Below are 144,179 nucleotides of genomic sequence, written 5' to 3'. Positions count from 1 at the left end.
AAAGTGTGTCGTCTGATATAAAATTAATTGATGTACATTGAAGCAGAATTTGCTTATCCTGTAAACTAATCCAGTCATTATTTTGTTAAGCAGTATTAACTACTTTGTGCATTTTGTCCTACATCACGATATTTGGGTTTCAAATTTTTCATGTCAGTTAAAAGCAGAAAAACATGTCAAATAGCTTTGTTTTGAGATGTAATTTTTAAAGATGTAAATGTGTGTTTTATTATCTAGTTTTTCGGAAAAGTTGTTGCTAATATATATATAAAACAGCATAAAAGTTTCAATGATCTATTGAGCTAGTTTATTTGCTTTAGGGATATTAATATTCTGAAAGAGGTTTGATGATTTACAAATGTTTATATTTTATAATTTATAGATGTCATCTGTTTATAATTTGAAATTACCTTTGAATGATTATTTGTCCTTTTAAATGTATATTTCGCAGGTTTATCTTTAAAATAAGACAAATCTGATGACTGACATTTAAACTCGAGAAAGAATCTGACATGTTTTTGTTTTGTAAATGATTTTTTTCACCATCATTGGGTGTTAATTTGATATCTAATTAAAAAATAACCTACTGGAGAAAAAAAAACATTTCATCTAAATTATAAGTATGTTTAATCTTTATAGTTTCAAAATGGCTGGATCGATGAAATTTGAAAATTGAAAATCTGAACCCATTATGCATCTTGTCAATATGAACTATCGTCATTTCATATACTAGTACCAGAAATTACTAACGACTCGATTTCCCCCCCTAAGCCTTATAAGGTCGTTGTCTGATAATGCATGGAAGGAAGAGATGCCTATCCAGTCAACGCATACAGTCTTAGTCCTTTTTGGAATTCAAATAATTTGCTCAGTTTTTATTTTGTACCAGTATATTGTTCTTCCTAATCCATTATCTAGATTAGTAATTACCACATTTGTGTCAGTTCAATTCTGTAATAGAATGAAACTGGTATAAAACTAAACTTTTCCTAAAGACTTACACTTACTTAAAACCCGAGATTCTTGTTACCTATAGACAGTTTTTTTTAATCCAAAAGAGGATATTATCTTCCTAGACAAGATGTTGATTGACGAGGTTTGAACATCGGTACGCTTCTGAATAATGGCACACAATACGTATACATAGAATTTAATACATGGTCTTTTCCTTTGGCCCGGGTATCATACCGAGACCCCCATATCAGCCCAAGACGTAGTTGAGGTGCTGTTATGGGTCGAAGGATGAAACCCGGGCCGTTGTGGAAAAGGCCATGTATTAATCGCTCTATCATATACTTCCGAAAATTGTTTTGTTATTAAAAAATAGAATAAATTAAACAGTCAAAAACTTTTATATGAAAGTTAAATTATGAATCCAACAAATACACTTTAATTCAATAACATAAGTACCTCCATATTTATTTATGTTACTATTTTATGGCCTATTGAGGCATGTTAAAACATTGAAAATTTGGAAGAGTTTTATGAACATTATTACTCTTTGTTTGTTGTTCTAAAAAATCATTCATAATTGTCAATGGCATTTGTTAACAAGTACTAAACTATCCTAACAAAGGTTCCCGTAAATCTTCATAAAACTTATCTGACGTCACAATGCAAAGGTAAACAACCGATTTCGGAAATTCCGGATGGAACTTGCACGAAAGGCACTATTATGGGTTTTGTGCACGATATGCCCCTGAAAATACATATACAGAAACCAAGCATATCATCTTGATATCTGTAGCATTGTCAAACTTCTGTTTACAATTGAAAGGAACCATGACTTTTGTCAGGCTTATTGAATTTTGAAATAAAAAAGAATATAAATAAACCAACGAAATTATTTCGTTATTTTTAATAAATTATTCTGTTAGTCATTACTATTTAGTCTGTCAATTTTGTCCTACAGCTGGACATTTGGGCTCCACACTCAAATGTGTTTTTAATTAACTTTTTCAGTGAAGCCGTTACTCATATATATATAACACAGAACACACATGCACGTTCTAATGACCTATTGAGTTTGTTTCTTGGCATAAGGGAATCTATGCATGGTAATATACTGAAAGGTGTTTGATATTTTACAAATGTTAATATTTCATCATTTTATGTCATCTGTTAATTAGTTTAAATGACCTTTAGATGATTATTTGCCCTTTGCATGTATATTTTGCAGGTTTATCCTTAAACATAGGTAGACGTTTGGTTGACATTCAAACTTATTTGGGCTTTACACTAGTACTGATATATGTGTTTAAATATCTTTTTCAGTGGAGCTTTGGCATATATATATAACAGTATGACTGTTCAATTGACCTAATAGATATAGGAAGATGTGGTGTGAGTGCCAATGAGACAACTCTCCATCCAAATAACAATTTAAAAATTAAACCATTATAGGTTAAAGTACGGCCTTCAACACGGAGCCTTGGCTCACACCGAACAACAAGCTATAAAGGGCCCCAAAATTACTAGTGTAAAACCATTCAAACGGGAAAACCAACGGTCTAATCTATATAAACAAAACGAGAAACGAGAAACACGTATATATTACATAAACAAACGACAACTACTGTACATCAGATTCCTGACTTAGGACAGGTGCAAATATTTGCAGCGGGATTAAACGTTTTAATGGGCCCAAACCTTCTCCCTAAACTTCTTTCTTGGCATGAAGGAATATAAACATATCAATATTCTAAAAGGTGTTTGATGTTTTACAAATGTTAAAAATTCATTATTTTATGTAATCTGTGAATTATTTGAAATGACCTTTAAAAGACAATTTGCAAATTTGCATGTAGATTTTGCAGGTTTATCATTAAAACATAATTAGTCGTTTGGTTGACATTTAAACTAATAAAATCTTTGTGTTTTCAAAATAAAATTTTTCGCCAGTATCTAGTGATAATTGTATATATAATCAAACAACGATCTACTGAAATAAAAACTAACAATTCATAGAAATAAAACTCATGTTTAGCCTTAATTGATTGAAATTTGCCAGTTCAATGAAGTCTGAAAATTGAAATTCTGAACCAATAATAATACACTTGTAGTAACATATACTATTGCTAAAACTCACTAACGAACGTTTTTGTCTTATGTCTTTAGATACAATAAAGGTCGTCGTCTTATATTAAACTAGAACACACCCGTTATATCGCGGGTCCGTGTCTGAATTAAAATATATAACTATGCGTATGCCTTATTTAAGTATTGGTATTGTCATCTGATAAAAACTGTTGTGTAGTTTTATTAATGCTAGACCTGTCGGCAGCGTTCGATGTCCTCGACCATTCCATTTTACGACAGCGACTTGAATACTCATTCGGAATATCTGGAGCCGCGCTAAATTGGTTGTTATCATATCTTACTGATAGAACTCAACGTATCGCAATCGGCTCTGTTCAGTCGGACGATATTCATCTCAAGTATGGTGTTCCTCAAGGATCCGTTCTCGGACCGAAACTTTACTGCATCTTTTCGAAACCCATAGGTGAAATATGTAAACGTCATAATATGTGTTACCACTGCTATGCGGATGATACTCAGGTTTATCTCGTTATTAAACCCCTTGACAATTGGAACAATATATCTGCTCGACTTGAAACCTGTATGGCGGACATAAGCTCTTGGATGTGTTCAAATAAGCTAAAATTGAATGAAGATAAAACTGAGCTGATAATTTTCTCACCGAAACACCGATTAAAAGAGTTTTCAGACTGCCACCTCACTTTTGGTAAAAACATCGTTAGCAATTCAGCATGCGTCAAGAACCTTGGTGTTTACTTTGACAAAACATTGGCAATGGACAAACAGATTAGTGCAACCTCAAAATCTTGTTTCTATCAGATCAGAAATATCGGTCGGATTCGTCCATTCATTACAGAGAATGCAGCAAAGACACTTGTTTGCTCTTTAGTAACGTCTCGATTGGACTATGGAAATGCATTATTATATGGACTTCCCGCAAATGCAATCCAACGATTACAGCGTGTCCAAAACACTGCCGCAAAATTAATAACAAGAAAGAAGAAAAACGAACACGTAAGTCCAATTTTAAAATCTCTTCATTGGCTGCCGGTAGCATATCGATGCAAATACAAAGTGTTGCTTTATGTGTTTAAAGCTCTGAAACAAGAAGCACCCGTGTACCTTCAAGATCTAGTTATCATTTACAAGCCAACAAGAACTCTTCGGTCAGAAAACAACATGCTTTTAGTCAAACCAATAGTAAGAACAAAAACATACGGAGAGAGACGGTTTGATAGAGCGGCCGCCGTTTTATGGAATGACTTGCCGAAAGAATTGCGAAACACTGAATCTGTGAATGCTTTCAAGAAAAACATAAAAACTTATTTATTCAGACAGGCTTTTCCACATAATTAATACTCGGACAGTTGTAGACTTTTATTTGATCTCAGATTATATTTTTATGTATCATATTAACTTTTTATTGCATTTTTATTACCTTTACATTTTTTAATTTATTTATTTTTTAAGACATTTCTCATACCTACGTATTTTTCCTTTTTATTTCCTTTACTCTTTTTATTTTTAGACATCAAGCTTTTAGTCTTTTTTTTTAAACTGAAGCACTCCTGTTGATTTGCTTTTAATACTTTTTTTTTTTCAAAATTAGCTTTCATTTTTTTAAATCGTTTTTGATGAATAAGTTTTAATTTTCATATATTCAGTCGTATATTTTTATTTTTTATGGTTTCTATTTGTATCTGATTTTTAAATTTGTTTATATGTACTTGTTTCATTGTTTTTATGCATTGTAAAGCGCTTAGGGTAAATATTTATTTAGATAAGCGCTATATAAGCACTGTAAATAATAATAATAATGCCGATTATAAGATGCACAGTTTTCTCTACTTTCAATTTTTTTCTGTTTGAACCCGTCGACCTGAAACCTATCAATTATTGATAACATTAATAATTTGGAAAACAAAAGGGCCTTGAATGGAGTATCTTTTACTCAACAGTATACAGCAAAACTATAAATACACCGTTAGATGGTGCGCCTGTCAGGTGCGGAACGTACAGATAAGGTAATAGGTAACAGGTGAATATACTATTGGTATCGGTGTCGGATTCGATCCGGAACTTCTTAATTATTGGCAATATTAATTACGTGGAAAACAAAGGGGCCTAGAGTGGTGTAATTTTTAATCAACACTATTGTACTATATTAGTTATATGTAAAATTGAATTCTTTGATTCATCGTTTTTACGTGATGACGGCTGACAAATTGGACCTCGTAAGTTTAGTATTATAGATGTATCGGAGTGCATGTAATCAGGAGATGCTAGCACATCAACGTACCCATTATTGTTCATTCAATTAGCTCAATATTTGTTTCTTCATTATTTATTAACTTAATTACCAATCAATACAATACTCGCAGCCTAATTTCGTAATGGAAATAAACTGGTTGAAAGCTTCATTTTGCCCCAAGACTTACACTAAGGAAACCGGTATTCCCAAAATTAATCGGATTTGTTTGTACATTTTCAATAGCCATTTGGATATGTGCACTTAAGACCTATCTATGTCAGTTTTGTTTTTATATCTATAATGACTTTTTTCTACCGAAATTATTCACCCTTTATTAGGGTTGAACATTGGTATTCGTTATGAATTAGTATACCGCTGTTCAAAATTCATAAATCGATAGAAAAAAAACAAATCCGGGTTACAAACTTAAACTGAGGGAAACGTATCAAATGTAAGAGAACTATGACACAACAGAGACACAGCGACGAAATGTAACACACAGAGAAACGAATTATAATGTATCAATGGCCATTTTCCTGACTTGGTACAGGGCATTTTTTTTTTTAAAATTGTGTGTTGAATCTGGTTTTGTGGCATGCCAAACCTCCCGCTTTAATGGCAGTGTTGATTATAAAATTCAAATCACATTTTAAAATTGACAGCCAAAACATGTGTATATCTGATTATGCATATACCAGCAGGAAACCTAACATAGCATCTCCATATATGTCGCATTTTCAAACTTCAAGTCTTTAAATAAAAGAATACGAAACATAACCTTTTTAGGCTCCTTGAGAATAAAAAATAAAAAATAAATATCCATAAATTAAATAAATTTATTCTGTAAATCATAACACATCATTATGTTAGTCATTACTATTTAGTCTGTCAGTTTTGTCCTACACATTGACATTTGGGCTTCAAACTTAAATATGTTTTTTTTTCAGTAAAGCTGTGGCTAACATATATATAACAGTATTAAAGTTCCAATGACCTGATAAGCTTCTTTCTTGGCATGTGGCAATATATACATATCAATATTCTGAAAGGTGTTTGATATTTTACAAACGTTAATATTTCATTATTTTATGTCATATGTTAATAATTTGAAATGACCTTTAAATGAATATTTGTCACTTTGCATGTATATTCTGCAGGTTCATTTCTTACTAACAGTATGGTTGACGTTTAAAGTCATACCAAAATCTGACTTCTTGTATTTTTCAAATAAAATTCTCACCAATATTTGGTGATAATTAGATATATACTCAAACAACGATCCATTTGAATGAAAACTAACAGTTCTTTTTTGTTATAAATATGCCTGTCAATGCATCCAGTCGAACTCTTTTTGAAATTCCTACCATTTATCCTGTTTTTATTTTTTACCTTTGTTTGTTTCTACTTTAATATCTAGATTACCTTTCAATACACCTTTTTTAGCTTAATTTCATAATAGAATGAACCTTGCATGATGGTAAACCTTTTTCCAAGACTTTTACTTACTTAAACCCAGTATTCTCTAAACTTTATTTTGTTTATTTGGAACAGCCGGGTTTTTTTTGCTGTCAGTTTTTAAAAAAAATACCGATGTTCCAACCTTAAAATTTGTTAAAGATTCTCGATAGCTAAAATATTTTATTGATATAAAAACATAACTGACAGGTTTTTAAGTGCACATAGTCAAATGGCTAATCAAAATAAAAAAAAGTTTGATTCTGTAACAAGCTTAAATATTGCTTTGATTTGATGTGGTAATTTCCCCAAAATAGACAATGTCTCAAAGCAGTGAAAGCATGTCCTTGAAAGAAAATTTCCACCTGAAAAAGAAAGAAAACAGTGTTTTAATTGAAAAAAAAATTACAATCATATAATGAATTCTTAGTTCCTTTGAATACAGTTATTCTGTGTCAGAAACCTATTATGTGTCTTATATTTGATTACAATCCAAATTCAGACCTGTATCAAGCGCCAATATTGTGTCTATATTTGCCCCCAATATGCATGGTTGGACCTCGATCTGCGGTCGTATCCAGCTGCGCTCAGCGATGTAATTTATCTTATTTTAATTTATTGCTTTTAAGTAATAATTTTAAAGCTATTGACCCATTGTTTTAAAACAAACAAGATTGAATTATTTAAAAAAGCAAATCTAAATAGATTTTAGTGTACTTTATTTAGTTTTCATTAGAATTTTGTTAAATCTAATTGTATATGAGACTATCATATAAGTGATTGGTTTAGTTAGCTTTGAAAGTAGGTTGATTCACCGTTTTCTTTAAAAGAAAATACATGTACCAATTAAGCCAGGAATATGACAGTTGTTATCTATCCGTTTGATGTGTTTGAGCTTTTGATTTTGCATTTGATAAGGGACTTTCCTTTTAGAATTTTCCTCGTTGTTCAGTGTTGTTGTGATTTTACTTGTTATCTTAGTTGAGTATTTTTTTTCGAAAAATTCGGACACATTTAGTTTTATTATTTTTATTTTTCATTTGTGTAGCAAACTTAGTTACACATTCAGTTTGTTTTGCATGAGTGAGACCCATTCAGTTTTAACAGTCAAACGTTACAACGCAGTAAGCTTACACGCGTTTAGAGATTTATGGTAGTAAAACTGTTCAATTTGGCAAAATAAAAGAAATTGAAGCATTGCACTAGTCATAGGCACTGCATCATGCAAACACCTTCTGACTGGTGTTTACTAAGATTCATAATAATTTATGTATGGTAGCACTGCGTGACGGGAAAACGTCAGGTCCAAATGATTTTAACAGAAGCGATTAACTTTTTATGGTGATTTCTTTCTGTTTATTATTGAAATTTTATGATTCATGAACGTACAACATTGATTCATAAGCACAAGATGTTTCAAGTTTACTTCAAACAGTACCTGTGTAAAGATGATTACACAACGTTTTGTAGTAGCTCTTTTTTTCTTGAATTTTTCTGTGGCGAATATAGTTAGGACTACGAATTTGGATAATGATCGTGCCACTAATTCACAACAAACAACTAAAGGATTGGTTACCTCGGAGCCTGACGATCCCGATGATGGTATGTATAAATTACTCTTGTTACATGTTAACCAACTTATTTGCCCGGATACTTTGATAAGTGTATAGCAATTGTCAGTCGACTTCTCCGGGATGTTCTAATTTTCGTTGTCTATTCCATTACCGTAAGTCATAAATTCTGAATATTCGCAACTACTTTTATTCGTATTATTTTCCTAACCGCGAAAGTCGCAAAATTAAATGGGTCTCGAAATGTACAGTTGGTTTACAATACGCCTATTCATAACCAATCTAATTTTAAACAATATTGATCTCTGATAACGTTATACTACATATATATGAGTATAACGTAATCAGAGATCAATATTTTAATTAGATTGAGTCAAAACAAAAATTTGGTTAGTCTTTTTTTATTTTCTATTTTATGAACATCTTCCCATTCGTTTTGTATTTTTATTTCAATAACAAGACCATATAAAATATTTTTAAATGTATATATTATGAAAGCGTAAATGCATTATTTTCAATTTATAATCTATAAGAATATAATTTTGGAAACACGTCATGCAGTGATCATATATGTTAGTAAGTATGTAAATTGCATGTAGAGTAGACACGAATGTACACTATATATATCATCTCAATAACATTAAAAAAAGGTTAGGCAAAGGAAACAAAGAAATATCATCAAGTACTTATATTATGCTTGATCTAAATATCGGAATAAGTACATATCTATTCTGTTAGAATCGATAGCTTACTATGGATGCCGGTGGAAAAATAACTAACGAAGTTTATCATGTTTATTAATCCGTTGGATGTGTACTGATTTATATTTCAATCTGGGAAAATATGGTTTATGTATTATAGTTGGGACTGGGTTAAAACTAGATTTCAATAGATACATTAATATATATAAATCCACTTAAATCCTTGTGTTTCTGCCTTTTTGTGACGGTTTTTCCTGTTTTCAATCGAACTTATTGTCGAGCTTTTCCAATTGTTTTTTTAACAATTGTGCCAGTCTAATAGAGATAAATGCAAGTGTTCTTCTAACAAACTACATTCTACATGTGCCTGTCTCAAGTGAAAATTGTGTCATATATTCATGTCGGGACCTTAAATAGCCGACTATACGGGTATGGATTTTTCTCATTGTTGAAGGCCGTACGGTTGTATATAATTACTTACATCCACTTCGTTTGAACTTTGGTTGACTCGATGATAGTTGTCTGATTGGCAATTATTCCACATCTCATTATTTTTTTATAATTAAAGAAGGATATTTGATATTTGAAAATTAAGCATGCTTTTCTCACAGACAGTGTGTTTAAACGATTAATTTAAAGGGGCACTAGCTGACAAATTCATGGTCACCGATTTGACTCAAATTCTAATGTTTGATTTATAACAATGTAAAACATTTGTCCAAACTATCAAAAGTCTAAAAGAAACAGTTTATAGAGCATTGGGTAGATAATATGTAGGTTCGTTTCGTGTAAATGTTAGTCCAGACGCCATCCAATTAACTATCGACTTGACCTCAGATGACCATATAAGCGATGTAAACATAAATATATATATGAATAGATTAAACCAACACGTGCAATTGGATTTTGATAGGTCTGTTTGATTTTATCTTATAGATTCAACATATATGTTCTCATTGTTTTTAACCATATAAGAATGATTTTATATGGATCGAATAAGTAATCAAATGGTTTACCGTAGTTTCACTTTCATTGTTGACATTCTTTTTCTTTAAAGATAACCAGGACACGTACAATACATGCGTTGTCAATCTCTAGCTATCCTGGTTAAACTGAAGTTCACATGAATACGGATTTAATGAGGTCGACTGATTCACTTGCAAGTGAATTAGATCATATCAATGTTTCTTCGCTTAATTTGACAAAATTGAACTATTTTGACTGCTAAAAGCGAATTATTATTTCACTATTTCACTTTCATTATTGATTTAACAAAAAAAATCTTACTTTAGTTTTTTTTATATATCTCGTAGCTAGTACCCCTTTAAGGTTTATGTACCCTTCTGTAGCCATTTTTGTACAAAATTTTCAATCCTCAATTGTATCAAAACTACAGATATAATTCATAATAGAGATATGCCATTTAGTACATATTCCAAGGGGAAACTTGATGCAAAGCATGATTTTTTACTGTTTCATTGCATTTGATAGAAAAAGAGGACTTTGTGGCAAATAAATCAAGATTTTTATAGAAAATCCACAGCCTTTAATACAGAGATTTTTGTTATAAAATTTGAAACATAAGTTACTCACGTGATTTCCTATGATGTGGTAGTGTTTATTTTTTACAAAAAGTTCTAAGCAACCTGTAAATTCTAAAACACCTCGTGCTGAGTCACTAAAGTCGAGCGCACCCTAAAAGGTGTAATTGATTTTGGCCATATTTATATTTGTTTTAACCAATAACTACATTTATAAAGTTGTTTTAAGGAAATCAATGCTAGCACTGCATGCAATAATCCTATTTCTACTAGTCATCATATTGCCAAATATGAGAGTACAAGGATAAAGGCTGTGGATTTTCTATAAAAATCTTGATTTATTTGCCACTGAGTCCTCTTTTTCTATTGAATGCAAAGAAACACTAAAAAATAATGCTTTGCACCAAGTTTCCCCTTGGAATATGTACAAAATGGCCTATCTCTATTATTTATTATATCTGTAGTTTTGATACAATTGAAATTTGAAAAAATTGTACAAAAATAGCTTCAGAAGGGTACATAAACCGTAACCAACAAAAATAATCTGAATGTATAATGTTTTGCAAAAATATATGACACGCATGTTTGTTTTATTACAAGTCTGATTTTTTTCTTTATTGACGGGAATGTATGAATTTTACCTTAAAAAAAAACCACAAAATAAGCAAACAAAAAACCCGGTGTCCCTAAGATCATATAACATAGAGGCACAATGATGTTATTTTCGCTTTAAATGTAGGGCACTATGTTCTAACTTAATATTGTTATTATGGGTAAACTGATTATATTGTGCTATTTCCAGTGTGCAATTTGTCTTTGGATGCAGGCCCATGTGATGTTAACTCTGTAATGTTCTATTATAATTTTGATACTAAAACCTGTTTAACTATGGTGGTTGTCTTGGAAACGCCAATAGGTTCTATGATTATCGGGAATGCGAGGCAGCTTGTCACGTGGAAGATCAATCACCAGAAGGTATGCTTTATTAAGACGTTATATGGGTGTAATAACTTAGTACCTTAAAAACTGCAGAACTTCAATTTTATCATTCCCTGACAAGAAAGTACGTTTGGTGACATTTTTAGCTCACCTGGTCCAAAGGGCCAAGTGAGCTTTTCCCATCACTTGGCGTCCGGCGTCCGGCGTCGGCATCGTCGTCGTCCGTCATCGTCGTCCGTCGTCGTTAACTTTTACAAAAATCTTCTCCTCTGAAACTGATGGGCCAAATTTAACCAAACTTGGCCACAATCATTATTGGGGTATCTAGTTTTAAAAATGTGTCCGTTGACCCGGCCAACCAACCAAGATGGCCGCCATGGCTAAAAATAGAACATAGGGGTAAAATGATTATTTGGTTGCTTATTACTCACAAACCAAAGCATTTAGAGCAAATATGACGATGTAAAATTGTTTATCTGGTCAAGATCTATCTGCCCAGAAATTTTCAGATGAATCGGACAACCCGTTGGTGGGTTGCTGCCCCTGAATTGGTAATTTTCAGGAAATTTTACTGTTTTTGGTTATTATCTTAAACATTATTATACATAGAGATAAACTGTGAACAGCAATAATGTTCAGCAAAGTAAGATTCACAAATAAGTCAACATGACCACAATGGTCAGTTTACTCCTATAGGAGTTTTTGCCCTTTATAGTGATTTTTTTACCATTTTTCGTAAATCTTAGTAATCTTTTACAAAAATATTCTCCTCTAAAACTACTAGGCCAAATTAATCCAAACTTGGCCATAATTATCCTTGGGGTATCTTGTTTAAAAAATGTGTCCGGTGACCTGGCCATCCTACAAAGATGGCTGCCAAGGCTAAAAATATAACATAGGGGTAAAATCTAGTTTTTGGCTTATAACTCAAAAACCAAAGCATTAAGAGCAAATCTGACGAGTCGTAAAATTGTTTATCAGGTCAAGATCTATATCTGCCCTGAAATTTTCAGATGAATCGGACAACCCGTTGTTGGGTGACTGCCCCTGAATTGGTTCTTTTAAGGAAATGTTGCTGTTTTTTGTTATTATCTTGAATATTATAATTATAGATAGAGATAAACTGTAAACAGCAATAATGTTCAGCAAAGTAAGATTTACAAATAAGTCAACATGACCAAAATGGTCAATTGACCCCTTTAGGAGTTATTGCTCTTTATAGTAAATTTTTAACCATTTTTCGTAAATCTTAGTTATCTTTTAAAAATTTACAAAAATCTTCTACTCTGAAACTACTCGGCCAAATTAATCAAAACTTGGCCACAATCATATTTAGGATATCTTGTTTAAAAAATGTGTCCGATGACCCGGCCATCCAACCAGTATGACTGCCACGGCTAAAAATAAAACATAGGGGTAATATGCAGTTTTTGGGTCTTATAACTCAAAAACCGAAGCATTTAGATGAAATCTGACATGAAGTAAAATTGTTTAAAAAATGTGTCCGGTGACCTGGCCATCCTACAAAGATGGCTGCCAAGGCTAAAAATATAACATAGGGGTAAAATCTAGTTTTTGGCTTATAACTCAAAAACCAAAGCATTAAGAGCAAATCTGACGAGTCGTAAAATTGTTTATCAGGTCAAGATCTATATCTGCCCTGAAATTTTCAGATGAATCGGACAACCCGTTGTTGGGTGACTGCCCCTGAATTGGTTCTTTTAAGGAAATGTTGCTGTTTTTTGTTATTATCTTGAATATTATAATTATAGATAGAGATAAACTGTAAACAGCAATAATGTTCAGCAAAGTAAGATTTACAAATAAGTCAACATGACCAAAATGGTCAATTGACCCCTTTAGGAGTTATTGCTCTTTATAGTAAATTTTTAACCATTTTTCGTAAATCTTAGTTATCTTTTAAAAATTTACAAAAATCTTCTACTCTGAAACTACTCGGCCAAATTAATCAAAACTTGGCCACAATCATATTTAGGATATCTTGTTTAAAAAATGTGTCCGATGACCCGGCCATCCAACCAGTATGACTGCCACGGCTAAAAATAAAACATAGGGGTAATATGCAGTTTTTGGGTCTTATAACTCAAAAACCGAAGCATTTAGATGAAATCTGACATGAAGTAAAATTGTTTATCAGGTCAAGATCTATCTGCCTTGAAACTTTCAGATAAATAGGACAACCCAATGTTGGGTTGCTGCACCTGAATTGGTAATTTTAAGGAAACGTTGCTGTTTTTGGTTATTATCTTGAATATTATAATTAAATATAGAGATAAACTGTAAACAGCAATAATGTTCAGCAAAGTATGATTTACATGAGTATGAGTCAACATGACCAAAATGGTCAATTGACCTCCTAAGGAGTTTTTGTCCTTCACAGTCAATTTTAACAATTTTCCACTGAAACTACTGGGCCAAGTTCATTATAGATAGAGATAATTGTAAGCAACAAGAATGTTCAGTAAAGTAAGATGAACAAACACATCACCATAATCAAAACACAACTTTGTGATGAATCCATCTGCGTCCTTTGTTTAATATTCACATAGACCAAGGTGAGCGACAAATGCTCTTTAGAGCCTCTAGTTTACTTAAATTAATCAATAACTTAAGGCTTTATTAAGACATTGTATGTAATTACTTAGGACATTAAAGCATAACATTAAAATCAGTACCTAAAAACTACAGAACTTTAATCTTAACATTCCCTGACAAAAAAAGTACAATACAATAAACAGAAAATAGTATGTAACACAGCAACAACCGACAACTATGGCAAGATATCTTACATATTAAACAAAATACTAGTATGTTATATATTATATGAGATATCTTGAAATTCAAATAAGTAGTAAAACGGCTTGTTATAGACATTCGTTAAATTACAGACTCCTGACTTGGGAAAGGCACATATATACAGAATGTGGTGTCACAGTGGTTAAACATGTTAACGACTACATAACCTAATAATATGGTGTTGGTTACTGCCGGTAGAAAGAGGCGCTTTGGAAAATGGTCCTTTTTTATATATATTTTTTTTGTGTCACATATATTCTAAATTATCATCAAAATACCTTAATTTAGTTTCATTGATATAACATGATCTTGCTCAAAACATAGACAGCAGGTCATGCAGGTGTTTCCCATCTGTAAAACATTTGTATAAATGAGATGCACGTTATTTATCAAGTTGAAAAATTATAAATACAAAGCTTGAAGGCACATACTTGTGGAATTTTTATTGAAGCACGAGAAAGACAAAGAGAGACAAAAAACACACAACATACTTTCACTGTCCATTTCCAGACCTTTCAATTATCTGGCTTCTATAATTTAGATTGACACATTATGCATCTGAATAATAAGTCAAATAACATTGTTTTTACCAAATGTACATTTCTGGTCAAATACCATATTTTTTTTCTTTTTGCTAGTATGTGATCAACCAAGGTCAATCGGAGACTGTCCATTTAAATTCGACCAGTACTTCTACAACCAAACAACAAATGAATGTGAATCGTTTGTGTACACTGGTTGCTATGGAAACAATAATCGGTTCCATGACCGTGATAGCTGTGAGGATCTTTCTAAAATACCAGAAGATGGTAAGACAATTAAATACCCTATCATAAATTTGTTCGTCTCTGGCTTCACGAAGTTTATAAGAATCTAACAGACACACACACAAACATTGTTTTTTGGATGGAGAGTTGTCTCATTGGCACTCACACAACATCTAAGTCAGGAATATCTATCACGGAAAAGCGATATAAACACCAAACATTTGAAAGGCAAACATATAAACTATTTAGGGATAACAATTGAGGAGAACACTCAGGTTCTTAAATCCGCTAAATGTCCACTATTCTCTAAGTAACAAAGAATTGGATACAATCACATTATGTATGAACTGCTTGCAAATTAACAAACAAAATGTAAACAGTTTTGATAGATATGTCAGTATAAAAATACTTACTTACGTAGTTGATATCCTTATAGGGACATGAGTACACCACTAGTGGAGATCCATTGGCAGTAGTAAATCATTATGATACCGGTTTTCGAAATTAAAATTGACTTGAAAATCTAGAAATCCAGATAAATAAAACAATTGAGAGCGCACCAACCGAAATGGCGATTACATAATCATTTGGGAATAGGAAATAAACTCATCATAGATACCAGGATTAAATTTTGTGTTTACGCCAGACGCGCGTTTTTTTCTACAAAAGACTCATCAATGACGCTCGAATCTAAAAAAAGTTTAAAAGGTTAAATAAACTACGAAGTTGAAGAGCATGGAGGACTGAAATTTCTTAAATTTTTGCAAAATACAGCTAAGGTAAAACTGTGATGTAGTTTCCAGTTTTAAATACATAAATGAATCGTTCTCTGACGATCACGTATATAGTAGTTCTACCAATATTCAAGAGTACTTTAAAATTTACATAATATGTATTTGTATTTACTGAGTGTAAGCTCCCAGCAGATCCAGGAGTTGGTCCTTACAGTGCCTCATTCTACCACTATAACGCACAGACAGGCTCATGTGAAACGTTCCTCTACAATGGGGCCTTGGGGAATAAAAACAGATTCTACGAGAAAGAGGAATGCGAAGAGTATTGCAAGCAGTTGGCTTAAGTCAATGGTGAGCATGTTTAATACAAATAATTATCCAATGGAGACAATCCTTGTAGTTCTGTTGGACATAGTTTTTGCAAATGTATTTGACGTTTTCACCTATTATGGCATAGTTCGAATTTGAAGATTTAGTGTGCCTGTATGTGACACACTAGCATACAAAACCAAAAGCAACAACACACCACGTTATCTCGAACACTGTACATACTATGAAAGACAATAAAATATAGTGCTAAATACTATACAAATAGAACAATAACAAGGCAGGATTAAAAGAGAAAACAATAAGACAACCAATGTTAGTTTGTAACAAGGATTTGTTTTCTCTGATTCGTTTTATGAATTTTGAACAGCTGTATTCTATTGTTGCTTTTAACTACTATCGTTGTAAAGTCTGATATTTTGGTGGTCTGATTCAAAATTATATTCTTAATTCATTTAATCAAATACAATGCATGCATTTGCCAATTACAAAGCTAAATATTTAATTTAAAAAGTTTAATTTTGAATTTTCATTTTTGACTTTTAGGAATTTTTGAAGATTTGACAATTTGACAATCAGTGAAAATAATTGACGATACGATTGGTGGATGCCGTATTGAAAGGATTGACTCACTTTGAAGATATTCTTTATTAAAGATGTGTGAATTCTTATTTTTTCCAGATCATAATTTCAATTATATGTTACATTTATAAAAGAATTATACACGTGACATGAAAACGAGACAGCAGATCGACGCTGCAAATGAAAATCCTTTCAAAAAAACTAAAAAAAAAATAAAGAAATATGCAATGTCAGTAAAATCGGTCGATACAAGATACCGCATATATACAAAATAATAATAATATAAGAATTGTATTCAAAAACCGTATAGACAAAAATACCGATATGCAAGTTAAATGCAAAAGGGAAGAAGTCCACAAAACCTGAAAAATCAAACGGCGAACTATATCGGCCAAAAAGTAAAATCACAAAAAAAACTGAACTCCGATGAAAATTGAAAAAGGAAAGTCCCTAATCAAATGGCAAAATCAGAATCTCAAACATATCAAACGAATGGATAACAACCGTCATATTCCTGACTTGGTACAGACATTTTCTTATGCAGCCCAATATTTGAATAGCGTACATTACGAGTTATTTAACAATTTGAATTTTATAAGAAAACTAGACTAAATGGGCTAAATATTGCCAAACTTTATCAAAATGTCCCTTATAGTATCAAGCTTAAACCTTGTATATGGAGACTTAATCCGTCTGCAAATACTGCCGCTGGGTTTTATAATATACCTAAATAAATCTCAAATCGAAATCAGGAAGATCAGATCTGACATCAGGTAAACATATCCCCAGGTCAAGTTCTATCATTACAAATTTTCAGAAAATCAAACCACACATTTTCGAGTTGTTGGCCCTGAATGTTAATATTTTTTAATACAAGTGTTTGGTTAAAATTTTAAAACAAGAAACAATTTTTTAAACAGTAAGATTACTCAGATTTAATCATTATGCACATATGTCCAGTACCTCTTTATAGGCCTAATTGATCTAAACAGACGACTTTTACTGGTGTTATTACAGACACTACTATAATCAACAAAGAGATATTGTGAAAAAAAAACAAAAAATCAGAAGTGTTACGCAAAATACTATCTACAAATAAATAAACATTGCAGACTCCGTAATTAAACCATCACAGCAAGTTTTAAACACAAAAGACGCATTTCATTCGTTTTTTTAGGGTTTGTTTTGCTGTTGAATGGGAGAAATTAGGAAAATTGAATTAATTAGCAAAATCAGCATGGTCGAACTTGTTTTACAATACTTAAATATATAAAGCCATTAAATGACTTTTATACACCCGCTTAAAAAAGTTGGGGTATATTGTTTTACATCTGTGTATCCGTCCATCCGCTCATCCATCCATCCATCCGTCATTCCATCCATCCGTCATACTGTCCGTTCGTCGCATCTTTCTCAGGAACTATATAACAAGAATTTCTTATATTTGGTTTCAGGATTTATATAAGTCAGCTATAACGTTTGGTCCGTTTGTAGATTCATCATCAAAGACATTCCTGTTTACTGTACACTTACATCCTTTTACATGTGACATCCAAGTTGAAAGTTTTCGTCACATTTTTCTCAGGAATTACCTTACATATCATTTAGGAATTTTGGTCCGCAATGCTCTTCAATTTCGTACTTTTTTGGCATTTTAACTTTTTTGGATTCTAGCGTCACTGATGAGTCTTTTGTCGACGAAACGCGCGTCTGGCGTATATACTAAATTTAGTTCTGGTATCCATGATGAGTTTATTTACAAGGATTTCTGAAATTTGGTTTTAGGGTTCATATTGATAAAGGCAACATTAGTATATCGCTGTTCGAAAGTCAAATAAAGGCAATAGTAGTATACCGCTGTTCAAAACTCATAAATCCATGGACAAAAAACATAATCGGGGTAACAAACTAAAACTGAGGGAAACGCATTTAATATAAGAGAAGAAAAACGACACAACATTAAAATGTAACACACACAGAAACGGAATAAGCATAAGACAAAATCTTATGAGATTATCAAATATAACATCAAAATAAGTCAAAATAAGTCAGTTATATCGTGTGATGCGTTTTCAGATTCATCACTCTAAAACTTTCAATTTACCGAGCACTTGCATCATTTTACACATGACATCAGAGTTGAACATTTTCGTCACATTTTCTCAGGAACTACATTACAAGAATTTCTGAAATCTTCTCATCTCTAAGTATAACGTTAACTACTTGAAATAAAGGAAACAAAAAATATCAAAATGGCATATTTTTCAACCATGTGTGCAATTCAGGCTCTTGGGAGCCTATTATTTTGTACCTCTTTTGCTGTACACTACGTTAATTATTGTCACCCGCTAAATGCTTTTCAATCTTCATACTATTTTTGGTCATTTTATCATATATATTTTATTCGAGCGTCACTGATCAGTCGTGTGTAGACGAAACTATCGTCTGGTCCAAATACAAAATTACATCCTGGTAACTATGATGAATTTATTTAACGCCCGTTAACAATATACTGGGCATTCTTCCTTCTTGTTAGCGCACTTACGTGTTTGATCTTTTACTAAACTTTTTGAACAACTTTATCCTAGGTTTATATCAGCTATGCCGTGAACAATCACGAACATCCAACGCCTATCAATTATTTTTAATAGTGTTATTCTTTTTGGAAAACATTCATTATTTGGAAAATTGCATCTTAAATGCTCTGGTTTGTACAGTTCCGGCCAGCTTTTAAAAACTTATATAAAAGGTTTATATTCGCAATGTCTTGGAACAGTTCGAAATTGAGTGAAGATCAATTAATATAATACAGTTACAAAAACATAAATTGTATGCAAACTGCATTGTTAGCGCTCTCATGTTTACAATTCCTGTCAGATTTAAATGAAACTTATTTTAAAGTTTATATAAGAAATATATCAGACGAGTTTATGTGCTGATCTATGCTTTTTTTTTTTAAATAGTTATGTTATTGGTTACATTACATTCCAGACATTTAAAGTTGTATCATTAGCGATGTCATGTGTTCAAATAATTGCTAGTGTTTTACGGGTCATTTTTCAAAAAATGTCGAATTTTCAGTTCACCCATGCCAAATTTTGTATTTCGAATGGAAATTTCAGTTGTAATGGTTTCATAACATTAATAATAAACACACTTACCATCTATTTTGATAAGATTAAACTGCATTTAAGTACGATTTTGGGGGTATTTGTGTGCGTACAGTGTCAGAAAACACATTTCAATTTTTTTTTCTGATTTTCTGATCGCCTGTGTATCTGCAAAAAGGGACTTTTTAAGAACGTTCATTATAACTCTAACGAAAACTCGTAGCTTCTTTATTATTGTATGTAGCATATGATCTACAACTAAATTCAATCAGCGTATGGGAGGTTCATGTCCATTCTGTTACCGCTACTTAAATCAACCGTTGAATTATTCTCCCTCTGAATATTGAATCAGTCAGTGTTGATTTCAAAAGTGCAAAGTAATCTTTACATTTAAAACGCCTCGTTTTTTCAACAACAGTGTAGAGAAAAGAAATTTCAAGACATTTAGTGAAAAAATAGAGTACTTTTTCATGTCTATGCTGTTACCAACAATTTTGATTAATTACACCAACAGTATGCTTGTAAAAAGTGCATTAACGTCAAATTCACAATAGAAAACTATAATCACTTAACCAAAGGGAGTAGTTATTTCACAACAGCAATCAAAATCGAAGAAATTTGTCTGTCCTGTTACTAAGTATGCTATGGTTAAAGTAACAGGATAGACACTTGTAAACAAAAACGTCGTTTTTTTTTTTATCTTTACATAAAGGTGCAAAACGAATGAAATATTTCGTTGTTTGAACTCATCTTAAGGTTATAACGTCTTAATCTTCCCAATTAAGCATTTGCAGGTGCAAAACTGATATCGGTAATTACAGGATAGACAAAAAGGTAACAGGATAGACTTTTATATAGTGACATATCAGAAACGTACGTTCCTGTTACCAATGAAATAAAGAGAAAAGTAAACTAACTTATGAGGGATTTACTTGATGTTGGATTTGTTTGAAAGGGTGAAAAAATGCCGAACAATATAAATTGCTATCTTAGACTTGCATTACTGGTGGTAATTTTGACAACCTTGTAAAACAATTTTTAGGGGCATTTTTCAGTACAACCTGGAAAATAAATTGGCAATTAATATATCATTTTACAGAATGAATATATTGCCATGGCGGTCGAGTAACATAAAACTTTCTGGTCAGGCCGGGTATATTGAAATCACAGAGAATTCAAGAACAAAATAATTCAATAATCTGTAGTCTTGTTGTCAAAGAAATATACAAGTAAATTCACTAATCTATTTAATAAAATTCCATTCCGGACACTATTTACGTAACATACAGTTTACAAAATGCATAGTTCATATATTCATTGGCACTTTACTTTCACACATCACAAATGGATTTCATTACAATTCCGCATCAAAATCAGCAACAGTGTCCAATACTGTGCACACCAAAGAAAAACGCCACAGGCATAGTGTTCTAAACTACGCAACAGTATGAGCGGACAAAATATCAAAAATACATACAGTTAAATAGTAATGACACAACTTTCTATGAATCTATAAGTTCTCCAAAATAAATCGACTAAAAACTGCCCAGAATAATAAAATCCTTTTAACGTTTCATAACGTATAGATCCTTTCTCACCTTCAATTCCATCCTCCTAAAACTGAGACGGAGGGCCCTTATATACAAATAGCCACCAAAAATGCACCAACTATGCACCAATAATTTGACCTAAATTCTACTTGTTTACCTGACCTAAATTGTCACCAAATATGCACCAAAAATGCACCAACATATTCATACATAATAAAATACTACTTAAACTAACACATGCTAAAAGGCTATGACCTCTATGGAATCAGATAAATTACAAACTACTGATAACTATACTAGCTATGATACAAAAATAAAATGTAAAAGAATGAAATAAATGACTTTAGCAGATGATAATCAAAAAGTAAATATGACAATTACAGTGGACAAAATAACACTTGTACATTATATAGAAGTTTATTCTCTTGAAAACCATCTAATTGGCTTCATAAAACAAGCTTAACATTTTATCTAAACGTTTTCTTTATAACCCAAAATTTCTTTTGAAAATGGTAACAGGATAGACACAATATTGAACCATGGTTTATATCAGCAATGTCTTAAAATAGTTCAAAATTTAATGTCGATCAATTGTTATAATAAGAGTATGGCCCTATAAACCATATGAATAATTGCATAGAAAGCGCTTTTAAAAGTACAACTCTTATCAGAATTTAATGAAACTTAAATCAAAGATATATAGCTTAGCAAGGTCTTGGACGAATTTGAAAATTAGTGCTGATTATTAATTTTTTTTTAAATTATGCCACATGAAAATTTAAATCATAAAGTAAATCTTGCTCTGAAGCCTTCAGTCTTCCTCAGATATTTATTAAAACGTTTTAAAGATAAGAATGTGTTTTATTACTTATTGTCCTTGTATCGTAGTAAAATAAAAGACCCCTTTAAAATTTTAAAAAGAGTACGTGTGTACTCATTCTATAAAATTCATACATTTAACAAGATAGAACAAAAGATATATATTTCTGAGAACGATTTTATTTGTGAGATGCGCTATCTATTAATAAACGTTGAATTATCCCTTGATACATAAATACATATCCACACGACAGCTTTGAAAAATAAATCCAACCTTAAGTCGATACGAAAAAATAGTTACCGAACCTTTGACATGTTTGACAAAAAATTAAAAAATGTCACATAACTAAGTATACTCCGAACCTTTTTCAATAAACTAATTATATACAGGGACGATTGCAATCCATACACGTTGTCAATTATTCTTATCACAATCATATACCATTTTGTGTAGGAGTCATCAGCCAGTGAAAAGGCAGATTGTAAGTAGAACTTATAAGAACACTTAGTAAACGTCCCAAACTAACTAAACGGATGTATCTCTAGTCTGACTGAGTCCAACTTTTGATTTGACATTGACAATTTATAATGGGGTGTATTTGCATTTACTTATTTGTGTTTGTTTTTTATCTTGTCGATGCTAAAAAATCGACATTCAAAGCGGCAGTTTATGAACATGCGGTTATCAAACCTACCAATAAGGAACATCCGGCTAACAGATCCACTGCATTAAAAGATATGATGAAAAATATTGACATTTACAAGGAACAAGCTACACTAGCAGGCAAACAGGTATGTCATACATATTAATATAATATTTTGTCATAAATAACTGGACAATACAGGAGAGTCAAATACGTCTATAGATATAAGAAGATGTGGTATGCATGCTAAACGAGACAACTCTGTATCCAATGAACAATTTGTAAAAGTAAACCATTGTGCTTAGTCCTTAGTTTTCGAGCTATTTGTGTGGTGTTTACTATCATTTCTCTGTTTTTTTGTTTTTTTAAGTCACGGCTTTGTCAGTTTATTTTCGATCTATGATTTTAAATGACCCTCTCACCTATTTAAATGGGTATTTAAAAAGTCAGAATGTGAATATATATGTTCAAACTCTTTTATGTAATTTTTTAGTAGCAATAAACAAAAAAACTATGTCAATTGGACATGCTTTGATACGATATATGCCCTTGAATTTTTACTAGACAACATTTTTGTTCGCTTTGGAGATTCCGTATATCGTCAGGTTATCAGAATTCCAATGGGAACTAACTGTGCACTACTTATTGCGGACCTGTTTTTGTATTGCTATGAGTTACAATTTATGACAAAAAATCAGCAAAGACCCATCGAAACAACATCTCATGAACAAATTTAATAATACTTTTAGATATTTGGATGATATTTTGGCTCTAAATAATGACGACTACAGTATGTATACTAAATAAATTTATCCTGTTGAACTTACGTTAAATAAAGCTAATGCTAACAATGACCACTGCCCTTTCCTCGATCTTGATATCTATATCACTAACGGAAAGCTTAATACTAAGATTTATGATAAAAGAGATGATTCTTCATTTCCTATCGTTAATTATCCAATTTTGATGGTGACGTTCCCATGTCAGCGTCTTACGGTGTTTATATATCTCAACTTGTACGATTCGCTCGTGTATGTAACAATGTTTTAGATTTCAACGAGAGAAATTTATGTATTACTGAAAAACTATTACACCAGGGTTTTTGATATCACAAACTTGTCAAAACATTTACTTAATTTTATCATCGGTATATTAAGGACATCATTCGTAAATATAGCTCAACATGCAGACTTCTTATACGTTCCGGTATTTCACATCCAATGGAAATATTCTTTATAAAGCACAAAAATGTCAGTATTCACCTCAGAAACTAACAACCTTTAAATAACCTTATTAAGAAGGGATATAGTTACGATACTGTTGTCAGGTCATTAAAGATTGCTTATTTTGGCGTTTATAGTGATTCACTTATAGGAACTAAACACATTTATTAAAAAACACAGTTTGTTGGCATGACACGGGTAATGTTCTTCTCATATATGTTATGATGGTATGATGCTAAACCCCTAATGGAAAGGATTGTGCCTGATATTCATATGATGAAATCATAATCTTTCAATCAGTTTAATTGAAGTTTGGAGCTGGCATGTCAGTTAACTGCTAGTAGTTGTTATTTATGTTTTATTGTCATTTTGTTTATTTTCTTTGGTTACATCTTCTGACATCAGACTCGGACCTCTCTTGAATTGAATTTTAAATGTGCGTATTGTTATGCATTTACTTTTCTACATTGGCTAGAGGTTTAGGGGGAGGGTTGAGATCTCATAAACATGTTAAACCCCACCGCATTTTTGCGCCTGTCCCAGGTCAGGAGCCTCTGGCCTTTGTTAGTCTTGTATTTTTTTAATTTTAGTTTCTTGTGTACAATTTGGAAATTAGTATGGCGTTCATTATCACTGAACTAGTATATATTTGTTTAGGGGCCAGATGAAGGACGTCTCCGGGTGCGGGAATTTCTCGCTACATTTAAGACCTGTTGGTGACCTTCTGTTGTTATTTTTTTCTATGGTCGGATTGTTGTCTCTTTGACACATTCCCCATTTCCATTCTCAATTTTACTCTCGTATCTTTCGCCCTTCTTTTCAAAGTACGGCCTTAAACAAGGAGCCTTGGTTCACACCAAAAAGTAAGCCATACAATTAATGAACTGCATTTACGTGACGCTAATATTACAGCCATAAATGGTCAATAATAATCATCCATGTAATTGCTCTATGAGATGTTTGCAAACTTTCAACGGAGGAAATTTCATGATTACATTACGTATTTTTTGTATCTATGATTTCAGAACGTGGATATCATGGTTTTTCCTGAATATGGTATTTCTGGTACTTTGAAAATATCACGAGAAGGTATAGCATCATATCTTGAACATATTCCTGATCCGGAAGAAAACTGGAATGCATGTCAGGATCCGGACAAGTACGAAGACACAGATGTACAGAGACATTTAAGTTGTCTGGCTAAAGACACGTCAATGTTTCTTGTGGTGAACTTTGGTGATCGTCAGCCATGTGATATAGGAAAAGATCCGAACTGTCCAAAAGACGGACATTATCAATTCAATACCAACGTTGTTTATAACCCTAGGGGTGATCTGATTGCAAAATACCATAAAATACAATTATATGGGGAGAAACATTTTGACGTACCACCAGTAACAAAACTGGTGACATTTGAAACACCATTTGGTAAATTTGCTGTCTTTATTTGTTTTGATATTCTTTTCAAAACACCTGCAATCGATGTATTGAAGTTAGATGGTGTTGGGAATGTTGTTTTTCCTACAGCGTGGATAGATGCTCTCCCTTTACTTGCTGGCATTCAGTTTCATTCTGCGTTTGCAGCCAGCGCGAAGGTTAATCTTCTAGCAGCAAACATAAACTGGCCAGAGAAGAGATTTCATGGAAGTGGAATATATTCCCCAACAGGTTACAAAGCTTTCCAATACAACGAATCCCTCGGAGGAAAGCTTTTAATTGCTGATTTACCTATCGTAAAGACAAATGCATTCGTGTCCAACTTACAAATACCAGTTATTAAGAATGAAAAGTCATCAGTTAGTTCTGGTCAGTTCCGATCTGACGTTCGACGTGATCCATTTATGTTTGTTCTTATACAGAACAATAAGGGCAATGTAAGTGTGTGTGATGGAAGATTGTGCTGCTTTCTGTCTTATGAACGATTAGGTAGTGACTCAGAATATTTTGCGTTTGGTGCATTTGATGGTCTTCACAAGTCGACAGTAAAACCTTATTACATGAAAGTGTGCACGCTTCTAAAATGTAAAACAGAAAATAGAACTAGCTGTGGAAATCCATTTGTAAAAGAATCACTAACTAATTTCACGAGCATAAAATTAAAGGGATCGTTTGAAACTCGGTACGTATTTCCTGAAGTTCTTTTGGCAGATAATGGTCAACTAAAACTTTCTTCTGGCGATTTTTGGACATATAAGGATGGAATTTTAGAATCGAAACAGGGTTTTGAACACCCTGTCTTATCCGTTTCATTGTTTTCAAGAGACTATGAAAGAGATGAAAGAGACAAAATAAATGGTGGAAACTGTATTTATTCTAATCTCTTCCTAATATCTGTTGTCGTTATCGCCACATTTTGCATTGAGTAAATTTTATCTTATGGCTAAGAAAATGCAGAGAATATTGCACATTCCGTTTGCTTTTTTTTGAAGGGATTGGGAGTGTAGAGGTTTTGTTTATCCATCAAGGGTTTTAACTTCTATAATACATACAACTATTATTACTTTGTATGATTTTTGATTTGAGTTTCTTTTATATATTTCGGAGTAAAGTACGACGTCCATTGTCACTGAACACATTTTGTTTAGGAGCATGCTTAGGCCCGGTGTGGTGCGATATGGAGACACATTGGCGGCCTACAGCTGTTTTCAGCTTTTTTGGCGGGGTTGTTTTCTCTTTGGCACATTCCCTATTTCCATTCTCAATTTTATTATACTGGATTTGGGAAGACATTCATTTGCTGTCAAAACTATATGTCTATAATTATGCTGGTAATATTACACTTTAGATATATTTTTGATATGTTTTTATTCAGAGAAATACATAATTATTTTATATTATCTAAATTACTTTTATTACAATTTGTTTTTAATTTGAATATTCATATTTTGTTTTAATAATGTTTTATTTTATGTTATTAACTTATACAACATGTCTAAATCATACTACAACAGGAATATTGATATCTTAATTTTAATAGTCTTTTGTATATGACGTTTTGTATTTTGGTAATTACAAAATTGATAAAAAGTTTTATCATATATTAAGCAGTAAATACAGAAGTTTTAAATATTTGACAGAGCCAAAAGGCCCTCGTCCTGATATTGATATCTCCAGATGATACGGCATATGATACGAATTTTGCCATGTGCTTTTATCTAAATTTTGTAACGAAAAGCTGACAAAGAAGAAAGTAAATCAATCAATCAAGTAATCAATATTTTTACTTATGTGCTATCTATATGCAACATTGCTTTTTTTATAACATATTTGTTTGTTTTTGAAGTGATTAAGATTAAAAAACAGTATTGACTGGTGTTGAATTTGTTTGTTTTGTTAACTCAATGTTGTCAATATAATGGCATTTTATGCGGCTATCATACAAGTTAGAGGTTTGGCTACCTATGAAACCAGGGTTGAGTTCAATATCGTAGCAGCTACGTAACTATCAATATATATGTAACAACTAGTCTATAGTTACTCGTTCAATAGTCAAAATCTACGAAACACTACGTAGTCGCTACGATATTGAACGCAACCCTGGAAAAATCCTTTTTTAAATTTTCCTTAGAGCTCCGTATTTTTGTTATTGTGCTTTATGTATAAAGTGACTTAAGCTTTTTTTAATACTTATTTTTTAGTCACACCGTGTTCATAAATAGATGTTGGTTTTGTATCATTTAAATATATGGGCACATCCTATGTGTAATATTTTTGGATAATTTTTTAAAACCTTAACTAATATTGTTCGGTTAATGTGTCTATACGACGTTAAATCTTAAACCACAAATAACAATCAATGTTCCACATTGGTCACTGCCCAAACCTAGGTGATAAATTTTGAGATAAAAACGAGACGATAGGAGAGTAAGAAGGGTGTGAAATTAAAGATGTAACTCATGTTTAACTATATGTCCTTCAAAAGGTAATATAACAAAATACAAAAAAAAACCAAAATAATGAACTCCAAAGATAATCCAAATAAGAAAAAGATGGTAAATAAGCAAAATCCAAAGGGGAAACATATCTTATAATCGGAAAATAGTTGTCATATTCCTATCTTGGTACAGGCATTTCCTTATTTAGAAGATGGTATACTAAACCTGGTTCCAAGCTAGCTTAACATCTCATTTGTATGATATTCATTAAATGACCATCGAAATCATTGAAATATATTATGTAGTGAAGCAGTAAGGCCTAGTTTTGGCCCAAGAAAATAAAATGTTTGATAACTATTTCAAATTGGCACATAATGTTTAGAAATGTATAGGGTAAAAAAATATAAATAAAAAACATAAAGATTTTTATCTTATGACGTCACAATTACGTCATAATGTGTACTATTTTGAATAAAAGGATGAAAAATACAGAACTAATGCAGTTTTCAATCTGTATTTCCGTTGTGGAAACATCCTGCGCAGCCGAGAAACAACAAAATATTTAACAGAAGCTTTATTATAACTATTGGCATAATCTCACCAAATGTAAAGTTGTTTCTTAGGTGCGCACATACTTTTTTAATCTAAAATGTACTTAAAATTTGATGAAAAACAAGGAAAATCATGAGATTTTACAAAATATGCAAATTTAGTCATGATTTGTTACCATGGTAACGTGTTCGATGTCAAATTTGTTTTGTTTTTCTGAGTATATTTTACCTAAGTCAACTTTTCAGTTATTTAAGAATATATATGATATCTTTTGAATTTGTAGTAATTTTGGGGCCAAAAAAGGGCCTTATTGCCCCTACTCCTTTTTCAACTTTTATAAGTTTTGATTTTATTCAGAATATTTGCTAAAACTTGCTTAATATTCTATGTAAAAAACATTTCTTTTTCATAATTATATATATATATCTAGCGCGTACCGCATAGTGAAATGCGATTTGGTGCCACGATATGTCAGAAGCATAAGTTCGAATCCCGGGGAGGGAAGAGTAAATCGTTTGCCTACTTTTTCTTTTGTGTCGTTTGTTTCCTCTTATATTTGAGTGTCTATTCATATTATTATAAGATGTGGCACGGTACTTTTCTATCCCGAATTAATGCATTTAGTTTTGATGTAATATTTGTTATTCTCATCGGATTTTGTCTAATGCTTAGTTCGTTTCTGTGTGTGTTACATTTTAATGTTGTGTCGTCTCTCTCCTATATTTAATGCGTTTCCCTCGGTTTTGGTTTGTGACCCGGATTTGGGTTTTTTTTCTATCGATTTATTAGTTTTGAACATCGGTATACTACTGTTGCCTTTATTTAGACGAATTCTATATGTCAGCCTTGTAACACCATCACTGCTGGTAATCCGAAGGATGAAATCTGTTGTAGAGTCGTCACTGGTTCAGAGGTACTTTATAATATGGCTTCAATGAACAGCACATCGAACAACAAATCGGAGGACTTAACTTGTTTGTATTTGATTCTAAAACTTCACAAAATTCCGTACAAACAATGATTGATTATCCGGCTCATCTGCATGTTTGATTTAAGAATTGTTCATTAGATTGACCAAAAAAATCTGTTCTCAGTGAAACAGGGTCTTCAGATATATTGTGAAACTGTTTACTTACGTAGTGGTATAAACCACATGTTGATTCTAAACAACTCTAAAGAACTTCGGGTGATTTTTAAATCTCGATCTTTTTCTGAAATTACTTTGTTCATAATAGTTATCCCAGAAGAACGCGGTGTGTCAGTGTAAGATCACCCCGATGGCTGGAGGCCAGAGGGTGATCTAACACTGACACACCAAGTCCGAATGGGATAACTTTTTTACATCCCAGCTGTTTTAGATTAGACGAAAAACCATTTACAATTCATTTAGAACGCCACACAACCATTATAATATACTTTATATATTACTATATGATGTAGACCCTTTATGACCCCCGAACACGATGAGCAGATATCAAACAATGTCAACTCGCCCCACTTGCCAATCGGCCCACACAATATCGCCACTTTATAGAAAATCACCCCACTCTTGTGTACCGATTCACCACACTTTTGAAAAAGTATATAATCAAATTGAACAATCAGTCTGATAACTCACCTATTAACGAAAAAGGTTTAAACCCCACTGAATAAAGGTCTGCCAACTCGCCCCACTTATTAAAAAGTTCTTGCTTCCTTTATGTATGTTACATTACATGTAGTTCTTATCCAGTCATCCTGGTGTAGTGGTATGTATTGTGGCTTGATATGGTAAAGGTCTTGAGTTCGAATCCCAGCACAGACACTGGATTTTTTCTGCGTGAATTTTGATAGATAGTCTTTTCCGTAAAATTAATAATAAGTTTTATAGTGGATTTGACATTCCCGCCAAAATGTTACAGAACAAAGGAAAGCATGCATAACAAGAGTCTAACAAAGAAACTCAAACTGGGTTGATCTGGTAGGGGTGATCCGGCCCAGATCATCCCTGTTAGAACAAAAGAGCTGGGATGTAACAACATTTGATTGTTCAACCCTGTATACATGCACCACCATTACCCATGTGAAATTAAAAAATCTTCTATTGGAAGTAATCCACAATTCCTTTCAATATAAAAATATTAGAAAATGCTGTAAATTTATTATTTTGAGATACTCAATGCGTGCTTTATTAATAGTGTACACAAAGGTAAAACATACGACAAAGAGGAACTACTGATCAGTATGATGAGTTTCTTATAAACCACATATTCGTTGAATTTAAAGGTAGTCTTTTTCAAATCAATTGTCGGCATTCCTTTAGGAACGAACTGTGTGCCTCTTATTTTAATATTTTAATTTTGATATGAATCGCAGTTCATGCAGACACTAACGTGTTGTAAAAAATAAGAAGATCAAAGAAGCCAGATTAATTTCACCTTCAGATATACTGATGATGTTCTTTCCGTAAACAATCCAAATTTGCTAATTGAGTTCCATTAATATATCTTCCAGAAAATGAAATTAACGAAGCATTAGACAAGCTTCCTCAGCCTTCTTTTTAGACTTATGCCCCAAATTTTACATAAAAAGTCATTTCAGTACACGAATCAATGACAAACGAGATTTGAATTTGGAATTATAAATCCCCCACTCAAGCTGTAATATACGAACTTGACCTACATATTGGATATACATTTCCCAACTTTTTCAGTATTCACGTGCTTGCAACTGTCACTCAGACTTAATAAAACGTCACCAGTATCTGAGCAGAAAGTTTACCAAGGTTATTGTCAAAGAACTGTTCGTCTTTTTTAAAGAAAAGGTTCATCGGAATATTATATACCAAGACTTTGGTGATAAATATTCCGTATCAACGTTACAGATAATACATGATGGTCTTGGAGCAGAGATTCTAGGTACTTACGTTGTACGTAATATTGATAATGTATGTAAGTGTTCTTTTATTTGTTTTTGTAAATTATCAATAAAAAGTAAAATCACAAAAATACTGAACTGCGAGGAAAATTCAAAACAGATAGGCCACAATCAAATGGCAAAATTAAAAGCTCAAACACTGGGTAAAAGCCACTGCTGGTGGAGATTTTATATCACCAGCCGTGTAGTCATCACTATATTCTTTTTATTCAAGTGTCACTGAAAAGCCTTTGTAGACGAAACGTGGGTCTGCCGCAAATACAAAATTTCAATCCTAGTATCTATGATGAGTTTATTTACAACCACTGGTTCGATGCCACTGCTGGTGGAGTTTTTTTCCCCATGGATATCATCTGCCAAGTAGTCTGCACTACTGTGCTGACATGAATTTTCATTGATAGGGTCATATTTATAAATTAACTGTTCACAAAACTTCGAATTTTTTAAATACTGAGACTTTCTACCTCAGGAGCAGATTACCTTTGCCAAAAAAAAAGAAAAACTTTGAGAAATGTTTGGTCCTCAATGCTCTTCAATCTCGTCCTTTATTTGGCCTTTTTGACTTTTTTTTATTCGAGCGTCACTGACTAGTCTTTTGTAGACGAAATGCACGTCTGTCGCAAATACAAAATTTCAAACCTGGTATCTCTGCTGAGTTTATACACATCAAACTAACTGTCATATTCCTGACTTGAACTTTCAATTGTATGACAGTTGCAACAAACTCCTTTATATTAACAACGATGTGTTAACAAAATAAACACACATAATAGATAAAAATGTGTCAAGAATAGGGGTAAATCGGTCAACATTATTATCTTTATCGCTATAAAAAAACACATATCTAACAAAGAAGCACAAATGGACTATAGATCAAGCATATAAGGAAAAATTAAAGAGAACAATACACAAATGTTCTATAGTGCATTTACACGATAACGGTATGCATAAGTACAGAGCCACGTCATATATGTATCCAAAACAACATAAAACGGCATATAAACGAAGTACATTAGTAAAATTGTGAGACAAGCATACTAAAATGTTGGACGATAGCTTTAGAATACGAGTATTACAAAAGGACACACAATGACGGGATGTACATTTACCGAGCCACGTCACATGAATATCAATAAAATAGACTTAACAATAAAAGTAATATTACTTTACTGTTCAGTTGTTGCTCGGTACTTATACATTCCGTTATCGGGTTATTGTGCTTTGTTCATTTTTGTGTTCTTGTTCTTCATTTTTGCTTATAGGCTTTGTCTACATGACACTTTGTTATATTTTGTTGACATATTTAAAATTGAGAAAGGAAATGGGGAATGTGTCAAAGCGACAACAACCCGACCATAGAGCAGACAACAGACGACGGCCACCAATGGGTCTTCAATGTAGCGAGAAACTCCCGCACCCGAAGGCGTCCTTCAACTCGCCCCTTAAAAAAATGTTTGTTTGTTTTATTATTAAGATTAGATTATGAATCAATGTTGACTGCCATCCGTCCAATTTTGACAATTTTACTTTTTATCTTAATTTGAGAATTGAACCTTTTATGTTTGTAAATAAACTCATCATAGATATCAGGACTACATTTTATATATACGTCAGACGCGCGTTACGTCTACAAAGGACTCATCAGTTACGCTCGAATCTAAAAAATTTAAAAAAAAAAAAAAAAAAAAGCCAAATAAAGTACGAAGTTGAAGAGCATTGAGATCCAAAATTCCTAAAAGTGTTGCCAAATACAGGCTAAGGTAATCTATGCCTGAGGTTTTCTTTATACATTATTGACAATTTAATGGAATTTAATGCGACTGTATTATAAATCAGAGGTTGAACTACTTATAATACCGGGTCTTGAATATGACAGGTGTTTACATTCTTTTGATGTGTTTGAGTATTTGATAATGCCATTTGATAAGGGAATTTTGATAATGATGCGATGTCTAGTAATAAGTATTAAATATGTTTAATTTGCCAGTTTCACGTTATACATATCCAGGTGAAAGCTTACAGAAATAAGTGCACCAAGATCAAAAGTTAAATCCAAAATGAATACGACAACTAATGAAGGAAACTTTTAAGGAAAATAAAATCTGTCACATAATGAAACATACTTCAACTCTTTTTTCAATAAAAAAAATCACACAAACAAGATGAAACAATTTTTAATACACAGTAATGATACCAATACTTAAACCATGTCCATTATCCAGTTCATATCTATTTAACAATCATTATAAGTCGTAGATCTAATTTGCCGCGAATACAGACACGAGAATTATGTGTTCGCAGAAAACTATTAGATACCGTTATATATAGAAGTCATAGATCGACCAATGAAAAAGGCCTAATGAGAGTGAAACTTCCCAGAGCATATAGTCAAAGTTCATCACTAAAAAAACTGATGTACCATTAGTTTGACTGAGTGTCGAAATTTTGATTTTTACTTAACACATATTGATGGGGTGTATTTGCAAATATCTATTCGTGTTTGTTTTTTATCTTGTCGAAGCTCAAAAATCGACCTTTAAAGCGGCAGTTTATGAACATGCGGTTATTATTCCTAAAGATTGGGGATCCCAGGATAACAGATCCACTGCATTACAAAACATGATGAGAAATGTTGACATTTATAAGGCACAGGCCACGATAGCAAGCAAACAGGTATGTCATACATTTATCAGAATATTTCTTCATCATAAATATCAAGGTATGACTCAATATTTTTTTTAAGAATGTAACAGAAACAAACTTGCAGTGTTGAATCGAATGGAGTGCCGCCTTTAATGTTTTTTCTAATAAAAAATCAACAAAAGAAAATTTTTACAAAAATAGAATTGTCGATCTCATTTATTTTGTTTATTTACTGGAAGTGGGGGGACTGTGCAGAAGTGGGTTTTCCTATTCGAACAGTGGGAGGGGATATACAATTAGTTTTAAAAAATGACGTTAACAGAGCAGCCACATCATTGTATGGTCAACTATTCTGAGGTAGATTGAATCCTAATTTTAGTTAATACTTTAATTTATTTTGTATATATGCGAGGAAAGACAGATAGCTGCATATGTCGAATGCGCTAAATGTACACAGGTCGGGTACAATGATCTGCTTATGTATGGGGACTTTTAAAGGGAAATCTCTTTCACTGATAAAACACCCAAATGTTTTGGACGATTTGAGTACTATTGTAAAAGCATTCTTTTGCAAACGTGTACCTTGTGACACAATAGATTACAATTTATGTGTTTTTATAGACGTCTTAATCCATATTGTAACACATTTTATTGGTTGGTGGATAATTTGATTTTCATCTGCTACGCACTTTTAATCTTTTTATTATAGCTATATATTTTTTTAATCTCCATTGCTTTCTCAACAATAATAGAAATTGATATTGCTGATGTTAAAATCACCAATCAATATACAAATAAAAGATGTGGCATGATCCACAAGATACCAAATGAAATAGAAACTAACAACTACAGGTCACCGTACGGCCTACGCCAATTAGAAAAACCCATACCGCATAGTCAGAGATGTTATTAACATGAAATAAATAATGGAAATTTTGTTTAGTTTAAACATATTTATTTATTAGGAATTAAATGAAAAGTTTTTGCAGCTTATATTAATCCCTTTCCACTTTGCGGGTGCGAGTGCTGCCTTGAAGCAGCCTTGGTATGCTCCTTTTTAAAATATACAAAGTAGTCTGTTACGTGCAAGAGATATGTCTCTCTCTTACCACGGGTCAGCCGTTTATCGTCCCAATCCGACGGACTATCATCGTTTCACAAGACCATACTCGCAAATGGTGTCAATAGAGAGCCGAAAATTCAGTCCCTGAAATTTTCTTCCCAGAAGGGTAACCACACCAGGTACCTTTGTGTAAGAAGTCTTATGCGCTAACAGTTACACCACGGCTATCTCACGGAAATAAGATCCTAGTAAACTTTTTTTGGTCGTTATAATTAACGTTTTCTAAAAGGCTAGAAATTTAACACTGATATCAGATATCAGATCATTGAATTTTTGTTTTTATTGGTATTAATATTGTTTTTGTTATCAATTTTGTTCCCTGGCTATCAATGAAGTCTTTACGCGAAATTTACTAGATGTTGGATGTGTACTGATTGATATTTTAGTCTTAGATGTATTATTTTTTTATTAGATATAAGAAAATGTGGTGTGAGTACCAATGAGTCAACTCTCCATCCAAATAACAATTTATAAAAGTGAACCATTATAGGTAAGCGTACGGCCTTTAACACGGAGCCTTGGCTCACACCGAACAATACCTTACATCACAACATAGAAAAACACACGATAAAATATCAATTAATTTACTATTTTTGATTGAGTTAAGCCTGCCTATTGAACCAGAGTTCAAATGCAAAGTTGACAACATCCCTTTGATAGTTAAATGGACGTCACTACGAGTTGAATGACAGTTATAAAATGTCTGTTTCGCCAGATGACGACTGATTAGATCTTTGAATGTCCTTAACCGAACAAGGCTTGGCATTGCGGTAGGAAATATATGAGCCAAAAGACGGTTGTCACTTGTGGAAGATGATCTGCTTACCCTTTGGGAGCCCCTGAGTTTATGCCAAATAATGTTTGGGGGTTTGTGTTACTCAATCTGTAGTTTTAATATGTTGTGTTTTGTTTACTGTTGCGTGTCTTCTTTTTTTTGCCCGGCTTTTTCATTTCGTTTTCAATTATAAGTTTGGTGTCCCTTTGATATATTTCGTCACTCATCAAGAAGTAAAGTTTTAAAAATTGTAGATCATTGTAGTAAATGATAACGATTTGGTTTATACATATATCACCGTGAGCAAATTAATTAACTTGTTTTTGCGGATATAGCAATGTGCTACTTTAACAAAGATTAACACAATGATCGCTATTTGCAGATGGCAGATTTTCGGGCAACTGCAAACACTTTAATAGAAGGCTGTTCTGTAAATAATTGCATCTTAAAATTACATACGTATATTCCTTGACCTAAAACATATACATTTATCTTTTTTTTTTAGGATTTGTGATGAATTTCAATTTTCGGGAAATATTGCTCATGTAACTTCTTATGTTTTGTTTGATTTGGAAATAATGTATTATTTTATATAAAGTTCATATGAACTTTAAGAAAATGGCTTTTTGTTTAGTAATCGCAAAAATTGGAATGTGTTTTTTTCATGACTTTTGGCATTGATTTAACAGAAAATGCACCGTACGATTTGTTTACAACCGGGAAAACCAGAAAGTACAGATTATTAGCTCTCGAACGATATATAATACAGCCGTGTGTTAGGTGGGTGCATTAAAGTAGTTAACTAAGCGTCTTTTTGAAATATGTCACTGTCCTATATTCCTGACTTGGTACAGGGAGAAGAATTTAAGAAAGATTTGCGCAAAATTTCAGTTTCTTTTATATCCCTCCGATTGCCATTTCTTCACATTTCTGATAGATTTTTCTTTTTGCTTCACTAAAATTTCCTCACTAAATAACGTATTTTCTTTCTGATTTAAAAGAAGGACGAAATATACCAAAGGGACAGTCAAATGTGTAACTGTGTTATCCAAAGAAGATACATGTATTTACATTAATTTGTACTGCAGAAACTGTTTGGGGGAGAATTCTCCCAGCATATAAAGCATAACATGTTCAATTGTTTAGTGTATGTACAAAGAAACCACTATTAAACATGCACATTGTATTTGCACTGTCGACAAAAAAGATTTTTTGTCGTTTAAATGTGTTTGTCTCATTAGACGCTTACATGAGGGTCTGGATGGGGTTTACATATTAGAGAATAATGGGCATATAGTGCAGAATATACAAAGTTTAACATTACAGATTTATAAAAGGCCTAATATAAGAGAAAAGTGGGATGTTAAAATATAAAGAATTGAGAATAATGATCAAAATAAATAACGAGTAGATAAAAAAAAAATTGTGCTAGGGCTAATTTAGTGGTAAAACTTCTCTAAAAAAATAATTTTGAGCTCTATTGAAGAATGTTTGTACTGCGATATATCGGGGGTGGGGGATAACTCATCTTGTTTTTGATCTAAACGGGGTTTATGATTTTAAATATGCTTGTATTTTATAAAACTCAAATACAATTAAACAATATAAGTGCTCAAAGGTGTCAGTATTCACCTCAGAAACTTACAAAACCTTTGAATAGACTAATTAAGAAGGGATATAATTACGATACTGTTGTCAAGTCATTAAAGATTGCATATTTTGGCGTTAATATTGAGTCACAGATAAGGTCTTTGCGTCGGAACTAAACACATTTATTCTGAAAACAGTTGTTGGCATGACACGGGTTATGTTCTTCTCATATATGGTATGACGGTATGATACTAAACCCCTAACGGGAAGGATTGTGCCTGATGTTCATATGATGAAATCATAATCTTTCAGTCAGTTTAATTGAAGTATGGAGCTGGCATGTCAGTTAACAGCTTGTAGTCTGTTGTTATTTATGTATTATTGTCATTTTGTTTATTTTCTTTGGTTACATCTTCTGACATCAGACTCGGACTTCTCTTGAACTGAATTTTAATGTGCGTATTGTTATGCGTTTACTTTTCTACATTGGTTAGAGGTATATGGGGAGGGTTGAGATCTCACAAACATGTTTAACCCCGCCAGATTTTTGCGCCTGGACCAAGTCAGGAGCCTCTGGCCTTTGTTAGTCTTGTATTATTTTAATTTTAGTTTCTTGTGTACAATTTGGAAATTAGTATGGCGTTCATTATCACTGAACTAGTAAATATTTGTTTAGGGGCCAGCTGAAGGACGCCTCCGGGTGCGAGAATTTCTCGCTACATTGAAGACATGTAAGTGACCTTCTGCTGTTGTTTTTTTATTTGGTCGGGTTGTTGTCTCTTTGACACATTCTCTATTTCCATTCTCAATTTTATCACATATAAATATTTTAAAATAAGTGTGGGAAGAATTATTTAAACCAATGAAAGCAAGTATATAACCATTATTATATGTACTAGTATATATTGATATTATGAATAATAACATAACATAACGTTATAAGTCTTTATCTGTAATTTCAGGACGTGGATATCATGGCATTTTCTGAATACGGAATTTATGTTGGTATGAATATTTTCCGAGAAGATATAAAATCATATCTTGAGTATATTCCTGATCCGGAAGAAAACTGGAATGCATGTCAACATCCAGACAAGTACGAAGACACAGATGTACAGAGACATTTAAGTTGTCTGGCAAAAGACACGTCAATGTATCTGGTGGTTAACTTTGGTGATCGTCAGCCATGTGATATTGGAAAAGACACGAACTGTCCTAAAGACGGACACTATCAATTCAATACAAACGTTGTTTATAACCCTAAGGGTGATCTGATTGCAAAATACCATAAAATACAATTATATGGGGAGAAACATTTTGACGTACCACCAGTAACAAAACTGGTGACATTTGAAACACCATTTGGTAAATTTGCTGTCTTTACCTGTTTTGATATTCTTTTTAAAACACCTGCGATCGATGTATTGATGACAGATGGTGTTGGGAATGTTGTGTTCCCTACAGCTTGGATGGATTTTTCCCGTTACTTGCTGGCATTCAGTTTCATTCTGCGTTCGCGGCCGGCGCCAAGGTTTATCTTCTAGCAGCAAATATAAACCTGCCCACGGGCAGATTTCACGGAAATTGGAATATATTCACCAACAGGTTACAAAGCTTTCCAATACAGCGAATCCCTCGGAGGAAAGCTTTTAATTGCTGATTTACCTATCGTAAATACAAACCTATTCGTGTCCAACTTTCAAAGACCAGATTTTAAAATTGAAACGCCCTCAGTTAGTTCTGGCCAGTTCCGATCTAACGTTGGATATGATCCATTCGTGTTTGTTCCTATACAGAACAAAAAGGGAAATGTGAGTGTGTGTGATGGGAACGTGTGCTGCTTTCTGTCTTATGAACGAATAGGTAGTGACTCAGACTATTTTGCGTTTGGTGCATTCGATGGTCTTCACAAGTCGAAAGTTAAACCATATTACCTGAAAGTGTGCACACTTTTAAAATGTAAAACAGCAAATAGAACTAGCTGTGGAGATCGAAATGTAAAAGAGTCAGTGACGAATTTCACGAGCATAAAATTAACGGGGACGTTCGAAACTTGGTATATATTTCCTGAAGTTCTTTTAGCAGATAATGGTCAAAGGAAACTTTCTTCTGGAGACTTTTGGACATACGCAGATGAAACTTTAGAATCGAAACATGGTTTTGAACTTCCTGTCTTATCTGTTTCACTGCTTGCAAGAGACTATGAAAGAGATGATGGAGGTGAAATAGACGAAAGAGATGAAAGAAAAGGTTGAAACTGTATTTATTCAAACTTCTTTTTTATAACACTTCTTACTATATCTACTTTTTGTGTTGAGTGAAATATAGTCGTATAGAAAGCCAGCTAAGACATTCATAGAAGCGTGTCATCGCAAACGCACATCCCTCTTGTCTTTGTGTTTTTGTTGTGTTTCTTTTTCTTCTGTTTTGTTAGGGGTTTTTTTTTGGGGGGGGATTCGTTTTTTTTTTTACTCCTATATTATAACTACAACCAGTAATAGATGAAAAGAGAATTTGTGAAAATACTTGTTTGCTCTCTTCTAAACTTTAATTTCTTTAATGACTCGAGACAAGCAAATGTCTATTTTATTGGCAACGAAAAGGATGTCCGAAATTAATATAGCCAAAACATTGCATTTATTTCAGTATTTATACACTAATATAGCATTGTAACTCTTCAAAACATTCAACTGCTAGTTAACATGTGTTTTACTTTGACATGTTTATTTTCATTTAATGATGGTACAAAGAGCTTAGTACAACAGACATTATTCTAGACTAAGACAAAGACTTGAGACTCTGTACCATTTTAGAATACACTATGTTTTTATTATCTATATATTGTAGCCCCCTTTCTGTGACGGCCCCAAACACATTCTACAATCCTGGCGAGACAGCAACCGTCAGCCTTGTCTGTATTGTGACTGCTGGAAACCCTACTAAGATCAGATGGTACAAAAACAGTCAGCTTTTAACAATAAATGGTAAATTCTCCGGTGGAACCGTCTCCGGTCCGGCATTGACTATTACAGGTGTTGTAATGAGTGATGATGGTACCTATATATGCGAAGCTACAGATGGTAGCGCTACTGTTAGAACAAACAACATCCAGTTGTCTCCAATGGGTATGTTACAAACTAGTGCTTATTAGTTTTGAGCTTTGCAAATTAGGTGTTAATTCTGCAATTATAAGTTAGCTAGTGATGTATATGTGGTGATTGATTTATGTCTGTTTTTCTTGCATCTGATGTCATTTTTTATGTTTGTACTTTTAAGAACGTTGGTTTTAAAAGCTCCAAAAGAGCTTATATTTTACTGTATTATATGCCTTTACTGATTTCAAATAAATATGATTTGATTTAATTGGATTTGCAACCATTGGAAATGCCTTAATTTCATATAAATGAACTCGTGATATTGGGAAACTGTAAGCTCAGAAATGATGTTAGTTTGAAAACATGAAAATAGCAATTTGTCTTGTCAATGTTTTTTTAATTTTTAGAGAGATCTGTATCAGAATTCGATATAATTACGTCCATCCTTAATGGTTACAACAAACTTGTCCGACCCATCGATCCTGTTAACAACGTAACACACTCTCTCATTCCAAAAGAAACCATCGAATTTGTAAGTATAAAGTAAAATAATAACAATACCGATGAAAATTCAAAATGGAAAGTCCGTTATTGAAGGGCAAATTCAAAAGCTTACACCCATCAAACGAATAGATAATAACTGTCATGTTCCTGACCTGATACATACACGTCTTCAAGTAGATGGTTCTATAGCTAGCCAAACCTTTTACTTGTATGAAGTGTGTAGTACACTACACACGTTTTTATGATATTTAACAAAGCAAATTAAAAACAAGATAATAAAGCAAAATGAAAGAATTCCGCATGCAAAGTTGAATATGCTTTTGAGTTGTTTTTTCTCGTCACTATCGATTATTGTATACCAATTGCAGTCCATACGACTTTGTTTTTCGATATTGTCTTATCTAGCAAGACTATAAAGGGATTAAGATTTTTGTAATGTTATCAACCTGTGTTTTTTTACCCTTAGCACTACGGGTTTTAATTTTTTTTAAAGTGACACTTAGTACACACACACTTTTAATTTAGTCCCTAACAAGCAAACGATTTGCATTATATTTTTGTTTTAAAAAAAACCTACCTCAGTTTTGAAAATTTCAGATCTAAATTAATTAATACAATGCTGATAATTATGAAAAGTGTTATCTTTGTATATTATTACACGATTAATTTACTTTCAAAACCAGGAGCCCAAGACATTATGTTTTGGAGCCATGCAGTGCATGTCCTGGAACGACCCACGACTTTCATGGCCCCAGGGACAACCAAGAGTTAGCTTACCTTCATCTGTGATCTGGTTACCAGATATTGTTATGTTAGGACAGTAAGTATAGTTGTTTAAGTACCAGATACTGTATTGTTGGGAAGGTAATCACCGTTTATCTTAAATGTTCAAGTAGAACAGTAGTCCAAAATATTTGACGCATTGAAAGGATATTTTTTTTCTTTCTGTGAAGCCTCAAGACGTCATAACTATTTGGAGTAATAGTCAGAACCTTCTTAGTTCCATGCAATTCGTAGTTTTGTAATATGTGTTTTGAAGATTTCTGTTTCTGTTTTGTTTGTTTTTTCTGATATTTTGCATGGCGTTGTTTGTTCTTCGACTAATGAGAGTAACATATGAAAAGATAAAACAAATTTTAAGTTTTACATAAGTTCAGGAAAATATTTGGCCGATCCGTGTGGATACACATTCAAGCTTTTTTTTTAATTTTTCGTAGCCTTCGAAATGATTTTGCACACTTAAATGTATGTGTTTAGATAGATGTTTGGTTTAAATTCTGATAAACATTTTTTCATTGCAGGAAATTAAGGCACGATTTTGGAGCAAAAGCGATAGTTATGAAAAACGGAGACGTGACGTATTGTCCACAGGGAGTAATCAGGTCCACAAACTGTAAAGAAAAGTTCGGCTCAGTTTGGGAATGCAACTTCAAGTTCCTATCATGGTCTTACAATAAAGTCATGTTGGACATTCACTTCCCATCTGTCCTAACTAGACCATCCATCGATATGTCAATCTACTATGAATATGATGACTATGAAATCGTAAGTCAGTGTCCAGTACGACGTGAGATGAGCTATCCCTGCCGAGTTGGTACCCAGAACTGACCTACACATTTGTTATCAGACTTCGTCGATTCTTCAACAGAAACCGCAAAGCAAGCCCAACCTGTAATTAGAATACTTTTAAATAATACTGTAAAAAGAAATAGCACCTCATGTTGTGATTTATCATCTTTGTCGCAAGTTTATTGTTTTCTACTTGGCATTAAGTTAATATAGAGATCCATTTTGTTACACCTTGTGATCAATTTGTTTGGCAATCGCCAATGGCAGTCAGCAGGGTTTAAGAACATTAGTTGTTCGACCTGCTAGTCAAATGCGTTTTGTTAAAATATTTTTTTTCACTCTTTTGGTCTTTTTGGAAAATGTTGTTTGTGCTGTATTTAGACCCTTCTACAACGGAATTTGTTACATGCACAAGTATAACAATTGCTGGTTTTATTTAACGCAATCATAGGTTTGAACGTTGTTTTCAATTTAGACTTGTATATAATTACATATGCATATAGTATACACTGCTGAAAATTAATACTCAATATTAAACTTGAATAATGATTTTTGTTTGTATATGTGCCCATAACTATACCATCTTATTCCAAAACACACGACCCGTGTTTTCTGCGATTAGTGGTATGGGTCAGATTTGCTCATTGCAGAAGGCCGAGCGTTGACCTGTTATTGTTAATTTCTATGTAATTTCATCTCTGGAGAGTTGTATCATACAACACCATGTCTTTATATCTACATTGTGTACAACATACCAAGTTTATCAGTGCCTGCGTGTATATTGAAAGAGGTTTATTGGTTTCAAGATTGAAGAATTAAACACATAAAATAACACTGTTACTGCATCTGTTACTGCATCTGTGGAAGTTGACTCCTGGATATATACAAGCGTGGGTATTTGCGAGCCATCGACATATTCTACATTTGTTTATTTCTATTCATTGCACATTTTGTAGACATAGCTTATGTGGTATGCCGGTATGTGTGCGTGTATCTTATTATCCGCACTTTGTTGTCTAATTGTTTGTTTTGTCTCTGTTTGTTACAATGATTTTGTCTGGCTATTTATCACGGTAGCGAACAGAAGTGTTAAATTGTCTCTCTTTAAGATTGCCCTTTTGTCTACCCGACATCAACTTAGCAACACTGTGATTGGGTTTATGTGTATATTTTTTTTATTCATTTATGAATGACTGCAATTTATATATTTATAACAGAAATGCTGAAATATATTTAAATATTTTCTTGAATTGTTCTAATAGGATAAAACTGTTTCAGATCTTTAATATGAATTTTAATACACATTTAAATAATTTCTAAAATGATTAGAATAGGTTTTTACTTTTCATAAATTTGGTGTTAATTGACGGTTTGCATTAATACCACAAACAGGATCCTTTGGAAGATGGCCATGCTACTATCGAGAACAGAATAAGAAAGTGCTAATATCAAACAAAATTATTTCGTCTAGGTTTTTATAATAAAAGGTGGTTTTAGTATTGTCGTCTTAGTATAGTAGCAGGCTATAGAAGCTATTTGAAATCAACTATCAGGAGGGCGTCTAGAACTCAAAAGTAAAATCACTAATCACTGTCGATATACTAAATTGTTTTATATCATCAGCAAGAAACTTTATAATATTTTGTTTAAGTTCATAATAAAGTGGTTTTTTTATCTACAAACAAGTGTTTAGTGTTCCCAGTATGTTTAAATATCTGGACTCTCCTACGATCATCTTACAATGGACACAAACTAATTAACCACTTGGGAAGAAGTTGAAACATCCGATGTTTGAATAATACCGGTACATATGGGAAGCAATTAGAAAACTCATGAATAACTTTAAAGTTTGTTTTCGTTTTAGTAATTTAAAGTATTCCTAGAACTATATTACAAGTGTTCCTGAAGTACATTTCAATGTAAAACGTCTTAGGTACTCTACAAAATATGATAATGTGCCTTATTTCCTAAGTATTTTACAAGGTATAATAGCATGTTTTATTTAGAGTTTGTTTTAAACATCAGATAAACTATCTATCACATCAGCCACTGGGTGCGTCGATCAATCTTTCTTCCCGCCAGTTTTCTAACTTCAATGACATTCGATTCTCCTCAACCATCACCAAATTATCAAAATACGACACCTGATAAAATGTTATTGGAACAACAATGTTATATTGTTAACAATGCTAATAATGAAAATGATCTTTATTTAAAGAGAATATTAACTTATCAGTTTTCACTAATCTTACTTGGGCCCTCATAAAGTACGTACACAATGATATAGTACATACAATTCTCTAATTCTATGGAAATTTATCCCTTTTCGAACCCATTGTATACAAAAATTTAATCAACGTGTGGTTGCTGGTGATCTCAGAAGATCATTGGATGATTTTAAGGGTCATGACCTTTTTTGCTGACTGGATGAACCAAAATATGATAACAGGTGTTAATGAAATTGACAACTTCGTGCAATGAGAAAGGCACTCGAAAGGGGATTTTCGGTAAACAAAAAAAGAAAATGTCTTTTTAATCATTAGAGAAACAGATTCTTACATAGTTACTCGTGGATTATCGGATTTATCCAATCTCGATAGTTAAATTATAAATTTTAAAGTACTCGCCGAGGCGGCTCGAACTTTAAAATTGATAATTTAACTATCTCGATTGGATAAATCCGATAATCCACTGGTATCAATGTAAGAATCTATATATAAACAATAAAAGAAACAAGCAGTATACATGATATATAAACATAAGATTGATATTATTCGTAGTGATCTTATTAATTAAAATTGAGTTGATTTAAGATTCAAATAGTCATAACGAAGTTGGTGTTTTATGGTCGTTTATAAGCTATTCCATAAAAGTTTAAAACTCTTAATAAGGCAAACCAATTCATCATTTCGCATCAATGTTCAAAGTTGTGTCCCGTCGACTAATGATTTATTTTCGTTAGTCTACTGGTATTAATATGGACGTTGTATTAATCAACAACAGCACATTTATATAAGAGTTTCAGTGTAAAAAAAAATCTAAAACGAGTTGAAACTTCTGGCTTTGTTATAAATATTCATTTACCGATATCATTGCCTGTTATTTAATCTGAAAAGTTACATCCCAGCTCCTTCGTTCTAACAGGGGTGATCTGAGCCGGATCATTCCTACCAGATCACCTCAATTTTAGTTTCTTTGTTTTGTATGCTTTCCTTTGTTCTGTAACAGTTTGGCGGGATTGTGAAATCCACTGTAAAACTTATAATTCATTTTACGGAAAAGAATATCTATCAAAATTTTCGTAAAAAAATCAAGTGTATATGCTGGGATTTAAACTCAAGACCGTTAACATAACAAACTACGACACGTACCACTACATCAGGACGGCTGGATACGAATTAACAGTAATTTGACATACTTAAAGGAAGCAAGATCTTTTTTATGAATGGGACGAGTTGTCAGACCTTTGGTTAGTGGGGATTAAAACTTTTAGTTAATAAGTGAGTTTTCAGACTGATTGTTCAATTTGATTTTACACTTTTTCAAAAGTGGGGCGAGTCGGTTAACACGAGTTGGGCGATTTTTTTTATAAAGTGGCGATATAGTGTGGGCCGATTGGCAAGTGGGGCCAGTTGAGATTGTTTGATATCTACTCATCGTGTTTGGGGGTCATAAATAATATACATCATATAGTAATATATAAAGTATATTATAATGGTTGTGTGGCGTTCTAAATGAATTGTAAATGGTTTTTCGTCTAATCTAAAACAGCTGGGATGTAAAATAGTTATCCAACTCGGACTTGGTGTGTCAGTGTTAGATCAACCTCTGGCCTCCGGTCATCGGGATGATCTTACACTGACACACCGCGTCATTGTGGGATAACTTTTAAAGACCACATACAAATATACCTGTTACTGATTCTTTTCGGTTAGTGCAAACTTTATTTAGCAAAATGGTTGTGCAAAATACATTTTTATTGACAGTAACATTGGTTCTCTACATTTGGCGGCAGGGATATCAAGTGTAAATGTCACTGAAAACATGTAAAACTAATGCTGCTTTTCGAGCTACGTTTGACGAAATGTCACATATACCGAAAATTGCATACGACGCGCTTTTACTATTGAAATATAGCTGGTTTTGATTTAAAATCGAAACCCAAAACCAACAAATTACCTACGTACATCAAACATGATAGAATTATTCATGCATAATGTCGAAAAGCGTGTTAATAAGTAGTAAATACTTGTATGTCAAACAATATTGATCATGTATTTCCCAACCGCACCAAAACCTAAAATTGTTTATATAACCAACTTACGAACGTAATGCACGCCAATTTTTCTCGTTTTCAAGCTTTTTATAGCTTGTTGTGCGGTATATGTTTAACCCATTTATGAATGATGTAGGGTGACATAGAGTTGTTTACTGCTACATCATTTGGTCTTTGATGGACTGTTATCTCATTGAAAATCATACTACATCTTCTTAATTTTTTTTTGTAAAGATATGGTATTGACCAGTACAATTGTCCAAAAAAGTTGCTGTTATGTTTTTTCCTTAGAACGATGAGCTAATATTCAGCAATTGTGATAATATTCATCTTGAAATAAATTTTCAAAGGTGTAATATATGAGATCATGTTTTAATTTTCATAGATATAAGAAAAATGTTGTATGGGTGCCAATTAGACAGCTCAATACAACACAATATGTGAAAGTTAACCATTATAGGTCACAATGCGGCCTTCAACACGGAGCATTGGCTCACACCGAAAAACAAGCCATAAAGGGCCCAAAGAATGACTAGTGCAAAATCATTCAAACGGGAAAACAAACGAACTTTAATTTTGTTAAAAGGTAATATGAGTTTACAGTGGTCACATAATGATTTCCTCGCTTTAAGTACAATGTTATCGGACAATTTAGGATCTGGAATACCGTTTTTAAGAAGTTGTTTTACAGGTTAAGCCATATTTCTTATCATATCTTTGTATTTTAGTGGAAGATTTTAATTCATTCATGGTAACGAAATCCCTGAATTAATAAATTTTACCAGTGATAGACGAAAAAGATTAAAAAAGGTGGAAACTGTTTTATTTAAATCTCTTTCTTATAACAGTTGTTGATATTGCTACATTTTTATGAAGAAAAATACACTCGTATGGAAATCTAGATAAGAAAATTCATAAAAAGCGTGTCACTACAAACACGCATCCCTTTTGTTTTAGTGGTTTTTGTTCGTGTTGGGTTTTTTTGTTCGTTTTCTTTTTCGTTTTTCTTTTTATGTTTTTAGAGGGGGAAAGGTAATCTAAATGTATTTTCTCCTATGATATATATACAACTATAACCAGTAAAAGAATGAAAAACAAATAATTGTTTGCCCTCTTCTTATATTTCTAAACTTTATAATGTTTTTATTAGAAGATAAAGTTCAGATGTTTGCGTAGTATATTAATAGGTCAAGGGTAAAGGTACCTGTTCATCTATTGCAGCTACATCAATTTAATTGAACACACTTATATAACCAACTGATGAATTAACGAATTGTCAATAAATGTTATTCTTTATCCCATTTGTTCGCTGACCGCTGTTTTACTTTAATTATATTTTTTGTCATATGACAAATGCTTTTAATTGTCATTAAAGTCAAAGGTAATTCAGGTGAGTGGTTAAATGCTCCTTTTGAACCTTGATTGCTATAATGAACAAACCTTTAAATGATGGTCTTTTCATATTAAAACGCTCTCAAAGAACATATAAATATGTACAGCTGCCATTTTCTACAACGTTAAGGTGAACAATCGTATAATAAAAAAACAATGAATGAGGTTTTTAATTTTGATGTATGCCCATCTTTTTGGTTCTTTGATCCATTTAACAAAAGAGAATAACACAAAGTGGACTGTTGTTCCCCTGTTTGAAAACATTTTCTTAATATATCTGGCTTTTTTTCGCACATTGTTGTCATTGTGATGGAATTTTATGCCACTGTCATACAAGTGAGAGGTTTGGGTAGATATAAAACCAGCTTCAAACCAGCACTTTCTACATGACAATGTATGTACCAAGTCAGGAATGTTACTGTTGTTACTCATTCGTTAAATGTGTTTTAGCTTTTGATTTCGCCATTTGATAAGGGATTTTCCATTTTCGCAGATTCGCATAGAGTTATGTGTCATCTTTTGTAATTTCTAAAAAAAAAAACGCTGCATTACGGCATAAATTTTTCAATATTGTTCTATATATCAATTTACAAAAACTAACACCGGAATGTGTCCTTTACGACTCAAGAATGTTTTTTGTCACACTTTCTACTTTGGTCTCAGTTATACCAATGAAAAGCTATTTGAAATAAACTATCAGGTGGACAACTGGAACTCATTGTGCTGTTTTTGAATTTATCCTTTAACACAAAAAGTAAAATAATTTGAATTGGTGGTAACTTATTATTGTATATCATTAGCAAGAAACTTTAAGATATTCAGTTGTAGTCCTTAATAAAGTGAACCAGATACTTAAATTAAACAAGTACGTAGTTTTATCAAGAGTTTGAAATAACTGGGATCTTTAACGATTCTCTTAAAATGGGCGAAAAAACTTTGTTAATCATTTAAATAGAAGTTGAAACATCCGATATTTTTAATTGTGAAGCAATTAGAAAGTTTATAAATATATTTAAAGTTGTATTTGCGCTATGGATTTCAAAGTATTTATATAACTGTATCACATATCTAAGTATATTTCAATATTGAATTTCCTAAGTATTTTCAAAGTATGATAACGTGTCTTATTAAGAGTTTATTTCGATATGAAATAAGTTATTTCTTACATCAATGTATTGGTTCATCATCCATCTTTCTATCCGCTTCAAATAAAAAAATCTTACTTTGATTATTTCATTTTCCAAAAACAATCTTATAAGCACATGGACAAAACAAAATTTCCTTAACCGTCACTAAATTGTCAAATTACGAAATTTGATACAATGTTGCGTAGTGTTATTGAATCAACAAAAAACGTTTCCCCAACATTTGTTGATTAGACCAAAACAACATTAAGGGTCCTCTTACGGACTGACGTCTTGATATTTACCCGTTATTCACCTGTTCTTAACAAAAATATTGTTAAAAAAAGTCGGTATTTTTAGTAAAGATATTTATTAATTAAAACATTACCAAAATAAACATTTTTTTACAATATTGTATTTTTTAGATTTTTAAGTCGGTATAATCTAGCACAGTGATTTAAATTGAGAATGGAAATGGAGATTTTGTCAAACTGAATACAATCCGACGAAAAACATTTATGTAGTGCATGTAATAAGTTTCTTTCCAAAATTTCTAAAAAAGATAGCCTAATTATAGGCACATCACGATTTTCTAGCATAGGAATTTAAGAATTAACAGTTGTAAAGTTATGTAGTAAAACAGATGAAATCATATTATATTAATTTATAAAAACAAAAATGTACAAATCATGAGAATGTAATCTTTTTTGTTTCAAACATGTGGAATAGCCAACAATGATCCAAAAATAAATGCCCGAACTCGCTTTAATTACACAAATTATCCACAATAATATACAAAACAAGAACAAAAACTGGAAAAGTAGAGAACAGGGACAACAAAGAGAATTCAGAGACTCGAACCTCAAAGTACAAATCCGTACCTTAAACTCATTCATCTTAACAATGAAACCTCGTGGCTACCAATTCATACTATTCGTTTGCCTATTATGTATATATATAGAATAACCATACATTGTCTCGAAATATCAATGTTATTTGTAAAAGACTTAGAAACAGGTAGAAAGTTATGGTTGATTGCCGGATCATCTGCATGTTCGACTAACGAATTGTCCATTAGATTGACAAAACATTCTGTTCGCAGTGAAACCGGGTCTTCAGAAATATTTTGAAAATGTTAACATACGTATTGGTATAAACCACACGTTGATTTTTAACAACTGTAAAGAACTTCTGGATAATTTTAAATCTCGATCTTTTTCTTAAATTTCTTTGTTCACAAATTTTGAATTTTCAAACCTGTACATATGTACCAGCATTCCCCATGTGAAAATAAATTTCTTATTTAAGTAATCCACAAATCTAAAATCTTAGAAAATGCTGTAGATTTATTATTTTGATATACCTCAAGGTATTTTGTTAATAGTGATCAAAAAGGTAGAACATACTACAAAGAGGAACAAGTGATCAGTATGCTTGAGTTTCTTATAATTTAGCTACATATTCCTTGAATTTAAAGGCTTTTTCAAAACAATTGTCGGCATTTCCTTAGGATCGAGCTGTGTGCCTCTTCTTTTATTTTGAATTGATTCTGATTTCATCCAGACACTTAAGTCTTGTCAAAAACAAGAAGATCAAAGATTTGGAGAAAACGACTTGAACAGAATTGAAAATAAAGTATTTCCCAAAATTCACGTTTTTGTAGACGCTAGTAAAACTGCATACGGAGCAACAGTTTACATATGTAACCATCATGAGTCATCAAAGAATAGAGTAGCACCGCTTTAACAACTGACACTACTACAGCTGGAATTAATGGCTGCATTTATCGGACAAGCTGATCACGTTAAAAAAAGAGGGACGAAAGATACCAAAGGGACAGTCAAACTCGTAAATCTAAAACAAACTGACAACGCCATGGCCAAAAACGAAAAAGACAAACAGAAAAACAATAGTACACATGACACAACACAGAAAACTAAAGAACAAACAACACGAACCCCACCAAAAACTAGGGGTGATCTCAGGTGCTCCGGAAGGGTTAGCAGATCCTGCTCCACATGCGGCACCCGTCGTGTTGCTTATGTGATTACAAATCCGGTAAATAGTCTAATTTGGTAGGTCAAATTCATGAAAGGGAAGGGGATTGTAGTTACGACGTTAGGAACATATCCGATATCATTTGTAAAACGGTTATTCTATAACGGAATCAGTTTTACACATAGAAGACATAACGTTTTGGTCAGACAGTCAGATAGTTTTTCAGTGGTTATCAACTACAAAGCAATTGAAAAGGTTCATACAAAATAGAGTAACAGAAATACGCAATTTTTGACCAATTCACAAATGGAGATATTGCCCAACGAAAGATTATCCAGATGACCTTCTTACTAGAGGACTCAGCGTGCAACAGGCAACAGTTTGAAAAGCACACACTGTGGTTCAACGAACCCGAATGGATCACTGATAAAACAAAATGGCCGTCGTGGAAGTCAAATAACACAACAGTATTACTAACCAGCACATATATTGAAGATTCAAGTAGAGCGGACAATGAAATAGATTATCAACAAGGAAAACACCAAATTGTGCAAATTACTAGGTAGAGTTCATAATCAAAATTACTACGAATAACAGCTTATATTATACGATTTATACGAAATTGCCGTTCGCCAATATTACAAAGAAATAAGACAAAATAAGTTTCAAGAGAGGAATTGCCGGATGCAACAGAGTGCTGGATACTAAATTGCCAAAGAACTTCATTTAAGGACGAAATGTTAAACTTGAAATTAAAGGATACTAAACCTACTGTTGTAGTAAGACAACTTAGATTGTACCTGGATAACAAAGACTCAATTTGCTGTGGAGGGAGAATTCATAACGCACCTGTATGTGAAAATGCGAAATTTCCTTATATGTAACCTAGAAGTCATCCTTTTATGAAATTAGTTGTTCTGGATATACACAAGTTCATGAAACAGATAGGAGTTTGATCAAAAGTGACCATGGTGACTCAGATACGACAAACTTGCTGTCAAAAATTCTCAAAAATTCGAAAGATCTACTGCTAAATTTTCGATCAAATCTTTGCTATTTTGAAGCAACATAAAGACTTTTGATTTTTCTACGCTATACACTATTATTCCCCATGCTCACTTGAAAGATCGACTTCACCATCTCATAAAACAGAGCTTTTTCTATAAAAAAATGGGAATCGTAGACACAAATTTCTTGTTTTGGGTTACAATAATTCATATTTTGTGAATCTTTTAGAAAATATACTAAAGATGATATTATCAAAATGATGGACTTTTTGATCGACAATATATTTGTTGAGTTGTGAGGATTTATATTTCAACAGACAGTCGGTATTCCAATGGGTAATAATTGTGCACCCCTGCTGGCCAATTTGATTTTATATTCGTGTGATGCAAAATTCGTTAAGACCCTTTTAGAAGACAAAAAAAAGAAGCACCTTGCTAATTTTTTTAATTTTACCTTCCGATTTATTGATGATGTTATATCATTGAATAACCCATATTTTACCCAATACGTACATCTCATATATCCCAGCGAACTTGAAATTAAGGATACTACTGATAATAGAAGGACTGCTTCAAACCTAGATCTTTTCCTCAATATTTACACAGATGGACGACTTTTCACGAAAATCTATGATAAACGGGACGATTTCAACTTCCCAATTATCAATTTCCCATTTTTCAGCAGAACCATACCCTCTGCCCCTTTGTATGGTGTTTACATATCACAATTGATACGTTGTTATCGTGCTTGGTCACACTATACGGACTTCATACACAGGAGTGTGCTCCTTACACAGAAACAGCTTAACAAAGTTATGAGGAGGACAGATTAAAATTGACACTCCGTAAACTTTATGGACACCATCACGAATTAGTTGATCCATACGATGTGTCTTTGACCAAACTAGATAAGGACATTTTTACCACATGGTAGATTGTGGTTTTTCTTTACGTCGTCTAATCTTTTAATTACCGAACGTGACCAATTCCCGATTGTGACTGTATTGATGAGTGTGAATTCGCATTACTATAAGACGTGATACGGTACTTATCTATCCCAAATTCATGTATTTACCTTGATGTTATATTGGTAATCCTCATCGGATTTTGTCAAATTTTTGACGTCTTTTCTATTTTATTCATGTCTTATGGTTAAGAAAATTAATCAACGCCTTCATTTTTTAGATTCGATTTTGTTCCACGTAATCTGTACGATAATTTAAGTTTGAAGTTTGATTCAAAACAAACTGGACATATATATATTATAGTTAACTACTATATTAATAAGTATTGCAATGAGCATTGTGTTTAAAGGTAATATAAGTATTTTGTTCAATTATAATCTTAAATCAATAATAATTCTATCTTATTTTTGAGATATTTTTCAAATGTGACGTCATTTTTGTGCTGTTTCAGAAATTCAAATGTGACGTAATTTTTGTGCCTTTTCACCACTTCGAATGTGACGTCATCTTTTTGACTTTTTGCGTTGAGGCCTGGACTAAGTCGGATGTTTCTATTTTCTGTGTTGGTTATTGTATTATGTATCCGTGTTTTGTTTTCTGTAATTATTTAATACTTCAGTTTTATCATGTATATCTTTTATTTTCATTTGAAAAAAAAATACTGTTTGCAATAGCATAAATTTTTCTAAATAATAAGGATGTTCTTGTACCAAGCAGAAAACCCTAGCCGTATTTGGCACAACCTTTGTAAACTTTTGATCCTTAGTACTGTACAACTTTGTACTTTTTTTACTTTCGATATCTGGGCGTCACTGGTAAGTCTAGTGTGGACGAGGCGCGTTTTTAGCGTATTGAATTTTAAACCTCATGCCTTTTGTTATCTATTATTCATGTGTTTCATTGTCTAATACGTTCTCCTTTTTATTTTTATTGTAGTCCTGGAATATTATGCTGTCATATTAATGTTATATTTAACATTGCCATTTAAGTGCGAGGTTTCATGCCACAAAACCAGGTTCGACTAATCATTTTATTCTTCAAAAATGTCCTGCACCAATTCAGGAAAATGGCCATTGTTAAATCATAGTTCGTTTCTGTGTGTTTTACATTTTAACGTTGTGTTCCGTTGTGTCGTTTGTTTTCTGTTATATTTGAGTGTGAATTCACATTACTATAAGACGTGTCACGGTACTTTTCAACCCCGAGTTCATATATTTGGTTTGATGTTATATTTGTTATTCCCATCGGATTTTGTCTAATGCTTACTCCGTTTCTGTGTGTTACATTTTAATGTTGTGTCGTTGTTCTCCTGTTATATTTAATGCGTTTCCCTCAGCTTTAGTTTGTTACCTCGATTTTGTTGTTTGTCCATATATTTACGAGTATTGAACAGTGGTATACTACTGTTGCCTTTATTAAATGGATACCCTGAAATCGGCTATACGTAAAAGGAATTTTGCGTATTCGGGAATTCGGGGTAGCCAGTAAGTTTGTTGTACCGAACTTATCAGAACAATCCTTTTTACAAGCCTTTAGAAAATTTGCTTGTCTTAGATCTAGACCACACACCATGATTTCGGATAACGTCTCCACATATTTAGCCGCTTCGTAAACATTAAAGAAATTAACCCAATCACCATCGCTAAATGATACGTTGTCAACATATGGAACAAATTGGATATTTCTACCGAAAAGAGCGCCCTGGCATGGTAGATGGTGGGAACGTTTTATAGGAATTACAAAAACTTGTTTAAGGTAGATCTTACGTTACCATGGATACACTTCAAACAATTCTGACGGAAAAAGAAGCGATCATCAATGATAGATCATTGACCTAGGTATCACCTGATATTGAGGACGAGGAGCCGTTAACTCCTTCACACTTACTGAACGGAAGAAGAATAACTTTAACGCCGTATCCAAAACCGAATATTGAGTAAATTGCAGTGAATAGTGGAAAACAAGAACTGCATAAACATTTGAATAAAAAGTTGAGGTTAATGGAACATTTTTCGAACCTGTGAAAATCCGAGTATATAACGACTCTAAGAGAGTTTCATCGCCAAACAGGATATAGTTTACAAAATATTCAAGTTGGAGATGTGGTGCAAGTCCTAATCAATAAATTACCGAACAACTGATGGAACATTGCCGTTGTTGATGAATTGATTTCCCTAGTTACGGTACCATCAATGTTATGGAAAGTAGATAACTGCGTTGTGTATAGATCGTCTTTATTCTAACGTCTTGCCGTTGCTATATAAGAAACGTCATAATTACACAAGTCAAGTAGAAACCTTAACATGTATATATTCGCGCTTAATTCCCGACAGCATATAAGCAAAATTTAAAGAGAACAATACACAAATGTACTATAAAATGACGGCATGTAAAAGTACAGAGCCACGTCATATATGTATAAAAAAAAACTACGCGAAATGCAAATTAACGAAGTATATTAGGAAAGTTTTAAAACAGGCATACTCAAATGTTTCACGATAGCTTTATAAAACGAGAATTAAAATAGAAATCACAGTGACGGGATGTATATTTACCGAGCCACGTCAAATGGATATCAATATAATAGACTGAACAGTACAAGTAATATTACTAGTTACTGCTCGGAACTTATACATTCCGTCCTTTTGTTATTGTGCTTTGTTAATTTTTGTATTCTAGTTCCTAATTTTTGCTTATGGGCTTTGTCTACATGACATTTTGTTTTATTTTGTTGACATATTTGTTTATTTTTATAATTAAGATTAAGATTATGAATTGATGTTTGACTGCCGTACGTCTAATTATGACACTTTTACTTCTTATCTAAAATTGAGAATTGAACCTTTTATGTCTGTTTGTTTTTCTTCATACATTATTGACAATATAATGGATTTTAATGCGACTGTATAATAAATCAGAGATTGCACTACCTACCATGTTTTTTCAACTTAAAGAAGTGCATGTTTCAAGTCATGCGCAACGTAAGCGGCCAAAGTCAAGTGATACCCGACAAGTCCCTGTACCGCGAAAACATAAACAAAGTTACAAACAATATGGTAAAACGTTGTGTTTGGGGAATAGCGATGACCGGTACAAAGATAAACCGCATATGTCAGGAGTTGAATTCTTTCCTGTACCGAAGCATAAAACAAGAATGCAAGAAACTCTGCTGTGGGTAAAAGCTTGTGGGAGAAAAAATGACACAGTTGCTAATGTCAACAAACATGCCTATGTAAGACTCATCAATGACGCTCATATCAAAATATTTATAAAGCCAAAAAATAACAAAGTTGATGATCGTTGAGGATCTAAAATTCGAAAAGTTGTGCAAAATACGGCTAAGGTAATCTATGCCTTGATAAAGAAACAATTTTTTTATACAGTAATGATAGCAATACTTAAACCTTGTCCGTTATCAATTTCATACATTATGAGTCGGTGATCTATTTCGCCAGGAATGCGGTCACGAGATTTCTGCAGTGTTCGTAGAAAACTATTACACAGCGTTATATATAGAAGTCTCAGATCAGCAAATTAAAAAGGAAACGGATGTATCATTTGTCTGACTGAGGGTCGACATTTTCAATTACTTAAAAACATATTGATGGGGTGTCTTTGCAATTATTTGCTCGTGTTTATTTTTTGTCTGGTCGATTCTCAAAAATCGACCTTTAAAGCTGCAGTTTATGAACATGCGGTTATTATTCCTAGAGATTGGGGATCCCAGGATAACAGATCCACTGCATTACAAAACATGATGAAAAACGTTGACATTTATAAGGAACAGGCCACGATAGCAAGCAAACAGGTATGTCATACTTTTTTTTAAAATATTTGTTCATAATTGATATCAAGGTATGACTCGACAATTTTTTTTTTATAAATGTAACAAAAACAAACTTGCAGTGTTGAATCAAATGTAGTGCCGTCTTTATGCCTTTAATCTTTTTCTTATTAAAAACAACAAACAAAATAAAATTACAAAAATACAAATGTCGATCTCACATATATTGCTCATCTAATGGACGTGAAGGCACTTCGCAGCTGTGGATTTGCCTGTCCGCTCCAAAAAAGGGGGGTATATAATTAGTTTTAAAAAATTATGTAAACAGAACAGTCAAATCATATTAAGGTCAACTATCCTAGGGTAGTTTGAACCTTAATTTTAGTAAATACTTTGATTTATTTTGTTTGTATGCCGCACGCGCGAAAATACATAAAGGGCATACTGTATACAGCTCGTGGGGAATGATATGTTTATTTATGGTGACATGTCTGAAAAGGAAATTTATTTAAAAGTTCTGGACGATATGAATATTATTTAAATCAAATAAAATATGTTATTGTCGTATGAACTTTACTGTTTGTGAATAACATGTATTAACACAATAAACATATTTATAAACATACATATAACCTGTTGATACTGTTTATAATGCTTTTTTGTCATTTTTTATTTATATGGATCTTGGCTGTATACCAGCTTTGATTATTTGTAATATCTTCAATTTTTCACTTATTCTTACAACATTTGTATAAACTTCAAGATTATAAAAAACCGGTTTTTTTCTAAAGTGAACATTGATTGGTTAAATATTTCTCAGTGTGTTTGAATTTGTTTGATAGCCTTTTGGTCATGACTGTTTGTCTCTAATATTTAATTAACTGTGCATTTGTATTCAGATATCGCAGATCAAATTTATTCGTTCTTTGTGTAATCAGAGGTTTTTTGATTGAGTTAAGTCTGCTAATTGATATTTTATCGTATGTTTTTATATGTTGTGATGTTATGCTATTGTTTCAGAAAAAGGGAGAAGGTTTGGGCCCATTAAAACGTTTAATCCCGCTGCAAATGTTTGCACCTGTCCTAAGTCAGGAATCTGAAGTACAGTAGTTGTCGTTTGTTTATGTAATATATACGTGTTTCTCGTTTCTCGTTTTGTTTATATAGATTAGACCGTTGGTTTTCCCGTTTGAATGGTTTTACACTAGTAATTTTGGGGCCCTTTATAGCTTGTTGTTCGGTGTGAGCCAAGGCTCCGTGTTGAAGGCCGTACTTTAACCTATAATGGTTTAATTTTTAAATTGTTATTTGGATGGAGAGTTGTCTCATTGGCACTCACACCACATCTTCCTATATCTATATAAGACAACTCTCCACAAGATACCAAAAAGTAAAATCACAAAAATACTGAGCTCCGTGAAAAATTCAAAACGGAAAGTCCCTAGTCAAATGGCAAAATCAATTGATAAAACTCATCAAACGAATGGACAACAACTTTCATATTCCTGACTTGGTACAGGCATATAAATAACATAGAAACTACTAAACTACAGGTCGTCGTACTGCGTTCAAAAATGAGTAAAACCAATACCGCGTACTAGTTGTTAGCTATAAACGGCTACGAAATAACAAATACAAACAATTCAAACGAGGACATGCACCTTCTAAGTGAAACAATGCTCTTCAAAAATAGGTTTGCTTTATTAAGCTTGTAGATGAACTCATTTAAAGACAATTTGTCGAAAGTATTAATAGATAAAAATAACTAGACAAGAGTAGGAGAAAATCACCTACGTAGCATATATTATGATGACCTTGGACAACCTAATACTGCATCTAATTAGTAAAATAATAGAAGAGATACTTCAAAAATGTTTTATAAGAAAGAAAAGAAAGTATTTGATGACACAGAAAGAGATATCCCACAACATGGGCATATGTATGTTCTACCTACAATACACGAAATCAACTCAAAGGTAGTTCCATTGTCATGATTGTTAACAAAGGCAAATTCCCAACTTGTTCCCCAAATTCTTGGATATAATATTTAAACATTTATTGAGAAAATATGCATTCTTCATTCAAGACACTAAAGATTTTATTGTAAAATCCAAGAAAGAAAATATAGACGCAAATGTTTTGATTGCCTATGATGTTTCTTTGATTTTATACAGACATGAAAATAACAAATGAATTATCAAGAATCATTAATCAAAACACATATACCTGCATAGGCTTGTATTTAGGTCAATAGATAATACGGTTTAGTTTTAACCCGAAATAATTCTTGGTAATGTTACAATGCATGATAATTTAGACATCCTGTGTGATTAACCTATAGTTTACATGTGAATGGCATTCTTTTGTGCTATTTACATGTTATAAGACTTCAGGTATATATATTGTACATACACATTTCAATAATGTCATGCCTCTTTATCAATTACAAATCAACAAAAATATGATGTTAACATATACCAATACAGGACAGGAACCATGCAATTAATTGAAATTTTGTTTAATATAATATCTTAAAACTAATCATTGTATAAAATAGGATGAAGGAAAGTTTGTGATGTTATATTTCCATTCACATAAATGTTTTAATTTTTCTTCCAATATTTTTAAAAATGTTTATGTTTGTAATTAAAATAAACATTCAAATTTATAAATTTTGATAAGTGTGGTGTATTTACAAATAATTCCTTCTTGCAACTTTACCCCCTTTTATCAAGTAAATAATACATGTCCTAAATTTTCAAAATGTTAATTGTGCCAAATACGATTTAGATAATCTATTCCTGTGATACGAATCTAATCAAGATGCAGAAACTTCAAATAAAAAATTCTTATGTTCGCTTATTGTTGGGTTTTTTTTGGATTTTTTTGTTATGTATGAATAAATGAGCAAATATGTCGTAAATCAACCGGAATATAACTTTAATTCAATTCTTCATCGTTATCGACTAGGAAACACTACAACAGGAATCGCTTTTGCGACAACTACTTGGGGTTCGTGTTGTTTATTCTTAAGTTTTCTATGTTGTGTCATGTGTACTATTGTTTTTCTGTTTGTCTTTTCATTTTTAGCCATGGCGTTGTCAGTTTGTTTTAGATTTATGAGTTTGACTGTCCCTTTGGTATCTTTCGTCCCTCTTTTTGAACAATCATGCAAATTCTAAGATTCTCATTCTTCTTCGTCACCTACCGTCACACATACTTTAACGAGAGAATCGTATTATAACATATGTTGTGATGGAAAAATTTAGATAAGATCTTAGAAAACTTATTAATCCTTTTGATAAAAAATTTCTGATAGGCTATAAATTTAACACTGTAATTAGATCTTTGAATATATTTGTTTGGTATTAATATTGTATTTGTCATCAATAAATTAAAATCAAATTCAATATTATTTTATATACATTTGCACATTCATTGCTATACCTGTTTATCGGGCGTCCCACAGTCTATATCACTCTGTTCAGCTCTTAATATTATTCCGTATCATGTATTTGTGACGTCAAATACGTTGACCCTACCTTAATAACTTTGACCCGGACATATCAGCGACGTCATATAATGTTTGAACCGACGTTAATAACTTTGACCCGAACTTATCAAGTCATCTTTTGTGTGCTGGTGAAACAAAGAAAACACTTCTGAAACACGCAAATATAGCCCGATAAATCGATTATCAGGTTAAATGCATGTTGATATCGTAAAATATCAGCTGCTTGACATTATATGAAGGCTTTTTGATCTCGTTCGCTACGCTCACTCGACAAAAAGCTTCATATTATGTCTCGAAGCTGATATTTTACGATATCAACATGCAGATAACCTGATAATCGGTACATCTTGGCATTGCACAAGGTCATAGTTTTTTTTCTGAAAATTAATGTTTTCACACTAAATTCTCTAGAACTGATTGATATTTAAGCCAAAGATGCATGATTTTTTATAAGATGTTATTTGATTTGTGAATTGTACTTTCTGGGTCTTTTTATTTGTAGAGATGTATATGTACCGTGTCACGTCCACTCTGTGTTTTGTTAGATGTATTTCTATTTGTATCCATTGATGAGTTTAGCCTTTTTTAAATACTGTTCAAAGTCTGTTTTTATGTTTTACTGTTTTTACATCCCAAGTTTGGTCGACATGATTGGCGCCTTCAAACTAGATTAACCGGTCTCAAGTAAGGAGCTTGTTATATTCAATGGTTGCGTGTATCATATTTTTTCCCATTATTTTTTTTGTACATACACTAGGCCGTTATTTCCTCGTTTGAATTGTTATACCAGTATCAATTAGGTTCTTGCAGAGAGTCTCATTGTCAATCATGCCATGTCCTCTTACTTCTATATAATCTGGAATATGACGAAAAAAGTTAAATATCAAAATAACCGAACTCCAGGGTAATTTCAGACGAAAAGTTGTTAAAAAAATCGCCAAATTGAAATCTCACACACGTCAAACAAATGGGGAAAAACTGTTTGAAGACCACTCAAGGGAGCAAATATGTGGTCTCATGAGACAGGTGGTCTTTAAATATCGGTTCAATCTATATGAAATGCACTATAGAGAGACATAAAATCAATGGTCTCATAACACAGGGTTTTGCTTAATAAAGGTGGTCTCTTTTAAGCAGGCTAAACTGTATTTACATTTATTTGTACTGCAGAAACTGTTTGACGGAAATTTCCCTATTATATAAAGCATAACATGTTCAATGTTTTAGTGTATGTACAAGAGGCCGCCATTAAACATGCACAGTATATTTGTACTGTCGACAAAAAAGGATTTTTGTCGTGTTGAATGTGTTGGTCTCGTTATAGATAGATAAAAAGGCAAAAATGTAGAGACATTTTGGATGCTCAATACGAAGAATAGAGAATAATGATCAAAATGAATAAAGATTAAAAAACAAATGACGAGAAAATAAAGAATAAAGAAATATAAGATCACCTATCCAAACCCTTTTAAGTATATTTGTGTTAAAGTTTATTTGGTGGAAAAAAATCTCTAAAAATATGAATTTTGTGCTCGATTGAAGAATGTGTGTTCCAAATAAAATGTGTACTGTGACACATATTTTTGGGGATATATAACTCAGTACTGTATTCCTGTATATATACTGACTTGTTTTGTCCAAAATAGACTTACATATATAGATATAGGAAGATGTGGTGTGAGTGCCAATGAGACAACTCTCCTACCAAATAACAATTTAAAAATTAAATCATTATAGTTTAAGTACGGCCTTCAACACGGAGCCTTGGCTCACACCGAACAACAAGCTATAAAGGGCCCCAAAATTACTAGTGTAAAACCATTCAAACGGAAAAACCAACGGTCTAATCTATATAAACAAAACGAGAAACGAGAAACACGTATATATTACATAAACAAACGACAACTACTGTACATCAGATTCCTAACTTAGGACAGGTGCAAACATTTGCAGCGGGATTAAACGTTTTAATGGATCCAAACCTTCTCCCTTTTTCCGAAACAATAAAACATATACATGTTTATCTTTTGCAAATAGAAATATTTGTTGAGATACATGTTTTATATGTCCCTGCAAATATAAACCCCACAATATCTGAAGTACGATACAACTTTCTTACAACTACAACTTTTATAAAATTGAGAATGGAAATTGGGAATGTGTCTAAGAGACAACAACCCGACCATAGAAAAAACAACAGCAGAAGGTCACCAACATGTATTTAATATAGAGAGAAATTCCCGCACCGGGAGGCGTCCTTCAGCTGGCCCCTACACAAATATATACCAGTTCAGTGATAATGAACGCCATACTAATTTTCAAATTGTACGCAAGAAACTAAAATTAAAATAATACAAGACTAACAAAGGCCAGAGGTTCCTGACATGGGACAGGCGCAAAAATGCGGCGGGGTTAAACATGTTTATGAGATCTCAACCCTTCCCTATACCTTTAGCCAATGTAGAAAAGTAAACGCATAACAATACGCACATTTAAAATTCAGTTCAAGAGAAGTCCGAGTCTGATGTCAGAAGATGTAACCAAAGAAAATAAACAAAATGACAATAATACATAAATAACAACAGACTACTAGCAGCTAACTGACATGCCATCTCTAGACTTCTATTAAACTGATTAAAATATTATCATCATATGAATATCAGGCACACTCTTTCTCGTTAGGGTTTTAGTATGTCATCCTTGCTTTTTTATTTGACATTAAAACTTTTAACTGTTTCCCTGCTTGATATATTTAAAATATTTTACAAATAACAACTGTGAATATGTTAAAACAATTTGGGTCAGATTATTAAAGCCAATGAAAGCCTATTTTTAACCATTATTACATGTACTAATATTATATATTAATATTTTGTATTTTAACGTAACATTACGTTATAAGTCTTTTTCTATAATTTCAGAACGTGGATATCATGGTATTTCCTGAATATGGAATTTATGTTGGTATGAGGATTTCCCGAGAAGATATAAAATCATATCTTGAATATATTCCTGATCCAGAAGAAAACTGGAATGCATGTCAACATCCAGACAAGTATAAAGACACAGATATACAAAGACATCTAAGTTGTCTTGCAAAAGACACGTCAATGTATCTGGTGGTTAACTTTGGTGATCGTCAGCCATGTGATGTTGGAAAAGATCCGAACTGTCCTAAAGACGGACATTATCAATTCAATACCAACGTTGTTTATAACCCTTGGGGTGATCTAATTGCAAAATACCACAAGAAACACTTATACTACGAGAAACATTTTGATGTACCACCGGTAACAAAACTGGTGACATTTGATACCCCATTTGGCAAATTTGCCGTTTTTACCTGTTTTGATATTCTTTTCAAAACACCTGCAATCGATGTATTGAATTTAGATGGTGTTGGGAATGTTGTGTTTCCTACAGCTTGGATGGATGCTCTCCCTTTACTTGCTGGCATTCAGTTCCATTCTGCGTTTGCGGCAAGCGCGAAGGTTAATCTTCTAGCAGCAAATATAAACCTGCCCATGCGCAGATTTCATGGAAGTGGAATATATTCTCCGACTGGCTACAAAGCTTTCCACTACAGCGAATCTCACGGAGGAAAGCTTTTAATTGCTGATTTAACTGTTGTAAAGACAAACGCATTTACGACCAAATTTCAAAGACAAGATTTTAAAATAGAAAGGTCATCGGCTAGTCCCGGACAGTTCAAATCTGAAGTTCGACATGATCCATTTATGTTTGTTCCTATACAGAACAACAAGGGAAATGTGAGTGTATGTGATGGGAAATTGTGCTGCTTTCTGTCTTATGAACGATTAGGTAGCGACTCAGAATATTTTGCGTTTGGTGCATTCGATGGCCTTCACAAGTCGAGAGTACAACCATACTACCTAAAAGTGTGCACACTTTTGAAATGTAAAACAGCAAATAGAACTAGCTGTGGAGATCGAAATGTAAAAGAATCACTGACCAATTTCACGAGCATAAAATTAAAGGGGACGTTCGAAACTAGGTATGTATTTCCTGAAGTTCTTTTAGCAGATAATGGTCAACTGAAACTTTCTTCTGGAGACTTTTGGACATACGCAGATGGAGTTTTAGAATCGAAACAGGGTTTTGAACACCCTGTCTTATCCGTTTCATTGCTTTCAAGAGACTACGAAAGAGATAATGGAGACGAAATAGACGACGAAAATGAAAGAAATGATGGAAACTGTATCTATTCAAATCTCTTTGTTATGACAGTTGTTGCTATCGCTATGTTTTGTATTGAGTGAAAGCCAGCTAAGAAAATGTAGAAGCATGTCACGTCAAACATAGATCCTTTTTCTTCTAGTGTTTTTTGTTGTTTTGTTTATGTTGATTTTTAAACGCCTGTTCACAAGACATATTATGGTATTGTAGCAGTTAGGATTATTATGTCATAATTATTTCCCTTGTTTAAAACTATAAATTTCATATTTCTTATTTAAGAATTTACATGAAGTTTATTCCGCATATATTTGTTAAATTGCATAGCTTTTGCTATTTGAAATCATTAGTTAAAGGTATTTATTTTAATTGTAAAGTTTAATATTTGCATCGTTGCAACTTCTCTGGATACCTTCGGTGAGAGACTTATAGATTTTATATAACTTCTTTTAGATTCATACTTTGAATCCTCTGAGGACTGACATTCAGTCCCACCAAGGAAAGCCAAGCTTTCCAACCAGTTTCCAATAGGTAAGTGCATTAGCTACATGCCTCCTTAGTACGGTTAATTTGAAGTCATTGAATGCTCCATTTCTACCCTTTTGGCTTTACATGATATACATGATAACAGTTGTACTTTGATGATTAAATTATTTATTGTTTTCAGTTTTGGGTTTTCATTTACTTAGATATATTACAGCTCATCACTTTTGGCATCAGTCGTTTTCCGCACATCAGTTTACAAACTAGAATTAGCTGTGGTCCGCGCTCCCGAATCTTAGGCAGAATTGTTCCTGCTACATTTGGTAGTGCGGGTGGGGTGTGGAATTCTAAAGCAGCTTTTCTGGTTTGTAACTGAACCAAATTATTTATAAGAAATGGAACATACATTTGAGTCAATGTTTGGTGCCACTGGATATGACAGTCCTCATCAGAGCAGTTTTGAATAGTTGTTCGTGGGGTATTTTATTTTCATAGTTTGGTTTATTTTGTAAATGTATATTTATAGTCATGATTAGGTTTGAAGAAAAACCTTGTTTGTTTGATGGTATCAGCATTGATATTACTGATTATTTTGTTCATTTTGAGACGGTTTCTCTATGGAATCAGTGGAATGAATTTGAGATGGCATGTCAGTTGATAATGAATCTGAGAGGTGATGCTCAAACTACTTTACGTTTCTTAAAAAGGCTACAGTTGTATGATTATGACTGCTTGAAAAATGTTCTTATTCAGAGGTTCAATCCTAAGGAGAGGGTGGCATATTTTAAATTTCAACTGCGAGTTTGCAGTTTAAAGGAAAATGAAACAATTTCTGATTTTGGTCAGCGTTTTAAGATACTAGCTCATAAGGCTTATCCTGATAATTTTTCTGATTTGGATTCGTATTTTATTGACTTACTTACATCATTTTTGAATATTGAGATGGCTAAATTTGTCACATTTAAGCACCCTCATAGTTTAGACGAGACGGTATCACTAGCTATTGAATATGAAGCTGTTCATTTTTCTGGTGATCCTGAGATTATTGATGAGACAGAAAGTTTAGATTGTTGTAAATCAGTTCATAACAGTTTTGAAATTTTGATTAATATATTGAGGAGGCGATTAAGATCACGAAGGAAACGTAAACCAAAGAGATGTTTTAAATGTCATCAGTTAGGTCATGTCAGGTCTAAGTGTTCCAACGCGTCTTCGATATGTCATTCTAGAGATTACAGGTCTGCAGATAGTCAAGCGAAGATCTCAGAAATAGGCGAGATGTTAAAGAATGATAATTGTAGTTCAGATTGTGTAACCTTTGTTTAATGGTTGTTTTTACATTGTGTTTTATATTTATAGTTGTACTTCATATTTATTTCAATGTACTCAGGGGTGTCATGCCTCTCAGTTTGGGCTGTTTGGTTTTTCTTTTTCAAAGGGAGGGATGTTGCACATCCCAACTTGTTTTATTTTTCATTTAAATACTGGCTTGATTTATGGCTGATCTTCTGTTTAGTTTGAAGTGTAGACTGTTAGCTAGTTTTAGTAGGAATTGGTTTGTTTTATGAGTTGTTGCTCGTTTGTCTGGATCGTAATCTCTAGCTAAATATTAAATATTTAGGGAGTTTATGAGAGTCCGACTTCTTGACTTTTGTCATGGCAGAAACCAATAGAGTGAACGTTAAGCTTGAAGTTAGGAACACTTCTAGCTCATACAGATGGATCTAATCCATTATTTAGAACCTTGCAATTAAGATGGGCATCGTCCAACTTTATTTTGAGAACCTTGCATATAGATGGACCCGATCCATCTCCGGTGGCACAACGTCTGTGTTACCGTTATCAACAACGTTGGATTGCAGTAATATAACCCGGTGGTACACATCAAACGTGCCACTGTGAGATCAACATTGGTGGACATTGCCTGGTATAACTTTTCATGTTGGATTTCAACCGTTAGCTTTGCCGTTACCCTATATGCCGTACCACTGATTCAGAAGCCTACCTATATACCAAGAGGACTTAAAGTCGCGTTCGTTAACAGATGAAGCTAATCCCGATGTGTATCCGTGTATGTGTTAAACAGTGACATTAATTTTAAATGGATATAATTACATGTGTTTCAAAGACATTCAATCTGAACATTAGGTATCAAATGTTATTTCATTTACATTTGTTTTCGAAGGGAGGAGGAGGGTATCAGACTGGTGTTGTGATCTCCTTGAACATTCTCGTGCTTCAACTTTAACTGATGTATATTTGATTTAATGTTTGATCCTGACATTTGGATTTTGTGTGCGTATTGATGCAGATACATGAATTTGATAGACATTTTAGTTTGCAGACTTTATTTATGAAATTTATTGTTTGTCTGAGTGGGGAGGAATGTAGCAGTTAGGATTATTATGTCATAATTATTTCCCTTGTTTAAAACTATAAATTTCATATTTCTTATTTAAGAATTTACATGAAGTTTATTCCGCATATATTTGTTAAATTGCATAGCTTTTGCTATTTGAAATCATTAGTTAAAGGTATTTATTTTAATTGTACAGTTTAATATTTGCATCGTTGCAACTTCTCTGGATACCTTCGGTGAGAGACTTATAGATTTTATATAACTTCTTTTAGATTCATATTATGAATCCTCTGAGGACTGACATTCAGTCCCACCAAGGAAAGCCAAGCTTTCCAACCAGTTTCCAATAGGTTAGTGCATTAGCTACATGCCTCCTTAGTACGGTTAATTTGAAGTCATTGAATGCTCCATTTCTACCCTTTTGGCTTTACATGATATACATGATAACAGTTGTACTTTGATGATTAAATTATATATTGTTTTCAGTTTTGGGTTTTCATTTACTTAGATATATTACAGCTCATCACTTTTGGCATCAGTCGTTTTCCGCACATCAGTTTACAAACTAGAATTAGCTGTGGTCCGCGCTCCCGAATCTTAGGCAGAATTGTTCCTGCTACAGTATACTAAATAAGGGGGATCGCCAGTTTTTGGACAATAACTCAAGAATGCTTTCACTTACAGGCCAGACATTTTGTGGTGAATTGTCTATATCTATGGACATGAGCGCTTTTTTAATTTTTGTATATTTTAGATTTGAAGTTTCTGAGTTACATGGTTTTATTCATAAAAAGGGGAATTTTGCAGTTTTCGGTCGTTAAATCAAAAAGGTTTTTCAGCTATTCTTATGGCACAATGATGAATTGTTTATATCTATTGACGTAAGATCCCTTTTCATTTTGATAAATTTCTTATACTAGTATGACATTGAGAAGGCAATGAACTTTGAAAATGTGACGGGTGTATCATGCTCTAATGGCGCAGCTGTTTATTTATTATGTTTTTTGTTGTTGTATCTTTTTTTTTGGTGGGGAGGGGACAGTAGTCATGGTTTATTTACTCCTATAGTGTATACAACTATAACCCAAAATAGATGAAAAGAAAATTTGTGAAAATATTCGTTTGCCCTTTAAGAGCCATGCATTCTCTGTAAGCATCAAAATATGATGGAAACCAGTGGTCACCGATTTTCATAAAACTTTTTTAAATGAATGCTTAGTGATGTAAAAACATCTTTGTCATAATAAAAAAATATTGTAATGTTCATTGCCATGGTAACCATACAATTCATTTTCAGAATTTTACAGTAGAAACCTTTAAAATCCAACTAAGTATTTCTCCAAAACGCACCGATGAAATCCTTTGAAATTAACAGAATATAAAGTTCTCTCGTAATAGTTTTTATATACCAAAAATCAGATATGTGTTATTTCAAATAAGAAAAATAATTCACCTTGGTCATATAGAAATTTGCTATCAGGAGTGCAAAATTCTACTAGAGTTATTTCCCTTAGTACAACTCTTTTGTTGTTTTTATGTTAAAAATGAAAGTAGCAGCTCCAGCAGCAGACACACGAAATGGTTTGCAATTTTAACACAAACTGCACTACAGATGAGTGTTCTGATGATGTTACTGATATCAACACATGTGACTTCAATGACAAAAATATAATTTTAACTGAATCTGGTCTTTTGCCAAAGAATTTTACTGATTTTTATATATGCTCAACCCATTTCAACCAATTATTGAAAAGAAACTCTGATTTGAGAAGGAGAAAAGTAGGTCAGCTTCCTACTTTGATTAGTGCACATCCTCCAGTAGCATCACACTCTGTTGTTGGTGTAAAAAAGCCAAAGCCTAGCCGCAATATCACCATCACTGATGTAGAAAAGATTCAGAAGTGTTATGGCCTCACACTTCCTATTGGCTGATTGGAACACGTAAGTTAAAAACTAAATTGATATATTTATTATGACTGTTTAATTTTTTTTTCTTTCCAATTGCCTGGTATAGTTTACATTTGTTCAATACTTTTTTAAATAACACTCTAGAAATACAAAAGAGACCCTTTTTAGCTACCATTTGAATTTTTAAAGGGGGGGGGTCCTGTACTTTTTTTAGTTATAATCTGAGATTATCTCTTTCTTGCCGTTTTATTTTTCACCCTGACTAGATATTGGGTATTGTTTTATTCTTTCATTGATTTTATTCTGACTTTTTTTTACATTATTTGTCATCCTGTCATTTTGTGGACAAAGTTGCTCATCTTTTTTTCCCTCAAAACTTCTGATGCTCTTGTCCTGCCTTTTTTTTTTTAAATAATCCTTTATCCCTTTGAAAATCGAATGGAAGCTTCCTAATAAGGAGAGGAATCCTACACTTGAGGTACTGATTTCTGTTTATTTAAAACTATATATCAGTGGGGTACAATTTACATGTCAATAGGTCATAGACATGAATATGTTGATCTTTTCTGTTACATGTAAGATGTCTGTAAAAACTATGTGTTGATCTCTTCAATCTCAATATAAACATAACCATTGCTGTAAAGTTTCTATTAATTAACCATACTCATGTACATGTATTATGTAAGTTTTCAGGAATGATTGAACCCACATATCAGAAAAAAATCCAAAATATTTAAACAACCCATATGCCCTTTCAAAAAATATCTTAAGATGCACATTTCAAAATGATCAATACAGCCTATGTCAAGTCAATGCTTCTTTTTTTCAGCTGCATGCACTAGCTGCCTTATTAAAATTTCCAAGCAGTCCACAGAGATAGAAGCTGAAAGTCTTGATCAAGGAAAGTGTGAAGATGACCAGGTAAGGCAAACAAAATATTGTTTTAACAATCAGAGTACATGTGTCTGTGAATTTATCTAAAATTTCATGTACAGCAAGCTCTTTAATAAAATTGAGAATGGAAATGGGGAATGTGTCAAAGAGACAACAACCCGACCAGATAAAAAAACAAAAACATACATATGAATAAAAAAAATCCAATGCATACCAACCCTAACTGCTTAACTAATTAAACACTTTATGCAAATTCCATATAGGGTCAATAAACTCTTTACCTAATTTACTGGAACAAAAAAATGATAAAAAAAAAGAGTCCGACTTTTTACTTTGTAAACATGGTAAACCTGTCTGACACCAGTATCACTAGATGAATAATTTTGTGTACCACAGACACATTGCACCATAACCAGATAACGTGTTAAGATATAGGTGGTTAGCATATATATTTATGCCTAATTGACTGTATGTTTGTTCAATATACATTCTACATAGAGATGTTGAATGATGGGCAATGAGACAGCTGCCCACCAAAGAACACAGATATGAACAAATGCAGGTTACTGTATGGGTTTGCAATGAAAACAATTCTTTAAGAATGGAAAGGCTATAAAGGGCAAGGGCCCCTGGTTAATAAAATCTAAATTTAAAGCAGTCCAAGAAAGATAATAAATGTTGACAGGATGTACCAAAAAGTATTGAATAACCAATACATTTCTTATCAATAGACTTTATATTTGTATTAAACAGATTCAGCAATGCACAAAATTAGATACAGATGATGAAACATATCTCATGGAGACTGACCAGTTGGATGTGTTAACAGAAAAAGAAAATATTTGCGATAATCTTGTAAGCACAGCTAGTGTCATTTTTGATATAATTTTTTTTTTTTAGTTTTTATTTGGGGGTGGTTAGGGGGGGGGGGGGGTTGTGACCCATTAGACAATTATAACAAGGTAAAGGATATTTTAGTCATCATTTGCATTATTTCAAGACAAGAACAACATTTTTATAATTTTTTGGGCACAATTCATACAAAAACAAGAAGATGTGGTATAATATTAATAGCCAACAAGTCAAATCTCCACCAGAGACCAAAGGCATTGCAGTAAATAGCTAATGGTCATTCTTATGTCTTCAACAATAAGAAAAACCCATAAATCACAGAGTCAGCTACAAAAGGCCTCCAAAAGACAATTGTAAAACAATACAACGAGGAAAACTAGCATCCCCTCCTTTATAAATCTGTCCCTTTTTGCAATGATTTTGAATTACAAAATTTAAATTAAAATTACCTTCTCAATTGATAAAAGTGCAAAATAAAATCACATAGAAATTGTTCATTTTGCTAAGAAATACATTTAATTTTAACTAAAGTATATATTTGCATTTGTTTTTCTGACGTTACTTTTTTTGTTGATGTTCGATGTTTGATGTTTAAATGTAAAGATTTTATAAACAGGTTTATGTATTATATACTAGTACATGTGTCTGTGTCTGTGTCTTACGTACCAAAACAAAATATATATTTGTCGGTGGTAAAAACTGTTTTACTTAAAACAAGGTTAGAATATAGTTTAGTGCAAAAATAAGATACTGTATACAGACCATAATATTTTTTAAAAAAAATATTTTGTTTCTATAGTAATTAATTATGTTTAAAAACTAAAAATGTGTTAATGCTTTTAGCACATTCAGGATTTCAAAAAATGTAAACAAAATACATCATTATTTTTCAGATTGAAATTTCAGCATCCGAATATACAGTTACATCAGAAGAGTCAGGAAGTCAAAATTATTTATCCCAGTCACAAGTAAGTAAAATCTCCAAAAAAAGTATTCTATCACATTACATTGATAAAAGTTTACATCATTAACACTTTAACATGATCAATGTGACAACTCAAAAACAGAAATTAAAGCCGCATTCAAAAGAAATGAATCCTATATTTTAGGCACAATTACCAGAAATTAAAAGGAAACAGAATTAAAAGAAGAACAATCAAAACATATAAGCATTACATTTAGGAGATAACTGTATTGTATTTTAAGCTCAGACGGCATCAATTGGGGATTTGATGGTCGCAAATTAAGTTTACTGGCGACACGTTAGCGGAGACAGTAAACGGGTATTTGCGACCATCAAATCCCAAATTGATGCCGTCAGAGCTTAAAATGCAATATTGTTATCTCCATTCTAATGAAACTGTCAGAAATCAACGTTAAAACATGTATTCAAAATTTGTCATATGCCATCTGCGCTTGCACGAACGTCCCATAGCATCAATTGTCAATTGATGCCATGTAAATTAATGACGTTATCCAATCAAAATGAACGTTACAAATGTTGTTGCATTAGAATGTTCAGTTGATTTTATTTATGCAAGATTGATTATGAACATAAAACATAATTCTTTCCCGCTGCCTGCATAATGTCTAGTGGCAAGTTGTGTCCCTTTAAAATGTTACATGCAAGCAGGGGAATCATCTATGACCCTTGGGCCCATTCCTCCTTTATTTAATTGTTATCAGTTTTATACTTCTTTGCAGCAATCAGTCAGAAGTTATGAACGTTGCAGCTACTTGACATCTTTGAATGATTTCCTGTCATCTGTCAGATTGCAGGAATTCTCAGAAAAAGAAAGAAAAACATGGCAGTCCTACACATTTAAAACAAGAAACACCTACAAAGAAAGATTTGATGAGATTATGAAATTGATAATAGAAATTTTATTTCCAAATGATGTTGATGAAGTAATTGATGACATAAAATGTCCCAAGCAGTTAAATGAAGAATACAGAACTAGTCATACAGAGTACAAAGATATTGTCACTTCATACAGAAAAGCAGAATCCTGGCAACAAGGTAGACAAGTTCTTTCAGTTCTTGCCTCAAGAATGTCCTTCAAGGACTTACTGTCTCTACTACCAGAAATAACATCTCATCGCTACTATGCTGCTCTCAGTCATTCAAAGAAAATTGGGCCAGCACTTCCAATTCCTGAGAAAAAATTGCATCGACAAAAATTAGATCCTGAAAGATTAGACGCATTCTTAGATTTCATTACATCCAGTCATGTTGTCCGTGATCTACCTTTTGGGGAAAAAAAACTGAAGTTTTCAGATGGAACAGTCCACAATTTACCTAACGTTGTACGTTGCATGGGTTCAGCAGACATAATACAGCAGTACAAAGCATACTGTCAGGAAAATGAAATTTCACTTTTAGGTAAGGCCAAATAAAGATATATATGTATAGAAAAATACACAAATTAAAGGATATCATATGGGGTGTCTAACCATGACACAAAATCTAAAAAAAAAAAACACACATAAAAACAAAAAGCATACGAACAGTGCATTTTAATATTTGTTCTTCTGACATCTCAAAGTGACAATGACACCTTCAACAAGGTACAGGTTTAAGATGGCTAATAGCACTTTCTTGGCTGGAAATCTATGCAAAAATAATTTTGGTAGACTTTGTCAAATGCAACACCACCTGAATTAGCACCGGTTGAAAAAACACATACTTGAAAGAAATACATATTTAAAACCAATTAGTTTCTTTGCATAGGTGTAAATTTAAAATTAACATGATTTTAAATTTATGTGTAGAAAATATTTAAAAAGATGAAAGATGAAGGACTGGTTATCCTTGTATAATACATATTGACTAATAATATTATGAATTATAAAATCGATCAAATCTAATTGTGCTACTTGGACATTTAAACAATAATCAATCTAAACTAAATGTTACTTTTATTAAATAGGTGACAGTACCATGTTTAAAATACTTGCCCAGTGTGGTGCTAAAGTCAGAAAAAGCCATGAAGGACTGGAATATTTTGTAGCAGAAGGAGGACGTGCCTTCATTACCTTTCAAGATGTCTTAGACAAATTGCTGACCTACGACGCTATATCACCAGATGACCACAAAAGTTTCCAGGCACTGTTCTTACAATCAAAGCAGTATTTAAGGACTGACTATAAGGTTTGTTAGACTAAATTTGGACACTTTTAAAGGATAAATAAGTCCATTTTATGTGATAAATTAGAAATTGCCATTAGTTTTTAGGTTTTTGAATTTCTTCAGTTTCGAAATCGTTGGGGTGCCAAAAAATTATAGATTTTTTAATGAAGATTTGCATTCATCCATTACATAAACTTGATTTAGATTAAATAATTCCTTGATTTTTGTCTTGCCTAGAAATAATAAAATAGCAACTCATATGCATGCTATTTCCAGCATTGATGGCATAGTTTGTGATGAGATCCAGTTTAAATGTATTTGCAAACCACTAGTATTAGGCCAATGAAATTGGAACAAGTGTAGTTCATATGTTATTTTATATACCTTCACATTAATTTATAATATTTTCAGATTCATATTTCAAAGGGAAGAGAAGTAGCAGATCACTGTATGTTGTATGCCCTCAGTGACGAAAAAGATGAGGCATTTACAGAACAATGTTCTCACAATCACCAGATGGTCTGTGAAAGCTGTGAACAGTTGAAAGAGACCATTGCTGCATTACAAAAGATCTTTGTTACTTCCTCAGTAGATGAAAAGAGGATGAGATGAATGACCTCAATTTCAGGGTAACTTATTATATTATTTATATGACCACTTTTAAATGTAAAAAAGTTTGATTGCATTTACATATGATTGTTCAAGGAAATTAATTACCCTTATCTATTATTGTTGCTTGCTGTTAATTCAGCTTGCTATGAGATGTTATCAAGCTTATTACTTTCTTTGAATTAACGAATATTTCCTCCATATATATGTTTCCCAAATGCAATACTTTCTTTTTCGATTTGTTACTTGATGACCAATCTTCCTACCGGTATTTTACTGGCTATCATTCTGCATAAAATTTCCATTACACAATATATGTACTGGACTAGAAGGAAAGAGCAACTGTTTAATATTCAATTATTTTTGTATTAACTTATGAATTAAATAAAAAGAATTAACTAATTCAGGATATGTTTTATCAGAGAGTATTCTATTTTTAAGTGTGAATGAATCGTCACTAGGCTAATTGAGTTGCAACAGGAAAGTCTGTAATTTATATTTACACTGCTTTAATTATTCCCCTAAGAAAAGACCAATGAAAAAGCATACATTTTAGAAAACTGACATCAGAGATTAGAACAAAATATTACCTAACAGGTCATACCTAAATTTAGAATAAAACTTAATAAAAATATATTTTATGAATTGATCTTCATTTTTAGGTACAACAAGCAACAAAGAGTATTTTCAGCCTGAAAAAAACACATAATAAGATGTAAAAACCAAGACTTAGCAAAAACTCAACTTTTTGAAACCATGCCTTCAGATGAAGTTTTACTGGTATGTGACTGGGCTATGAAGTTTTTACCACGAAAGTTTCGTGAAGATCAATGTGATTGGTTCGGAAAGAGAGGAATACCATGGCACATATCTATAGCCTTCTGTAGGAAAGATGATGGAAGCCTTGGGTTTGTTATTTGTTTGCAACCCAAATATCCCAGGTTAGATATTTTTATATGAATAAGCTATAATTTTTATGTACAAATAATTATTTTTTACTGTAAAGATAAAATATTGAACAATATATGGTAGGGCTAGTAGGTTGTTGCAAAATTCATCTATAACAAAAAAAAGAATAGAGGGTAAACGTACACGAGACAACATCTCAACATATAACATAGTTTAAATTATAATAAATATGAATGGCACACAATAAAGCAAGTTGAAGATGGTGTAATAGGCCTAGCAGACAACTTGTAAAATATTTTTTGAATGTGTAAGAGGAACCATACCATGACAATGAGTAAGAATATCACATAAAGAAAATAAGGTAAAGACATCAATAGGCTAATAAATTTAATTGTGCCATTGGCGAGATTAAATGTGGTCTGTACACTGATGTAGCTGTGAGATATGTATTATCCATTTTCATAATGCATTTTTATACACTAAGAATAAAAGACAAACGAATGAACATCTTTGGATTAACCTTTGGTATCATTAATCAAATAGTGTATGTACATGTATGACTACCCTAAACAAAATTGTGTTTGAATACCTATCCATATACTTGATATCCCAAGTCAAAGTGAACTGCAGTTATTTAGCAGTTAATTAGCATTCACAGTTCCCACTCGACAGCAGTTATTTGGCAGTTTATTAGCATTCACAGTTACCAAATATAAGGCAATGATTAATTTGCATAAAGGCATTCCAATAGCATTCCATAGCTGTTTCTTAGCAGTTTATTTAGCATTCACAGTTCTTTGGCAGTTATTTTTAACGAAAAATTTAAATGAGATCTGAATATTCATGAGAACTGCTATAATAACAGCTATCAAAAAATGAATATTCATGAGAACTGCTATAATAACAGCTGTCAATAATGGATATTCATGCCAACTGCTAAGTTTTACATCCTAATATGGTTTTGTAAACTGCTAATAACTGCTGTGGAATACTATCAGATCTGCCAAAAGTTGCAATACAAGGCGACACATGAATACTGGTAATCAATATACATTATATACAGTGTACAAGATATGAAAGCTAAAATTATTAAAATTCTAATATTTTACTGCAAGTCTTATGTGAAATTTCAAAAAAATGTACTTAAACCTATATTTGTAATTAGAGCAGTAACTGTACAATCTAATAACAAACTTAATTTTAAGGGAATGTAAAAAAAAAAAAGAGAAGCACTTACTTTAGCTGGTCTTAGACCCATTATTATTTATATATGTGGCTGTAATGATATAGGAACAATTAAATATGCACTTTAATTATCAAAACTTTTAAAAAAGCAACTTTAATATTTAAAAGCTATTACTGCTAAGAGGCTTATCACTACCTTGACTAAGTGATTTTCAAATAAGAAGTTATTTCATTGTTATCATTATTTTATTACCAAACAGGCCAAATGTACTATTAAATATGGACCAAAAGACAACAGTTATATCCTCTTTCTCTTTTGGAATTTAAAACAAATAAATTCTTGATACACATGTAATATATATTATATGTTTCTTTTTTCTGAAACAAACTTAAGTAATATATATATATTATAAATCAATTTCATTAAATTGATTGTTTGGACAATTTAAACCAATCGGCTATTTGCAGTCTAGGTTTACCTATGAATTCCCTCCCCCTTTTTTCAACTCATGAATATGATCAGATTTGTTTTTTTAACCAAATAATAGATTAAAATAATCATATCTATTTTTTTCAAATAACATCTTGATTTGTTAGTATATATATGCTAGTATTCTAATGCAATCCTGTCAGCATCAGATATTCTATTTAAGTAAACAACTATCCCCCCTTTTTGTGGGCTTTCTGTATGATTTCTGTTTCCCCCAACAAAGTTATGTCAGAAGATACACAAGCATTAACTGTGACTTTCAACTTACTGTACTGCAGTTGTGTAAAAGTATTCATCGAAAATTAAGCTTATAATTGACAAAAATAGTTTTTCACTAGCAAGTATTTCCACACAACATGGAGCCAAAATGCACATTTGAAAATGATCAAATTATCTTCAAATAAATGTTTAACTTCAAGCTGAAAACATTGCCAGATCCAAGCATTTTCATAACAAAGATTAATAGGTCAACAGCTATCGAACTGCTGTCATAACTGTTGTCCTGACTGCTAAGAGGAATGCTAAGATGAATGCTAAGACGAATGCTAAGTCAATTGCTTAGATGAATGCTAAGACGAATGCTAAGCCGAATGCTAAGAAATGGTGAAATGTGGCAGTTTTTCAAACTGCTATTAGATTGAATGCTTAGAACAGCTAAAGGACTGCTAAAAATATGAAGAACTGGCAAATAACAGCTAAAAAACAGCTAATAATAGCAGTTCAGTTTGACTTGGGATGATACTTTCTTCTGAAAACAATTTAGTATCTGTGCTCTAATTTTAGTTGTAGTTGATCAATTATGCTTAGGAAATGGATATTTTATAAAGCAGTTTAAAAGTGGTGATTTATTTTGTTTACATTCTTTTAACAGGACATCCAAGTAACAGCCAGTATTATCCAAGATGTAATGGATAAAATTAGAGAAATTAACACCAATGACATAAAGTTCCATGTATGGTCTGACAATGCTGGTTGTTACAAGTCAACAGAATTGCTTTCATTCTTATTGCATTCAGGTCTTACCCTGTCATATGACTTCTGTGAATCCCAGAATGGGAAGGGACCATGTGACCGCACTGCTGCAACCATCAAATCTTCTATAAGAAGATATGTAAACCAGGGTCATGATGTACTTACAGCACAATCAATGAAAAAGGTACAGATAATTTTAAAAACCCAATCAGCTTCATGTCTTAAACATCCCTAGGTTACAGCTGTAAATGTACTTTGAAATTCAGAAATTATTGCGAAGTTTTTATTAATGGTCATTAATTGGAATTGTTAGACTGCTTGATTATAGAAATAATAAGAACTCTCATTCTGATATTTTAAACATAAATCTGTATGCACCGTTTGCAAATATGGCAGTAATTTATCTCACAATTTCATTAATTCTTCAAAAATTGCAATAACAAATGCACACAATAATTTATTAGTCTAACAATGTCAGTGCCAAGCAAAACAATTAACAAGGTTTATTATAAATGATCCAGAATAGCATGAGTGCAGCTTTAAAAAGATTAAAATCATGTGGAAACCAGTGAGCAACAACAATAACTAATTTGGATATAATAACTGAAGGAATTAGACCCAGTTATAGGACAGCTAAAGTTACTTTTTTACTCTATATAAATATGAAAACAAGGATTAGTATAATTGTGCCTGATACTAATCTCCACTGGAGACCATATGACATAGAATTTATCAATTATAGGTCACTGCAAGGCCTTAAACAATGGAAAAAAAACCCAGATACTTCATTGTAAGCTCTTTTTTGTTATGATTTTATATCTATTATGATTTGAGGTTTTTATATTTTAAATAAAGGTTTACAACCAAAAAAGCCAACAGTTCTAATCTACTCTAGTTATTTTTCTTCTTATAAGCATTTACAATAATTTCACTTTATTTACAGGCAATAGGCAAGTCAGCAAAAAATGTAAAGTACATAGTTCGTGTCATAGAAGGAACTGAGTGTAGGAAAACCAAGTACACCGCTATACCTGCAATATCAACCTATAGTAACTTCACATTTAGCGCACATGGCATTACTGCATGGAAGGCATACCAAGTTGGCACAGGTAAAAAGATAAATATTATTTTTATAATTCCCCGCAACATGAATATGAAAATAGAAGATGTGGTATGATAGCCAATGAGACAACTATCAATAAAGAGACCAAATGACACATAAATTAAAGGTTTTAGGTCACTATATGGCCTTCAATGATGAGCAATGCCCATAAAAGTCTTTGCAATACTCTTAGAATGCTTGTTAATTTACTATTTTCTTATCCTTTCTTTTTATAATTTCCTAATCATGATTAAGATCTCCAAACACTGATTTTCTATTGATATCTATAAGCAGTCAATAGACCATAACTTGATATATGTGATTCAAGTATTATTTTTTGCGATTATGTTGAAAAAAAATTCACAATTTTTTTAGTTTGCTCCAAGATATAATATAATGTCCAAATATTATTTATGACTTTCTTCAAACCGTTTCCTTCATGTGGGTTAGCAGGTTTAAGATTCAAATAAGTTTGTTTGGCACTATTTAATTTACTCCCTAACATGGGACAGTGGAGTAACAGTACAACATCGGAACAAACTATAAAAACACAGTTCTTACTTGTCAGATTGATCATAACAAAGCAAAAAACAACTAACAATATATAGACACATACTAGATGTGGCAGCCAAGGATTATGTATATCCAGCACTAGACTCAAAGTTCAGTTATATTCATTTCACACATACTTTTCATGTCAATAGCTACAATATATAGCCAGTTCATTTTCACTGAGTGTAAAACAGCAACAATCAATCAATTAATCAATTATTGTTTAAACAGTATTCTCAAATTATAAGTTATATAATTTTATTTTCTACATTTTAGGAAAGCTTATACCTTCATCTGATATTCAAAGTGTTGAAAAATGTATTTTAAATACCTCATGTCCAGAGATAGAGGGAGAAATTGATGTGGTTTTTCACCAACTGCCACTTAAAGCTGAAAAGGAAGAAAACACCATAACATGTGCAAATGAGGGATGCACACTGTCTTTTTCATCTTTTCATGACCTGTCAAGCCACTTAATGTTCGGCAAGTGTGAGTTTGAATTCAGGTGCCAGTTTAGTAATGGATGTGACATTACTAAAAAGACTTACATTACAAAGATGTCTAAGTCTTTTTCAACCAACTTTCAAGTTTCATCAGCAGGGCTGACAGTTGGAATTAATGACAACTCTGATTTAGAACTTGGCTGGGCATTAAAAGAAGAAAGGAAGAACAAAAGGTTTAATGTGAACCAAAAAGAATATCTCACTGAAAAATTTAACAAAGGTCTAAAAACTGGCAGAAAGGAAGATCCTTTTTTGGTATCAGAGGAAATGCTGACTGAGAGAAAAGAAGATGGAAATAGAAGATTTTCATATGATGAAATCCTTTTGGTAGAAAAAATAACAATTTTCTTTTCTAGAATGAGCAGGAAGAACAAATCATTTGATGATTCCATTGATGCATCAAGGGAAGAAACTATAACAACTATCAGGAGAGAACTAACTGCAGATGAACTTAATTAAATTTCTTTTACCAACTTTATGTAAAAAACTACAAATATTTTATGCACTGATAATATGGTATGATTGTCAATGATACAAATCCTATAAATGACACTGAAGGTCACTGTAGAGTCTTTAACAATGAACAAAGCCCATACTGCATTATCAGCTACAAAAGGCTTCAAAATGACAAATTTAAATAGCTTAAAGTGAAATTGCTAAAAACAATTTGTTTTTCCAATAAAAATACCAAATGAGACATCAAACTCACGGTCCATTGAACATAGACAATGATGGTAAGAGTTTCCGTTATAAGTTTTTGGTAAAAGATTTTGGTCAAGGTAGTTTTTGATGAAATTGAACTCCAATCAACTTGAAACTTAGTACACATGTTCCCTAAGATATGATCTTTCTTATTTAATATGTCTAAATGCCAAATTAGATTTTTTCCCAAAATTTCACAGTCAAATAAACAAAGAAAATGATAGTGTGAATGGAGCATACAAGCATCTGTGGACGGTTGACAACATTTTATTCTTGCTTTTATAAGTTAATAGTGAGATTTGGATTTCCTATGATATTTCCAATCATAGACAGACATTGACTTGTGTTTTGTTTGCATAGTGTTTTAGCACCAGTGCAACTCTAGTATATTATTTCAAAGTTGAAGTAAAATGAGGTGCAAGATGTTCTGATTAAATTTACACTTAAAATTTTCAAATTTTACCACTTAACCCTGTTAACTGTTATTTACAGACTCTTGAGAGTTGACAAAGTCTTAATCTTTACTGACATGGTAACCTTCACAACAACCCTTTTGTTTGAGATATGCTTTTAGAAAGAATACCGGAGTAAATATTTGTATGAAGAAGCTATAAAATACATATTTTTGGCGATTTTTCTTTTTTTTTGCTTAGGGTCATATAAATGGTTACTATGGTAGCCACAATCTTAAATTGACATTTTTCTTTTCAAATAGAGTTAAATTAATAATTAGGTCCAATTAAACTAAATTTTCTTCATTTTTAACTTAAAATTTGCAGACTTTCAAATTTTTGTTTTTTTTAAATATTTTCATTCACTGCCATGGCAACGATTTTTTTTTTTTTGAAAAATAACACTACTCCAATTTTTTGATATTTTGGACTTTATGCTTTAAACATTATATATGCATTATTTTAAGAACATCTGTCGGTGCATTTTTTCACAGTCTCTTATTAAAATTGGTAAAAAATCCAATTTTTCAAAAATCCATAAAAAGTCAAAATCAAGGTTTTTGGCAGCTTCAAAAAACTGTGATAGGATATTTTTTTATTATGTTATATACTGTTATTATATGCTTAGATCATTGTCTTCATGATGACAAATAAATAATATGACCTCAGAACAGTTGGCTTTATGTTTTATATGCAAAGAAAATGGTAATTTCACTGATTGATAGACTCTGTAAGAAGCCTTATTTGATGATGTATGGTAACCATGGCAACCACAACTCTGTGTATCAATATTATACCAAATTTTAAACAAGGGTGACATATATATGAGTATTACCTACCAAGTTTCATTGAAATTTGAGGTCCTGAATTTCCCACCCTATATCAGAAATTTTGATGCTAACAGAGAATGGCTCTTAATAACTTTAAAATGCTTGTATTAGAAGTAAAGATTCAGATAAGGATTGGTAAGTAAATTAAAAAGTCAAAAGTTAAAAGGTACCCGTTTATATATAACAGCCACATCGATTTACTTTGACACGCTTATAAAAGCAGGTTGTCCCAATTAACGAATTGTAAAAAAAGTTATTGTAGAGCCAAACGCTCTCCATTCACATTGACCGCTGTTTTACTTTAATTATATTTTTTCTCATATGACAAATGATTTTAATTGTCATTGAAGTCAAAGGTAACACAGGTGAGCGACTGAACCTTTATTGCTATTATGAATAAACCTTTCAGTGTGTGTCTTCTTAGTCTAAAACTCTCAAAGAACATGTAAATGTGTACAGCTTCCACATTCTACAACGTTAAGGCGAACAATCATAAAAATATAAGAGGCATAATGAGGTTGTTAAATTTGATGTATGATTTTGTGTGCTTCCTTGTTACATATAACAAAAGAGAATTACACAATGTTGACTGTTGTACACCTATTTGAAAAAATCCATAATATGTCTGTTGGGTTTTTTCGCACATTGTTGTCATTGTGATGGAATTTTATGCCACTGTAATACAAATGAGAGGTTAAGGTAGCTTAAAAACCAGGTTTTTCTACACAGAAAAATGTCTGTACCAGATCAGGAATGTTACAGTTGTTACCAATTCGTTTGATGTGTTTTAGCATTTGATTTCGCCATTTTCTCTTTTAATTTTCCTCGGAGTTCGGTATTTTGTAATTTACTTTTTGATTTTGATTATAAATCAACTAAACCAAACTTTAAAAAAAAATGAATTGTTCTAAGCGAATACCCTTTAACTGTTCATTCTGATGTACAAAAGATTTGTTGCAAACATATAATGAGTTATTGGAATGTGAAAACAAGATTCGCATACGGAAATGTGTCACCTTTTGTAAATTCTAAAAAAAAAAGCACTGCACTACGGCATACATTGAGAATATTCAGGTTTGTATTAATTTACAAAAAATGATATCGGAATGTGTCCTTTAGCTAGCAATAAAACCAGGTTCGATCCAATAAAAAATTGCCTGTGCCAAAAGTCAGGAATATGACAATTTTTGTCCATTCGTTTGATGTGTTGGAGCTTTTAATTTTGCCGTTTGATAAGGGACTTCTGAATTTTTAAATTTTCGTCGGAATTCAGTTTTTTTTTGTCATTTTACTCCTGTCTCAAGAATTGTTTTACCAAACTTTCTACTTCAGTCTTAGTTATTACATTGAAAAGTTATTTGAAATAAACTATCAGATGAACAACTGGAACTCTTTGTGCCGTCTTTTAATTTATCCTGTTCCACAAAAAGTAAAATCACATATTGCAATTGGCGATTTACTTATTTTTTTTATGTCATCAGCAAGAAACTTAATGATAGTAAGTGTTAGTTCGTAATGAAGTGATACTTAAACTAAACCCAAAGTTGATTTACAAACAAGTGCGTAGATTTCTCAATAGTTTGAAATGTCTGGGATCTTTAACGATTATATTGAAATGGATGAAAACTTAAGTAACCACTTTAATAGAAGTTGAAACATACTTTTTTCAATTGTGAAGCAATTAAAAAGTTCCGGAATAGATTTAAAATTTTGGATTCTAAAGTATTCTAATAGCTATGTGACATATCTAAGTACATTTCAATCTGACATTTCCTAAGTATTTTCATAGTATAATCATGTGTCTCATTTAGAATTTGCTTTAAACAAGCTATTTATGACATCAACAACTTGGCTCGTCGTCCATCTTTCTTTCCGCCTCCAAAAAAAAACCGCTATATGATAATTTCCTTTTTCTTAAACAATTGTGGATTCTAAAGTATTCTAATAGCTATGTGACATATCTAAGTACATTTCAATCTGACATTTCCTAAGTATTTTCATAGTATAATCATGTGTCTCATTTAGAATTTGCTTTAAACAAGCTATTTATGACATCAACAACTTGGCTCGTCGTCCATCTTTCTTTCCGCCTCCAAAAAAAAACCGCTATATGATAATTTCCTTTTTCTTAAACAATTGTATAAACACATGGACCAAACACAATTTCTTAACCGTAACCAAACTGTCAAATTACGACACGTGATACAATGTTATGTATTGTAATTGAAACAACAATTACGTTTCTCCAACATTTGTTAATGAGACCAAAAGAACATAAATGATTAGGGGTCCTCTTACGGAATGACGTCTTGATATTTACCTGTAATTCACCTGTTATTAACAATAACATTGTTAAAAAGGGGAATGCTGTGTAAAGATATTTATCTAAGCATTGATGAAACTTATATATTTTTTACAATATTTGAGTTTTTTTCAAGATTTTAAAGTCGATATAATCTGGAACAGTGATTTTCATTTTTATTTAACTTTGTTTTCTTATTCTTTTTCCTTTATTTTATATAATCATAATAATAATGTATTATTGTTTAAAAATGGTATTTTTCTAAAAGAAATCGATTGAAACATTAACAATATATATGTATATATATATAAACAAGTCTAAATTGAAAACTACGTTCAAACATATGATTGCGTTGGATAAAAACCGCAATTTTTATACGTGTGCATTTAAAACAAATTTCGTTGTAGAAGGGTCTACATACAGCACAAACAGCATTTTTCAAAAGACCAACAAGGTGAAACAAAACGCATTTGACTAACAGGTCGAACAACTGATGTTCTTAAACCCTGCTGACGTTATGCCACACACACAAGGTGTCAATATTTGTTTGTACACCGGATCTAGGTTTCGACAATATATGTCTCTTCAGTGATGTAAGGAATCGAAAACGTATTTGGAAGGCCATATAATTTACCCTCAATTTCAGAAAGACTCTTGAATTTTAAGAGTCAATATAGAATGAACGGATCATATAAACCGGAGGGAAAATATGATACAAGCCCAAACGAAAAAATATAAAGAAGTCCAAATTGAAAACTACTTTCAAACCTATGATTGCGTTGTATATTTTACAGTAATTGGTTTTGTTTTTTAAGATTTTAAAGTCGATATATTCTAGCTCATTGATTTAAATTTTAATATAAAAAAGAAGATGTGGTATGATTGCCAATGAGACAACTATCCACAAATGACCAAAATGACACAGACATTATTAACTATACGTCACCGTACGGCCTTCAACAATGAGCAAAGCCTAATACCGCATAGTCAGCTATAAAAGGCACTGATAAGACAATGTAAAACAATTCAAATGAGAAAACTAACGGCATTATTTATGTAAAAAAATGAACGAAAAACGAATATGTAACACATAAACAAACGACAACCACCGAATTACAGACTCCTGACTTGGGACAGGCACATACATAAATAATGTGGCGGGGTTAGACATGTTAGCGGGATCCCCACCCTCTCATAATCTGGGACAGTGGTATAACAGTACAACATGAGAAAAAAGTAAAATCACAAACTATAGAACGAACTATGAAAATCCGTTGAAAAAGAGTTAACACATCAGATGGACAAAAATACAAGTGGACGTGGCCGGGTACTTATACATCCCGACACAAAAATTCACAATAAACAGATATGAGACTGCGTACTCGCAATTATCTGACAGCTAGTCCAAAGCCACTAACAACTAATAAAAAAAATCATGCATCTAAGACTAAATTCAAATTTACTTTGTTTTCATATTTTGTTTTCCTCTATTTTCCATAATAATGTATTTTTAAAAATATCGAATATATAAAAAAGTAAAATCACAAAAATACTGAACTTCGAGGAAAATTCAAAACAAAAAGTTAATTAATAAATGAAAAAAATCAGTGCTTTCTATGTATTTTTTTCTCTTTATTTGTTGCAGTTAATAAGAACACAAAATTTAACTTTGAGAAAAAAAGAATTTGTGTGCCATCCACTGCCTGGTTTTTCCACGGACACCCTCTGGAACATATCTCTGATTTTATTTAAGAATTCATAGAGGTGAATTTCAGGTGAATATAAAGATGCAAGTCCTTATGCGGACCCCCTAATCCTTAATGTTGTTCTTGTTAGCAAATATTGGAGAAACGTGACTGAACTAACCCAAATAGTTTCACTATTCTTAATTGGGGACCTCATAAAGAAAGTACACAATGATAAAGATCATACAAATAAAAAAAAGTATGCATGGTATATATACATAAGATTAATATAATAATCTATCTGTGTGTAAATTGACGGAGATATTTGAAACCTTATGATCTGAATAAACATAAAAGAGGGAAGAACGATACCGGCGGGAGAGTCACACTCATATATAGAAAATAAACTGACAACTCCTAGGCTAAAAATAAAAAGACTAACAGACAAATAATAGGACAGAAGACACAACATAGAAAACAAAATACTAAGCAACACGAACCCCACCAAAAACTGGGGGTGATCGCAGGTGCTCCGGAAGGATAAACATATCCTGCTCCACATGTGGCTCCCGTCGTGTTGCTTATGTTATAACAAATCCGGTAAATAGTCTAATTCAGTAGGTCACATTCGTGAACAGGAAATAGTATAGCAGTTACGAGATAAGGAACATATCCGATATCAGTCGTAAAGCGGATATTCCATAACGGTCAACCAACTCGTGATCGCGTCCGTAAAATTCACAATGTAAATGTATTGATGTTTTTTCATGTTCGTTGGTAAGCTATTCTATAGAAGTGTACAACCCTATGCAAAACATTTCTTCATTATCATGGCATAGCATATCATTCCGCAAAATTGTTCAGAGTTGTTTCCCTTCGACTCTAAATGGTTATTTTTTCGTTTTTCTATGGTACAAGTGTGGACACAGAGGAGTGTGGATAGTAATATTATAACAGTGTTTTTAGGTTGTGCCTAAATTCAATTTTCTATTTCATAATGTAATTTATTTAGGTGTCAAAAAAGGGTAGTTATACGATTATTGTGTCCGTTGATTTTTAATCAACAACAGCATATCTATCTAAGAGTTGTGTTTCAGATAATCAATTCTTTTTTAAAAGTGTTGAAATTTCTTGATTTGTTCAATCACCAATATCATTGCCTATTAATCAATCTGAAAAAACGACCAAATAAAAAATGTCCATGTAACTGTAAGTCATTTTGTTTATTTTCTTTTTGGTTAAAAACAAACTATATTGAGCAACTAACTTGAGCAACGTGGCTCCAGCAGGATCTGTTTATTTTTTTTATTTCTGAGTTTGAATGTCCTCATGGTGTCTTACACCCCTTTTTTGCAACAAGTAAGTTCAAAATAAATATTGTGTTGGTTGTAAATAAATTCATGATTGATAAGAAATTTTGTATTTACGACAGACGCGCGTTTCGTCTACAAAAGACTCATAAGTGGCGCCCTAGTTCAAAAAAGTAAAAACGGCCAAACAAAGTACGAAGTTGAAGAGCGTTGAAGACCAAATACAGCTTATGTATTTCAAAAATTTAAAAGTTTTGTAAAGAGTTAATTTATAAATATGACCATATCGATGATAATTCATGTCAGCACAGAAGTGGTTGTCTACATTTATGTCAGCACACATTGGTTGTCTGCAACTGAAAATAATGATAGAAACATTCTTGCTTCTTTTGGTCCATTTGATGAAATGTCACATATAACTTATCTACGTACGAAGCCCTTTTACTATTCAAATTTTGCTTTAAAAGATTTAAAATCGGCGCCACAAACCAATATCTCGAAAAAAAACTTTGTAGTAGTGTTCATGCATAAGTGTGTAAATATGAAAGAAGTACATATTTTTTCATAACCGAAATATTGTATTTCTAATCAGCATCAAAATAATGAATTAGCAGATTCTACAAAAGTTGGATTTAATCTGTGACATTTCTGCTTTGTTTGTTTTTCTTTGAAGAAACTGTTTGAATGTATTTTGTGGATGTTTTTTTTTATATTTAATTATATTTCGTGTTTGTAGACCGAGTGATCAAGTATTTCCCACCAACACCAACACTTAAAATTGTCGTCTTACGTTTTTTCTTTCAATTGTTTTGTACATAAAGAAAAACTTTTTTCTCGTTTGTTTTTGTCATTTCGATGCATTTTATAGCTTGTTGTACGGTATGGGTTTTCCTAATTTCTGTATGCTGTAGAGTGACATATAGTTGCTTATTGCTACAACATTTAGTCTTTAATGGAGAGTTGTCTCATTGGCATTCATACCACGTCTTCTTATTTTTTTTATATACAAATATGGTTTTGACTTGTACAATAGTTGTTATATTTTTGCCTTAGAATGATGATTTAGTGTTCAGCAATTGCGATGGTATTCGTCTTGACATAAAGATTGCAAAGGTGTAAAAGAAGAGGGACGAAAGATACCAAAGGGACAGTCAAACTCGTAAATCTAAAACAAACTGACAACGCCATGGCTAAAAATGAAAAAGACAAACAGAAAAACAATAGTACACATGACACAACATAGAAAACTAAAGAATAAACAACACGAACCCCACCAAAAACTAGGGGTGATCTCAGGTGCTACGGCAGGGTAAGCATATCCTGCTCCACATGCGGCACCCGTCGTGTTGCTTATGTGATTACAAATCCGGTAAATAGTCTATTTCGGTAGGTCAAATTCATGAAAGGGAAGGGGATTGTAGTAACGACGTAAGGAACATATCCGATATCATTTGTGAAACGGTTATTCCATAACGGTCAACCAACTCGTGATGGCGTCCGTAAAATTTACGAAGGGATGATTTCAACTTCACCATTTGGAACTCTTGGTTTAATAGCTTCCTTGTGAGCAGTAATCCTCTATCAAGAAAATCATGATAGGAAATGCAAGCACGGGAATATCGTATCAATTGGGAGATATATACCCCGTATGCAGGTGCTGCTGGAATGTTGCTACTACTTGCGATCATTTGTGAAATCTCATATGATCGTTTGAAGTTTATTTATTTTAGATTGCATTATTAAAAGGAAATAGAAAGATGTGTCTTCCAAACAGCTATTTTCCATTTTAAGTAACAATGTCTTTCTTTCTCATGATGAATAATAATGTGTTCGTCAGAAAAAAGACATTCTTAGTATGATTTGGAAATGAGAAATGTGTCAAAGAGACAATAAACCGATCAACGAAAAAAGTCTTGTTCTGAGTAGCAGTTGTTAGTTAGTTTACTGATATCTTCTGTCTTAAGCTACAGCAATCATGTTGGTTACGGGGCATGCAGGTGCACGGAAAATAATTTTGCAAAAAAACACCATAGGTATAATAGTCAGGCTTCATTTAGTTTAAATCTGACAATTGCTTTTGGTATCAGAAAAATATTGAGACGACAAATAATCTTTTAATCTATAATGATTTACTTTTACAAATTGTGACTTGGATTGAGAATTGTCTAATTAACACTCATACCACATCTTCGTATATTTAATTATGAGTATATATGGATTTGGTTCGATATTATCATGATTATTGAAACTCTTATATAGGTAAATATCTATTTCTAATCTTGCATTAAGAAAACTTCCTGGAAAAAGAAGACTGGTAATTTGAAATTGATGATAATGAGATAACACTTTATACTAGTTTTCAAAAATATACTTAATTTTGTTTTTTTGAATTTATCATATTTTATTAAAATCTGTACATTTGTTAGTTGAAACACATCTAGTACCGGTATCTTATCCCGGCTTCATTAACATAAGTGAATAACATATTTATACTTGATTACAAGTAAAAATGAAACACTGGCAAATACAGAGTCTACAATTTGTGACAGGTACATATGGTGTAGCAAGTTGAAGTAAATGTAATAGAACACTGAATGTTTCAAATGGGAAGTGACGTTAATTATGTAGATAGATATAGAAAGATGTGGTGTGAGTACCAATGAGACAACTCTCCATCCAAATAACAATTTATAAAAGTAAACTATTATGGGTCGATGTGCGTTTGTGTTTTTAATTTGAAATTGTTTTAGTTATGTTTGCTTTTACTTTTATTAGTCCATGTTTGATACAAGAAAATGTTTTCTAATGTTGGGAAAGATAAAAACCAGCCGTTTTTAAATTTTGTTTTTGAAATATCTGTAAAAAAGTAGGGGTAAATGTTTGATTTGAAGTTTTTTAGTTTGTCATTCCAAATGATATATGCATACAAAACATGTGTTGTCTGCTAAAACAATAACACTGGGACAGTCAAACTCATAGATCGAACATAAACTGACAACGCCATTGGCTAAAAATGAAAAAATACCAGACAAATAGCGGAGCACGTGACACAACATAGAAAACTAAAGACTGAGTAACTCAACCCCCACCAATAACTAGAGGTGATCCAGAAGGGTAACCAGATCCATGTACATGTAGCACCCGTGGTGCTTCTCATGTTATTACAAACCCGTTTAACCCGGTCAATAGTCTATTTCGGTAGGTCACATTCGTAAAAAGGGAAAGGTATTGTAGCTATGACATGAGGAACATATCCGATATCATCTGTGAAACGATTATTCCAAAACTGTCAACCAACTCGTGGTGCCATCCGTAAAGTTTTGAACTTCTCCATTTGGAACTCTTGGTTTAATAGATTCTTTGTGAGTAGCAACCCTCTATCAAAGAAGTCATGATAGGAAATACAGTCACGAGAATACCGTATCAATTGGGAGAAATATACTCCATATACAGGCGCTGCTTGAATGTTGGAAACAATTGGGAAGCTTAAAATAACATTTTTGTCGTAAAGTTTTGTTTTCAACCGACCTTCAATGTCAAGCTCTAGATGTAAGTAAAAAATGAGTTCAATAAAGGCAACAGCAGTATACCGCTGTTCAAAACTCATAAATACATGGACAAAAAACAATATCGGGGTAACAAACTTAAACCGAGAGAAACGCATTAAATATAAGAAGAGAACAACGACATAACACTAAAATGTAACACACACAGAAACGGACCATGCATCAGACAAAATCCCACGAGAATAACAAATATAACATTAAAACCAAATACATGAATTCGGGATAGACAAGTATTTGGGATAGACAAGTCAACATAGTTACAAGTTTTGAACTATTTAGTGCGATAATCATCTATAAAGCGGAAACTAAAGTTAAAAGATGTTGCTAACTTCTTATCTTTCTTCCTAAGATGTTCCTGTATGAAGTCAGCCTCATATTAATACAGAAACAAGTCGGCAAGCAAGGGCCACAATTGGTTTCAATTGGAATGTTGAAAAACACGTCCTCCAAAAATAACAAATATGTTGTCAATCAAGAAATTCAGTGTCTTGTTAATGTCGGTTTCAGAGAAATGTTTTTTTGAATCAGAGTGATCCTTTACAAAGTATGGTTTATTCCTCCCTAAGACAAGATACTTGTATCTACGTTGGCTATTCTTTTTTATGAAACAAAGCAATACCAACTCTTTCATTTGATCTTTTAGTTTGAAATGGGAAATACTTGTGTAAAGTGTAGAAAAGTCAAATGTTTTAATACCAATGCAAGATGAAAGTTTCTTAGGTTGTATGTACTCAAAAAGATCTTTAGAATTTTTAGGTATCCATATCTGATCTCTAGAATAGGCAGTTTAACAATAACTTTTAAGCCCGGCTTTGATTGCTGACAACATATATGTTAATAATTTAAAAAGAGGTGTCATGTAGCACTTGGAAGACCCAGCAGTATACCGTTGTTGGTAAGGACACTTATGTAGTAAATTATGCAATACAGTGATGGAAGATCCAGTTCTTCATCTTTGGTTGAAATTCCAAAGGGACATAGAACAGACCTATGATTATACAGGATTTCCTCTTTTGTAATTGTCGTGAGGGTATAGGTTGAGTTTCCGAGTGTATTGTCAATACCTTATTCATTTATCAACCAATTATGTAATGAGTTTTACACATAACAGATTTCAAAAGTACCAGGATTATACTTTAATACGCCAGACACACGTTTCGATCTATATAATACTCATTAGTGACGCTCAAATCAAAATAGTTGTATAGCCAAAGAAGTACAATGTTGAATAGCATTGAGGACCCAAAATTCCAAAAAAAATGTGCAAAATCGGGCTAAGGTAATCTATTCCTGGGATAATAAAATCCTTAGTTTTTTTTTTAATTCAAAGTTTTGTAACAGGAAATTTATGAAAATGACCATGTAATTGATATTCAGGTCAACACCAAAGTGTTGACTACTGGGCTACTCCAGACACGCGTTTCGTCTACATAAGACTCGTCAGTGACCAACCAAATTAGACTCTTTTCCGGATTTGTTATCACATAAGCAACACGACGGGTGCCACATGTGGAGCAGAATTGGTTTTCTATGTTGTGTCATGTGTGCTATTGTTTTGTTTTTTTTCTTTTTAGCCATGGCTTTGTCAGTTTGTTTTAGAATAATGAGTTTGACTGCCCCTTTGGTATCTTTCGTCCCTCTTTTACGATGTATGGCATATATTTGGAATGCGGTTCTGATTGCATGACCACACATCCTTGATTCAATCCGATAACATGACCAGTGTTGGTTCATCTGGCTCGTATCATCAACTGCACCCATCAGCGACCTGAGGTTCTTCTTTAGATGATGGTTTACTTAATTCAATACTTTTGCCTTTGTCTACCACTTATCTAACTTGTTAATATTTCACGATTCACAGGTTTCAAGTAATAACATGACTAGTGTTATTATATCGTATGGAGACGATGAATACAAAAGAGGTTTACAATTTTACATCCCCTTATACGCTCCTGTGAATGAAACTATTGAGTGCAATAATGTGTAATTTGGTAAAGGAAATAAAATGGGGACAGGTGTAGTGTTATTTTTTATGTGATCGGGTGGTATTTTATTGCACAGATTGTCTATTGAAATATTAAAATACAAATAATATTGATAGCACGTAATTATATGGTCAAGTTAACTGTTTGCGAAAGTATAAATAAATCGAAATTCTAAGGATTTTCTTATCCCAGGCATAGATAACCTTAGCCGTATATGGCACATTTTTTGAATTGTGGGATATCAATGCTCATCAACTTTGTACTTGTTTGGCTTTCTAACTGTTTTTATTTGAGCGTCACTGACGATCAGTCTTATGTAAACGAAACGTGCATCTGGGGTATAAAATTATATTATATTATTATTAATAGTACAAATAACACAACATAGAAAACTAGAGAGACTGAGTAACAAGAACCACACACAAAACTGATGTGATATCAGGTGCTCAAGAGGGGTAGGCAGATCTTGCTTCACGCAAGGCACCCGTCATGTTGTTAAAATAGTTTATAAAATTAACGGTATCAATTTTCTTGCACCAGATGCGCATTTCGACAATATATGTCTCTTCAGTGATGTTCGTGGCCAAAATATTTGAAATCCAAAGCTTATATAAAAGATGAAGAGCTATAATTTTAGGTTTGAAACCGATATAGAAAACAGTTATGTTCGAAACGAGAACATTTTCACTTAAATGTACGTCATCTAGACTCCGACGTATAACTGTCTCCTTGGCAATCATACAACATCTCCTTATTTTCATAGCAACACAAATGGATAAATGTTAAAAAACAAGCCTTACAAGACCAGTTTGGTATAAATGGGTTTACACTTGTCATCTCATTTTCTTTGTATATAACTCTTTAGTTATAGTTTTGCCTTTATTTAAACCAACCATGTTTATATGCTTCCTTGAGAAAAAGTAAATCTTGGAAAAAATGTCGTTGTTTTATAAATTACCTAACAAATCACGAGAAATAACGAGCATTAACAAAACGACTTGCATTACTGGGGCGGGTCCTGCCTATTCTTTTGCAGCAGCCGGTTTTGTCAATTAGGATAGTTCAATATTCTGACTTATTAATGTACAAAATGTTGATAATGCAGAATTTATTCTATGAATTAATATAATGATAAAAGTCTTTGAAGTAGATCGTGTCGTAAGGGTAGATGAGCCTTTCAATTTCCATATTGATCTGAAAAAAATAATAGAACATATTATGTTAATCTTCAATGAAAAAATACTTCGCTGCAGTCTTTATATCCGTAAATCATTAAAATCGTTTGGTATCTTTAACACAAGATATTCATTAAAACATGCTAAGATATTGATGATGCTGTATAAACAATTAAGGAGAAATAAGTAAGTTCATACCAAAATCTAACAGCAGACATTTTAATTTGATGATGCATAAAATAGATTGTCCATACATACGATTGGTTAACACAAATTAAGGTATCGACTATATTAATTTAACGTCACAATTTTGTATTTTGCAATCCTATGAAGCCTTTAGCTTTATAAATTTTCCTGCATTAGACGTACACAAAAATAAGCCTGATATATTTAATGATTATTTTAAATCATTTTGTTGATGTCAGTGCTGGTGAGCAACTCCCCAGTGGTATTGCCAGCGAAGTAGTTAGCTATAGTGTTGAATTGACTTTAAAAAGTTAACAATTTTCGACATATAATAAAGCATTTCCAACCATGGAGTAGATTACGATTAGGAAGCTGTATTTAGGAACATCCTAACGAAATTAAAACTTCATACCTTGTTTGTCCTTTGAAAATAAAATTTATTTGAGGATCAATAACGAATTTTGATTGTAGACGAATCGCAAAGTCTGGTGAACAAAATTAAAATCCTGCTTTTGTATTGTTGTTTAATATCGAAATATAAACTGCTAATACACCAAATACAATTTAACGAATTCTTTGCATAAATCATTAAAGAATAAGGATGAATTGACGGGAGACTTTCGAAGGCACGTAAAACGGCACACAAATTTCAGAATCGAGAAAAAAACGGCAAACCTGAAAATTCAATTGTATCAAATGGACATTTTTTGTCTGTTTACGGCGTAAACATGTATTGCTATAGTCTGGCAGTATTGACGCCTACCTTAAGCTTTGCACTTTTTCTCACATGATGCCTTGTCAGGAAATCTATTATTGTTTCCTCCAGTTCCCTTGTAAGCGAACTTATAACATTCTTTGAGGTTTTTGTGATAATAGTATTGTATCAGATAATCATTACCAGATCCTCTATCGAATTCTGACTCACAATCTGTAGAGAGAAGTATTAGATAATTTATTTTTTAATTTAAACATATTTTATTGTTCAAAACAAATGGATTAGTATTAGATAGTTATTGATAGTCCCCTGTCAAACTCTTACTTACAAGTATTTTAAAAGAAACATAAAAAAAAACAGTGACATACATCCTATTGAAAGGTGAATCGGAATCTTAAAGCAGTTTGATAATTACAGAAAGACTCACTTTTAAAGGTGACTCGCAATCTTAAAACTATTCAATTATAACTGATAGACCCACAATTGAACACTAACAATCTGTGGTAAAAACATCTTGTATGCATATGTTTTATATTAGACTCTGACTTTCAATTAGTGGAGAAAATAGGGAAAACAATCAATAATTATCGACAGTCCACTTATCAAACGCTTACTCACAATCGTGTGAGAATAACTTTTTCAATTATTGTCGACAGTCACCCTAATCAACGTCAGGACATGTATACATGTCAGAGTGGTCTTAACAGAAACATGACAAGACACATATGAATGTGCAAGTGACAAGAGCAATCATCTGATATATATAGGCTTAGTGTATGTAAAGGAAACTAAAACACATGAACTTATTTTAAGTACATTTGTACCAAAAAAAGTAGTTATGTTCCTTTCATATATGTTTATTTCCATTAAAGGTGTTTTTGAATAACACCCGTCTCATGTGTTTTGTTTTTTAAAGATCAAAACCATTAACTGATGGCTTGTGGCATAAACCAGCAATGCAAATCCCCCCCCCCCCCAAAAAAAATAGCAACATATTATACATTGCAAATACAGTTGTATGCGTATGAAAGTTTACAAAATGCATGATTTAAACTCACCGCTATGGTCGGTATGAACACAGGTGTTAAAACAGTCACTATAGGTGCCGAATCTATTCCCGTTTCCTCCCTGACCGGTGTAATCGAATATTTCACAACTCTTGGTCACTTTGTTGTAATAGAAAAGTCTTTGCTTATAATAGCCGTTTCCTGCGTCTCTTTGGAGATCACAAACTGAAAAAAGATAGTGTTTCTGTTTTCAATTTGCATCATTTCTTTTCTATATCTTACCTTTTCCTATTTTTTCGTCAAATCAGTTCTCTTGTCATAAAATTGTATTGATGTTATATTTCTTATTTTCGTGGGATTTTGTCTGTTTCTGTGTGTGTTGCATTTTAGTGTTGTGTCGTTGTTCTCCTCTTGTATTTAATGCGTTTCCCTCAGTTTTAGTTTGTTACCCCGATTTTATTTTTTGTCCATGGATTTATGAGTTTTGAACAGCGGTATACTACTGTTACCTTTATATTGCATACTTATTACTTGTTCAACCTTATGTGTTAAAAAATATTAACTTCAGTTTCGTTTCAGTATGCTGATATCAATCAAATTTATTGGCATCTGTGCACTAACATCATTTCATTAACAACGGTTCCTAGACAAGATAAATTTTACGTCTTTACCCGTAACAACAAAGCAAAATACAGACACTTACTTCACATTATAGTTCATACTTTTGAGAGAAAAAAAAATAAAAATAATTTTCTGGTTTTTTTTTTAATATAATATCTCTGACAAAAGGTATAATCTTTTCTTGCTTCTTTTTTAGTTCTTATTAGATGTTGTTCCATACTTTAAATCAATCTCCATCACATAGTTGATATACGTTCCATACGTGCTTCGCAATACTTCTCTAAACGTGATCTCGTCATATTGAGTGTAGTGTTACGTACTATAGAAGGAAATGGATATATGATCTCTGCAAATGAGATGGTCTATAACTTTCAAAATCGCAAACTAAAAAAATCGTAGCCCCCGTCACAGGGTCCTTTGTTGGCTACTAGGAAGAGAACTAGTCTCATAATTAAAGTGTTTCTATATTCATCAAAAACAATTAGTTTAGAATAGAAAAAATATAAACAATCGTAATGTAGATGACCTACCAGTGAGTTGAGGTGTAAAGCTTCCACATAAGGATTCACAGTCTGATTTCGTTAAGAAATTGTTTCCATTCTCAAAACAACCAGTGAATATAAATTCCCTACATGTCTTTAAATAGTTATCGAAGTAATATCTTTTTATTCTCTGATGACAATTTCCGGTTTCAAAAGGCAATGAACAAACTGTAAACAAATGAAACAGACATTTTAAAACAATTCTCTGTTACACCAAAATCGGAGATGTTGTTGAATGTTTTCAAGTTAATATACACCCTTGTTGCTCATAATTTTGTATTTGAGTAATCCTGGTGATAGTGAAAGAAAAAAATGTTTAAACGCAATCTACATTGATTCCATAGATAATTATTTTCATTTTTGGAAAGATAAGGACACAATAGAAGATTTAGGTAATATATTTAAAGACAGAAAAAATATATGTTTAGAAATATGAATTAAAAAAATGTATGTTGTTGTTGCTGAAACTTCTTGTCGTGAAATAGATAAGGAACAAATGGCGATCAGTCATTTAATAAGCGATTGTTCAAAATGAAATCTCATAAATTTAAGGATCGACTTACCATCGGGGGACGGTTTAAATGAACCACAGAAATGTTAGGATCGACTTACCATCAGGGGACGGTTTGAATGACCCACATAAATGTTCGCAATCCTCTTTTGTAAAGAATACATTGTCATTACCACCGAAGCCATAATGTATGAACGTGTTGCATTGTTTTTTGTTCCAGTCAAAATACCAATATGTTGTAGGTGCTGTATGTCCCATGCTGTATCCGCTGTCTTTGTCCATATAACAAGCTAAAATCAGAAACACACAATATTAACAGAACTCTTTTAGTGTTAAATTATACAATAAAAACACTGCCTCGTTATGATATATTATTATTATTATTATTATTATTATTATTATTATTATTATTATTATTATTAAAAAACAAAAGAGATGATTATAAAAAAAAAGAAGAAGATGAAAAAAAAAAACCCAAAGACATCCTACTTTGACTTCACCAAATATTGTTCTGTATTCAAAGTCTCACCAACGAAGTCGTTGTTTTATTGTGTATCTGAACATATTCATTTTTCAGAACAGAAACAGTCAAACATGAAGAAATTTCAATTTGTTTATATATTTATATCTTACCTTGAGTTGGAGGAGTATATTTTTTACAAAACTGTGTGGTGTAGTCACATTCCTTTTGAGATGTGAAGCAGTTTTCATTTCCACCTTGTCCTTTGTAATAAAACTGTTCACAAGCACCTGTTCCCTTATTGTAGTAATATCTCTCTAAATGATCCCAACCAGAACCATCAGCTTTCGGTAAGGTACACACTGCAGTAGAATAATTAGAAATAAGTCAAACACATGTTCTCCTGTGTTTTCCGGTATTTGGAATTTTGAAGAATGTAATAGACAGAGATGCAACATTAAAAATCAATGTGGTAGTTAAAAAAACCCGAATGATAACTTTTATAGTACTAGTTGTAAGTGATACGCTGTAAAATATGAGAAAGACATTTCAACAAATTAAGAAGTTGACTTGCTACATGCACTATACTATCTACAGATTGTACGTACTACAAACTGTAGAAAGGCATATTTTTATGGTTTTTTTTATTCCAAGGACGAGTAACGATTGTTACAACAAAATGCTGCTCTTATAATAGCATTTTTGTCCAATGACAACACGAAGCACCATCAAAAAGATAGTCGAAAGTTACTATATGGATATCAAACTCATAAGTCAAAATATACTTTTTTAATTGTCCTAGGTTCAACATTACCGGCCCTATTTTTTTTTTTAATTATGTTATTGCATTTCGTTCTAGTTATGGTGAAGTATCTGCCTATTTTACCCAACTGATTGCAATAAAACGAGCAGAACACATGTACTAATATTACAAATTGTAGTTGTATTTGGTCCTAATTGTTTATGTGTAAATTATCCTTCTTTTAGTAACGACGGTGACCATGTTCTTGAAAAAGATTGAGCATTCGCCACATTTACAATGTTCGAAGAACGATGGTATCATTCGCCACAGGTGACAATGTTTGAAGGTAGCTGAGGTCAATCGCCACAGGTGACCATATTTGAAAGAATTTGGGTCATACGCCACAAAGGACAATGATAAAAGAAGTATTAAGATGGAATTATTCGCCACAGATGACAACCTAAGGAGAAATATTAGCTCATTAACCACACATGACAATGTTCAATGGATGTTGGGGTCATTGGAGTTCATGAATGATAGGCGATGTTATAATTCCACACTGTTTACAATGTCTGATAGAAAAACATTCAGTAACATGTGAGTCTGTACAAGTGGCTACACGGAAACACACACTTACCTGATCCGATAGCACTTTTAGTCTTTACAAGTTGGTACACAGAAACGAACATTTACCTGATCCGTTTACACTCTTGTCTTTACAAGTGGCTACACAGGAACGAACACTTACCTGATCCGGATACACTCTTGTCTTTACAAGTGGCTACACAGAAACGAACACTTACCTGATCCGGTTACACTTTTGTCTTTACAAGTAGCTACACAGGAGTCTTCGTCATGGAATCTGTTTTGGTTTCCACCACTTCCTCCATATATAATCTTTTGACAGGACTGAGTAGAATAATCAAAATACCACTGCTCAAACCCTTCATTACCACTTCCTCGATCAGGCTCCAAATAGCACACTGAAAATTAATAACATGATATTAATCCATGAACAATTATATGATATATAAAGACTTTAAAGACAATATTGATTAAATAAAAGCTGTTTAAAGCCAAGGTGCATATTTAAACCATTATAGTGATAAACAAGGGATATTAATAGTGACCAAGATCTATGAATAAGAACTAAATTGTGGTCTTTGGTTTTGAAATTGTCATCCAAAAACATTTACTTTAATATAAGTTAACTATAGTTTTTGTTTTATTGTCACGTGATTAACGAGGAATCAGTGAGTTCAAATTGTTGTCATTATTACCAATAGACAACACATAGTTTTATAAATACATACCGTTTGGATCTTTGGGATTCAGTTACATTACAATATGTTAAGTTGTTATAAATACATACCGTTCGGATCTATTGGATTCAGTTTACATGCTGCCTCACACGTGTAGTAATCGTAGAATCTGTTGTCATTGCCACCTGTTCCTTTGAACCATAAAGCCTCGCACGAATCTGTTGCCTTGTTATAGTAAAACTCTTTCACATGGAACTTCCCATATCCAGCATCCTTTGGAAGGTTGCATTCTGGATAATTGAAGAAATAGTTATTATGTATATACTTCTGATACAATACTATTCATAATAATAATAGTATTGATATTTATATGTCGCAGTACAAATGGTCCTGTAAATGTCAGAATGCAAAACATGTCAATATGTGTTTTGTACACTCGTTTAACAGAGAGAGAAAAAACAATCGTATTCATGCAAACTCCAATAAATGAATTTAAAATGTGTTCACTATCATGAGAGTCTAGAGGGGTATGCATTTATTTTAGTGGTGGACTTTTTCTATGTTCTTCCTATCTTTATTTAGCACCACGTCATTCTCTGTCTTTTTGTTAACCCGTTCTTTTCTTTTCTGTGTTGTTTTCGATGCTATCTGAGTGATCAAATAAAAGTCAAGGTCAAATGTAATGTAATCTAAATTTCGACCTTCATACCAGATTGGTATAGCTGAATAATATATTTTATTTTATGCTTATCCTTTCCCTATATTACTGAATACAAATAGCAATTTAAAAACTATACGGATGGTTCTAACGTATATTCTATTCAATTTGATACTCACTATCCCCACTATAGCTGGTATCGTACTGTCGTGTACAAACACTCTCACACGTGACCTTGTCATGGAATCTGTTTAGATTGCCTCCACATCCGCTGTAGGAGAAAGCCTTGCATTGATTGGATGATTCATCATAGTACCATTCACTGTATTCAAAGAAACAGTACGAACCGGAAGTATCCCCAGTGTTGCAGGGCAATTTACATACTGAAATATATTATAAGAGATGATAATGCTAATAAGAACAAAATACGTATTTTTCAAACATGAATCATTACTTATTGAATCATATTCACATATCTGCAAACTTATATTACAGTAAGTAGTGTGAAATAATATATATATCAGACTTCAAATGATAATAACAGCAATCAAAAAAGTGACAGTCTATATCTATACTATTTTGAAATTAGAAATCTAAATAAAAAGGTGGATAGTTGCTTGACAATTCTTTTCACGTAACGTTTAGTATCTTCTAACCCGTTTAATGGGGGTAAAGTTAGTGAAGCGCAAGTCAGACTTACAGGCGACACACTACGAATGATGTTGAAAAATATTGCTTTCCTCATTTCTTCTAACCTTTTAACAAACAAACAACTTATACTCCAACTAGTTGGATATTGAAAGATATATTTTCCAAATTCCTAAGAATGAGGGTACGAATGTCTTACCATCTTTAGTTGTTTTAGTATTTCTGCATCTCTTCTCACATTCTTGTAAAGTATCAAAACGATTGAGATTACCCCCACAACCACCATATGCCATGTATTCACATGTATCTGTATGTTTGTTGTAATAAAAGTATCGAGAGTACGAATTCTGACAATTTCCGGAATCCGGTTCCATGTTACATACATCTGAAATGAAAAGAAAAATATATAAAATAGATCTGCATTTTAGCAACAATAATCAATGACCAATCATTTTTTCAGTATTGAGAATTGATTCATTAACAAAGACATTAAAAATCAGTGAAAATGTCACATTAAATACATTTTAAAACAGGTGAGTAAATCACGAGTAAGACTATTTACCTCTTTGAAGGAAACCCTTTATGTTATAATAACGATTGTTTTTACTTCAAATTACGGGCAAAATTCAATTAATTCCTTTTTTTTTTAACTAAATCTCATCGCGGCAGATATCTCCAACTAAAATACGGAGTTAGAGAGCATTAATGTTAACATAAACAATACCAATGTTACTGCATCAGATGTGCATTTCGACAATTCATGTCTCTTCAGTGATAGAGGCTATACATTCGAAAATTCAAAACTTATTCGAAAATTGAAGAGCTGTATAAACTAAAAATTGGACAAAGAATCATAATTTAAAGTATGTTCAACATCAAATAAATAAATATTCGTATTTTTATGCCAGTACTAAAGTAGTTAAACTGATAAATTGTAACAAATATGGTAACGTTCAACTATGACTGTGTTATTGTATGATACATACCGTAGTCTTTAACATAATCATCACTGTATGGACAGCAATACCGTTGTGAACCAGAGCCAGGATAACACTGATAACCGTAAGGACATTTCTGACAGGATTCCGATCCTCCACAAAACAGAATATCACCATAGGAATCTAAAAGTGGTGTACCACCTCCTGGGCAACTTAAATCGGCTACAAATATATAAATAAACATATCAAGGGGAAAATATGAGAAATAAACACGGTTGTCTATAATTACTTACTTCCAATGTATTTCAACTTTGGTTGATAGTTTTTTCTTAGGGCAATAATATAACATCTCCTTATTTTTATAAAGCCTTAAATAATCTAAATATTCGAATTATAAATTTTTCACCCCTTTGCAAATGAGAAAAATAAACGTAGATCAAAACAAATATGTATATATGTATAAACACAGTTAACCATGTTACTGTCTTGAAGTTCTTGCCCTCAGCTAAAATTCGATCGGTCATGTGTTTTTGTTGGTTTAGAATATTAAAGATATGTGTCATTAAGGCAATAAGTGTTGCTCATTTTTCTAATCCGAAAGGTGATCTGTAGTTGTATATATCCGTGTACGTAGGTATATAAGGAGAATTGTTTTTTCAGTAGCGACATTTTTTACATGAAATTATAAACTTGACTTACGTATGCAAGTCTCGACATAACAATCCATGACCTGATCTGAATCACTACCACAAGTGTGTCCTCCGTAAGATGGAGTAGGATTGGTACATTTACGAGATCGTCTTGTTGTACCTTTACCACATGAAGCTGAACATGACGACCATTCACACCATGCTCCCCAGCCGCCGTCAACTGAAAGGTTTTAAAAAGGTTTATATTTATACTTTCACAACAATCAAACAATTTAACAAGCCCTGAATTTATCAATTTGGAATTTGATGCAACTGTCATACAAGTGAAAGGCTTAGCTAGTTTTAAAACCATGTTTAATCGATCATCTTCTACATAAGAAAATGCATGTACCAAGTCAGGAATATGGCAGTTGTAATCCTTTCCTTTGATGTATTAGAGCTTTTGATTTTGCCATTTGATTAGGGACTTTCCGTTTTGAATTTTCCTCGGAGTTCAGTATTTTTGTGATTTTACTCTATACTTACAAATACACGTTAAGTTTATCGTGCAACACTAAAATTATTTACTATATTCTGACCATTGACTTCAGCTCCAAAATCCTCGTAAATTGAAACATAAATTTTAGAATTAAGATACTAGTGTTTTGATATGGATTTCGCTTCGGTTCCATTCTAGAATATGACAGTTAGGCAAAAGATTTTTTTTTTACATATTTCTTGTTCTTCATAAAATTGAAACAAAAGTATGTGTTATTTGTCATATTTTCTAATGCTGTCTATTTTTCTTACCTCCACAGTGTCCTTCATTACAAGGGTGTGTTTCCTCTATGTTTCCATTACAATCATGACCGCCATAGCCTGGTGTGGGGTTATTACATATGCGTTTTCTGCTCATATAACCATCACCACATGTTACACTGCAAGCACACCAAGATCCCCAGGAGCCCCATCCACCATCAACTGTAATATGTTTTACAATGTATAACATTTAATAAAGTTAATGATGGTGTTTCTCATTTTGGTTTTAACTAGATTGTCAATATACACTTAAGTGCACAATTTCTCATTTTAAATTTGGTGAACACTAGCAGACAAAAAGAAATTGCACATCACGAAAAACTGATTGAAATTCACTAACATAACGTTTTACTTTACATTGGTGTCAAAATCTTGCTAAAATATGTTTTTGAAAAATAACTTGTTATGCTAATCTAAGCATAGATATTTTCCATGGTTATTTCGAACATACTTGGTTTGTATTCTAATTTACGAGAAAACTTTGAAATATTCACAGAAATCTTTTCTCACGACTACAACAATCAAAATGAGTGCCTCTGTCATCACAAAGATTGACTTCTAGCGTTCGTATACCGTTTCCAACGGACACTTCAGATAAACAAAAACAAATTTAGTCTTTGTGTTAATGTTAATGTGTTCTTTGAATTTGATAACTAATTCAGATATTGATTAAAAGTAACTGAAAACTTTGGTTACACGACATCAAAGCCTCAACAAAATTAAAGAAAGTGCTTTTATATGGTCGGCAAGTACAAATGTATGCAAAAGTCCACTGAACTGTGCCAGATTTATTAATATTAATTTATGACATTACAAGGTCAACTGATAGCTCGCTTGTGAGTGTTCTAGATCCATTATTAAATTTCATCGAGAAAAACTTAACTTCATGTTTAACATATATATATATAAGTCAGTATGTTTACACTAAACCCTGAGATTTCAATAAACCACTAAACCACGAGTTTTTACACCCCGTAAGTATTTTCTTTTAGCTAATAATTTTACCGTGACAATGTCCATTATTGCAGGAGGCTGATTCCTCTATGTTTCCATTACATTCATGACCGCCATAGCCTGGTGACGGGTTATTACATATACGTTTCCTACTCATATATCCATCTCCACATGTAGCACTGCAAGCACACCAAGACCCCCAAGAACCCCATCCGCCATCAACTGTAATATAGTGTATCACATTACATATATATATCAATGGTGTTGCTTCTATTCTTAGTTCAAGAAATAATGTCAATAAACACTTCACCTTTGAAATGTGTCGCCATTAGTGGTCATGTTAGTATTCTTTTTTGAGGACATGAAACCAGCTGCAATATATTTCAGTACATGTTATGCAGACAATGATGTTGTTTCTTGAATTTGCCATAAGCTATATTGTCAACATTTACCTCAACATCTAATTTGTCTTTCATAAAGTATAGGCGAAAGATGCATAGAGAACATTCAGGGTTGTTATCATATACTTCAAACCTTGCGCTTAGTTCAGTCTAATTATATAGTAATTGTGTATCTATGCTAATCAATGTTCATTTCCTTTATGAATTCTCTATATGTCCCTTGTGGGCTCTTAATTAGAAATAAAATGTTCTTCATGTTTCTCATGTATGTTCTAACCCGGTGATAAGTCTAACTCGTTAATTCATAAACTATTTATATTCACTTAAACTGAAGGTCAAATTACTGAGGATTCATTTATTTTTGTGAGAACCATTTTTTCGTGGATTAAGGAAAACGTCGATTGTTTTCGTGGTTGTTTGATTTCGTAGTTTTGCCGAACACAGCAAACAAGCCTATAGAAGATTTGTTATTGGTTAAACATTTCATTTCGTTGTTTACTTGTACCCAATAAATCCACTAAAGTAAGTATCCAACTTTTATATAAATAAGGCCGTTAATTTTCTCGTTTGAATTGTTTTATATTGTCATATCGGGGCCTTTTATAATTGACTATGTGGTATGGGCTTTGTTCATTGTTGAAGGTCGTGTGGTGACCTATAGTTGATAATGTCTGTGTCATTTTGGTCTCTTGTGGACAGTTGTCTCATTAGCAATCATACCACATCTTCTTTTTTATAATTATGAATCCACAGTAATTACTTTAAATTTTCAGCAAACCCTGAATTTTCACTAAACCAAGAGTTTGCAACCCCGTAAGTATTTTCTTCAAACTTATCATTTTACCGTGACAATGTCCATTATTGCATAGGTGTACTTCCTCTGTGTTGCCGTCACAAACATGACCTCCATACAATGCTTCCGGGTTATTACATATACGTTTCCTACTCATATAACCATCACCACATGTAGCACTGCAAGCACACCATGACCCCCACGAACCCCATCCTCCATCAACTATAATATATTTTATTATATGACATTAAAGCAATGATGACGTGTTTGACATGATTGAAAATAAAAAATATAAGACACCTCCCCTACCCTAACCCCTTCCAGAACTTCTGGGATAATCCTTTGTTAACAGCAACCACCAATCAATAAAACTATTACTGTAGGAGCAAGCAGTGGAATGTCGACCAATTGAAGAGTTATGTTCATCTTTTCATTCTTTCTGAAAAGCTCCTAAAGGATAAGATAGAGTAACAAAACTTAAAAAAAAAAAAAATCGAAAAACAAAATTTACTTTTTTTGGATCTTATATGAAACAGGTTTTTTAATCTTTTGTTCAAATAATTTTCTCCATTTTTACAAATGGAAGACAGGGAGATAATATAACTTATCTATCTATTTATTCCAAATGAAAATAGTAAGTAGCACTTCCACAATTTAGTGCGTTAGATTCGGTCACTAAAGAAGACAAAAACGTTACAATCGTACGAATACAATATGTCAGTCAATTAGATGAAAAAATTTTGAAATTTAACCAAAAATTAATTTTCCATATAATTAAATGCCTGTACCAAATAAAGACTATGTTTTTCTTTATTGTGTTTATAATTTTGATTTTTCCATTTGATAAGGGTTTTATATAACAATGTAATCAGTAAAATGTTGACCAACTGTAGATATAAGTGTTAATCATTTTATTAATGATCCTACCAGACTTTGTATATTATTGATGAAACACTTTAACCTGAAAGTGCATTAATTTCCTTGGCAAATATCTGAACAATGTAATCTCTTCAACTATGATTCATTAACTCACCCATACAATATCCTTCGTTGCAAGTATGTGTTTCCTCCCCATCTCCCTGGCATCCATAACCACCATATCCTTGTACTGGATTGTTACAATCGCGTTTTCTGCTCATAATACCTCCACCACATGTCACACTACAGTCACACCAAGATCCCCAAGAACCCCATCCACCATTCACTGAAATATAATACAGATGTATTCATAATAAGGAGAAATGTTTCAGGTCATCATGCATTCATACAATGTAATACTACTTTTTATGCGCATGTATTATCCGACATGTAACTATACTTACTTAATATTTACTTCATTTTTATATAGGAAGTAATATTTTAAACTTATGCAAGCTGTGCAATAGTACCATTTTTGTGGAACTGAATTTGAATGTTGATCATCTTCCCTGTTCATTGAGTTCATACCTACGGCTACTTGTGACTAGCAGCAATGCATCCTTGAAATTGGTGCCCCTTCATACAAGAATAAGTTCAAGATCACATTATAAGATAGGAAATAAACGCGCTAGATACAGGTAGTGATGGAATTTGACTACATGAAATGGAATGTTTGAAATGGGAAAATTGATATAAATATTTTTATCATTAATGTGTCCTCAACTTCATGCAAGATCTTTACTATCTTTTTTGTTTGTTTAAATTGTTGTCAAATACAGATGTACGTCGGGGCCTTTGATGAATTACTATAGGGTTATAATACTCGAATTGTTTACAACTCTGTCCTATAGGCAAAAAAGCATATGACGTTTTGGTGTTTTAACAAGGAACATTTACAATTACACCTAATAATTCCTTACCTTCACAATGCTTTATGTTACAGTCCGCCGTTTCAACAGTATCACCATCACAATTATGACCACCATACTCTGGCATCGGATTATTACATTCACGCCATTTCGTCATGTGTCCTTGACCGCATGTGGCAGAACAACCTGACCATTCACTCCATGATCCCCAGCACCCATCAACTGTAAATATTATGTTAAGTTTTTAACGAGATGATTGTCGAAATGTTTTGGTTTTGTTATTTTATAGTAAGCCACCACTGAAAAATGGGACACACACATGTATAGTAAATATTTTGGAAAATATCTATAAATGGATCTATTAAAAATTTTTTGGTGGATTTAAGTTACATAACAACAATGAGTGGTCGTATTTTGGATCTCTATCATTTACAATCAAGTAACCTATTCCTTATACAACTTCCATAGGTACCACTTACTACTGACCTGTCAATTGAAGCTTCACATTTTATATTCACTTATGTCCATGTAAAACGTTGGTAAAAACAGGTTAGGTTCTTTTGTACGCATTTTCTATCGATGCTGTATAAAGGTAGTATCTGGTTGAATGCTTGGAATGACATTTCGTAAATTTGAATGAGCCGTCACGAGTTGGTTGACTGTTAAGGAATATCCGTTTCACATACGATATCGGACATATATTCTTTATGTCGTTACTACAATCCCGTTGCCATTTCCTGAATGTGACCAACCGCATTACATAATTTACCAGAATGTTATAATATAAAACAAGTGTGAAATATGGAGCAAGATCTGCACAACCTTCCGGAGCATCTGAGATCCCCCCAGTTTGTGGTGGGGTTCGTGTTGCTTAGTCTTTAGATTTCTATGGTGTGTCGTGTGTACTATTATTTGTTTGTTTGTCTTTTTCTTTTTATGACATGGCGTATGAAATCGTAGGTCCCGTGCCATCATATAGTGTCTTGTTCGTATAATTATTTATACAGCATTAGTTCGAAAATGTTTCATGAATGAGCATTCCAGATTAAAAAACTAGTATTTAGAATAAAATGTAATGTGTTTAAGATTTATTTTAATTTAGATGACTATCATCAAGTATGTTGTTCTGTCATTGCTTATTAATTTCAAATTGATTAATGAGATTTGAACATAATGTGCCTCTAAAATTAAATACTTGTCAGAGCTAAATATATTTGTTTTATGACCATATATTGACAAAACGTCTTTCGAAATGCTGGATTGCCACAGAAGTGACAGAATCTTACCTCCACAATTCTGTGTAAAACAATCCATTGTCTCGGTGTCACTTCCATCACATGACTGACCACCATAGGATGGTAAAGGATTATTACATTCACGTGTTCGACTAGTCGTTCCGTGACCACATGACACAGAACAGGAAGACCAATAACTCCATGATCCCCAACAACCATCCACTGTAAAACAAATTAGTTGAACGTTAGTTGGCATCACTGTGTTCAACATTTCTCTAGTTATTGAATACTATATATGCCTTATCAAAATGAAAATGGTTCATTTCTACAACCAAAATCTTAATTTAATTTAGTATGACCGCTGCAGTGTTATGTACATTATCTAGTTTAAATTTCAACTCCTCTTATTTGTACTTCATGTTGCAGACGTATTTTATTTTTTACCAACAATATTGATTGACATAAAAAGTGCTTTCAATAATTCTTACGTAATAAAAAAACACCCAGGCAAAACAATGCACTGGTGAAAATTGCTATTTGTTTGTTTTCAATTACGTTATTGTCTTATTTACTGAATCGGCCATTATTATGTTGACCTATCAGGGATCGAGTAAATGCAGGAAAGTGTGCATTAGATGAAACAACCTACCAAAATAACACAAATGATTGTAGTTGCTCCAGACGCAGTTCCTGCCCGACCAATGTGTATGATCATTTTAAAGAATAGACGGGCATCATATATACTACTATCATTGTAAGAGCGTATACAAATATATATTGTACATTGAACATTATCGAAATTTAGATTTTTAAAAATCATATAAATGTCGAAAAAGAGGGAAACCGTCCTAATCGAAAAGAGTTAAGTGTTTACTCGTAGAAGAAGAGACAATAATCACGAATAAAATAATAGTTTTGTATTTTACCGCGATACTACACTTTTTGAATAGGAAGTATTTATTGGTCACGTGAACAAATACCTGCCTTGTCTGAGCGGAGCGGCATTTACTTTATCTCAGTTATAAATAGGTTTGTAGCATTAACAATGACATTCTTAACATTGAATTCATTCTTTTCTAACATACTGAATCAACTTGTGATTTTTATTCTAAATATCATATATAAGACTTGCAAATCAAATATCAAAGATTTTGAATTCTACTTTCGTTTTCGTTTTGCTTATATAAAGTTCATTTTGAGAAATTGACAAATATGATCAAATTTACACCACGGAATAAATAGTATAGAATATTTGTTCCAACAGGTACAGGTATTATGACATTGTTTATAATAAAGTTTCCACTGGAACTTCTGTTAGGTGGAACAAATATCACGTGCCAATGGGTACGGACTAAATAATACCCCTAATTACTGTATCACAAGTATTAGTATTAGTATTAGTATTTAAAAAGACTTGACAAAGTACGGTTTTCCGTGAAAAATTAATGTTGCAGATTTAGCATGCAAACATAGCCTTTTTGGCTCTATTTCGAATTTATCTGCTTCTTTTTATGGGTACTGTCAGTAAGAAGGAAATCACAATCTTCTAAGATATTCAAGGCGGTTTTTTTCAAAAATGATAAATCTAAGCCCTTCCTATAAAGTTTCTAGTATGCAGTTTTACAGGAAATATGTATTATAAGTCTAACAGGAAATGTGAGACTCCGAAAATGTCATTTGTTGCCCCTTTTGTACATAAATCTAGCATATAATAATATGACATGCGCCAATATTATTTCAAATATATTCTTTATATATATAAGATTTGCAAGAATTCAAAGTAGAAGTTATTCTGTCCTGTTATAGACAACAAAAAACGAATATATCTATTTATCCATTGATTTTTTATTAAATCAAAAAAAATATTTCATAGATAAATATTTGAAGATTATTTTTTTTACCTAAATTGAGTTAAACTTAAACTTAAAAAAATTTAAATGAAAGCAAACATTTTTTTTTAATTTTATTTATTTTGTAGTATGTCGAGTAAATTGACTGTTTGTGGTGTATGTGAGTACCGTAACATCAACAAACCCTCAGTGGTCTGGTGTTCAGAATGTGACGAAGGACTTTGTGAAGAATGTAAAGACCATCATGCAGCTTCAAAAGGGTCCCGAAACCATGGTACTGTTCTAATCTCCGAGTACCAGAAATTGCCTTCAAGTATATTGGAAACTACCCAAACATGTTCAAAACACGATGACAAATACGTTATATTTTGTAAGAAGCATGATACCCCATGCTGCAGACGATGTGTTACTGAAAACCATAACGAATGTAAAGAGATAGATGTAATAGATGACGTCATCAAAAATGTTAAATCATCAAATGCATTCTTGGAGATAGAACAAATACTGGCAGAACTTTCCGAAAATTTGCAGCGAATAAGAAAAGATCGGCAAGAAAACATGAAAAGTCTGATGGAGAATAGGGCAAAAATAGAAAAAGAAGTTCAGAAGACACGAAGTTTGATTGACAATCATCTAGATAAGTTACAGGAAAGTCTGATAAAAGAGTTGTATGCCGCTGAGGAAACAGAAAGCACAAAAATTAAAGACATAATATCAGCCATACAAGAGAATGAAAGAAAGATTTCAGAAAGCCAAACTACTTTTGATAAGATAAAACAGCATGCTTCAGACCTGCAGACATTCTTAGCTTTGAAACACTTCCAACGAGATGTCAGGAACAACGAACAATTTCTAGAATCTTTAATAAAGGGAGATGAAATGAACCATGTATCCATATCTTGGAAAAACGGAAAAGATGTTGAGATTTTACCTACCCAAATCAAGAATATCGGAACCATAATACTGGATACCAGGTCAAGTGATACAACATTGACAAACAGGAAGAACAAACAAGCACAGATACTGATGCATATTACACATGTTCCTACAATTGAGGATATCAGACTTACTTTAAGACAGACCGTGAAAACACTTGGAAATGATGTAAATGGTTGCTCCTTACTACCTGATGGTAAAATGATTTTTTCTTGCTATGGAAGTGATAAAATTCATATCTTCGAAACCGACGGTACTTTAGATTTAACACTGGATACAAAAATGTGTACATCTCCTTAACACTATATCGAGGAAACCCAAGAACTTGTCTTAACTACTGGGAAATACAACCCATGCATTACGTTTATCAATATGAAAAGCAAAAAACAAACTGAGAGATCGATGAGTTTTGGGACAAATATTTATGGAATAGTACACAAAGATGGAAAATTGTTCTGTAATGGTCGCGCAGATGGGCTGTCTGTTCTAAAGTTAGAAGACAACTCTATTACGAAATTAGATAACGGTCCATTGCCTCATTTTAGCAGCATTGCAATATGGTCTGATAAACTTTATTTCATAAACGGAAATAATTCAGTAACATGTTGTGATCTTCAAGGAGGCGTTGAATGGCAAGTAGAACTTCCACAATATCTTAGACAGCCACGTGGTATTACAATGGACAACTACGGGCGTGTTTATGTATCGGGTTATGAATCTAACAATGTCGTCGTAATTTCATCAGATGAAAACAATCATCAATTATTGTTGTCAGAGAAAGATGGTCTTAGAAACCCACAGACTCTATGCTTCGATCGAAATAATAACATGTTACTTGTTGCGAATAAACAGAATTACGCATTTCTTTATAAAGTTTCATGTTGAATTGATACAATATCAATGACATTAGCTTATTATGTATATGTTCGTAATAAAAACATTCAAATACTGTACAGACTTATTATTCAATCACTTCAGTCATTGTCGTAATAATTATTTGTAAGCCCTGTCGTTAGGCGAATAGATCAATGAGGTTTATCCTTGTCCGTCTGTGCATTCATTCGACCGTCAAAGCGAATGTAAAATCTAAAAAGTACTGAACTCCGAGTAAAATTTAAAAAGTAATGTCCCTAATCAAAGGAAAATACCAGAAGCTCAAACACATCAAACGAATGGACAACATTTGTCATATTCCTGACTTGGTACAGGCATTTTTAGACCCAACATTGGTTTCTGTTTAACTTATTAAGTTTGCCTCAACCAAATGTTTTGCAACTTATAAACGATGCTTATCACCAGAAAACACAGACCAGCTTGGCAAGATTAAATTTGGGTAGCACCACCTTCACCCTTCGACAGTCATGTCCCTTTGTAAATGAAAAATGGGTGACTATATCGTTTCTACCTTATAACTTAACTTGGCCTCTACCAATTATTATGAAATTTAATAAAATTGAGAATGCAAATGGGGAATTTGTCAAAGAGAAATATGTCACAAACAGCCCGACCAAAGTGCAGACAACAACAAAAAATTGCTTATCACCACCAATCACAGATCATGTTGAATTTTGGTGGCGTCACTTTCCCTGGTATGGTGATATGCCACTTTTTAAACAAAAAATTGTCAAATTTGATTTGTTCGCCCTCTTATATCATGTATTGCTCTTAAAGGGGCACTAGATAGATGAAAAACCTAATATTTTTTTTTGCTTAATCAGTAATGAAATACAAATAGTGAAATAATAATTACTTTTTAGGAGCCATTAAGGTTCAATTATGTCAACATAAGCAAAAAACATTGATAATGAATTATTCACTTGCAAGTGAATAATTCGTCCTCATTGAATCCGTATTCATCTGAACTTCAATTTAACCCCTTATTGAGATGGATAACACGTGAATTGTATGTGTAAAGTTATTTAAAGGAAGAGAATGTCAACATTGAAAGTGAAATAAAAGTAAATTATTTGATTGACTGATTCGATCCACAAATAAACATTTTAATACAGGTAAAAACAATAATTAACTTTCTTTTTATCTGTAATATGAAATTAAATAGACCTACAATAATTCTACAGCACGTGTTTGCTTAATCTATTTATATCTATATTTATGTTTATATCGCTTATATGGTCATCGGATTACTATAGAGGTCACCTCGATTAATAATTAGTTGGCGTCTAGACTCAAATACACACGAAACGAAGCTACGTATTGTCATGCTTGTGCCTTGTTTATTGTTTTATTTCGACTTTTAATAGATATAGGAAGATGTGGTGTGAGTGCAAATGAGACAGCTCTCCATCCAAATAACAATTTTAAAAAAGTAAACCAGTATATGTCAATGAACGGCCTACAACACGGAGCCTTGTCTCACACCGAACAACAAGCTATAAAGGGCCCCAATGTTACTAGTGTAAACCACATGGTATGAAAATTTGATTAGAATCGGTGAACATGAATTTGACAGTGAGTGCCTCTTTAAGATATGCCTCCTCATAACTAGCAAACACCCGAGTAATTTCCATTGACAACTCACGAAACAACTGTCATTTAGTTATATTGAAAATAAAACGCAATACCACTATGTCGTCGACGGTTTCTGCTGTTTTATTTTAAAATTGTTTCAATGTGCTGTTTTGGTTCACTTACTGAACACTCTCTCATCCTTGATGTATTTTTTAAAAGGGGGGGGGGGGCTGTTTGAACATATTTTAAATAGTGAAAAAGTAGAAATATGAGTCAGAATCGTTTTTACCCAAACAAAAGATACAATTGGGATCAGATTCGGATTGAGAAAAAGATATTCGGAACTTTTCATGATAATACCTGATTGTTGTGATTAAAGTAATGTAGTTGTTAATGTCTGTGTCATTTTGGTCTTTTGTGGATAGTTGTCTCATTGGCAATAATACCACATCTTCTTTTTTATATAGGATCTTAATCCAAATTTTAATGAATTTTGATCGGGAAATGTCTTATCAAGGACAACAGTAAAACATATCCTTATGTGTTTAAAGCTGAAACTCTCTGTTTTAACAAAGTGGTTAAACTTTGAAGGCTTTAACTCAACAGTTATTTAGTTGTGTTGCGTTGAATCATATTTGTATTACATTGCTCTTATTTTAAACCGTGGAATTTCACTTTATCAAATGTTTGCGTTCGGAGCCTTTTCTGGATTACCCTTTATAAGGAATGCTGAAAGCCGATAATATGAATGCCAAGGATGTATGAGAACGAACTGAAACTGTATATTCTGCCTGGATATCAGTTATAATTGTATGCAACAGGGATACTTGATGGAATGCTGTACATTAAGTAATTTGTTAAAACAGCAAAGAGTGCAATAAAGAATTTATGAATGTTAAAAAAAAAAAAAGAGAACTGAAACTGTTGAATTCGGTATTCGTTTTTAGAATGGAATATACCTTTTGGATGACACCTCTTCTTGACAGCCTTATGACCTTCACAATCCAGTCCACCGTATTGCGGGGCATTGCATGTTCTTCTTTTTATTGTGAAGCCATTTTGATTACATGGTCCCCAAGCAGACCAATCAGACCAATAGCCATTAACGGGGGCTGAAATTGAAAATACATACATGGTATTATTTCTTTTGGTATTATCCTCGTTCTGACAGAAATAATACACTATATATAAATGTTCGCGTTATAACCATACTTTTCCGTAGGTAGATATACATTTATTCAAACGCAACTGTATACTAGTTTTTGTTCTTTTAGATATTATATAAAATTGAACTATAGCTAATGTCCTACGCTAATTCTTCAGTGATTTTTTATTTAATAAACTCATCATTGATACCAGGCTTAAAACATTGTATGCAAGACGAACGTTTCGTTTACAAGTAATTTATCAGTGACGCTCGAATAAAAAAAAAGGACATTGAGGACACAAAGTTCGGAAAGATTTTGAAAACGATAATCTTTTTGGGGTACAAAATCTGTTGTTGGTATATGAATGTCCAGATGTTGTACGTACGAAAGTGATAACACTTAATGTTTACTTACTTCACATTTTAAACCAAGTCAAATTATTACAAAAGGAAAACAGAACATAATATATTAATCTTTCCAATCTAATTGAAATGTTGATCTCTGATTACGTTATACTGCATATTAGCTCATATGCAGTATAACGTAATCAGAGATCTAATTGAAATGTTGATCTCTGATTACGTTATACTGCATATGAGCTCATATGCAGTATAATCAGAGATCAACATTTCAATTAGATTGTTAATCTTTCTAAAAGTAGAACTTACTATTGACAGTGATATCGTGATATCCATCTCCGAGTCCATAATATTCATGGGCGCCTGATCCACACCGTGACAAGCACTCCCCTTCCGTGTTAAAACAGTTACCGTTACCCCCGTCCCCGGAATAGTCAAACTTTATACATTGTTGGGTGTTCGAGTCCCAGAAATATCTCCTCACTTGTTCATGGCCGTTTCCATAGACAGCTGGTAGACTGCAGCCTGTAAAGAAAATCATATATATTCCTATACGGGAAAATGTGATATCTCGAAACGTCATCCGATATGTTTGAATGACTGTGGGAAAATTTATTAACAAAAATACCGAACTTCAATGTAAAATAATGATAAAAAAGGAAGTTCATAAAAACCGATCGCGACAATATCAAAAGTTAGACTATATAAGGAAACAGGACGAGTGGAAAGCAACTGGTACAGAAATTTTCCGAAAATAATGGTGGATTGAACCTGAATTTATAGTAAGCTCAACCTCTCACTTCAACGACAGTGTACGGTCCGTTATATTAACAAAATTCGCATGATAAATGATCCATGGCAAGAAGGAGAACATCTTGGCTATTCTCAATTTGATGCAAACGCTTCCGATTTCTTTTTGTTCAGTGTTTATAAAAATACGGAGATGTAATATGACTGCCTTTAAAGCAACTTTCCGCTATGACCTAAGTCTTATGCAATAATCAAACATAAATTAACTTCAACAATGGTCTAAACCAATAAACCATAAGCTATAAAAAGGAGAACAAATAGTAGACAATACACAGAAACAACAAAAGTCCGAAGTTTTGAAAATATCTAATCAAACGAAAGACGATTGTTGCAAACAAATACGACCACTAGACTAGATAAAAATAAGTGGTTAAATCTCAAACTTTTTTTTTCTAAATGTTAAACCTTATCATTTGGAATGTCTCATTAAAGAATTTAGAAATCGTAGCAAATTAATGCTTCTCAGATTGCTACAGTAGAAAAATGGTAAATTACGAACTGATTTCAAATTTAAGAATACATGAGAGACATTCACATTATCAAAATTTCGAGAGAAAAAAAATAAGACTATGAAGCACCTATTGTCTGATGGAATGTTCGGCATTCGAACAACAACAACAAGTTATGTTCGGCTTGAAAAATATTTAAAATCTAAATAAAGAAAATAGTTTTATTTGACTGCTTTCTTCTGAAAATTAATAAATATGCAGCACCGTGGCTTTAACTTGTTATAACTGTTTTACAATAACAAAACTACTGTTATGGTTAAATCTGCAATATCATAATCTCTATAATTGATGTTTCTTCACTTATTTCTACAACTTACTTACTTACTTATATACCCTCACATCATTCACGAACGAGAACATTTTTATAAAATAACATATGTACTTACAGTTTATTGAACCAGCTTTAACCTGAAAGAAAGAAACGTAAATTTGATAAAAAAAAACATGAACATTTGTATTCGTTTTATTCTTGTCAAATTGTCCTGATATTGTAATTCTTTACATGAATATTAATAAACAATGAAAATTTTACTCAGAAAATAAATTATAATCAAGTCCAAGTATACAATCTTAAATATCATAACATTAAAACAGGATATGTTACCCTTCATCGAGTCAACATCTTTTGTTGCCGTCTTTTATTTTTCCCCTCAATTTTGCTCTCAATTACAGGATAAAGTTGTTGCCAAAAGTGGTTCATGTCGTTTCTGACTTTTTTTTAAAATTATAATTTCTATACGATTTATTTTTATAATTATTTTTTTCAAAATTTAAAGTTTTGTAAATAAAAAAAAAATAAAAAAAATGGATAGTTTGAAACCAGACTACATACATTTTGCAAATATATTTTTATATTTTCAAATTGAAGTGTGATAGACCCATATACATATTACAAGTAATCTAACCTGGTTCGCTGTCAGCAGCAGGATGGAGGCAGCTATCCAGTACATCCTGTTTCGGTTTTACTCATTTTGGCAAACAAATCTGTATATATACCGCCGAAAAGTACAGTCAGCAAAACTAATCACTTTTTAATCATGTTGAAGTCAGAAAGGTGTTATTGAAAGGTTTGCGTCAAAAAAAGAATAAATAAAATAAGAAAAGAAGTAGGAGGTGTTGTGATGTCATCAAACGGAAAAGTAGTTTTGTTTTTAATTTCACCCGTGAAATATGAAAGGTTAATGGGAATCTTTTGTGAGTGTATGGTATCAAATATACATTTAGATTTCTCATTTGAACCAGTCTGCAAATATGTTCTAGGTTGAGTGGTATTTTATGGATATACGTTCGATTTTTAATAGTTTTTTTCTTTTTTCGTAAGGCTTTTCAAACGTACAAAAATACTATTTATTGGTAAACAGGTGACATATGTTGTTTAAATACAAATATAATAATTGTAAAATAATGTAAAATTGTAGAAATATAGCCTGAATTAAAAGTAATTTTATTTTTATTGTTTTAAAAGGCGGTACTGTACGATAATTCATTTCTACTTTTTGCTAACAATACGTTTAAAAAACAGTTTGTCTGATCAAGAATTTCAATATAGAAATAAATACGATACTTCTGCACGTAGACGTTATTATGCTTTTGCCAAGGACATTGAACTTATTCCCATCTCTTTTCTCTCTCGTTTCAAGCCAACAGCTTGAAACGTTTGAATACCAGACAACAAGACAAGAAATGTAGAAAAACCACAATGTACTCATTCGTTATATTGTAAAACCTCTGATATGTATGAAAATAGTAGTTGCAAGAGAAGCTGTGCAAAGAATATCGACTTGTTTATCAAACATTTACGAAAAATTCTATTGTTAGTTGGTATACTAAAAATTAACAAAATGAGGCCTAAGATATCAGAGGAACGTGTTTCAATGTATCAAGAATTGACTCTTCGTTCATTCGTAGAATATAAAAATATCTTACACAGTACAACTCAGCATTGAGTCATAAAATGGTAATATAGGTTGCTAGTTGGAAAGTCTTCGGTTGGTACTTGTCTCGTTGTCAATCTAACCAACTATCCTTATTTTGTATTTCGTATCTTCAATTTCCAGACCAAAATAGAAAATAAACTGATACATTTTGCATCATTCAAAATTGTCAGTGGATTGTGTGTTCTACAAGAATCACATGTCCTTCATGATCATCTGTCATTTGATACCTCACTTAATTATTAAAATAATTGCTTCATAGTTTACGATATGTATACCCTTATGCATATAAACTGTTTTGTTTTGAATGTGTACTGTTTTCAAATGTATTATTTTCTTTCCTGATCCGATTATATGGTGTTTCATCTTCCAAAGTCTATTCAAATTATGTGTGCAAAGATTTCCGCTCAAACCTGTACTAGAACCGTCTTGCAGTGAGGTGAGAGTTTATTCATTTAATTTGTGTGTTTTTGTTTTGTTATGACTTTGTATTCTAATGTGAATGAACTGATTTTGTGTCATGGATGGATACCTCAAAAGAACGACGGGTGCCACATGTGGAGCAGGATCTGCTCACCCTTATTTTTAGTTTTTGGTGGGGTTCGTGTTGTTTATTCTTTAGTTTTCTATGTTGTGTCATGTGTACTATTGTTTGTCTGTTTGTCTTTTTTTATTTTTAGCTATGGCGTTGTCAGTTTATTTTAGATTTATAAGTTTGACTGTCCCTTTGGTATCTTTCGTCCCTCTTTTTTTTAACAAGAAGTGACAATCAGGCTGATCTGAAAATTGCTTACACGAACAAACTTTGTTTTGTAAAGTTCCACACTAGATATATGTAGTGACAGCTGTAAAAAGACAACGGATAGACAGTTACATGAAGTTTACCACCTGCTCCTTTAATTAGGGGTAAAAGGTTCTGTAAGGTGAAAACGTATGTATCAAATACAATATAAATCTGCAATCCGCTCCTATATGACGAGAATACCGGTAAATGTTTGATTTCTAAAACAAAAATTATTAACGAGTGCTATCAAAATTTCCAAATCAACAGATCACAGATCAACATAAAAAATACTGTCTATGGCATAAAGAAAGACTAATGGAGAAGACTTCATAAGTATGATTTACCTGTCTCTAATCCATTTTGCTTTAATTCAGCAAATAAAATAAGTTTACACTAACTAACTAAATAAGAAAAGACTTCTTTACCAGAGAAGATATTTAAATAACATCAACATAAATACAATCTTGTAGGAAAATATTTCGTTGTGTATGGTATATCAAAATATATACACAGAAAAGGTCAAAATAAAATTTTAGGCCGTTTCTAGTACTTCGCAATAATTTAAGTTCAGTAAGCAAAACTGAAATCTTAATTAATAACCATTACTATAGACGTTAAGCGTTCATGACTAGTGACAGTTGTATCTGTTGTTTTTATTATAATTTCATTCTTTCAAAACAAGGGAAAAGACAACGGAAATTAAATTCCTGAGGTCGCATAAAAAACGCAACTCCATTTCAAAACGTCTTATTACCAATTGATGTATCTTGTTCCGCTTTATCACGTGGTTTCCGTTGTGTTTTTTTATTAAGATAAATGTTAAAACTGCATTTTATCCCTATATTATAGTTTAGCCATGGCTAGCCTGCCATGTTTTGACGAAACAGAAAAAAAAACACAAACTTTATTCTAGATCACCTAAAGATCATCCTGCTTTATTTCTTGGCATTGGTTCAATTGTTTCAGAACAGAAGATGTCTGCAATAATTTACATCGGACAGACGACGACGACGGATGCCAAGTGATGACAAAGGCTCACCTTCGAAAGGAAATGTGAGCTTTTGCTATTACTTGGCGTTGTGAAACAGAACAGAAGAAGAAAAAGTAAAAATCGGTAAAAAAAATAGTTGCTGAAAGCTAATCTAAAGCCGATTACAACTTATAAACTAATCCTTCTCTCATTCTAAAGTATCAACCAATACAATTCCATTGGATTTATCATAACAATTTTATAAACACAATGGATATACATGACCTGGTAAAATGCCAACATATACGTACAAAGCATGTACATACAGTAACTGTAGAATCATAAGTTTCAATATCTGCAGAGCAACACATATTTAGTTACGTTATAATTGATCAAAAACAAAATCAACGTAGTACCGATCGATAAAATCATATTCAAAGATATCTAAGACATTGAATTTATAACCTTTAACGATAACTGACTTTAGGTTAACTATGCGGTATGGGCTTTGCTCATTGTTGAAGGCCGTAAGGTGACTTATGGTTGTTAATGTTTGTGTCATTTTGGTCTTTTGTGGGTAGTTGTCTCATTGGCAATCATACCACATCTTCTTTTTTATATTAGGTTGATCATATCTAAATCGACGGGCTCCATAACAATAAACATCGGTTTAAAAGCTAGGAATTAAGATATCGTTTGTTACAAATATTCTGCAGGTTAAGCCAAACTATAAAACCAGATTTGTGAGTCTTTGGAAGAATTTAATAAAGTATTTCTTTACCAAATTCTTGACATTCCAACTTTACAAAGATTGTGTTCGTTCAAATATAAGTGTCGCTACAGACGCACCAGGAAAGCTAACGATGTGTGAAAAGCAAACACACCGTAGGAGAGAAATAGGGAGTAATCTCAGTAGAGTTTATATTTTCTTTATTAAAATCGCATTAAAATACATAAGTGGAGGATCCATAGTGCACTCCGAAAATAAAGGGGACGGTAATAAAAAATAAAAAACGTACTAAAACACTGAGTACACTCATAAGATGTAGGGCCCAGTCAACCGCCCCTATAACGCCCTTTGAAGTTAGGGGTTAAGCTATTTCCTTTTATAAAGAAATTTTAGAACCTAAGGTATAGATCTAATATAAGTTACATGTAAAACAATATTCTATATATCATGTAAACACAAAAAGTCTATAACAATATTAAAAGTTTATAATCGTAATTGTATTTAACTAAAGCTTCCATCGCTATTATCCCCATGGACAGCAAACCCGCGAGATACTCTCTAACGAGTAAGTCTGTCCATTGACCGTTATTTCATGGTTCAGATTGATTCCATGCGCCATTGCTGCTTGTAGTTTAGCACAGTAAACTTTGAGTTCTTCGGTTGTCATTCTCTGAAGCCTTGCGATTTCTTCGTTAAGCACTTTATCTAAGGTAGCCCTAGTTTCGTTACTATGGTTAATATATTTTGCATAGTCAAACAGCTGATCAAGATACTGATTGGACAGAAAAATGAGGTAGTCTCGTTCCACAAGTTCAAAGTTTGGAGGTGGTTTAATTTCCCTCTTCGTCAAAATTCTCCTCTCATTTACATGGTTGTCTTTTCCATCGTTGAGTATGTGGTTTACTCGCGAGTGGATTCTGGCAAACCATGTTCGAACAAAGTCAGTGACGTCATCTGAAACGAAAACAAAAACAGAAGAAATAAACTTCTATTATAAAGAATGAAAAAAAATAAACATTTTTTTAATGTCATGTGTCCAAAGCAATTTTCTACATTTACCTTAATTCATCAACTGAACGTTGAAATCCGATTATTTGGTTGACAAGAAGAAAGAAGTACCATAATAGTTGAACTTTAAAACATACAATTAAATAGCCAACCAATCTAAGGCCAATTTTGCTTGAGAACAACTTTATGAACATGGATTAATACTTAATCTTAAGTCTATCATGCATGTTGCGTATGGGACGTTCTCGTTGAAATAGAATCCAATGAAAGATAATGGTATCTGCGTGATTTATACAGAATAGTTTAGTGTGGTGAATTTCGTTAGTATCTGTAAGAAAAGTTAAAGAAAGGATATGATTAATCAAGGAGATTTTTTTTTATCTAAATACGCAATTGTTGTTATTAAATATATTTGTCACTAGAAGAGAGTTATTGAATTAGCAATACTACCACATCTTCATATTTTTATATGACTTTTTTGTATAAAATTTGAAAAAGTAAGAATATATTCTAAAACAAATAATGATAATTTTTCAGTGCGAATAATCTGACATTATACATGTTCCCGTCTTTGATGGTTTATTTGGCGTGGAATTGTGTGGCTAATGATATAGGTGGTCGTTGCCTAATCAACACACCTGCTCTCCTTAACTTCAATGCTTCCTTTTGTTCCACCCTCCCGATGATTTTTGTCTGATGTTTACCTAGACTAATGAGGTTTATTTGACATCGTTATACTATGTTTATAGTAACATTACATGCTACAGTTAAACAATAGAGTAGTTACAATGTGGATAAAGATTTCTAAGGGTACGATACCACCTACCATTCTAAGTTCGTAAATAACAAGCAAAAAATCGGGTGCGATTGGTAACAATACATTGTCAATGAAAAATGACATAGTATCGATTGGGTTTCATGACACACTATTCATATTCGATTTTGTTTGTGGACTCTGTGAAAATGATCTATCATGATTACTTATTTTGAAATCTGCAATTGAACACTCACGTTACGTGTAAATAATTAATTGGCTAATTAAGCATATTCAGAAAAATAAAAATAATAACAATCTAACGTGTTGTTGGGTTTGTTTTTTTTTTTTATCTTTTACTTAAATATTTATCAGCTTGTGATACATTTGTATTTTAAAAAGTAAAAAGATAATATTTTATTTAACAGTATGGCTAACACTAGTATGCTTGCCGTTAGTTTGTACATAAGAAGATTGTTAAAGTTTGATTAGAGCAGAATTATGGTCACCAGTACATGGTCAAGACTACAAGAGGTTACAGGCGTTTTTTTGAAAATGCATTACATTGTTATGTCCAGCAACAATTTTCACTCATAACAACATTGTCAAAATGGTAACCCCCATAATTATCCACCAAGTATCTTCAGAGTAAAGCCGTGAAGAAAGACATAGAAACTGCATGAGACAAAGACAACGCAGACCTAATAAAATATAAGTACTGTTAAAACTAAAGAAACCACAAAATACCTTAATTGAAAAAGTATTCAAGAAAATATTTATATAAATCCGTTACAAAATACCACCAAGTCTTTGAATGTGTTTATCTATTGTTATTAAGGAACATTACACTGCACTTTTTTATATTTTATTCTTATTTTTTTTTTAAAGATGCATATAATATAAGTATAAATAAGACATTTTGCTATAAAAAGACATTTTAGTTTATGATTTAACATAAATAACGAATTAGATACTTATCGATCAAAGGATACTTATTCAGAGAAAACATAAATCGTTTGTATTTTCTGTCGAAATGCCTGTAGATATCGTAATTGTTTTTTTCATGTCATTCATTTTGATTTGAAATCATATTATATTCGTTTTGTAAAAATGTAATTCATCAATCTGAAATAATGTCTCGTTCAAAATATATTTGTATGTAACAGTAAATTAAAGGTCTTTTTACAAAAAACAGCAGTTTGACCGACAATATTAGGCACATCGTAATTTAATATAAATCACTCTAAGCACTATATACGATACCTACTTTGTATGAATGAAACATTACACATTTTATTACCTTTAAAATGATATGCATTCTAAATCTGTATACTATAGTGCAGAAAATAAAAATGTTACTCAGACGGTCATAAAATCGCTTTTAGTTCTGACTGCCATCCTGACTTCGAATATATATCAAACTTTCAATAAAAATGTGACTAAGGCTGCTGAATCAATTGTTAATGAATACTACAAGTCTTCGTATTTTACAAACAAAACTCCGGGGTTCTAAACAAAATATTTACTAATATACAGTATTTATACACTGCTGAAAATTTATAAAATATAAAAAGAAGATGTGGTATGATCGCCAATGAGACAACTGTCCACAAGAGACCAAAATGACACAGACATTTTAAACAACTATAGGCCACCGTACGGCCTTCAACAATGAGCGAAGTCCATACCGCATAGTTAGCTATAAAAGGCCCCGATATGACAATGTAAAACAATTCAAAATGGAGAAAACTAACTATTTATATCAAAACTAGAGCCTCTAAAGAGCATGTGTCGCTCACCTTGGTCTATGTGAATATTAAATAAAGGAAGCAGATGGATTCATGACAAAATTGTGTTTTGGTGATGGTGATATGTTTGTACATCTTACTCTACTGAACATTCTTGCTGCTTACAATTATCACTATCTTAAAAGAACTTAGCCCAGTAGTTTCTGTGGAAAATGTTAGCGGTAGAAAAAATTTACAAATTTTATGAAAATTGTTTAAAATTGGCTATAAAGGACAATACCTCCTTAGGTGGTCAATTGACTTATTTGTAAATCTAAATTTGCTGAACATTATTGCTTTTTACAGTTTATCTCTATCTATAATAATATTCAAGATAATAACCAAAAACAGCAAAATTTCCTTAAAATTACCAATTAAGGAACAGCAACCTGACAACGGGTTGTCCGATTCATCTTAAAATTTCAGGGCAGCTAGATCTTGACCTGATAAACAATTTTACTTCATGTCAGATTTGCTCTAAATGCTTTGGTTTTGGAGTTATAAGCCAAAAACTGCATTTTACCCCATATGTTCTATTTTTAGCCATGGCGGCCATCTTGGTCACACCACACATTTTTTAAACTAGATACCCCAATGATGATTGTGGTCAAGTTTAGTTTAATTTGGCCCAGGACGCAGGACGCAGGACGCCAAGGGCCAGGTGCGCTAAAAATGAACGAAAACAAATATGTAACACAAACAAATGACAACCACTGAATTACAGGCTTCTGACTTGTCAAAGTTTGTTCGTATGTCAATTATCTGAAATACCAAGCTTATAAAAATAATAATTAAGAGATTAGGGGCGGATTAAGTTTTTCTCAAAAGGGAGGTTCCCAACCCAGGATAACAGGTGGGGTTCCAACGTTTTTGAAATAGCCGCCAACTAGAAAAACTAGAAATGCCAATAAAATGAAACGGTATAGGAATATGTTATTGATACCTTAAAAACTTGCTTAAGCACTGTTATTTAATTCGATAAGAAATAACAAACAAAATGCACAATGTGAATAATTAAAGTACCCAATCCGTGGACAAATCAGTTTAAAACAAATCTTTGATATCTCATATAAATCAATCCCAAATAACACCGTTCCACAGAAAGTCCAAGGTACTGATTACTGGACTTAAAAAAAAGATATTCAGCATTGGACTTTTCTGTCGGCTGCTGTACGTAAATATGTTGTTGGTTTTCGAAATGACTTCGAACTTATTCTTTAGTTACAATCAATATGAACGAACTTATATGTAGGACTTTTTTTAGACACGCTTGACTAAACTATTGATAAACGGTAAAATAAAAATTGTTGAAAAGACCGTTAAATCGCGAACAAATTACGGTCGAATGTAACATTTTATCTTAGTTCATTCAACAAAAGTACGTTGCGGTCGATAGAAATAAAAAATATCCATATATAATACATAGTATAATAATCAAATTATAATAACGAATTTCAATTGCAAATATATTGTTTTTAAATTACATATTAAGGCCGTCGCAAGGGTGGTGTTGACACCCATTAAAACATTAAACTGTACAATTTGTATGATAAAACGTATATAGTTTATATATATAATTAGATATTCTGCGTCATTTAGTTTAAAACATGTATAAACGTAAGTGTTCAACTTGTATAAACAACATTTTTTTTTATTAAAGTTCCCTTCACCTTCATAATTATATCTTAATCATATCTTGTTATAAAGGGTCAACACTCTAGCTCATGGTCTTCTAATTAACATCGTGCTGTATATAGTAAATTTGACTGATAATTTTGAAACGCCTATCAAAAAGTCAATTAAAGTCATATAAAACTTCAAATAAATTTTTTTTAATTGAAGATGTTTTACCAACATGATTGGCTTAGTTTCACTATCTAGCAAGTGTACGTGAATTTTCTTAAAAAGAAAATGCTTCATGTTATCAAAATCTTTTAAAAAAGTACTATTATTAAATTATTGTCTTCCAATACAATAATTTGCTGATATAACTACAAGACTTCTTTTTGGAACGTTGATCACCGCAAAACGCAAGTGCGAGTGGAACCACGTGACGAAAGTTTAATTATTTTTAAAAACAAAAGGGAACGCATGGACGTATAAACAAAAAATAATGAATATCATGGCTACTTCATTTCACTTTCAAGTATTGCTTCTTTTTTAAAAATGTAATAGGGAACGCAGGAAAACATTTTGGCTCCATCAGTTCAAACTAATGTCTTCCATGTACGATATGTTCTCTTTATATCAAAATAATTTTCAGTAAGTCTTTTTGTGTTGTTTTACTGTTTTTTGTATCAATGCCATTTTAAATTTATTAGATTGTATCATGTAGTTTTGGAAATAATTATGACAGAAATGTTAGAAACAAAAAACTGTGAGCTGGCATTGTCTATTTGTATAAAGCGGTTCACAAAACACGTACAACTTGTACAAAAATATGTACAGTACACATTTTAATTACATTACAATTTATTCACAACATATTATATACATTCGTCTGTTTAATAGTTTAGATAACAGTAAAATTAAATGAACCTAATTTCCTATGATTTTAAGATATATAATAGGTACCGATTATCAGGTTATCTGCATGTTGATATCGTAAAATATCAGCTACGAGACATAATATGAAGCTTTTTGTCGAGTGAGCGTAGCGAACGAGATCAAACAGCCTTCAGATAATGTCAAGCAGCTGATATTTTACAATATCAATATGCAGATAATCTGATAATCGATTTATCGGGCTATTTTTGCGTGTTTCAAATGTGTTTTTGTCTTTGTTTCACCAGCACAAAAAAAGATGACTTGATAAGTTCGGGTCAAAGTTATTAACGTCAGTTCAAACATTATGACGTCGCTGATATGTCCGGGTCAAAGTTATTAAGGCTGGGTCAACGTTTTTGACGTCACAAAGACATGATACGGAATAATATTAAGAGCTGCACAGAGTGATATATCATATAGACCGTGGGACGACCGATAATTACTATTATGTAAAAGGTTATCGTTCAGTCTGACCGTGTACATGTATGTAATATTTAGAAGTTAACGTTTACAACTTCACCAGTATACATACAGATCAGTGTCGTTAGTAATTGTTTGGTTTGAGTCCGGATACTTTTAAAACTACTGAATTTTGCACGATATGAAATTGAGAATGGATGATACAAATAGAAATGTAGATAGAACCCTTTTCAAGCAGAACTAAACTTCTTTATCTTTACATACGTGTTGTGTTGATAAAATTGGAGTTCCTACACAGTTGTTGTAAAACCCACCTTTTGATATAATATAACATATGATCTCAACACCAGTTTACAGAACCAGTATCTTCCAATGAGTGCGATGTTACAACGCAATTACAAGCATCCCCTATAACGGTTTCATTGATGAGTCTTTCTGCTTGCACGACGGGATTATCCGTAATGGACCAGTAACTGCTTCTTAATTAGGAAATTGTGGATAAAAACTGGTTTTATAGGTAGCTATAAACCTCTCACTTATATATCAATGTGTACTTTCTTTTTTATGTGTAATATGGATATCTCCTTTTGTATGTTATATTTTTTTATCAATCATAACAAAATGTCGTGTCAAATATTTCATTTGCTGTTACTATTTTTAGAAAGATTGATTAAATATCGTTTTAATATACAACGCAATGACATTGACATTTACATCACTGATTCGGAGAATAAAAGACCTCTTAAAGTTTGCATCTTATTCTTTATTGGTATAGTCCGAAGTGCGTCACCAGGTTGTCTTTGACTCTACCATGAAAAATCGAAAATAGTCGCAATATATGCCTCGTATGATGTCCTAAGATTTGAATATCTAATAACTTTGACATATCAATGTAAATATTTGTGTTTTTGTTAAATAGGTCTAATGACAAGTAATAGGTTAAAGAGATAGATATTTGAAAGGTCATTAGTGCGTTCTAGTTTTATTATTGGTCAAATATAACTCACCAAAGGAGTTGAACAGGTCCCGTCCGATAGTTTCCACACGTCCACCAGTTCCGGTTCTTACAGGATCCCCATAAATAAAGGCTAAACTAAACAATAACGTTATCCAAACATTCCTATAGAACACCATATTTGTTACTACATAAGTATAATGTCCGAAAAGTAGATAATTTGTCACCTAAGATAAACCAATTGATAACAGCGGATAATTGGAGCACCTGCAACCTAAATGTCACGTGTGATATCACTCTAATTCGATCATTCATTTTAATAATTGAACTCGGGTAATGCATGTGAAGCAACTGTTTATGACATGTAGTTTATAAAATGATATGTTGGGTAAATGTCAAAACATCAACCCAACGGACAATAAAAACATGGATGCAATACTATTGCTAAATACTGCTTAAATCGAATACGCAATACCTTATTATATTCCGTTCGAAATAATATATTAATATTTTAATGTGATTTATACTTTAAACATTAAGTAAGTTCTGTATCTTCTTGAATCTTCTATTACCGTATAGCGGCAAAGGCTATACGTGTAGATATGTGATATTGGGATGTTCTTTATTTCATTCATGTTGGGTTTTTTTTAAGAAGATAAAGACATAACACCTCAGTCAGCGATAAGTTGTTCAGCTAGCGAAGTGCTACTCTAGCCGAGTCGTTAAAGCGCTGACTTGTAACAGAGAAGTTTCGTGTTAGATGCTCGGAGTAGACAAAAGGATGTAGTATAGAGAATCTTGGTTACTGATATATAGATTTGCTGGCTTCTGATTTATACTGTCAAGATACACTTAACTATATGGCGAAATGCATGTTTAATTTTTCTTCAGATACTGTTTTTTTTTCTCTTTCTATTGAACATCCATGATCATATCTGTTCATCCTCAACAAATATAGTACCCCTGCCGCAAGTTCGCTTATTATTCCGATGATTTGTTCAGCCTTCATACCGCTTGAAAGAATGATTCATTGAGTTTTCAATTCAAAGCTGTCTCTTATTTCTTTGTTAAACTTTATAATATTTGCCTCTTGAGAACAAAATAGTTGTGCTAAGTGTGTGTTGTTTTCATAACGTATGGATTCACTTGATACCCTGTAAAATGAAATTACCACCTCTCATTTTTGTGTATTGCCCCCCTTCGGAAATTTTAGAAAACATGTTACGGTTATTTCTGTTTGCTATGTCATCTTAGATTAGGAATCCCTCACTTCCATCCAGTAGAGCTGTTCAAAGAACCGCTGATTTTTTAGGTTTTTTTTCAGTTTTGGATGGTGTTTCGTCTTTTTATAAAAGAGAAGATGTGGTATGATTGCCAGCGAGACAGGTCTCTACAAGAGACTGAATGACACAGAAATTAACAACTTTAGGTACCGCACGGCCTTCAACAATGACCAAAACCCATAATGCATAGTCAACTATAAAAGGCCCCGTAATGACAATGTAAAACAATATATTCAAACGAGTCAACTAACTGCCTAATTCATGTACAAAACAAGAATGTGTCCCCAGTACACGAATGCCCCACTCGCACTATCATTTTCTATGTTCAGTGGACCGTGAAATTGGGGTAAACCCTCTAATTTGGCATTAAAATTAAAAAGAACATGTATACTAAGTTTGAAGTCGATTGGACTTCAACTTCATCAAAAACTACCTTGACCAAAAACTTTAACCTGAAGACGGACGAATGGACGGACGAACGGACGCAGAGACCCGAAAACATAATGCCCCTCTACTATCGTAGGTGGGGCAGAAAAATAACGAGAAACAAATATGTAACACATCAACAAACAGCAACCACTGAGTTACAGGCTCCTGTCTTGGGACAGGCACATACATTATTTAGCATTTGATTGTCACTCTGGTATTAACTAACTTTTCATTGACAAACACTTGTCTTATCGCACACAGTTTTAATTCATTGATATTTGATGACGTACATGATAGGTAAATAAAGCGTTAGCTCCATATTGAACTATAATAACTTAATAATGTTTCATTTATTTGCAACATTAAATGCAAACCAATATTTCTAGTACAATTAAATTGAAAATACTTAGTGAAACTTGAGTTTCAATGAAGTTCATTAGGTTCAAGTCTATATTTAAAATCATCGTCCAAACCGAAGACTTGACATTCTAACTTTTGGGCTATCTATTTGTCTAGTTTTAAGTCCATTAAGCAGCGCAGCCACTTTGTCAGCAAAAGCACTATTGATATTGGAACTTCTCTTCTGCTCTTTCTCTGGAAAAATAAAACAGTAATAATGTTAGATGGTTAATTTATTGAAGTGTATTTATATCATATAATTTAATTTGTTAGCGTCACGACAACCAACAATACCCGATACCAGTATAACCCTTTCATGACGTCACAACTATTTATGTCTTCACATGCGATGTATACTTCTGTAAATGTCGAAATTGATATTACAAGAGTATATTGATTTAGAAACAATATCAATACAATCCAAATAAGCAACACCGTGAATGACACGTTGTTCTGTCTTTAGGGAGCTACCATTTGATTTTTATGGCGGGGGGGGGGGGGGGGGGGGGGGGGGGGGGGCTAGGATGAAATTTCAAAAAAATAGGCAGGACAGGAGTTTTGAGTAAAAAAAAAAGGCAGGATGAGACACTTGCAAAAAAAAAGTAAGGACGACAATTTAGGTAAAAAAAAGTCAGGACAAACTACAAAAAAAAGGCAGGACCGAACAGAGTGAAAAATAAAAAGGCAGGACAGAGATTACAGCTAAAAAAAAATGCAGGACAAAAATTTTCGTCCTAGAACCCCCATAAAATCAAATGGTTGCTCCGTCTTTAGTTTTCTATAATGTGTTATCTGTAGCTTTGTTTGCCTGTCTGTTTGTCTATTTCCTTTTTAAGCGATGGCTTTTATCTCTTTTATTTTATTTTCTTCTTATGAATCTGAAGGTCTCTTTCCTTTTTTTTTTTTGTCTCTTTTCTAACTAACAAGTTTAAAACTCAATTCAGAGTTGACCGATCTTTCTTTCCTATAGTTTTTCCTATAATTCAAGTATATGTTGTGTAGCTTATAAAAAAGATCTATATCAAAAGTCATGGGATTTTCAAGAAAACATACAGCATGGAAATGCTTACAAAATATTGTTATTAAAAAGTAAATATTATGTCTTACCTGATGTATCTAAGGGTGAAAGGTCATATAGTTTTGACAGCTCGTCATATTCACGTGGATATGAAACATCTTCTAAATCACGAAATCTAAGTTTCTTTAGTATCAATTTTCTTAAATCTGAAATATTGGAATTACTAAGTTGAATTTTACCAAAAATAAAAGATTTCAAGTCATTTCTTACATACACATAAATGGTCATAATAATACAGAAATGTTTTTTTATCACAACTAAACACCTTCTTATAAAACAGGAGGATGCATATAAAGGAAGAACCAGAGTGATAATTTTTCCCTGTTTTTTAGAGGTTTATGTATATATATGCAGTTTCGAAAATATTGTAACTTCCTGAAATACATGTACAATAATGAAAACTACTCAGGAAAAAGAATGGCGATGGATACCAAAGGGACATTTAAACTCACAAGTCGAAAATAAACGATTAACGTCATGGCTCATAAAGAAAAGGACAAACACACATACTCCGCGTTTGAGGACGTTCTTTATAAACCTATATTGGTTTACTTTTTAAAAAATTGTAACTTTAATTAGCAGTTGTCTCATTGGCACCCATATCACATCTTCTTATATCCGAATAACACTATACAAACCACAATATATAAAACCAAATACTATAAGAAACACGAGCCCACAAAAGCAGGGGGTATTTTCTGGTGTTCCGGAAGGGCAAAGAGATCCTGCACCATATGTTAACTGTATAGTTTGTGTATTTTTTCAAAATCAAGTCCAAAAATATTTCATTGCTTTTCCTTTCAATAGCTGAAGTGTTTTTGTTGGCTCTGTAAGGTAATCTGTTTATCGGACACATTGGGTCAATGCCAATGCTAGTGGAGGTTTCTCCCCGTGGGAACCACCAGTCCAGTAGTCAGTACTTGCGTTGACATGAGTTATCATGATATTATCACCATTGTAATTAATGCGTGTACAAATCTTTAATTTTTCGATATACTAATGATCTTCTACTCTAGGAATAAAATACCATGGCTGGATTTGTCAGACCTTTCGAAAATTTGGGTCTTCAACAATGTTTTTTAATTTCGTAATATATTTCAAATAAACATAATTTAACGAAAATTTATTAATGTTAAGAACGTCGTTAAAAGTACTGAGCACATCATAAAGTATCATTTAGTGTTTTTACAAAAAAAAATATACCCATAATGCTTCAGATACTGCCATTTTAAATGAGGAGATAAGGTTTTCAATATGATGCACAATTTACCACTTATTTCCAATTATTATTTAAGACCGGATACAAGTACAATGCTGTTTCCCAAAAAGTTGTTTGAAAATTAGTTTATATAGCACAAAGTTACAATGTTTCATTCGATAAAACGAAAAAAGTAATTTCCATACAGACGGCAATTACATACATCTGGTGTCTTCTTCATTATTACCGTACCTTCTTCTCTAATACGTTGTTCATTTTCATCCATCTCTTCTTCCCCGATATCTCGCGAGAATTTGTCAGCTGATGTTAGGAAGCCATGAAATGGTACACCGTTACTACATTCAATAAATATATATGTCCATAAACACAAAGACGCAAACAATTTACATGTAACAGCATCCATCTGAAAAATAATAAAAACAGAAATGTGACCACAAGATGTATATTCAATCGCAAAAAGTAAAATCACAAAAATACTGAACTCCATGGAAAATACAAAACGGAAAGTCACTAATCAAATGACAAAATCAAAAGCTCAAACGGGAAACAACTGTATTATTTCTGACTTGGTACAGACATTTTCTTAAAAAGAAAATGGTGGATAAAACCTAGCTTTATAGCTAGCTAAACCTCTCACTTGTATTACAGTCGTATGAAATTCTATAAGACAATGTACATGTGATCAGCAGCATCAATCGGAAAAAAATAAAACAAAATTTTGCACACAATTAATATATTGACTCGGATGACTATTTACATGATACAGGATCTTTCTGAAATGATTTTAAACGGGATTGTGAACACAAGATGTCGACTCACTCAGAAAACAATTTACACGCGCTATATAGTATTTGATTGTTTTCATATTTAAGATTTAAGATTTAAATATTTGGATTTTTTTTGGAAAATGGTGCCTTGCGATAAAACCTGGCGTGTATGCTAACCAGACGGCAAATGTAGTTTTAATAAAAATGTACCAAACAAAAGGGATGGGGGGGAAAGAAAATATTTTTTTATTTGTTAATATCTGTCTGCAAGTAAACATTTTAAAGATACCACGCGCGAACTGGATTCATCAACAGCCAACTTGTAAATATAGATTAATTTGGGGGCCTTTTATAGCTTGTTGTTCTGTGTGAGCCAAGGGTCCGTGTTGAAGGCTGTAGATTATCCTTTTATTGTTTACTTTTTATAAATTGTTATTTGGATTGAGAGTTGTTTCATTGACACTCATACCACATATTCCTATATCTATAAACCAACATTATAGTAAATTGATACTTGTAATTCTCAACAAAAGGATATTAACCACTAAACTGATAATTATATATAATTAAAATTGATCTTGTTACCTTATCCATAATGTTATTGTTATGTAGCTACTATAATTAAAAATACCGATATAATTTTCGATCAGATTCACCGCCCGGGAGAAAAAGATACCATAAGTTAAACTTGCACAAAGGGGGATAATTCAATATTTTGAATACAATACACTTTGTAAATTCAAATTTTCTTTTTGATTTCATCCATTAAAGCATTTTTGTATCTTTCTGATAATAGCAATCAATGAAAAGTTGTTTTTTTCTTCTTTCAGGAAATCGTGGGGTCCATATAAATAATTTTTGAAAAGCCTTAGAATATTTGTTTTTATTTTTGACCATTTGTGTCAAATCAAGTATAAAACACAGTATAGATACCAAAGATTTCTGGGTTTTTCACATTCCACATGTATGTATTATGTATAAAACTAACACAATATTTTATGATTGCCAATAAGACAATTCTCAAACAGAGACCAAAGGACATACAAATTTTAAACAACTATACGTCACCGTACGGCCTTCGTCAATGAGCAAAACTCATAACGCATAGTCAGTTATAAAAGGCCCCGAAATGACAAATGCAAAACGTTCAATTACGCGGTCTGATTCATGAACCAAACACATATGACATACAGCAACACACAGTGTATTATCTTGTATATCATATTTGTTTCATATTCATTATTACTATCATATGTATTTAAATACATATCAGTAGTAAACGTACCTAGAGATACATCATCATAAGCAAAAGTTTTAATGTACTGCTATGTACCTTACCTTCTTTGTGAAAGAAGTCCGAAAAATATGACTTTACAGAATAAAATAATTGTATTAATACATAGATCTTGTATTGATTAATACCACGAAAACGCAAAGATCACACATTAGTATAATTGGACATCTAAACTAAAAATGAAACAAAAAGACTAATACGGCAGATGGATGCCTCAGAATAATACAAAATCTATCATACATAATAGATTGCCTATGTGAGTGAAGAACACGGCATACCGTGAGAATTGTCTTGGAAACAATGAATGGTGTACATTTTTCCTTTTTTCTTATTTAAGGGGGCTTCATGATGCTGTCATATCACATAAAAACAAATAGTTGTATTGACGCACTTGTCAGGAGGAATAAAAAAGAAGGTTTCAATCATAGGATAGACTTAGTCTTCCTCTATTAGTGGAAACTAGTTGTTACCAGCAACAGTCGCGGTTTCCGGATTAGATATAAGGGGGCGCTCCTGTTAGAATAAGAAGTGAGTGGCATACGAGTGAGAAGCAGTAATTAATCCTATATATTTTTTTTTTAAACAACACTGTACTATAATTTTATTCATCAGATATTGCTTGTTTCCAAAACCACCAAGATTCCAAGCTTCTCTTGACGTCTTCCTGATATAGATTGAACAATGTATGTTACCATTCAAACCAAATCACGATCTTATATCGAACCTCATTAACCTTTGTAATCTTATTAATGTTCTTTTTAGCGGTAAATGCTCTCTCATGTGTTATGATTATAACTGTGTTGTATATTTTTAAGTTTGACTGAATATTGCTTATTTTCAATATTATGTATAATTGTATATTGTTCAACTGTAAAAAAATAAGTGACGCTTTAATAAAATAATTTATTATTAATTGAATTTAATTTTATATTACTAATACCAATAAATAGTTGTGAAATTGATTCAACATGCATTTTAGTAAAAGAACTGTATGTGCTATAGGGGATTCCTGCTTTTCGACGTTTGAAAATATAATTAAAAGGACCTAAAATTTACCTAAATGAAAGAGACCGCTTTTTGAGTAGACGCTGGAACACTGAAAATTTGAAAATTCTAGATATTATTCTCTTCGTCACTTTTATCTCTGTTTCTACTTTAAAATGTTCTTGTTTTTAAATTTAATCCGCATCTGCAACATTGAGCACTGGGCAATGATATACTAGTGTGGTATTCTACTGATTCTAAGTACATAATATGGATACCAGGATTAATATTTTGTACAAAAGACACGTCAGTGACGCTTGAACCGTAAAAAGACCAAATTAATAAAATAGGAATTTAATTAGCATAAGAAACCCAAAATTACAAAAGGTTTATCAACAATAGCTTTAGGTAATCTATGCCTAAATATAAAATCTCTAGTTTTCCTTAAAAAATATTTCTCCACTCTTTGAAATTATATTCTATTGCAACAATTTTTGGGCGATTACTGAATGTCCCCTATTCTTAAATACAAACCTGACTGTCTTTGATAATTCAACTTGAATTTCGTAATTGTGTTTTTATGTGCTGTCTTCGTTGTCTTATTCTTTTCCCTTTAAAGTCCTTGATAACCTGTTATTTCTTGTACACGTGTTTATTTTTGCACATTTGATGTGTCTGTGTTTACACTATTGACAAGTGTAGGTATCGTAAATATGAATATGATATGTACTTGTAAATTATACGGTGTTAATTCCTGTTTTTAATTACAGTAATAGACAAGCAAACAAGTACTCATACAAGTTAATTGTTAGTAGAATTGGTTTAGATTTCATATTACATTGCCTATACATGTGATTTTTGCACTTGGAGTCGTTATTTAACATGTTTTAATACTCAAATATCATTGTTATTTATTCTGTGGTTATGAATATTTTATGCGTTACTGCTGATTTTCAATTTTTTGCGTGGAAAATATTATTTATGGTCCATGTATAAAAGGATTTTTATAACTGATCTGTACATATTGGATTATATAATCGTAAACGATAATGTAGTGATGTCTGACTGTGACGGCGAGACATGTTAATCATGAAAATCTTCATTCAGGACGACGAGACATGTAAAACATAAGATTTTTCATTCAGGAAATTTCATAGAACTAAGTTTTGTTGCATTAACATGTCAACAATGTCTAAAATTAACACGGTGATAAAACAACTCTATATGCAATGTTTTATAAAATTTTCTTGAAATTACTTTTTTTCGCTTTTTTTATAAACACAAAAGAATCAAGATAACAAGAACATTACATAATTTTGGGCTTCGTTCGTTCCGTTCCGTAAAGTACCAATAGCCTAATTTAGCAAAATAATGAAGTGTGCTTCATAATCAAGGACATTGTTACGTGCATTGATCCATGAGTAACGTTGGCATCACGAAGTATACTCATGGCACCCGTAACTGATGCCACGGGTGGAAAATTCCATAGTTGGATATTTCTGAACAATGTAGCATATGAAACTTTGAAAAACAAATAAAACAAAACTCCTTTCTTATAGTAGGGGTTGCAAGAATGAAAGATACACATGCACCCCTGTTTTCACTAAAAAGAAAATCAGTCATGAAAAATAAAAATACTGTGCTGGCTATTACAGTTTCAACTAGTTTTCTTTAATCTATATTACGTAATGATTTAATGTGAATAAGCTTCAATTTAGCTTTCAGATACTACAAACGAATGAAGAGCTCGTATATCTATACTTTGTTTATTTAGTCTTTTAAATAGTTGTTTTGTGAAGTGTGTCGAGTATTTTCAACAATTATTTAGGTTGTTTTTTTGTACTGTTGCGTTGGTACTTCATTGTCCCAGGTTGTTGAAAATTGCTTTCATTTTGACTCTGTTAGATATTTGATTCATTGGCAATTATGCAATTATTGGTGTTGCATTTGTCGGGTTATGTAATGTATTTCGGTTGTTTCCTGTAATTAGTTTATACTTAAGTTTTATCATATATCTTTTGTATAGTCATTTTATAAAATTTACTGTTTGCAAAAGTATAATTTAAATTATTCTAAATAATAGGGATGTTCTGGTACCTAACAGAAAACCCTGGCCGTTTTTGGCAGAACTTTTTTTAAACTTTTGGTCCTCGATGCTGTTCGGCTTTGTACTTGTTTCGGCTTTCAAATTTTGCATCTGGGCATCACTAGTAGGTCTTGTGTGGACAAAATGAACTTCTGGCGTATTAAAATTTTTAATATGTTGCCTTTTCGTGTGTTTCCTTGTCAATTGTGTTCTCCTATTTTTTACGTTGTAGTCCTGTAATGTTGTGTTGTCATCTTAATGATATATATTTCACATGGCCATAAAATAGGGAGGTTTGACATGCCACAAACCAGGTTCAACCCACCATTTTTTCCTTTAAAAATGTCCTGTACCAAGTCAGGAATATGGCCATTGTTATATTATAGTTCGTTTCTGTGTGTGTTACATTTTAACGTTGTGTCGTTTGTTTTCTCTTATTTTTGAGTGTGAATTCACATTACTATAAGACGTGTCACGGTACATATCTATCCCAAATTCATGTATTTGGTTTTGATGTTAGATTTTTCATTCTCATAGGATTTTGTGTGTGTTATATTTTAATGTTGCGTCGTTGTTCTCCCTTATATTTAATGCGTTTCCCTCAATTTTGGTTTGTTGCCCCGATTTTGTTTTTTTGTCCATGGATTTATGTGTTTTGAACAGCGGTATACTAATGGGTCATGTCTATCATATTTTTTTTTAAAAGAGAATTTGTAATAGGTTAATTTTTCCTTTGAAGTGTTTAAATTTTTTTATGTCGTTCCTGTATTGCAGATTATACGGTACGAGTATTCCTCATTGTTGAAGTCCGCAGGGCGATCTATAATTTAATGTATCCACTTTATTTGCACGCTGGTGGAAAGTTGTTTCACTTACAATTATATCACATTTTCTTATTTGTATAATGTTTGGTCTGTTAAGATCACAGAGGATTTTTATTAAGCTTGTGTGACGGTTCTTGAGACTTTGTTGTTTAAGTAAAGCGGAGGTTAATGTTTTGTGTATATATAGATGCGCATTCAGACGAGGCAAAATCTTCCCTTTTTGTGTCAAAATATTGGCACTTGGTCCGATACCACAATTGTCGTCCCTTGATTTAGTCCCTAGTGTTGACAGTGGGTTACTTGCTATGAATTTTTATACCCCTTCCAAATTTATTTCTCCATGTTTAATGCCTCAAATTGTAAGTAGGGGGATGAAATTACACTGTAAAAAAATTGGGTCCAGAATTTTAAAGGAAAGTAGTGATTTGGTCCAGGTGAAAAAGGTTGAAAAATAGCACTTCGGAAGCTGTCAAAAGATTTCAAGACGCCCTTAAGATAAAATTGTCCATATTTTGAGTTAAAGACGACGAAGTTTTCTATAATTTTGATATAATTTGTCCCAAAAGTAGTACAACACACTGTAAAAGTTTCTTTGAGAAAGCGCAGGTGGGATATTTTTTATTTTCATTTATGTTCTAAAGAAATGCACTACGAAATAATTGTGTTCTCGGACCTAACTTATTTCTAATTCTTTGCAGCGTTTTCCATTACATTAAATTCTAGTTCCGTGTCTATTTTTACAGCAGTAAATGTTTTGTGACCGATTAAAGCATTTTGTGACAAAAATGAAGATTTGGTGATCAAATTAAAGAATTTGTGACCCGGTTAGGGATTCAGAGAGCGAAATAGTGAATCAGTAACCAGAATAATGATCTTAGTTTGAGGGTGATAAAGCATTCATGACTGTAATAAAGGGATGATTAAGCATACATTTTATATTTTTAAAGACAAACTTAAGATAAAGAAGAAATCTTTTCGTTTCATGCTAGAAATACTTAATACTCATCATAACAATGCATTTATTTAGTCTTTGTTTTTTTTTAAGACAATCGAGTAATTAAAAAAAATATAGTAGATTTTTTTTTATTATTATTTGATACAGAATTAATACGGAAAATATGGGAGGATACTATTTGTATTCCGAATAATTATCTCAAGAAGTAACATCGTATTCTATAAACACAAATGATTTGATAAATCAAGAGGTACCTTATACCAAGTGCCACTTATTGAATAACAAAAACCCGAAGTATTCCTTAAAAGTTGAAAATTACAATAATTAAATTGCAAATATTATTGATCACATAAATAATTAAAAATGAGTTAAAGTTTCGTAATGAAAGGAGTATCTTGAATTAGAAGAGACTGTTTTCAGTATCAAAATAGAAATTAACTTTTTCATACGGACCCAATTTCAATCATTAAAGCATGTTTTTTCTTTAAACGCATTTAAGGTGGTACCTAACACTACAGGGAAATAACTCTGTAAAGTCAGCGAAAGGTTTTAATTACGTTGTGTTGTAAAGGGAATATTAAGCTTCTCAATGATCAAAATTGGTGTTTGTCAAACTGCAATTGAACCAGTGGAATTTTTCTGACAAAATGGTTGGTTAAAAAATTTCATTTTTTTTATATTTTTGTTAAAGGGTCAAAGTAAATACATTGTCAAAATTTCATGAAAATTAAACGAGCCAAATTAATTTTAGTGAATGTGTTGGGTACCACCTTAAGTTAAAGAGATTTATACTTCCAAGGGGTAATACAAAAAATCTTCAAGTTTAATAAAAACACAAATTATAAGAAGCAACACTTCAGGTATACATGTATCAAAGACCAACACAAGCCCCATAAAAACATAAGGGAACTCAAGTAAAACGTACACTAATGTAAATGAGATTTTAAGTGAATAAATAAAAATGTATTTATATAGTTTAAATGTAAAACAAGAACTTACCATACAATTATCAATCCTCAAATGTTCTTAGAAAGGACCGATATGAAATATTGTCTACTTTTATATACATTATCATATGCAAAATATTTGCATAAGCGACCAATCGTGACCATCCTGTTCATTTAGTGCTGATTAACTTGTCACTATAGTTAATGAAACAATGACAGGAATTACGGAGTATTAAAACGTAAATCCGATTCAGATTTTATCAGACATTTCAAAATGTATAATTGACATCGTTCGATATACACTTAAAATATGAAACAATGCTCATTTTTGTCTGGATATTGTTTTGTGTACATAAACTTAACTCCAACGCGTGACCATTTGAAACTAACATTTCAGTTACAACGCAAAAACAAATAAACATGTTTGCTTTTAACACAAACGTTTTCGAGTTTAATTAACACAGAGTATTAAATTTCTTAGTTTAAGAGTTCAAGTAATGAAATTTAATGGATAACAGGAAATGGCCATTTCAAGCCGATGGAATTTATATGTTTGGAATTGAATTGTATGACAAAAATAAAATGGCATTTGCCAGGATTTTTTTTTTAAAACAAACGTCATTCAAATTTTAAGTTTTTCAGTTTATGTAAATCAAGGAACGCTCCTACACAACGCCTTGTTTTAGTGAAAAAATTCTATGTTGAAATATATAGCAATGGTCGAATACAGGTCTTGTTCGCGACGTTTCTTCATCTGGGTTTTGATTTTATTAAAATTATAAATGTAAACAAAAGAAGAACTGGTACTGTTTTAAAAAGTAGAAGTTATCTATGTTCACGTTATAAGAATATTCAAACCAGGTTGGTTTTGTATGTATCAATTGCTAAACATTATGGCTATTCCCTTGGTTTACTACTCACACCATGAATGTGGGGAGGTGGGAGTCTGGGATCCGACCCCAAGCCATATCAAACCAAAGAACTAAAAACGAGTCTTTAATGATACTAATTTACGCATGAGTAAATAAAGGCAGGTTCGGAGTAAGGATAATATGCCTGTCAACAATAAAATCGTACAATAAAAAAAAAGAAGGATGAGGATGTTAAATTTTGTATATGCTTATTTGTGGTTCTTTGGTATATATTTGTTTGTTTTTATAGTGATTAAGATTATAACACAATGCTGACGGCTGTACCCCTATTATTGACATTTTACCTATTTTGTCTACTTGTTTTGTTCACGCATCGTTGTCATTTAAATGGAAATTGATGCGACTGTCATACAAATGAGAACGTTTGGCTAGCTATAAAATCAGGTTCAATCCAACATTTTCTACAAAAAAAATGCCAGTACTAAATCAGGAATAAGACAGTTGTTATCCATTCGTTTGATGTTTTTGAGCTTTCGATTTGCGATATGATTAGAAACTTTCTGTTTTGACTTTTTCTCGGAGTTCAGTATTTTTGTGATTTAACCTTCTATACATATTCGTACTGCATTTACATGATCATAGAATAATATGCATATTAAACTGAACACTGGACGTTATATACGAGATATTGATAAGACATTGAGGGTGGGATTCCACACCTAAGGAATCAGTCATGGATCATTTAGATGGTTCACAATGGCAATAACGTGTTCTTCATCTATTTTCATTGCTGTTGGCTTTGTGTCTTCTTATGAATTTGCATAATTTGCAGCAATTCCATCCCTTTTCAGCATTACACGACTAATGGATTTTATGAAATATCAAGTAATGGTCTATCTAACATGCGCAAACTTTTGATTTGTTATGCCTACAGTGCCACCTAATCCCACTGAGACTTTTACAACGGTCTTTTCTGTTGCCATGCCATAGTACTGTTAAGATGTCCAGGAATCTGTATAGAAAGCAAAGTAGCCATCTATAAAAGGTGATCGAATTTTCTCAGAAAATTGAAGCATATCGAGTATGTACATTTTAAACTGGCATCCACCTTTGTGCGGTACGGTTGGTTACAAAAATATAATGCTACATTTGAGACGACGATTTCAAGAAAGAGACATTTGACAGCTAAATGTCTACTGCTTCAAGGAACATAAATCAGTATGTAAATGTAGGTAATACATCA

The 144,179-nt window shown here is 32.4% G+C and overlaps 9 protein-coding genes and 1 pseudogene across 13 annotated transcripts; 7 read left to right on the top strand and 3 right to left on the bottom strand.

Annotated features, from left to right (window-relative positions):
* Positions 1-22,744: 22,744 nt before the first annotated feature.
* LOC134705513 (pantetheinase-like) lies at positions 22,745-26,745 on the top strand. The gene is made up of 2 exons (XM_063564234.1): positions 22,745-22,995; positions 25,096-26,745. The coding sequence occupies exons 1-2, from the start codon at positions 22,792-22,794 to the stop codon at positions 26,434-26,436; spliced, it is 1,545 nt and encodes a 514-aa protein (XP_063420304.1). The 5' UTR covers positions 22,745-22,791; the 3' UTR covers positions 26,437-26,745.
* A 7,079-nt stretch (positions 26,746-33,824) lies between these two features.
* Positions 33,825-39,799, top strand: LOC134706081 (pantetheinase-like; annotated as a pseudogene).
* A 2,041-nt stretch (positions 39,800-41,840) lies between these two features.
* On the top strand, positions 41,841-42,853 carry LOC134705512 (neuronal acetylcholine receptor subunit alpha-3-like). The gene is made up of 2 exons (XM_063564233.1): positions 41,841-41,963; positions 42,445-42,853. The coding sequence occupies exons 1-2, from the start codon at positions 41,854-41,856 to the stop codon at positions 42,749-42,751; spliced, it is 417 nt and encodes a 138-aa protein (XP_063420303.1). The 5' UTR covers positions 41,841-41,853; the 3' UTR covers positions 42,752-42,853.
* Positions 42,854-56,918: 14,065 nt separating this feature from the next.
* On the top strand, positions 56,919-65,632 carry LOC134708305 (pantetheinase-like). Its single transcript, XM_063568744.1, has 2 exons — positions 56,919-57,282; positions 63,694-65,632. The coding sequence occupies exons 1-2, from the start codon at positions 57,079-57,081 to the stop codon at positions 65,050-65,052; spliced, it is 1,563 nt and encodes a 520-aa protein (XP_063424814.1). The 5' UTR covers positions 56,919-57,078; the 3' UTR covers positions 65,053-65,632.
* A 3,734-nt stretch (positions 65,633-69,366) lies between these two features.
* On the top strand, positions 69,367-75,996 carry LOC134708303 (uncharacterized). Of its 4 annotated transcripts, XM_063568742.1 has the most exons (8): positions 69,367-69,749; positions 70,546-70,637; positions 71,364-71,465; positions 72,356-72,430; positions 73,167-73,845; positions 74,393-74,613; positions 75,004-75,221; positions 75,864-75,996. In XM_063568742.1, the coding sequence occupies exons 3-7, from the start codon at positions 71,409-71,411 to the stop codon at positions 75,202-75,204; spliced, it is 1,233 nt and encodes a 410-aa protein (XP_063424812.1). In that variant the 5' UTR covers positions 69,367-69,749; positions 70,546-70,637; positions 71,364-71,408; the 3' UTR covers positions 75,205-75,221; positions 75,864-75,996. The 4 variants fall into 4 exon arrangements, with proteins under 4 accessions (XP_063424812.1, XP_063424808.1, XP_063424810.1 ...); XM_063568738.1 differs by lacking the exon at positions 69,367-69,749 and having other exon boundaries at positions 70,190-70,637; XM_063568740.1 differs by lacking the exons at positions 69,367-69,749; positions 71,364-71,465 and having other exon boundaries at positions 70,190-70,637.
* Positions 75,997-76,026: 30 nt separating this feature from the next.
* On the top strand, positions 76,027-82,726 carry LOC134708304 (uncharacterized). Its single transcript, XM_063568743.1, has 4 exons — positions 76,027-76,142; positions 78,657-78,941; positions 79,701-79,866; positions 80,688-82,726. Exons 2-4 carry the CDS (start codon positions 78,693-78,695, stop codon positions 81,371-81,373), a joined length of 1,101 nt encoding a protein of 366 aa, XP_063424813.1. The 5' UTR covers positions 76,027-76,142; positions 78,657-78,692; the 3' UTR covers positions 81,374-82,726.
* A 12,113-nt stretch (positions 82,727-94,839) lies between these two features.
* Positions 94,840-117,132, bottom strand: LOC134706080 (papilin-like). Its single transcript, XM_063564790.1, has 20 exons — positions 116,901-117,132; positions 116,044-116,196; positions 109,881-110,051; positions 108,646-108,816; positions 107,841-108,011; positions 106,859-107,029; positions 105,665-105,835; positions 104,651-104,821; positions 103,911-104,081; positions 103,260-103,433; positions 102,473-102,658; positions 101,805-102,008; positions 101,078-101,257; positions 100,509-100,688; positions 99,137-99,325; positions 98,605-98,793; positions 97,981-98,160; positions 96,881-97,054; positions 95,871-96,035; positions 94,840-94,940 (listed from the first exon to the last, which is right to left on the bottom strand). The coding sequence occupies exons 1-19, from the start codon at positions 117,130-117,132 to the stop codon at positions 95,872-95,874; spliced, it is 3,402 nt and encodes a 1,133-aa protein (XP_063420860.1). The 3' UTR covers positions 94,840-94,940; position 95,871.
* LOC134708302 (transcription intermediary factor 1-beta-like) lies at positions 110,803-113,568 on the top strand. Its single transcript, XM_063568737.1, has 2 exons — positions 110,803-110,858; positions 111,808-113,568. The coding sequence occupies exon 2, from the start codon at positions 111,809-111,811 to the stop codon at positions 112,913-112,915; it is 1,107 nt and encodes a 368-aa protein (XP_063424807.1). The 5' UTR covers positions 110,803-110,858; position 111,808; the 3' UTR covers positions 112,916-113,568.
* Positions 117,133-121,738: 4,606 nt separating the features above from the next.
* LOC134705511 (uncharacterized) lies at positions 121,739-130,086 on the bottom strand. Its single transcript, XM_063564232.1, has 2 exons — positions 129,852-130,086; positions 121,739-123,282 (listed from the first exon to the last, which is right to left on the bottom strand). Exons 1-2 carry the CDS (start codon positions 129,976-129,978, stop codon positions 122,852-122,854), a joined length of 558 nt encoding a protein of 185 aa, XP_063420302.1. The 5' UTR covers positions 129,979-130,086; the 3' UTR covers positions 121,739-122,851.
* A 1,683-nt stretch (positions 130,087-131,769) lies between these two features.
* Positions 131,770-142,248, bottom strand: LOC134705510 (uncharacterized). 2 transcript variants are annotated; one of them, XM_063564229.1, is made up of 4 exons: positions 142,117-142,248; positions 134,439-134,610; positions 133,018-133,134; positions 131,770-132,105 (listed from the first exon to the last, which is right to left on the bottom strand). In XM_063564229.1, exons 1-4 carry the CDS (start codon positions 142,117-142,119, stop codon positions 131,972-131,974), a joined length of 426 nt encoding a protein of 141 aa, XP_063420299.1. In that variant the 5' UTR covers positions 142,120-142,248; the 3' UTR covers positions 131,770-131,971. The 2 variants fall into 2 exon arrangements, with proteins under 2 accessions (XP_063420299.1, XP_063420300.1); XM_063564230.1 differs by lacking the exon at positions 142,117-142,248 and adding an exon at positions 136,313-136,452.
* Positions 142,249-144,179: the final 1,931 nt, after the last annotated feature.

Source organism: Mytilus trossulus, chromosome 2 (genome assembly GCF_036588685.1).
Source record: "Mytilus trossulus isolate FHL-02 chromosome 2, PNRI_Mtr1.1.1.hap1, whole genome shotgun sequence".
Taxonomy (NCBI): domain Eukaryota; kingdom Metazoa; phylum Mollusca; class Bivalvia; order Mytilida; family Mytilidae; genus Mytilus; species Mytilus trossulus.
This window is presented reverse-complemented; position numbering and strand designations above follow the sequence as displayed.

Bases quoted from the DNA above. Each gene is read 5' to 3' on its own strand.
- LOC134705513 (XM_063564234.1), top strand. From the start codon at position 22,792: ATGGGGTGTATTTGCATTTACTTATTTGTGTTTGTTTTTTATCTTGTC. The intron at 22,996-25,095 runs GTATGTCATACA...CTATGATTTCAG, and splicing joins CTACACTAGCAGGCAAACAG to AACGTGGATATCATGGTTTT.
- LOC134705512 (XM_063564233.1), top strand. From the start codon at position 41,854: ATGCAGTGCATGTCCTGGAACGACCCACGACTTTCATGGCCCCAGGGA. The intron at 41,964-42,444 runs GTAAGTATAGTT...TTTTCATTGCAG, and splicing joins GATATTGTTATGTTAGGACA to GAAATTAAGGCACGATTTTG.
- LOC134708305 (XM_063568744.1), top strand. From the start codon at position 57,079: ATGGGGTGTCTTTGCAATTATTTGCTCGTGTTTATTTTTTGTCTGGTC. The intron at 57,283-63,693 runs GTATGTCATACT...CTATAATTTCAG, and splicing joins CCACGATAGCAAGCAAACAG to AACGTGGATATCATGGTATT.
- LOC134708303 (XM_063568738.1), top strand. From the start codon at position 70,518: ATGTCAAGTCAATGCTTCTTTTTTTCAGCTGCATGCACTAGCTGCCTT. The intron at 72,431-73,166 runs GTAAGTAAAATC...ACTTCTTTGCAG, and splicing joins ATTATTTATCCCAGTCACAA to CAATCAGTCAGAAGTTATGA. The intron at 74,614-75,003 runs GTTTGTTAGACT...TAATATTTTCAG, and splicing joins ATTTAAGGACTGACTATAAG to ATTCATATTTCAAAGGGAAG.
- LOC134708304 (XM_063568743.1), top strand. From the start codon at position 78,693: ATGGATAAAATTAGAGAAATTAACACCAATGACATAAAGTTCCATGTA. The intron at 78,942-79,700 runs GTACAGATAATT...CTTTATTTACAG, and splicing joins CAGCACAATCAATGAAAAAG to GCAATAGGCAAGTCAGCAAA. The intron at 79,867-80,687 runs GTAAAAAGATAA...TCTACATTTTAG, and splicing joins GGCATACCAAGTTGGCACAG to GAAAGCTTATACCTTCATCT.
- LOC134708302 (XM_063568737.1), top strand. From the start codon at position 111,809: ATGTCGAGTAAATTGACTGTTTGTGGTGTATGTGAGTACCGTAACATC.
- LOC134706080 (XM_063564790.1), bottom strand. From the start codon at position 117,132: ATGATTTTCTTTACAGGCTGCAGTCTACCAGCTGTCTATGGAAACGGC. The intron at 98,794-99,136 runs GTAAGATATAAA...TTCTGATTTTAG, and splicing joins ATATACTCCTCCAACTCAAG to CTTGTTATATGGACAAAGAC. The intron at 98,161-98,604 runs GTAAGTCGATCC...ATTTGTTTACAG, and splicing joins ATTCAAACCGTCCCCTGATG to TTTGTTCATTGCCTTTTGAA.
- LOC134705511 (XM_063564232.1), bottom strand. From the start codon at position 129,978: ATGGTGTTCTATAGGAATGTTTGGATAACGTTATTGTTTAGTTTAGCC. The intron at 123,283-129,851 runs GTGAGTTATATT...TTTTCGTTTCAG, and splicing joins GGACCTGTTCAACTCCTTTG to ATGACGTCACTGACTTTGTT.
- LOC134705510 (XM_063564229.1), bottom strand. The intron at 133,135-134,438 runs GTACGGTAATAA...CCAATATTTCAG, and splicing joins ACAACGTATTAGAGAAGAAG to ATTTAAGAAAATTGATACTA. The intron at 132,106-133,017 runs GTAAGACATAAT...TTATTTTTCCAG, and splicing joins TTCACCCTTAGATACATCAG to AGAAAGAGCAGAAGAGAAGT.